Source organism: Lampetra planeri, chromosome 11 (assembly GCF_965212315.1).
Source record: "Lampetra planeri chromosome 11, kcLamPlan1.2.h2, whole genome shotgun sequence".
Lineage (NCBI taxonomy): Eukaryota > Metazoa > Chordata > Hyperoartia > Petromyzontiformes > Petromyzontidae > Lampetra > Lampetra planeri.
Genome location: NC_136117.1, coordinates 12,290,145 through 12,434,323, shown reverse-complemented (window position 1 = coordinate 12,434,323; position 144,179 = coordinate 12,290,145). Strand labels below are relative to the sequence as shown.

At 48.4% G+C, this 144,179-nt stretch overlaps 2 protein-coding genes and 1 long non-coding RNA gene across 3 annotated transcripts; 2 read left to right on the top strand and 1 right to left on the bottom strand.

Annotated features, from left to right (window-relative positions):
• Window positions 1-14,157: 14,157 nt before the first annotated feature.
• LOC144721421 (uncharacterized) lies at window positions 14,158-18,334 on the top strand. The gene is made up of 2 exons (XR_013585907.1): window positions 14,158-14,277; window positions 17,026-18,334. It is a non-coding gene; the product is annotated as an uncharacterized LOC144721421 (long non-coding RNA).
• A 66,827-nt stretch (window positions 18,335-85,161) lies between these two features.
• On the top strand, window positions 85,162-143,116 carry LOC144721330 (synapsin-2-like). The gene is made up of 14 exons (XM_078598868.1): window positions 85,162-86,052; window positions 90,538-90,727; window positions 101,846-101,903; window positions 105,202-105,293; window positions 108,503-108,659; window positions 109,209-109,298; window positions 124,936-124,998; window positions 128,067-128,209; window positions 128,414-128,488; window positions 130,640-130,742; window positions 134,237-134,359; window positions 136,247-136,358; window positions 139,737-140,118; window positions 142,288-143,116. The coding sequence occupies exons 1-14, from the start codon at window positions 85,719-85,721 to the stop codon at window positions 142,427-142,429; spliced, it is 2,064 nt and encodes a 687-aa protein (XP_078454994.1). The 5' UTR covers window positions 85,162-85,718; the 3' UTR covers window positions 142,430-143,116.
• LOC144721329 (metalloproteinase inhibitor 3-like) lies at window positions 111,789-117,675 on the bottom strand. The gene is made up of 5 exons (XM_078598867.1): window positions 117,432-117,675; window positions 116,496-116,605; window positions 116,065-116,176; window positions 115,423-115,544; window positions 111,789-114,634 (listed from the first exon to the last, which is right to left on the bottom strand). The coding sequence occupies exons 1-5, from the start codon at window positions 117,571-117,573 to the stop codon at window positions 114,413-114,415; spliced, it is 708 nt and encodes a 235-aa protein (XP_078454993.1). The 5' UTR covers window positions 117,574-117,675; the 3' UTR covers window positions 111,789-114,412.
• Window positions 143,117-144,179: the final 1,063 nt, after the last annotated feature.

Below are 144,179 nucleotides of genomic sequence, written 5' to 3'. Positions count from 1 at the left end.
AAGTGTGGGGCCCCTAGCATATGTAGCTACTTTTGCTACTGGGATAATCCGGCACTGCAAATACCTAGTAAAATAAACACATTTTAAACAATACTAACTGCCCTAAAACCTCACGTGAGATTCCTCCTGACAAGTCTGTAGGACCCGCTGAAGGGACAGGAAGGGGATTGTCAGGATATGGTGATACAGTATATGTAATTACATGTACAGTTCAACTCGTAGGCTTTCCCGGCCAAGATCATCCATAGTACAAGCGTTTTTTGGGTGAGATCTCGTAATTATAAATGTGTCGTTAAATCCGCCACCACCCGACACAGCCACTTAGTAAGGTTTGTCACGTAAACAGAACGTGCCAATTCTTAATCGTGTAGTGGGTTCCACGTAGGCACACACTCGAACTTGGAGGCAACACGTTTATTCTCACACCCCAATAAGGTATCTACATAAACGTACACTGGTTAACTAGACCACAACGGGGTAACTACATAACCGGGTCAGTCAGTAACACACTGCCTGACCCACGATGCCGAGCATAAAGACCAAAGACCGAGGACCGAAGAGACGTAGCACCGACGGATTGATTCCAGAAGACAGCCTCGATCGGCTCTCGGGACCTCCCTTTTATGCCCCTGAGCGTGGCCTGGCTCCGCCCTCGGTCACGCCCCCTTCTAGATCCTACTAGAAGGTTCTGGGCTATACACCACGTGTCCCTCTCATTATCCTGTCCTGGTCACGTGCCCTCTCGGCTTCACCCAGACTGCCACGTCCTCAACTGCCCTCTCTCTGACATTCACCAGAAGCATGCCCTCTAGGGCCCCCTTCCATGCCATGCACACTCAGGTGCCAGAGAGAGGCTCTAACACGCACAGTTGCACTATTCTTACAGTAGCTGGCGCTAAACGCCGTAGTGACTCAATATGCGTCACTACACTAGTACAGCACACCGGTGTTTTGGAGAGCAAATCCACAATATTTACACTCTGAGTACGACGTTTCGCCAGTAATTCCAACTAGCATGATCAGGCGGACAGCCAGACATGGAAATACAAAAAAAACTTGTCTTACACATGTACAGTACTATAGAGAGTGCTTTTTTGTCAATCTACTGCTGGATGAGGCCCTCTTCACGTTCTGCGGGCCGTGGGGATTATGTGTCCATCCTTCATCACACTGCACTCTTTGACGATATCCGTTTGCAGAGATGTGACTACCCACACTTTGCCCCCATCACAGGGTCTTCCGATCGCCCAACTGGTATACCCGCTTATACTGGCGAGTTCACAGGCGAAAGATGAAGTGGGAAGAAGAAGCAGCAGCAACTGCCGCGTCAGGAGATCGGAAGAGAACCAGTGACCCGCGGATTGCGAATCCAGTCTGCTGACCATTACACCACAGCAGCATCCTGCATGTATGATGTATGTATGATGCATGTATGATGTATGTATGTATGATGCATGTATGATGCATGTATGATGCATGTATTATGCATGTATGATGTATGTAAGTATGATGTATGTATGTATGATGTATGTATGGTGTATGTATGATGCATGTATGATGTATGTATGTATGATGCATGTATGATGCATGTATTATGCATGTATGATGTATGTATGTATGATGTATGTATGTATGATGTATGTATGGTGTATGTATGATGCATGTATGATGTATGTATGATGTTGAACCGTGCTAATCGGGGAGAAGGACAACAAACTGAACACAGAAAGCATCCCGCTGTACCTCCGATTAGCGCCGTCGGCTACGTGCGAAAGAAGTTCAACAAAACGTAACACAGAGTTTCGTGTAATTGAAGAGACGGTCAAAAAGTTGTGAGAGTGAGGCAGCGTGTCTCCTCACACGCTGAGACCGCATCCCAGGGGCCACCTGCTGTTTTCTGTCCCGTGGTCACCTTTCAGGAGGGGGGGGGGTGTGGGGGATAGGGGTTGAGGTCCGGTGCCTTTCCACTTTATCCAGGGACCCCCCCCCCCCCCCCGGTGCCTGGGCTTGGTGTCCGGTGGGATCACGGCGGAGAGTTGACATGTAAACACGACAGTTGTCTCTGCCGTCAGCTCGGCGGTGACATCTGCAAAGCGGTGTTTGTTTGAAGCGGATTCAGGAGCGGGGGGTTGCACGCTCAGAAAGATGTGCGCACTGCTCAACACCGTCACGTTTAAAATAACCTGCACATTGTATGCTACGTAACGGATTCGAATGCATGTAATATACTTTGTGTAGTAAATATTACATTGTGGTGCATTTAATATACATTATCTACGACGTCGTATTCGACTGCGTTATTTATCATGAAAGCTTCATCGGGGCTTGATAATAAAATGATAAAATAATCGGGAGGGTCCCACAATGGGATGTTTGGCCAATCTCACATTTCGTAATTCATTGTTTTCGGAGGAATTGCCGAATATCCGAAGCAAACTCGATCATCACGCTCTTAGGTCCGTACAGACGGGTTCACGATCCCGCTCGTTCTACCGCCATCTGCTGGTCACCTAGCAGCACAGCGGCTCTGGGAATTTCACACATTCCGTTCATTCCCTCGTCTGTTCACAGCAGTTTCTATAGACAATATAATTGTGCTTCGGGGACAGGTCATTGTGGACTATTTAAAGGGACGTCAATGACCTATCTAATCGCCTCCCACAGCGTAGAGGAGCATGTGCGCAGGCATTATTCATGACCGATCAATGCGTGTGATTTGTAATTGTTGTTTATCTGCAACCCTTTGTCTATCCACTGTAGGAGGAAGACCCCCCCCCCTTTCAGTCACCATCTCTCACGCTCCTGCGATGTAACAATCCATCCCCCGCCGTCTTGAATGAGTTCGAAAAGGGCTCCTGGTGACAGCCATCTGGATCCTAGGGAGTTGCAAGGATGTGCCTGCAACACTGATAAATCCGACAGATCATCTGTTGATAATTGGGTGATGAAAGCCTATGACATCACTCTCTGTGTATAACCACCAGTTACGTGGCGACAATTCTCAGATAGAAGGGAAGGAATAAAATAATAAAAATAAAACATAATAAAATAATTCCCACGACGTTTCGGCCACAACGCAAGCAGCCGTTCTCAGGTGAAGACCAGGTCTGTCGGGAAGACCAGGTCTGTCGGGGAGACAGCCCTGGTCTTATGTTTTATTTTTATTATTTTATTATTTCCCTTCTACGTGACTTTACCGAAAGAACCAAGAAGATGAATCCCTGCAGTCATGAAAGCTTTAAATCGAGACATTCTCAGAGTTTTATTCATCTTAACCGTCGATTCAGCTTTACGATTCGTATGTCGCATTGAAAAGCCAGGACTGAAATAGCCGATGCAGTTGTTTGCTCTTAGGGCATGGGCCGAAGGAAGGAAGGAGCTGAATCGAGGGAGGGCTTCTCATATCTCGAACAGCCGTGGACACCCCACCAAACGTAATCCGACCCTGGTCTCAGCATGGTTAACACTGACAGAAAGTACTGTAATGAAGAAGGCTTGTCCCACCTGAAGGGCTTCTCTCTCCCACGTATATATAACAAAGACAAAGATTCCCCGCATAGCCTTTAATAGACTTGGGGCAAGTGCAACCCATCAAGTGGGTGGGTGGCCAGCACCGCACCTGGCCACCTTTGCCTCGCAACATTTGAATGAAGGCTGAGTCAACCTAGGTGAGACCCAGAACCGGTTCAGACACTCGTCCCCGATGTTGGCCGTGAAAGGGAATCGAACACGGTTCGCCGGGTTCGTAGCGCAGCGCGCTAACCAATGCGTCACCACTCCCCACATATACGCACGTAGACCCATAACGTTGTACGCAATTTACAGAGCGATGTTGCTGATGCTGCTGCTGCCACTGCTCTTCTTACCTACGCTGCCCGGGAAGCACGTGTCAGCGACCCTCCTCGCCGTCTTTAATTTATCGCTATTCGGAATGCACTTTTGTCGAGGATGTTTAGATGTCGAAGAGAGAGCCGCGTGTTGACACGACGAGGCTGGCGGCGATGGAGGAGAAGGTGCCGGAGGAGGTGGAGGATGATCTTGAGCTGGCTTCAACGTCCACAGAGAAGGGCACAGGTGGCGCCGCGGTCCTGCTAGGAGGGTGCAGCTGCGGATGTCCTCGCATCGCGAAGTGCGAACTATGCAAACAAAACGCGCTCGGTGGCCAGCAAAATATGAAAAGCAGAATCGAGATGAAAAGGCACCCCCCCCGCTCCCTCCCCGGCAGAGAGACGCAGGTTCACACGCAGCAGAGCTTTGCTGATGTTCGGTTCGCTCGTTCGCACAGAGTCGGGAGGATTTTTAAATCCTTTATATTAAGTTCACTTTCTTGCTTGCGCGCTTACGAGCGTGCAAATATTTCGGTCGTTTTTTAACCCACTTCCCGTGATCCAATCGAGCTGACATTTTGCACACAGACTCGTTGTGCGTGACAATTTATTTTCGTAAAAAAAATGTTCCAAAATTGTCCACTTTTTAGGAAAAAAAAAATGTCATATTTAATTTAAAATACCAATGTGATAAAATGAAACTCTTACTCAAGAAAAACAGAAATGAATAATAAAATAAAACCGATGCCACGCGATTTCTTTGGATAAACAATCTCCACACACGCTCCCCACCCACCCAGAGGCTGTCGCGAAACGTTCCGTTTATTTTAATTCTCAGCGCCGCGCCGCAATCACTCTGCTGAAGGGCTATTGCCTGAAACGTCAGCTGTTTTATATTCGTTCCACATTCGGGGCAGTGTTTTACTGACCAATGCGTTGAGTTGTTGTTGTTGTTGTTGTTCGTACTTGTGCACAACGGCTAACGCAGTGTCATTTTATTTTTGGTATATTTTGCATGGCCTGTGAGCGTTTGAGCAGCTAGGTATGAGAACTTGTACACTACTTATGCATGTACTACAGCCCTGTTATCAATCCACTGCCGGATGAATGGCTTGCCTATGCTATGTCGGGTCGTGGGGGTAATTTGACCATACTTCACCACGCTGGTCAGTGCGGGTGGGTGAAGGGGGCACACTCGGGACCGCTTCGGATATCAGGTGCGCCTGATGTCAGCCTTGGCTGAGAATCGCACGCAGCTGGCAGGGATCGTAGCGTATAGCCACAACCGGTGTGCCACCAGTCCACGTATCATAAATTGCCTTCTTAAAAAACACCAACTGTCCCAATGCCTTTCTTGTAATTTTGTCTTCCATACAACGAGGATTGTTTTTTGTTAATCACAGAACGTAAAATCTGGTGAAATGAACAAGGCATCCTGCCCTTACCCGGTTGATTTCTAACTCGGGTAACATCTACGCCGCTCTTGCTGTCATCGCGGATGATGAAATCAGACTTGCGAGTGGTGACTGAGGTTCTAGTTTCAGACTGCCCTACTATTGTGGTTGGGTGGGGGGGAAATACTAATTTATTCAAAGTATTAATACAAGTTCAGAATGAAATTAAAATAAAAAATATGTAGTTTTCTTCCTCTTTTAATATATATTTTCAAAATCCCAAATATAATTTTTCCTGCAATGAGTTTCGGGCACTCCGATGAGCGCGCGTGCCGGTTTCTTTCTCCGCGCTATCGTCGTCGTTCTCATTATTATTGTTTTGTTCCTCTTTGTTAGCGACCACTCTGCAGGTGGTGTTTTCGGGTGGAAGGCGTCGCCCGGAATGCCCCGAACAAAGGGGACACGTGCAAGGAGGGACACCCGAGAAAGGGGTTCTCGCCGCCTGGGAGCCTGCAGATCCCACGCGGCGATAGCGCGCCTACAGGTGCGCAGCCGAACACGTACGTGTGTATGTACGTGTGTATGTATGTTGAACTTCTTTCGCACCGTACGTAGCCAACCGTGCTCATAGGAGGTGCGGGGGGCGGGGGGGCAACACAAACTAAACATGAGGTGGAGCCGCCGCATCTCTACAACCTCCCCGGGCCCCCCCCCTCTCGCTCCCTTCACAAAGACAAAGATTCCCCCCCCCCGTATAGCCTGTAGGGGCAAGTGCTGTTAGCGAGCACCTATGAAGGCCGTAACGTCACACGAGGGGGTTGGTGGCCAGCACCACGCCCGACCGCCTTTGTCTCCCCAGTGGCGATGTTCACACCACACCAGGTACTCATTTGAGGCTGAGTCGACCTAGGGGAGGCCCAGAACCTGGCTCAGATATTCGTCACTGATGTTGGCCGTGAGTGGGAATGGAACTCGGGTCGCCGGGTTTGTAGCGCAGTGCGTTAACCGCCGTACCACCGCTCCCTTCACCCACACAAGCGCGTTCCCTCTCGATCGCCCTCCCTGCCCACTGACCACATCCACAGCCAGCCCTGTAGGGTCTGGGGACAGGTGGGCCAGGGAAGAGGGGGTGGAACTGGCTTAAGTGGGTCCCGTGTGTGAGTAGTTGCCACGTTTTCAGTGGGGCTCAACTCTAAATGAGGGTCCCATGTGTGAGTGGGTCCTATCAGTAAGTGGGTACCAGGATCTATTTTAAGGAAATATGAACGCGAATCTTGAGGCTCTGACATGTGTTCATGTAAGATATATGGCATAGTGTTACAGGGTATTGACCATTTTGCAGATTCTACACTGACCAGCATTGTGATTTTCACTGTTAAAATAGACATTGGAGTATATTATATGCTGTATTGTATTATATGAGGCAATCACTTTGTGATGGAACAATATGATAGCTGAATTCTGTGAATTGAATTGCCATACTATTTCAATCCATATCTTGAAATATGTTTATCCATCATAACTCGAGAACCAACTGTAATTGAAGGATCGCCAACACACCAAAACATATATATATTTATTATTTTTATATATTTTCCAAAATGCAGGGGTTTTTATTACATGAAATGGCCTTACTTGGACAACAGACAAAAGCCGGTCAATTGGTTAGTTGGGACCGCGAGCTCATCATATACTGACGAATGGTTGAATCACAACATCTATCTGAGCATCACCAACTACCATTGATTTCTTGAAAGATGTTTATTTGTGTCATCGTTATACCACATCACGAGGAATGAGCCCGATCTCGCCGGATCTCTAAAGCTAGCTGCGCAGGGTTGAGACTTGATAGCGCTTTAAATTGGCGCCCGCCACGCACACCCAGGTGTTATAGGCTGTAGGGTCACGTGGTGGGCAGCAGGGGCCATTGTTGTGCCGTACTTATAATGCGCTCCCCGCTCCGACCCACGCCTGCAATGAGGAGCACGGTAAAGTGTGATCAAACAACCTCTCGACACGGTGTGGGAGGCATTCATCCATCAGGGGATTGACAAAGTGTCCTGCAGTGTCGTGTGTGCTCTGTGCATAACACGGGGAGCGGTGGCGCAGCGGTTAGCGCGCTACGCTGCAAACCTGGCGAACGGAGTTTGAGTCCCGCTCACGGCCAACACCGGTGAGGATGATCTGAGCCAGTCTTTCGTCTTCGTTCGGTGGACTCAGCCTTAAATGAGTACCGAGTGCACCAGTGTCAATACCTTGGTTTGAAGCTTTCGTGACTGCAAGGATTCATACTCTTAGGTTTTGTCGGTAAAGTCACGTAGGTAAAAAATAAAATGAATTATTTTTTATTATTTCTATTATTTATTATTCATTTTATTTTTTTACTTACGTGACTTTACCGAAAAAACCTAAGAGTAGTGTCAATACCGCCACTGGGATGACGAAGCGGTCTGGTGCTGGTTACCCCCTGCCCCGTGAGCCGTGATATGGCGAACAGGGGAATTTTTGCCCCGTCTTTTTTTTGTATATATAAGTGGCTATCAAAAGTTGCATGACCAAACTGGATGACATTTTCATCGTACTCATGCCGTTATAATGGCGCGATCGATGACATTGTTGTAGGGATAAATATATTGGGTCATAAAATGCAGCAATGTGTGTCCATACAATGTTTGCTTTCATTGAGGTTACGCATTCAGTGCAGATCAGCTTTAAAAAAAAAAAGAATGGAAAAAAACCGAGCCATTTTTCTCGCTAATCATTTGATTCCTGGGTGGGTCAAAAGTCAAGAGCACTTGTCTCGCGAACGAACGCGCGATGCAATGGTTTCAAACACGGGCACACTCAATTAAAAACAAGTGTCTCCGTGCGCTTTGAATTTCACTCCCGAGAGCTGTACCCCGTCAAAATCCGTCCGCTTACAACAAATGGTATTACTTGGTATTATTATGAATTATTATGGTATTATTTGCCGAGAGGATGCACCCTGCTCCTCGGCAAACACCTGCAATGGGCCGCGTGGAATGCGAACGAGTATTGCAGCCGAGGCGAGCGTTGTCTTTTCTTGCTAATTCTTTCCCATTGCCCGCAAAAAAACACACAGCTGTGTATCCGTCTTACGTTCCCATCCCCTTTGTGTGTGTGCGCGTGTGTTCGGCCGGATCGAGGGGGCTAAACGGGCGCGGCACGGGCTAGAGAAGAGATGGAGTGATGTGGTACAGGAGGACGTGGAGCTGAGTGGACTTGCCGATGACTGGTACCAGCGGTGTCAAGATCGGCCTCTGTGGAGGAGGCTCGTGAAGGACGCTACTGGGCAGTTGGAGGCAGTCGCCCTCCAACAACAACGGAGGGCGGAGGAGCGACGCTCACAACAACGAGCGGAGCGCCGGGTGGCTAATGCACAGCAAGTTGGCACAGTAGGGGGCACAGGTGGTGCATCAGCCAGTCATCTCGGTCATCTCGGTCAGTCGACCCGTGGCACCTGGGTCTGCCCCGTGACCTCCTGCCAGCGGGCGTTCGACACTTCACGTGGCCTCAAGGTGCACATGGCCTGGCACAAGTGTCGTGGTGACGTCACCGCCACTTAGTGGCGAATGGCGATTGTTGTTGTTGTTGTGTGTGGGTCTCTCCCCGCGCACCACCTTCAAGTCCCCGGAAGCTTCTGTGCTCCGCTGCCCCGCTTGCGTGGGGGGTGGGTGGGTGGGTAGGAGGGGGTGGTGTTGATGTGACCGGTAACCCGCCACGACGCTTGGAATGTGTAACACACGCGACGTGAAAGTCGGATTAGTCTGCCGGTGCTTGGGACAGCTGTTTGCCACACACGGCGCCCGGAGGAGGTCGCTGTGCCCTGCGCCGCAGTTTGCTTGACGCAGAGTCGCATGGTCTCCAAAGCCACGTGTTGGCATTGGTGGTGATTTGGTGGTGATGCTGGCCCATTTTGCCAGGTGGTGGGGGGAGGGATGCCTAATGCAGAAATTTATTTTTGGGCCATCTCCCCCGACCCCCCAATCGATGTTTAATCTCCTCGTGAGCTGACAGAAGGTAAGATGTAGAAATAAAGAGGTAGAAATGAGTAGAACGTGGACAGAACGATTGAGGTGGTAATGAGACGGATGGAGAGAATATACCTGACAGAGGAGACGGAGAAGCAGCGAGATAAGAGATGTGCAGAGACACAAGACAGACGTAGTGAGACGAGAGAAGAGAGTTGCCGACAAGAGAGATTGATTCACGTGTCGATGGTAATTGTGTTGTTTTTTATGTGAATTCGTTTTCAATTCGAGTTGCTATATGGTACATCCACAATTTCCCCATGAAATGGAGGCACCTGAGCCTCTTGGAGTCCTTCGCTTTTCTTCTTCTCAGTCTCTGTGTTGGCACAAATGTTATGACCACGATATCACAAGCATCTCGGTAGTACAGGGGAGCATAGAAGGTTCCAAGTTACAGTCCCCATCGGCGGTCGACTCAGCCCTTCTTCGTCTCACTGCGGGTTGGTAAAGTAAGGACCACATTGTGGGAAGTCAACAGAGACTCCACTTCGGAAATACAACCACCTCCTTCTTCGCCCTCCCTTAGTAACACGGACGGTGAAGTATGGTCAAACAAGTCACCTTGACCGATAGGGCACGTGAGGCTGTCGTTTGGCAACGAATCGACAAAGGGCTGTAAGTTAATTTACTGTAATGCAATCGCCGGAGTCATTTAAAAAAATTAATTTGTGCAATGGGATGAATTTAATACGCTTATATGTAAAAAAAAATCTATTTCCGATATCTTTTAATGCATCAGATTGCATTTATATCTATATATAAAAAACATGTTCCAATTAATTAAATATGCCTCCGTACGAAATTTTACAGATTTTTTTAGATAGCAATTTGTATCCAAAATACGACGCGGTTTGTGTTTCACAAGCAGCCTTCGAAATGCCACGGTTGTGCTTGGTGCCATCAGAAACTCGGGGCTTGGTTATCGCCAGAGTCCTCATCAAGAAAATCATCTGGCGATGCTGCGTTGGCGGTGGTGCCCGAGCACAAATAACGGCAATAAAACCTGAGCACATTTGACAATTGCCACTGTGGCCTTTAAAGGACAAACATATAATAGGTAACGCTCTGGGCAATGACCCTTCTTTGTGCTATCATATATGTGCCATGAGGAAGGGTCATTGGCCGAAACGTCAGCTATTTTACATATTTCCCCCCTTTTGAAGCCACACTGTTATTGACGAATGTGTTGAGTTTTTTTGAAACCGAATCAAGCTCGCACCTGCACAGACCATCACTCCCGCCGGCATCTGTAAACAAAACGCCTGAATTTTTTCCCTGGGACCAATCACTTCGGCTTATGTCAATGACACAGCATTCCTAGGACAATATAAATAGGAATCCAAAGCTGGCTTGGAGCAAAAATTTGAATTCAGGTTTCTTGGTGTCAACGTCCACGTCCTCTCGCCTCTTCCTCAACGAGAGGTACCTAACCCACGCGTCTGACTGCAAGCGAAAACATTTCGTTGAAATGGTCCGAGTGGATGTGAACCGTTCAGGGTGCCCAATTCGCACGTTGGCCAATGTTTCACACGTTGGCCTCTGTTTGTTTCTTCGGCGAAAAAAATGCGCCGACGTCCTCATCACCAACAACGCTTAAAATCCGCCAAGGTCGGCGCGTCTCGAGCTATGCTCCGTCAAGACGTCAATCCGGGGGTCCGGGACATCTGTGAAATGAATCAGTTGTCGTCGTTGTTGTTGTCGTTGTCGCAGGTTTTCAACCGCTTGCGAGATGAGTCCTTCTCTCGCTCGGGGCGTCGTGATCTGGGCGGCCGTGTGCGCCGCAGTTTGCGCCGCGTGGCCGCAGGACGACTGCTCGCCGCCGAGGTCGCCTCGGCCCCGACCGGCATCCCACGGCACGCGGCCGGCGCGTCCCAGATCCTCCGCCGCGGATAGGTCCAACGACGCGGCCGGGCAACCGGCGGCGGAGGCCGACGGCGTCGCGGCCGCCGGCGAGAGGACAGGCGGTGGCCGAGGGCCCAACCGACACAAGATTCACGGCCTCTTCAACATGGACACAGTGAGTACCTCCCGCGCGTGATGCCCCCACCCCCCCACTCACCTTGACTGTGAATGTGTCGCCGAGCAAAGACTGGGCGGACAAATTTCCGTGGGGTTCCAATTGCGACAGTGGGGAGAAGTAGCGCTCAACGTGCTTCCGATTGATTAATTAAAGTTATTTTAAATAAATGGGATGGGTAATGGGATGAATGCAAATTATACGTCCTTCATAAAAAAACATGTTTGATTTGTGTACAGGGTGAAAGCTTATACATTCTTTATCTATTGTCAAATGATTTATTAAGGACTGAGTGATGAGATTTTGAGGTAAAATTACTTGCACGTGACACTCTCCGTCGAGTTGTGGTTAGTATCAGGAGGCTACTGCACAAAAGGACACGGAATCACAGTACACGATACTGGTAGTGGGCAGTGAAGAGAAACCATTGTTTTAAAGTCGGCGAGTTATGCAACCTAATAAAAAGATAAACACGGGTAATTTTTTTTTATTCGAATATATTACGTCTCATCCTTATTCATGGAAACCCAGTGAGCGGGGGTCCCTCAATGTGGTCCTAATGCGAATTCTGGAGATCGAAATTTTCGTGCATTGCCGGTGATCACGGTTTTTGCGGGCGAAACTCGTGCGTGAAAGTGTCTGAAATTGTCATTGTATTAGTACGCGATTACGAGCGATGGGTGTCCAAGAAAAAAAACTTTGTGTTTCCTTCAGAGTGGGAACTTTCAGTGAATTATTGAGTTTCTTTGCGTGGCCCATCTTGTGGGGAGAACATGCAGTGAACACTTTCAAATGTGAATTATTAAGGGTCTCGATTAACCCATGAATGGGCTGTCTAATACAAGAGAAAATGTAGGTTATTCAAATATTATGAAACACCCTTAACATATGTTACATATTAATAAAAACAATTATTCGCATATGGAACCAGACACATGTGAATGACGTATTTATCTTGCGACCATTTAAATTTAGTCGTTGAAATTAACAAGTCTAAATCCTGTCAACTGGTCAATGATTCCAAGAGCCTTACAATCGATTTAAATCAAATTCCTGCTCAGATGGGCACTCAGGTGGTACTCATCTCCCATCTATAGCCCTGAGCCAGGGGAGGAAGCTCCTCATTCCTTTGGAGGAGGGAAAGTCTATCCATATGACAACCACTGCTAACCTCCCCACAATGTGGTCCTTATTTTTCACAACCCCAGGGGGGATGATGGGCTGAGTCAGCCGGCCTACGTAGGTGAGATGATGCCACATGTATGCTCAGGATACAGGCAACAGGGTGTTCATTTATCTAAGAATGGGAATTAACTTTAAATGAATGGCCAGTAGTAAGGGAGGGGCGGAGTGGTGGCACAGTGGTTAGCGCACTGTGGTATGAACCCGGTGAACTGTGTTCGATTCCCAGCCACGGCAAATATCGGGCACTGAGAGATATCTAAACCAGTACCAAGTTCCCCCTTCACCAACGTACACTCACCAGCATGGTGAAGTATGGTCAAACAACCCCTGAGTGAATAACACGTGGTAGAGAGAGAGGGGCCTTCACCCAGTAGTCAGTTGACATAGGTCTGGAAATAATGTCCGCGCATAACGACAGGCACCGGGGGTGAAATGGACATGCATTATTTACAGCCCACGGTTCAATCCACTGTACAAATATAATGAACAACGAATATATATGTGTTGCATCTCTGCTCCTTACATACATATTGCACTCGCATTTTTGTCTGCAGACATTTGTATTAGTGGCCTCTTAAAAAAAAATCTAAGCTGAAGAGCCACATACAGCGCATCGGCGCACGCTTCCGTCGAGATAACATCCTGCATCGTTCTAGCTCGCCGTATTGCAGGGATGCTAGCTACCGTGGCGTCATTGTTAGCAACACTCGCAGGGTTCAACCTCCTGGCACGTTCCTAAAAATCTCCCCCCCCCCCATCTTGTCTGTCCAGCCAGCAGTAGGAATGGTTACAACGCAGAACGATAATCTTTATTCATCCTGGATAAATCCGATGAGCTATGGAGCTCTTTGTCGCAGATGTCCAGTTTGGGGTGGGTCAGAAAGTTACGACAGACAAACGACGCAACAAACGATCGGAGTGAAAAGTATGGGAAAGAGAAACATCACGAAAAATAAATGCGTAATATTTAAAAAGGATGCGACCCAAGTACAAATTGCAAAAGTAGATCAATTCCTGATTATATTTCAACAATAAATGCAAACTTGGACAAAGCAGCAAAACAACAACAACAACAACAGTCCCAGACCACAGCAAGACAACGACACACAGTCCCTCAATAAAGTTGCGCGTTAACACAGTCGATCGGCAGGCCGCATGCCATTGGGTAACACCTGGGTGGCTCCCACCTCTTCCAAAGACATCTGACCAACGTGGAAGAGTAGGCCAATTACCCTGTAAGAGAATAGACTAGTTCCCTCGCTGCACGAGTCGCGACCTTGAACAAGCAATTGCAGAGCTGCCCCTTTACCTTTGCATTGCGATTTGACGAAGCGCTTGACACATTTCGATTTAAAGCTTTCGTGACTGCAGGGATTCATCTTCTTGGTTCTTTCGGTAAAGTCACGTAGAAGGGAAGTAATAAAATAATAAAAAATAATAAAAATGAAACGTAATAAAATATTATGTTTTCTTTTTATTAATAATAAAAATAAAAACATTATAAAATATTATGTTTTATTTTTATTATTTTATTACTTCCCTTCTACGTGACTTTACCGCTTGACACGTGTTCCGGGGGGCGCGCCTTTGCGTGTCGAGCCTCCGTGTCGCGTGGTGCCAGCGTGTCGCCCCTCCGCGTAACGGTGCCGTTCTGTCGGCGTGCGAGCGAGCGCAGTGGGCCTGTCCGGGGATGGAGTCCAGGACGTGCACGAGCCCCTCCGACTGCCAGGGCTGCTACGGCCTCTTCACGTGCTCGCGGACGCGACGGCTCTGCGTCCACAAGCGCGTCGCGCGCAAAACCGGTGAGAGAAGCCCGGGGGGGGGGGGGGGGGGGGAAGTTAGCGAAAGCGAGGCACGTGCAGGAACAATCTGTCGCTTGTTCCGTCACTCGCTCTCAATGACCCCCCCCCCCCCGGTTTGCCCCCCCCCCCTCCTCTCCCCTCCAGCGCACTGAATGCGCCATCCCCGATGCGAAATGTTCACGCACAACAGAAAAAAGATATTGTTGTGTTACAGTTCAACATCACATATCCGACTCGCTGGGCATTGGGGGTCGAGGTGGATATATGAAAAGGCCGGATATGTGAACGTCTACAGAGAATGACAGTTATGGGCTTTTAATTGGTCGGTGCAGAAATGTAATTGCCGGATATGTGACGTTGCACTATAACAATTAATACTAATTTAATACATTTATCCATGAAAGCCTCACCGAGCCTCAAGATTCATTTTCAGCAGGGTCCTACATGCCAATTTCATTAATGGGGTGTTTGGCATTTGCGATACGCACTTAAATGAAATTAGCAGCTACCTGTTGTCAGTGTTTAAAATGAAAATGCCCGTAACCGGTGTTTGTTTTTTTGTCGTGACAGTATTCATACCCACGTGGACACGTTCCTTTGGCAAAGTTAGACATCGATGCATTTTATAGCAAAACAAAAACATCTCTCGGAAAAGCCTCACTGGGCCTCAATGTTACTCTTCAGGAGGGTTCGACACGAGGATGTTTGGCTAAATCGTTTGACTGGCGCATCGGCGTGTGGAGGGAAACCCCACCACTTGTACGAAGGGAGTAACATGCTGGTGAACTATGGTCACATCGCCACCCTGACCGACGTTTCATTGGGTGGTTTTCACCCAGCAGCAGATTGACAAAGGGCTCTGCATTATTTTCTAATTATCGAATTGCATCACATACATCAATCGCCATTCACGCATCCCTTATTAATTAAATTTCCACCGCTGCAATTTGAAGAATTAAAAATGTACCTCTTGAGACGGGTGACCGTAAATAACCGTGGGTGTTTTCACCTCTTCGAACGGAAGGACATCGCTGGAATTTGCTTAGAAATGAGCGCGCAATCAGAAGGAGCGATGCACAAGATCAGCAATAGCACTTATGTTTGGTCGATATATTCCTGCAGCCAGACAAATCGCAAACAATGCTTTGTGGAGTACAACAATGTACGTGTAAGGGTTGTAAGCCGAGATGATCCCGTGCCTTTGCGGCTGAGCTAAGCTCTTTAATCATCATTTGTTGGTAACCACGTATCATTACTCAAACTCACCTCCTGGCCCCCACATCACTGCCACTCAATGGAGATATATTACATTAATACTCACCAGCACCCCATTAGGCGCATTATGTTCCATCAGCACGATGAAGTATGACAATGACTCACGTGCCAAATATCGCACCTCTCTTGCCACACCTTTCCTGCCACTTGCGAACACTCCCTACATGGGAACTGGGTTCACGTCACAGGAAGAGCAGTGGCGCACTGATTAGCGTGCTGCGATGTGAACTTGCGTGACCCTTTCTGAACCCACGTGACTCGCTGTGAACCCACGTGACCCTGCTTGGATTCCTGGCCAAGGGCTCACATCGGGTCACGCTCTGGCATGCTTTCGGGTCGTATTGTTTGGCACGAGGTCCGACGTTTCGCTCCGCGCGCTGGTGGCTTATTCAGCAGCTGAATGTGTTTTTCGGTGCAAGTCATAAAACACGTCTAAGGGGCTGCAACAGCCGCAACCACGAACGCCTGCGTGCCAGTGGTGGCGGCGAGTGATATCCGAACCATTCCCCATGTGTCTCATTTCAACGACGCGCACGAACTAGCGTGGCGAAGTATGGTCAAACAAACCCCCATGATCAGCACGGAATGGGGAGACATTCATCCAATAGTAAATTAACAAAGGGCTTTATGGGTAAGAGTATTATTAATCCAACATGGCAGGGAAACGCTAAAATAATTATCGCGTTATTTCCCCTCACTCGCACAGCCGTGCACCTGAACTGACCAGGCAGCAGTAATAGCTGGCGCTATGTTTTGTTGTTAAGTCATCATAGCATGCATGCTACATACTCGCCAGCCCTACTGATTTGAGTGTAAGTTCCGCCAAGTTTAAAACTCTTTAGGGAAGAAAATGAAGACCTCACAAGACCGGGAGAGGGGAGGACTGCCTCTGAATGTTCTTACCTTGAGTGGTGCTTTGTTGTTGTTGTTGTTGTTATTATTTGGCAACTAACAAAAACCTGGACTTTTGAGGACAATAGTGCCTCACCTACAGGATGATCCTGGGAAATCCAGTACAGGCGACAACCCGAGGTGTGATGAATCAGCTTTGAAAATCGGCACGTGGTAAACGGGTTTAAAAAAATTAACCCGTAAAAACAAAGTTTTTCACTATAAATCCTTTATATGCGTGGCATCGGTTTTATTTTATTATTCATTTCAGTTTTTCTTGAGTAAGAGTTTCATTTTTATCACATTGGTATTTTAAATTCAATATGAAAAAAAAATTCCTAAAAAGCTCGATTGGATCACGGGAAGTGGGTTAAAAAACGACCGAAAGATTTGCACGGTCGTAAGCGCGCAAGCAAGCAAGCAAGTGAACTTAATATAAAGGTTTTAAAAAAAAACGACGAGCTGGGCAAGCCGAGCACCGTGAATGTGGCAGGGCTGGTGAGTTCGATCACCGCGACCTGTGCAGACTTCTAACGACCACCGCTGCCCCCCCCCACCCTCTCTCTCTCTCTGTGCCAGCAGGGATGTTCCAAGCGAGCCTCCTCCAGACGCGCTGACAGTCACTCGCCGCGCCTCGCTCCCTTACCTTCCCAAGGGATTTTGCGACAAACGGCAGGCGCTTGATATAATTTCTCTGCACCTCCTCCGGAGACTACTTTAAACCTACTTTTAGTTCACCAGGTACGGCCCACTTAACTATGTAGGTCTCTTTGTCAGAAGCGAAATGGCCGCAAATGATAGCTCGTCGAAGTGCTTCATCACGTGGGAATGTAAAGCAGCCAAATGCTCCAGACGCACAATTCTAAATGTGGAGAGAAAAACCGGAGGACCCGGAGAAAAAGTCCACGCCTCTACGGCGAGAGAGACACGCAAACTCCAAATAAACAGCAGGTGTCAGGGTCGGGATCGAACCCACGCAATCCTGTACACCAGGTGAGGTAGTTAACATCTCACCAACCGCGGCGCCTCATTCTGTATAGGTAAGCAGTAAATATGCTTACTCTTTGGTTCTTTCGGTAAAGTCACGTTGGTATAAAATGAAAGAAATCACGACGTTTCGGGCGCAACACAAGCGTCCATCATCAGGTGGGAAAGCATGTTTTTAAAACAGTCTGCCTCAGCAGCAGACCACGCTTTCCCACCTGATGATTACCGAACGAACCAAAGAGTATGGATTACTGCAGTCACGAAAGCTTCAAATCAAGAGTAAATATGCTGTTACACTCCGATTTACACGTGATTTTCATATTTAGTTATTTTTTGTTTAATCCGGCCTGCCTCTCCCTGCTCCCGCGATGAACCTGGATGATCGTGATGTGGCTGCAATGCGCAGTCGACCTCGTGCGCACTCGGCGACTCGTCTCGCCACGGTGGGGGCCCCTTCTCGCCTTACGAGGCACAGAAACGTCGCATATGCAAAGTAACAAGACATTAGAAGAAGAAAAACTACACCGGGACAGGATTGCAGGGTTTTTTTGTATTATTCGTTGTGACACTGCGGTAGTGTGTAGTGGATTTCAAGGCAAAGCATGTCACGGTTTTTTTCGTTCGTCTCTTCCTCTTCTCTGCCCGAGGCAATTGAATGAGCCGATCATTCCGCGAGTTCTTATCTCGTCGCGTTTTTCATCACGAGCAGAGCTGTCGTCTTGCGCGTTGCGTTGCTCGGTGCAGGTACGGACTTGTGAACGAAACTTTATCCGTGTTGTTTCCCCCCCCTCCCCCCCCGTTTTATTCCGACGATGCCCTTTGAAAGTTTGCACTTTTTTCTCTCTCTCTCTCTCTCTTCTCTTCTCCCTGTACAAAACGTTTAAACATTAAATACATCCACCTCTACGCCTCCGATGTGTCTCGCTGGAATTCCACGCGTTTCTCGCGTCTAATCCCCCATGACCGACACGGTGTGGTGAGGAGGCATCCATCCAGAAGTCGATTGACAAAGGGCGACGCGAAATGCAAAACAAACTGAGAAATCGCCTGCAGAGTGCCGCCAGCAGGTCTGTCTTAATTGAATGAACGCAACGCACATGATCACATCGGGACATTAATCAGTTTAACACGTAGGCTTTCGCGACCAATATTATTCGTAATAAAGGCTTTTTGGGTTAGATCGCGTTACTTATAAATGTGTCGTAACCCTCCACCACCCGACACGGCCAAACAGTAAAAAAAATGTGTCACGTTTACAAAGGACAAAATCATTCACTTCTTTTGCCCACCGGTGTGTTGAAGAGCGAATCAACATCATTTGAAATGTTTCAGTAGTACGACGTTTCGCTGGTAATTACATCCATCTTCATCGGGCGATTTGCCAGAATGGTGAAGCCCTCCACCTGCTCCCGGTCTTAAATAGAGCAGCAGCAGGGTGACGTCATCATTTCATTCAATAAGGTGCGGTGATTTGAGGCGACAATTTTTACTATTTGGCCGTGTCGGGTGGTGGAGGGTTACGACACATTTATAGATAACGCGATCTAACCCATAAACCTTTATTATCAATCGGAACATTAATGTCGACTTCATTTACCCCTCCCCCTGTGCCCCCCCCCCCCCCCCCCGTGAATGTCGATCAGTGCTCGCTCGACGTAGATGTGCAGAGCCCTGCTCCTACAGGGCGGTCCAGATGTCTTGTAACTCCCAATTCATTGTGTTTTAAATAAAAGTAAACTTTTAAAAAAATATATAGTAAGTTTTAGAGAATAAAATGGGACGGTCACAAGAAATCTGGACCACCCTGTACATCCCATATGACAGAACAAAGACGCAGATCCCCCGTATAGCCCTCAAGAGACTGTTGGGGCAAGTGCAGTTAGCGAGCACCTTTTAAGGCTGACACGGCACACGAGGTGGTGGGTGGCCATCACTACGCCCGGTCGCCTTTGTCTCCCTCGTGGCGATGTTCACACGTTGCATCAGATACTTATTTATGGCTGAGTCGACCTAGGGCAGGACTAGTTCAGATATTCATCACCGGTTTTGCCCGTTATCAGCACACACAAAGACAAAGACCCCCCCCCCCCAGTATAGCCTTAACAGACTGCAAGGGCAAGTGCTGTTAGCGAGCACCTATAAAGGCCGGAACGGTACACGAGGGGGTGGGTAGCCATCACCACGCCCGACCGCCTTTGTCTCCCCAGTGGCGATGTTTACACACCGCACCAGGTACTCATTTGAGGCTGAGTGGAATTAGGAGAGGCCCAGGACCGGTTCAGATAATCGTCACTGGGTGTTGGCCGTGAGCGGGAATCGAACCCGTGTAGCCGGGTTCATAGCGCAGCGTAGCGCTAACCGCTACACTACCGCTCCCCCTGAGGACACACACATACTTACACACACACAGACACACACACAGAAACACACAACAACAACAACAACCGCCATTCGCCACTAAGTGGCGGTGACGTCACCACGACGCTTGTGCCAGGCCATGTGCACCCTGAGGCCACGTGAAGTGTCGAACGCCCGCTGGCAGGAGGTCACGGGGCAGACCCAGCAGGTGCCACGGGTCGACTGACCGAGATGACCGAGATGACTGGCTGATGCACCACCTGTGCCCCCTACTGTGAACTATCTACATCTGAACCAGAGCTCTGTACATCACACGGGGCTCGTTTATCAACAAATTATGTGTTTCGCACGATGTGAATATTGAATAAGCACTTGAACAAATACCAATTGATAATAATGGATAGAATGTGCCATGGTGGGCCGCGTGAACTGGAGTTGAAAAAACCTTTGATTCGCTCCTGATGGTTAAATTTGGCTGAACAAGGGAGGCGATGCAACATTTACCAGTGCAGATGCGCCACTGTGTTTTCACTGGTTTGTATTTAACCAGGGAAGAATTTACATATATACTGTATATATATATGTGTATGAAGGGCACGTTAGCAACAAAGTTGGCTTAGGAAGCAAACAAAACAAAAAATCCCTTGGTTAATTCGTAAAATGGTCTTAAATTATTTGCATAAAGATTCCTTGCCAAACAAAAAAAAATAACTCAGCCAGCATGAACAGGAGCGCAGCGATGAAAAATTCCCTTTTGGGCTACTCGGCACCACCCTCATCTGAAATCTGGCACCGACCTTACAGGCAGGTGCTTGTTTATGAATTACACTCTTACGAATGTACTTCTCTGTTTTGGCTATCACCGTGCATACGGGTTACACACAGATGCCGGTTAATGTGTGGCTTTCATCTCTGGGATTCTGTAATTACAGTAGCAGTACAGGGTTTTAAAACAATCTCATCACTCAGTCGTTGCTGTTGAGGAGCTCAAACTGGGTTTACCAGTTCACCCACATCGTACATTAGTCCGCACAAAGCCACAGCAGAAATCTGTACAGACCACGGGCGGTGGACAATATTTTTGGATGTCAGTATGTGCATGTGGATAAATGAAAGTGGATTGCGATAACAGAGTTATAAACAAGGTCATTTAATTGCGTAAATGCCTCTTGAATTCCTGAAGATGCCTGCAGCAGCGTGTGGCACAAGACGATGGGAAACCACTCAACACGCAGAGCCTAGCCTGGAAAGTAAGCCACACAGCTGCATAAAGTGTTTTTGTTGTTGTTGCACACAATTCACTTTCATTGGTGTTATGAAGATGTCGACACAACGTCAGAGTCACCATCTCGGCCAGTAACCCCACGAGATAAATATTCCGCCTGGGCCCCAGTGCCACGTGGACGGCGAGCACTGTGGCAGGGTCATCCCCCCCATCCCCTTGCCGCCAGGTGCGGGTCAATTAAACTGCTCGCATCGTTCCAGAGGTGACTATCGATTATCGCTTGGGCGGATCATACTGTTCGCCGGCTAATTACGCTGGAGAAGATATACATTGGGGCACAGCGTTGCGTGTGCACATTCCCACCTACAGTATTACGCGCTCGTTCTATTTTTAGCGGCTTCTCATCCGTCCCTCGGTGATCAATTATTTTAATCAAGGAGGTAAAGACAAAAGGAGCGGTCGTGCAATTTGCTCGCTCGCTCGCTCCGCTGCTGGCGGAAAGGGCCTCCGCAGAGACGAAGCTCAGGAGAGCACCTCCAATGAGGACACTTTTGGCCTACTCTTCCACACTGGCAGGAGGTCTTGGGAGAGTTGGGAGTGACCCACGCTTTACCCCACCATGGAACAATGGCGTGAAACAACACGTTCTACACTGAGCTATTAGCTTCTTTTTCAGAAGCGACCTGGCCACAAATGATAGCTCAACGAAGTGGCTTATCGCGTGGGAATGTATAGCAGTCAAATACTCCAAACGCACGTTTCTAAATGTGTGGAGGGGAAAACGGGAGCACCCGGAGAAATGTCCACGCCACTACGGCGAGAGAGACACGCAGACTCCAAATATACAGCAGGCGTCAGGGTAGGGATCGAACCTACGCAATCCTGTAAACCAGGCGAGGTAGTTAACATCTCACCACCGCGGCACCCCAATGCTGCGTATGTAGGCAATACATATGCTGTTTTACTCCGATTTACATGTGTTTTGCATATATATATTTGTTTTATCCGGCCTGCCTCTCCCTCCTCCCACCATTACCAGGGGTAATTGTGATGTGGCTGCATTGCGCAGTCGAAGTCGTGTGCATTCGGCCATGCATCCGAGCCCTGGGAATAAACAGGGAGAATGCCACACAAACACTGCCATTTCGCAAGGCAAAGAAAAGCCCTTCGTACTTGAAACAAATGGGCGGCTTTAGCTTTATCGCTGGCCTGCTCCTTGTCACCCCTCTTGCTCTTTCACGAATGTGGTTCGTGAATTGTTTGTTTAATGCATTTCACGGCTGGGCTGGGAACAAAAGGGCAGAGAGAGGGGGAAGAGACGGATGAGGTTAGAATTTGAATCTTTGTGTAGATTTATTACGACCCAATGTTGGGCTGCAAATCTTAAAGTATGGAAATTAAGAATATGTTTTACCCTTTCTGGCAATTAAACAGGTGGTGTTACGATATTCAGACACTAAATAGAAACCTTTTGCAAGGAATCAAGTCTGCATTAACCACACTCAGTACTTGTGGTGAACATGCAAACAAAATATGTTCTGATAATAGATGGCATTGTCTTTTACACTGATAGGACTACTCCAGAGAGAGCCATAAGGCCTAGTCTCACCAGTGTCAGACCAGAACACGCCAAAAGGCGAACGGGAACATATTAACACCTGCGTTTATTGCCAGAAATGATACAACCTATTCTTATTTTTCATATTTTAATACTGGCAAAAAAAATATCCCACGATATAGTGTAGTGACAGCACCTCGTCGCATAACGTAGTGTAAATTCTGAAGGTATCTTTAACTGGGATTCGTGAGGGTTTTTTTATTCTTCTTGAATTTGGTCTATAAAATTTGGCAAATTGATGGACAAATACTAAAAATATGTTTAATGGCAATAGTCAAAAAAATTAACCCGTAAAAACAAAGTTTTTCACTATAAATCCTTTATATGCGTGGCATCGGGGCGGCTAGAGTCCTCTCGTCCTCTGGCTTGAGATGGCTGCCACCTATGGGTCAGATGATTGTGTGCCAGCATTAACCAATTGGTAAATAAATATTTAATTTCTTTTTCCCTAAACAGTGTAAAATTCTGGAAAAAAATTTCACGAAAATTCATTGTCACGCACAACGAGTCTGTGTGCAAAATGTCAGCTCGATTGGATCACGGGAAGCGGGTTAAAAAACGACCGAAAGATTTGCAAGCAAGCGAACTTAATATAAAAGATTTTTAAAAAAATCATAATTGACAGACGTTCAGGCCACAGCGGATGGACGATGACCTCCATGGGCTGTGTTGTTGGTCGCGAGGGTTTGTTTGGCGAGCCCACACGATCGGGGTTTAGAGTGCGATTCAATGCAAACGTGCTTCTCGGGACGCCGGACACACCTGTGATGTGCATCGCGGGAGTAAGCATGCGCTTATATACACACAGAGTATAGACGTACGAGACAGAGGAATGCTTTCAAAATACATGTCGCAGTGTGCTAATCACTGTACCGCCACTCCAGTCGTTAAACATGCACAGACCGCTCTCAATGACATATTTTCAAGAAGGAAATTTACGATACGTGGAGTGGTGGCGCAGCAGTTGGCGCACTGCACTCTGAAAACCTGTCGAGTCGATTGTGATTCCCAGCCATGGCCAACATCGCCGGCGCGTGATATCTCAACCGGCCCCGGGTGTGCCTCTGTTCACCAACTCGCAGCGAGCAGCGTGGGAAAGTATGGTCGAACGGTCCTTACCCCCCCCCCCCCACGAACAACTGGGCCTGAGGGAGACCTTCATCCAACAGTGGATTGTGGCAAGTGACTCCGATAAAATGAAGATGCAATCGACGAGCGAAAAGAGACGCGTGCTTTACATTTCCAATGCTGCGTATCATTTCTCCAACGTGGACGTGCAAACCCAGGGGGAGGGGGGGGGTGCAGGATGTTGAGAATCCCACAGAGTTCTTAAGCGAGAGAATAAATGTGGACTGATTAGGTCGCCCCCTTGCGGAGGCGAAGATACGGTGAAAAAAACCAGACGCTAATCTAACAAACCCGCGGCACCGCGCAAACATTCAACTGAGCCCAGGGTGTGCAGTGGCCAGCGCGGATAAATATCCATCGGTGAGTATTTATTATTGTTATGGCTGACGATACAGCCCTAAATCACTTGCCTGAACTGGCTGAAAAATCTGTATTTTCAAATGATAAAAATTAGATGGAAATGATGCTCGATTGTTACATGCAAGCTTATGGAGGAGCAAAGAAAACTGAGCAAATGACACCGACAAAGCATAAATAATTCAAGCGAGGCGGTTGAAAAAAGGGAGGGAAATAATAGATGTTTTAAGTAATCTGATTGTGGCTAAGAATCGCAACAATCCATCGAATTGCCGATAGGGTTGAATTATTGACGACCCGATGGTTTAGCTGGAAGGGCTTGCGGTTACCCAATCACGCACACGCTGACAAATCTGTTGAGGGTGCCGGCGGTACAACTGCACAAAATGTTAACTACCTTGCCTGGTATGAAGGAGGTCGTGGGTTCGATCCCGACCCTGACGCCTGTATATTTGGAGTTTGCATGCTATCCCACTGGTCCCATGGGTTTTTTCTCCAGGTCCTCCTGTTTTTCCCTCCACTTTTAGAAACATGCCTCTACAAGTATTCGGCTGCGATAATTTTCCACGTGATAAGCCACTTCGCTGAGCTATCATTTTGGGGCCAGGTCGCTTCTGAAAAAACTAGCTATACAGCTCGGTGGGCCTTACCTGGTTAAAATAAAAATGATTATTTTTTCTAGTTTTAGTATTAATATCTCCAAGTTTTAGAACTTTCGTGACTGCAGGAATTATTTTTTGGTTCTTTCGGTTAAGTCACGTCTAAAGATAAAATAATAAATTAAATTAAATAATAGAATACGACGTTTCGATTGCAACACAAGCAATCATCATCAGGTATAATGAAATAGCGACATAAAATCTAACCAGAAAACTATAGACAGACATATTAGCAGACAGATATCACCAAGATACATAGCGGGAGCAACACAGGTAACAGAGAGGGGTGATCGTCTCTGTGGGGTGGCCTTAAATAGACAGAGGGGGGCGGAGGCAGAGAGAGGGAGGGGGGTTAGAGAAAAAAAATTAGCATATCAATGAGTGGTCAACAGACGTGGTGCTGCACGGCAAGTAAGCCTGAAAATCAGGAGGACACACTAAAATTAAATAACCTAGTAAAATATCGAAATGTAATGTAATACAACACAGAGGGTCGGTCAACACACAATTAACGCATAGCCTGGTTGATTACGTATTTCAAAGATTGCTAAGTTAGAATTTAAGTGTGAACATTCTAAAGAGGACACAGGCAGAGAAAACAAGTCGCCAGAGAGAGAGAAAAAAGATAAGATTGCTTGTGTTGCAATCGAAACGTCGTATTATATTATTTAATTTAATTTATTATTTTATCTTTAGACGTGACTTAACCGAAAGAACCAAATAATAATTCCTGCAGTCACGAAAGTTCTAAAATTAAGATTGAACCACTTCTACGGGGAAGTTTTAAGCTTATCTTTTTTCTCTCTCTCTGGCGACTTGTTTTCTCTGCCTGTGTCCTCTTTAGAATGTTCACACTTAAATTCTAACTTAGCAATCTTTGAAATACGTAATCAACCAGGCTATGCGTTAATTGTGTGTTGACCGACCCTCTGTGTTGTATTACATTACATTTCGATATTTTACTAGGTTATTTAATTTTAGTGTGTCCTCCTGATTTTCAGGCTTACTTGCCGTGCAGCACCACGTCTGTTGACCACTCATTGATATGCTAATTTTTTTCTCTAACCCCCCTCCCTCTCTCTGCCTCCGCCCCCCCCCTCTGTCTATTTAAGGCCACCCCACAGAGACGATAACCCCTCTCTGTTACCTGTGTTGCTCCCGCTATGTATCTTGGTGATATCTGTCTGCTAATATGTCTGTCTATAGTTTTATGGTTAGATTTTATGTCGCTATTTCATTATACCTGATGATGATTGCTTGTGTTGTAATCGAAACGTCGTATTCTATTATTTAATTTAATTTATTATTTTATCTTTAGACGTGACTTAACCGAAAGAACCAAATAATAATATCTCCAAGGTCTATGGTCTGGAGGAAGTGGAGGCCAAGGCGCCGGGCTACAAAGCAGCATGGGAAAATTAAACGGTTGGGGTAGAGGCTGAGGTGGGTGGGGGTTCATTTAACTCCTTTACACCAAGGGCCGATGCCAACCGCGCAGTGCCCACATGCTTCCACGAATCCACGGCTACCCACTTCACGCGGCGCCAAAGATGACATTTCACAGGAGAGAGGAGGCAGCGCAACCTGACTGTTGAAACCGGCAGGAAATGGGCATGACAATGGGTACGATCAGCAGGACACAACGAGGAATTGAGGTAATCGATGTACATCGAGCTCTGGGGCCATGGCGAATTCCACACGTGGTCTGCTGTAAAACGATTGCTGCTGGGGCTTTGTACATGCTAGTGGATGGTAAAAATATTTTTTTACAGAACCCTTGAAAATTCCTCAGCCCTCGTGTACAGAAGTACACACACGTGCACGGAAAATGTGTCCGTCTGCTGCAGGATGAGGGCCTCAACGCCACATCTGCATGGATCATTGTTGTTACAGGACCATACATCGCCATGCTGGTTCAGGTGGCAGCATAGAAGTAGAGTACAGCAACAGATTTGTTGCTGCACTGCACTGCACTGAACACTTATTACAACCTATTCATTCAATCCAAGCACTGTCGACGCTGAAACATTGCTTGGCTTCCAATGTATGGCACGCAGTGTAAATATATGAGATGATATAATGAGATAGCCAAAACATCAACATATTTCTTCAGCGTGGGAAAACAACTCAATCGTCTGACCTGTAATAGTTGCAGCATTGATGCAGTGGCACATTCGCGCGAATGCAATCACAGTGCTCCAACGGTAACGTTAACCTCTTCCTGAGAGGCCTTGCTAAATCATCATTATCATCATCAGTCATGTACCATTCACTGGAAGATGAAGGCCTCCAACCGAGACGTTTCTATCGTTCATGGTTTTGCAATGCAGCAGTCAACCGAGCACTTGCGGATGAATTGATTTCATAGCTCCGTCTCCACAGTGGAGGTACATTCAGAGTGCGTTGTTCACGCCTTTTGGGGAGCCGTAGTGGGTAGCGGTGAGCGGTCTGCACTACGAACCCAACGACCCCAGTTCGATTCCCCACTCATTGGCAACACCGGTGACGATTATCTCTACCGGTCCTGGGCCTCCCCTAGGTCGACCCAGCCTCAAATGAGTACCTGGAGCGGTGTGTAAAAAAACACTAGGGAGACAAAGGCGGCTGGGTATGGTGCTGGCCACACACACCCCCTCGTGTGCCGTGCTGGCCTTCATAGGTGTGCGCTAATAGCACTTGACCCAACAGTCTGTTGAGGCTATAGGAGGGATCTTTGTCATTTTTGTTCACTCCATTGGATGTCACTCCATCATTGAAATCGACCACCGGCCATCTCCTTCCTTCAGGCCATGATTTGTCTGCCCAAGCCCCGCTGCCTTTCATCAACAGCCAATATGATGTCTCTCTAACTTGCGTTCGATATCTGATCCACGTTTCCTTCTTCCTGTCTCTCCAGCGTGCTGCGCGCACGTTGAACTTCTTTCACACCGTACACCGACGACGCGCTACAGGCCGGTCTTGGCCGCGGGCGTATTAAACGCAATCCACTCCTCGGTCGCTCGCCGAGTTTATTGTGCCGAGCAGATGCGTGCGGGGGGAGAAAAAAAAACAACTTGGCAGTCCCGCCGTACTCGCGCGAGGATTTACACACCATTAAGGAATTAATTATCCCTGAGTACAACTCAACTTGACTGTTGAAACCGATTGCCGTTGCTTCCGCCGTGTTTTCGGCAAGCTCACCCCATTATGTAGTTGCACCAATGCGAGCAAACCCGAGCCGCAACGATAATTCACGGCGCGTTGAAATTATACATGAAGGCATTTCATGTTGCGCCGTCGTAAAGCGGTGGTCTGGTTTATTTAAAAGCATAACCAGCGTTGAAGCGTAAATCGCCTTGAAGGTGATGCCTTTAAAGCCACGGTCTGAATGAAATATTCCCAGTTTCCTTCATGGGTAAAACGGAAATTAGTGGGCAGGATGTAGTCGTACATTTTTGCACACTACAGTTTTCCCTCTCTTTTAATGATCGTGATGAAATATGCATGAGTCACCGTCTGTGATTAAATCACGGAATGCAGTTAGGGCCTAGATATGCCGGCCAGAAGTTGAGCACCATTTGCTGCTCGGAGCCATGCCGAGTGCTATGCCCAGTAAGGAACACAACTCAATTCATTTGTCAATGACACTGTGTTGTGTAGCCTTAATATTAAAAACATATACATCATAGGTGACGTTTCGAGCCATTGGCCCTTCTTCAAAGAACATAAATGGAGTTAAGTAGAAAGTGGATGAGAGTTGGAGACTTCATTTTTACACCATGGGGGTTTGTTAAAAATTAAAAAAATTTGATGACCAGTTTTTTTTTTTATTTGGCATATAACTAGTTACTGTATTGTAAAATGATATGGCTGTCAAGGATGCGTATATCATTCAAAATATTCCGATATTGAATTGTCACATTCATTCTCCTGGTAATCGGTGTGACCGGTGTTGGATCATGACGACCTCTTACACATCCGCAGGGTGTGGGCGCAAAGGAGGCGCCTCATTGTGTGGAGGAGGCCACCCAAAGGACTTTTCAGAAGTCCTATGAAAAAAAAAATCACTTCCACGGACCGTGTTCTGGCACACAGGGGAAAATTGTGCTGCATATAACCTAATGGACTTTTTCATTTCGTGATACGATGCCTACAGCGTAACTGGAATGAATTGGAAAAAAGGAATTGCCCTGTCACATGCTGCCCATATGCAATCCTTTGGTGATGTTTTGGATGGTCTAACCCAGCGGTCAGCAACCAAAATAACAATAAAATAAATTTTTTTCGAATTTTAGTTTTTTAAAAAAACCTCAATATTTCAAGAGCCGCAATGCATGTGAATATGTGACGGTGGTCCTTAAATAACACCACACAAAGCGGGCCTTAAAGAGCCGCAGGTTGGCGACCCCTGGTCCAACCTGTGCCCAGTTGTTGCCTGGGGTTATTTGGGGCCAAGTTGACCTCTCAGGCTGTGAAATGGACATCTGGACACAGCAGCCACCCATTTATTGTCCTTTATCCCTCGATAATTGTCTTCCAACTGGGCTGTCACTGTGATGACACGAGGCGCCGTATCCACTTGGAATCTCTCTCGGATCCCGTGAGAAAACGGCCCGTGAAGGTGATACTGCAGAACTAGTTCTGAGATCCCTTCTAGTGCCCTCTTCTCTCCGCTGGGGGGCGCTGCACTTGCCCACACACACACGCTGCTGCAGAGGAGTGGCAGTCCTGTCAACCCAGTATTGTTTCATTTGACGGAGCTTTTATATTACTAAAATGTAGTCAAAAGTGAAGGTTACTATGCTTTGGGTGTGCATTCATTGGTGACACATACAATGAACTCGCCCACCCTGAGAACCCGGTTTAATCGTGGGTTGGCTGAAACCTGGATTCAAACCAAAAACCTTGGCAGTCGTGGCCGAGTGCTCTGTGAAGACTGTTCACTCGGTCACCTCTCATTTGAATTTGCATTAAAACAACGTCGGGCAGATGATCGCGATGTCCATGATTGCTTTCTCGCGTTTTCCTTCATTGTAAATATTTGATGTGATGCCAGATCTAAACCAAGCATGGGTTGTTTTGAATTTCCAAAAGATTACTCCCGCGCACATTTTCACGGTTGTGCTGCGTATGTGTGTGTGTGTGTATTTCGAATCTCTTTCGCAACGTACGTAGCCAACCGTGTTTAATCGGAGGTGTGTAACTCTCAAGCATGTTAATCGGGCTGCACCGTGCGTTGCTGAGCATGCCGTCTGACGTTTCGCCACACGTGCCGGGAGCTTTTTCAGGTGCATCGCGTGGGGAAAAAAACATTGGACATCGTGCCGAACGACACGTGGCACAACCAGAATAAAAACATTCGACGGACCTTCCAAAATATCGTCTACGCATAGAACTAAGGGTACAGGCGAATTGTGTACATCAGTTTAACACGTCGTAGGCTTTTGCGACCAATATTATTCATAATGAAGGTTTTTGGGTTAGATCGCGTAAGTATAAACGCGTCATAACACTCCACCAACCGACACAAACAGTGAGGGATTGGTCACGTAAACAAAACGCCAAATAGTTACGACTTCAGCCCACCGGTGTGTTGGAGAGTAAACACAACATTTAAAATCTGAGTCCGACGTTTCGCTGGTAATTACATCCAGCATCATCGGGCGATTTGCCGTTACTCGGATTGTAAATGTTGTGGATTCACTCTCCAACACACCGGTGGGCTGAAGTAGTAAACCATTTGGCGTTTTATTTACGTGAAAAATCCCGTACTTATTGGCCGTATCGGATCGTGGAGGGTTTCGACACATTTATACTTATACTTACGCGATCTAACCCAAAAACCTTCATTATGAATTGTGTATATTTTTTCACAAAAGCATGCTGCATTTACTAACCCACGGTGGAATGGTGTACGATAAAATTTCAATATTCTCACTTGTAAAAATATTACAGCTAGAACTTGGCTCGTTGGGTTTTACGAGCACCCTGATTTTACGCACATTTCTTTTAACACACACCTCATGTTACAAAAATATGACGAGCTATTTTTTTCAGGAAAAGAGCTAAAGATTTGCAACAATAAGAACGAAACATGGCGTTGCACCGAACTTGAACAGCTGTACAATTTAGCAGACAAATCTTAGGACAACATTGAGAAGGTTAATGATGCATCCACCCTCTGTTGCTCCTGGATCCCGGAACCGCCTTTCCCCCAGCCGTCTGTGATGTCAACTTCCTGTGCGTGCTCAAGACAAGGCTCACAATCTCCCTCTTCTCCTAATCTGCCTGATTGATTGCTTCTTTCTCTCTATAAAGTAAACATTCCTAGCATGTATTTGCAACATCTTGAAGTGCAGCCACATTTAGATGCTATATTAAACCCACATTGCATTGTTTAATTCTGAGATTGGCCTTGCAATCGATTCTCGTGAAGAATAACGTAAACAAAAGGTGGTGTGTGTGTGCTCCCAAAGCAATCCACAAGCACGGGGACAAAGCCTCTTCTCTGCTATGGGGCGGGGGAGCAATGTCGCGAAACGAGGTATCCTCGATTATAATCCTCATATCCGCAGGATAAAAATACTTGCCGCACGTAATAAAATGATAGTTTACACTCTGAGACATCTTCTTTACCAGTGGCAAAATATGGTAATAGGTTTTTACCCTTTCAACTGGTACAAAAAAGCCGGTACGCCTTTTGGCGTCATCTGGTCCAACACCAATGGAGACTAGGCTCTAAGAAAAGTTGTCTCGGGTGTGGACCAATCAACTTCAAGGACAGTGCATATCATTATCATCATCAGAGTTGTTTCTTTTTGTTTGCATTTTGACTGCTTGTGTTGTGGTTATTGCAAACATGATGCCTTGTATAAAGGTGTCAGTTTTTGTACCAGTTGAAAAAGTAAAAACCTATTACTACAAGATTATAGTTTCCGGTGCGTTTCCTCTTATTCGCGGTGAAACCCGCGAGTATTAAGAAGCCGCTTCATGATGCATTATGGGTAAAATCGTGGAGAAGAGGAATAATTCGCGCCGCACGTAACAGGAGCTTTCGCTGACTCGACAGCGCCGAGGATGAGGAGTTCTCTTGTACTATGACAAAACTCAAAAGCGGACCATGATCCCATTATTACGATGGCTTGGGCCGAGAGCGGTGCTGCATTGGGTCTCATGCGGTAGGTCAGATTTTCACTCCGCCGGTAAAAACATAAAAGGAAAATCGATGAACCCACGTTTGACGTACACCTTCAATATGCACACAGCCATACCGTGTTACACATGACAGTACATCTAATTGTATGTTTAAAATCGCAGTCTTATTTGGTTCGAGAAGGCATCGTGATGTATTAACTCATAAGGAGAGGAATATACCACTGCAACTGGCGCAAAAGGGGTGACATCTAATGGAAGCTACCATCTGGGTGTGTATGCGCTGATCCTGTGTCAACAATACCAGTGCCATTTTCAACCCCAGTGCCCTGCCGTTGATACCCGCGGAGGCTTCAAGTCAATCCAGGGTTTGGGAAAAAATCCCCACGTTCCCTGGGCTCCTGTGATAATTCATCCTTTGGTTCACGCCATTGGTGACAAGGCTACCTTCATAACAAAATCGAAATTTAAAATCTATTTCTTGACAAATTGGATTTCATTTTTAATCCAGAAACAATTAATTTCCACGAAATTTGAAATGCGAAATTGACGCTACCGTGCTAATAATGGTTACCGCACTGCACTTTACATCCAGAGCTCTCCGCTTCAGCAGGAACACCGCCGTTAATCGATGGGCAGGTCACGTGTGGTGGGGGTACGGCGTGGGGTCTTCCAAGGCGGCTAGCCAGCATCGAAGTAAGTCCAAAAAATACCCTCTGTGTTAGAGGCACTTGCAGCAGGAGTCTGAATGAGCAAGCAATTACAGCGCTCCACCTTTGCCTTTACATTTAGACGATTAATCAAGCAACCAGTTTGCTGGTTTGTTCAATTTAGCAAATGCTCTGGGTGCAACGTATTAACGTGTATCTCGCACGTTTTCTCCTGCGCGGTCGGGGAAAATACTGCGCAATCAGCACAACTGACCCGAAGCTAATATAAATGGTAATTGCGTAAGTCTAATCGTGGTGAGTAAGGCCCCCGTCTTGTAAGGAGCGAACGCGTTTTTTTATTGGTGTAACTTTTTCTAATAAGCACTCGTGCATGTTTATATGCGGAGGTACGTTGTAGGCAATGCATGCGTGTGGGTATGGCCCAGGATAAGTTTTGCGTAAGACAAAAAAAACCCACGATGAATTATGAATCATCTGTCACGCTGTCTTACGTGCGTACAATGGTGCCACGTGGAATGTGGAAGACGATAATTGGCATAAAAAATTCAAGACGTGGATCTCTGTTTCGATTGACAATGCATTCGTTCATTGGTTTGTAGCAACAGCGCCAACGCATGAATTGTCCTCCCATATTCAATAATAAACACACGTATAAACACTCATTAATTGGCTGGAAACATATTTATATATATAGGACTGCAGAGCTAGGGAAAATGTTGGTAGCACCAGCATGCCGGCTGGCTGCAATTATAGCTTGCATGTTATTCTTCAGCGAGTGTGAGATACAATTTGCACTAAACGACAATATGTAAAACCATACATTATTATTATCAATGAATCTACTGTAAGTCTTTAGGGGGTAAATTTGTGAATGGTAACACCTGTCGTGGCTGCAGCAGTAACGTGAACCCATTCATGCAACATATATAGATAGATGAACATTGATTCTAACACATGCTATTCAGTACATGTATCATGAGCTCAAATATAAATCTTAGTCAATAACTCAATAGATATATCCACCTATACCGTTTCCGCAATTTGAGACTAATTTCGCTTTTTTTTTTCGTACGGCTGCTGTAGATTCAGAGCAAACAGCGACAATTTCACATCGAGGTGGTCAAGCCAGACAACCGCATCAGGAGCGGCAGAGTGCATCGCTGTTGATGTCTCCTTCATATTCGTGGATTGGGAATTGTGTCGTTATACGTTGTACGGTCTGTTCTGGATGATCACAGTCGCACACTGGAGAGTTTTTCACTTTTTATTTCTGCATCAGGCATCCGCGTCTGCTGTGGTTTGTATAGTGGATGCGATTTAGGGTGGACCATGAGCTATTGATGTCAGGTCATTAGACACAATGTCCGTTTGAAACTCTTCCAGAATGGCCCACAGAAGGAGATAGCACATAACTTCTTTTGAGATCCCTTCAATTGACCTGCGATCCACACATCAGTCAACCCAAAATGTTGAATTCCTCGGGCTGGAATTGTTCACAATTTAGTGGAAAACAAATGTAATGTCAATGTTTGCTGCAATCCTTGGTGATTGTGCTGAGATCAACCCAGAGCTGCTTGCCATCCCTTGAATTCCCTCGTATCGACACTTTCCTACCGGCTTTCCAATAAAGATGTTCTCCATATAACACACTTTAATTGTTTTTATTTTATTCTTAGAGCTACGATTGCCAGCAATTGTGAAGACCATCATCAGCTTGCTAGACTTGAAGGTATGGTTTAAGCATGGCTGGCTGCCTGGATTTCAAACCCAGGATCTCAGAAGTCCTCTGACCGCTGAGCGTACCATACAAGTCAGCTCCCAATTTTCATCAAATCCATAACACAAAACTTTGAGAAACACAGTACCGCACTGTATCCAATTCTGTTGATGGATTGTTTTGGTATCCCCAATGATGATGTGGAGATGTCTTTTTGGTGGTATAAACTATTGTCGTGCATATGTACGACGTCACAAAAAAAAGACTGTGGAGCGAACAACAACTGCTAATGTGTCCAATTCGGTTTGCATCTCGTCTTGCTAATGGCAAAGCAGCAGGGCACTGCAGGAGGTCTGGAAGCCACCAATTGTAGTCAAAGGAGCCGGTCATTTCCCTTTCTCCGCCTGGAGCACGGCCAGTAGTTCAATCCCCGCTGCTCATGAGAGCTGGATGCTCGTAAGATGGTTTTGGCAAGCTGCCATTACATTAACCATTCTTCATTTCCCATTTACCTCGAGCATTTCTTTTTTTTAAACCCAAGGGTTTTTCTTTTTACCTAGTCAGATTTTTTGTAGAGTGATTTTATTATCATATTTTGTACTTAATGGTTGACAGTTATTTAAAAAAAAAACAAAGGTAAAAGTGCAGGCCTGCAAATTGCTTTCTTGCATCACCGCCGACAGAAGCGTATCTCCCCCTCGAGGCTTGAGCTCAAGAGTAAATCATTTTCATGAGTTACACGTCATTCCTGTAACACAGCCGCAAGAGGAGCATGAGCACTGGTCTCGCTCAAGTGTCGGCACTCGCTCATCACTATTTAATATCTACACAAGTGACCTTCCATGTACATCAACTCGCAGAGTTCATATACGCAGATGAGATAGCCCTTGCAGCTCAGAGCACAACCCTCGAGAACATTGCCAGTGCTCTGACAGTTGGCCTAACTTTTTTGGAGGCATATTTCCATCCCTGGAGCCGGGCCGGATTGAGGTTCTTGTAGGCCCTAGGCACTTCTGTATCGTATGCCTTCAGTGATAACAAACACCACGTGAGACTAGGCTCTAAGAAAAGCTGTCTCGAGTGTGGACCAATCAATTTCAAGGACAGTGCATACATTATCAAAGTTGTGTTTTTAATTTGCATTCCGACCGTAGGTATTGTGGTCAATGCAAACACGACTCCTTGTAAAAAAAGGTGTCAGTTTTGTTGCCAGATGAAAGGGTAAAAAAACAATTATCACAACTTGGATTATTGTCAGCTCTTGTGATCACAGACGCATACATTCTGTCATCTATCTTACACCTCTACATAGTACAACTTGACATTGCCCGAGCTCTCTAGAGCCTACAGTGCCCCCTAGAGAGGTTAGTATATCCAGATGGCGACCTGCTGATCAGCAATCTGCTGTGAACCCACTTACACTGCTTGTGTGGACAGAGGCGGAGAGATCTAATACATCTTGATTTGAGGCTTTCGTGAATGCAGGAATCCATACTCTGTGGTTCTTTCGGTAAAGTCACGTGGTTAGAAATAAAATAAAACAAATCACGACGTTTCGATCACAACACAAGCGGTCGTCATCAGGCAAAGGAGTCAGCCTCTAAAGGCAAACTGTTCATATGAACAGTTTGCCTTTAGAGGCTGATTTCATTTTATTTCTAACTACGTGACTTTACCGAAAGAACCAAAGAGTATGGATTTAATAAACTTGCAACCGTTTTCTCAACAACCGCGCAGGAAGATCGAATCGAGCGGCGTCCTGGACCGCAAGCCCAACGTGATAACCGTTACACAGTGACGGCATCTCGTGCCAGTTTATGTTTGATGCAAATTGGACTTAACGTCATTATCAGCGGCGATCATTGAGTTAGCATGTCAACAATGCGGTTTCACCAACACGGTCATTATTCCATCAGTTTGCCCCCGCGTGTTGCACTCTGCATAGAATCGGGTGAGCCCTTTCGTGGCTCCCTAAGGTTGTTATGCACACGAGGCAGCTGGCGGTAATCAGCTTCTCATATCACCCGACTGGGTAAGATAAATGAAATGTCACTCCTGCAAAAAAGATAAATCTCATTATGGCAATTCTTGGATTTTTTTCCGAAAACGCTAACCACGTGCCAACACCTTGATCTCCCAGTTTCATGGTGCAAACTGCTAAAAAATTTAGATGTAAAAAAAAACTGCACATTTAAATGACCTAATATATTGTTTCATTACTATATAGATAGTGGCGAATTCACTAAACAATAAAATAATTACTGTCCATTGATCGCAGTGGTATTTAAGTAATGAAATGTGCTAATGGATGAACTGGATTTTCGCAAGTCAGTGTGTACGCCTAGTGGGCGGAACAGTATTAATATAACATGCTTGGATCACATTGGCTGTGAGAAAAAAAGAAAACACGTGTATTTGTTGTTTGCGAGTCACTAACACCAACATACATGGCCACATCACCGACATTCCACCAAGCTTATCCAATGTCAGAAGCTGAGCAGGTTCTGAAGTGACAATGCCAGAATGAGTGACCAAGATATAAAATAAACAGGTGTTATAGGCTTGAGCTGGGCTACGTCGACGGTAGTGCAGCAACACTCATCGTGATACTGCCACGTCCATGCTGTCCAACTCCACAAAACCCGCACTTGTCCAGCCTGGTGAGGCATGGTCAAATAACTCCCATGGCCCGCACGGCGTGGCGAGGCCCTCATCCAGCGGTGGCTTGATGAAGAGATTTGTACATTTGCGTGAACGAGTCCTGTCAGCGTCTCCCTGCTCCATTGGCAGCCCTGAACCAGTGGTGGAAAGGTTCACATTCTAGATTAGAAGCATTCGTGACTGCAAGGATTCATACTCTGAGATTTTTTTCGGTAAAGTCACGTAGGTAAAAAATTAAAAAAATAATTAAAATTAATAAAAGTAAAATACAAATTACGACGTTTCGGAGGCAACACATGCTTCCGTCTTCAGGTGGAACCGTCACAGCACGCTTGCTGTATGAAGTACAGCTGTATCAAGTACGGCAAGCGTGCTGTGACGGTTCCATCTGAAGACGGAAGCTTGTGTTGCCTCCGAAACGTCGTGATTTTTATTCTATTTCTATTTTAATTTTATTAATTTTAATTTTAATTTTTATTTTTTACCTACGTGACTTTACCGAAAAAACCTCAGAGTATAAGGTTCACATTGCTATGCCAGCAGCGAGCCCTGACCATGAAACAGCTGATAGCTCACAACGTGCTACTGATTTAATCGATGCCGGAGTGATGATGGGGCCGCGAAGATCCGCTACGACCGGGATATGTTTTTGAATTCACTGCCTTCTAAATACAAGCCGATCTCTCTCTCTCTCCATCCCCTGCGAACTGCAATGCAGCATGATAACTGCAATGACTTCGCCGCATATTTCAATGAAAATACTGAACTCATATCTTGACTTAAAGCTTTCTGGACTGCAGCAATTCATATTATTTGGGTCTTTCGGTGAAGTCACGTAGATAGGTTCAAAGAAAATAACAAAAAATAACAAAAAAAACTACGACGTTTCGATCGCAAGAAAAAAAGAATACTGAACGCATACTAGATGGGTCACCGCGGTGGCGAGATGTTGACAATCTCACCTGGTATACAGGAGATCGTACGTTTGATTCCGACCCTGACTACTGCTGCATATTTGGAGTTTGCATGTCTCTCTCTCTCTCTCTCCGTGTTGGCGAGGTTTTTTTTCCGGGTTCTCCGGTTTTTCCCTCCACATTTAGAAACATGGTTTTAGATTATGTGGCTGCTATACATTTCCACGTGACAAGCCACTTCGTTGAGCTATCATTTGTGGCCTGGTCGCTTCTGGAAAAGAGCTGTGCAAGTCAGTTGGCCTGACCTGCAAAAATAAAAATAAATGTTTACAGCTGTAATAGGTTAGGTTAAAACAATCGTAAAGGATGTAACGTAAATTATCACGTGACAGCCAACGGTTGTACCGAGGCTTTTGCGCGAAATAAAAATTCGTGACGTTGGAACAATTTGCAACAAGAGAAACAGAAACACATTCCTCTGGCGCTGCGGCAATGAGATGTATGAAACATCTTGGAGCACGATGATGTTACAGTCAGCCATGCACCCAGCCACTGAAATCATAGCAGTGCTGTGTTTGTGCTTCATAGCACCTACGATGATGATAATGATGTCCATGACGATGATGATGTCCTGATGTACGTGTCTGTACGCGCGCGTGTGCATTGCACTCATTCCAATAGCCTACCCATGCACAGATGAGAGAGATATATTACCTAGTTCCCGACATAACGATGCAAACACCATCGCGGTGCATACGCTACGTCCATTCCTTACCCCCCCTCCCCCTATTAACATCTGGCGCAGAACGAGGGCGCATGCGCGCGACCGGCGCCAGATCGCCCATGCAGGGAGGGGAAAATCGTCCGCAAAACACGCCCTGCTCTCTTCCTCTCTCTCTCTCTCCTCCTCCTCTTCCCTGTCGGCCACTCTCTCTCTCGCTCGCCTCTCTCCGTCGCTGGCGCACGCTCCCTCTCTCTCGGGGAGCCCCCAAAAATATAAAATTCGCTCCGTGGGTTGACCACACAGCTCCGGTCCGGCATCGGAGAGTCGCAAACGTTGCTCCGGGTACGCTGCTGCTGCTGCTGCGGTGGTGATCGTAGTGGTGGTGCGACGAGGGCAGCAAAGAACGAGCCGTGGTGGTCATACTTCTTGCCTCCTCTTCCTCGTCCTCCTCGAGTCTGGGTACTCGCAGTGCGCAACCGGACGAGCGCCGCCGGAGCGAATTGGTCGGGTAAGAGTGGGGCGAGACGCGTCCGAGGGTGATGATGATGGTGGTGGTGGTGGTGACGGTGGTGGTGGTGATGATGATTGATTGTGGTGGTGGTGATGATGATGGTGGTGGTGGTGATGACGGTGGTGGTGGTGGTGATGATGATGGTGGTGGTGGTGATGATGATGATGGTGGTTATGATGATGCCATCGTGCCTCCGAGACGCGCGCGCAATGAGCAGCACTCGTTCAACGCAGGAGCCAACATTCGCGCAGGGACGTGTGTGCATGCATACACACATACATGTATAGATAAACGTGTATGTATAGATATACATATGTATACATGTGTGGACATGTATGTGTGATACTCGTATGCATATACATACATATGAGCATACGCACACATGCATAGATATACACATGAATACATGCATTGTTTGTGTACATATGTATAGGCAAACATGTATGATTGTATACATGTATGTGTGCGTGCACGGTTTTACACCGCCCTCCTTCGCCTTTTTTTCTATGTTATCATATGCAAAAGGCTGGAATGCACGTCCGTATCGGTACGTGTGGTTTGTGACAGTGTGGTGTCTGTGTCTGTGTGTCTATAGGTGTGTGTGTGTCTTTGTATGTGGGTGTGTGTGGTGCAGTGTTAAAAAATCGCCACTAGGGAGACAAATAGGGCCGGGCGTGGTGCTGGCCACCGACCCCCTCGTATGCCGTGCCAGCATTCATAGGTGCTCGCTAATAGCACTTGCCCCAACAGTCCGTTAAGGCTGCACGGAGCATCTTTGCCTTTTGTTTGATCGCGGTTAGCTCAGCGCTCTTCAGCACCCCCGGCCCTGGACAGCGCTTGCTCGAATGTTAAAGCACTCGCCATTGTTCGCAAGCAGAATACCACCGGCACCATCATCATCGCCATCACCATCATCACGATCAGCATCACCTTCTTCATCACCATCACGTGCGCCGAGATGGTGGGGATTACTCTCTGCAGGGATTACTCCGCAAAGTGATTGCTGACTACGTTGGATTAGTGGTTGATGGCGTAGCGCCCATCGCCCCTTGTTTCGTGTCGTAGTGTTATCGGTACACACAATTCAAAGCGATGTTTTGGGGCAATGACCCTTCCTCATAGCACACATTCTCTGGCACCTTTTTCAGAGCACACATTTGTTATGGTTTTTTGTTGTTGTTGTTAATTGTGCTGGTGCACCACCGCCGTCGTAGCAACATCACCGCCGCATGTTTAGTGTATTTGCATCACCTCGATAGACACACACACGTACAATGTTGCAGATTCTAGCTCGCTATACGAAACAATTGTACTAATTTTTAGATCGTGCGAGATGTTGCGTCTCCTTAAGAAAGAGATCGGGAGGGAGGGAGGAATCTTGCGCCCTTTCGTGGTGGTGGTCGGATGAAGGCATTAGAGCCTTCCTATTTGGTGCGCTTGTTTGTTCGACAGCCATGCGCAATTGTAGTCACTGAGCAGCACAAAGCCATTGCCTTATCAGGCATTGGCAGGGTGGTGGTGGTCGGTGTAGGTTCCCCTCCCCCACTCCTCCACGCCCCCCCTCCACTCCCCCACCTCTTTTCTTTTCATCACGTTGAGCGCTTGTAAATAAAACCGCTGATGCGCAGAGGGCTGTCCGATGTGAATTATGAACTCGTGACAGGACCAATGTCCGCATCCCATTCTCATCCTCCACCTCATTGTGCGCGTGTTTTTTTTACGCTGTTGCCTGCTCACGAGCGGTGGACGCTTTAATTAAATTAGCCCACTGCACCTTGCCAGGGGTTTAAAATAGAAACGTCCTTTAAACGGCAGAATTTTCCGTGAGTTGTTTCGACCGATGAAGGTCGGATGGCCTGCATTGCACGGACGAACACAGCCCCAATTTACTCACGGAGAATGCCACTTATTGACTACGGGGGGGGGGAGAAAAAAGAAGAAAAACAACATCGCCTTAAAGACGAATTCATGTTCATGACGGTCCCTGCTTCGTTGGAATATTTGGCCAATTCCATGAATGAGAGTTTTGGCTTCGCGTGGAAAGAAACCCGTAGTAACCGCGGAGAGAGAAAAACAATCCACGCGTATTGCAGGGGATAGCACTCAAATCCCGGCGCCAGACAGACGCAAATTCACAAGGCAGAGCCGACCCAAACTACACCTGGACTGAGACCTTTGCCACACTGCCCTCTCCTGGGCCGCTTGCAGCCCCAGGTCCCGCGCCTACAACACCTGGATATGCGCTCCATCTAAAGCGCTCGCCACTGCAGCCAGGATGCAACCCTCCTTCTTCAGCGATCGAGATCCGGCGAGATTGGGCGTAGGGGGCGAGGGGGCGCGTGATGTGTTTATTGATTTTTTTTGTCTGCATTCCCCCATTTTGGTTTATTTATTTAGTTTGTGCCATACAAGTAGGCATACATAATTCAGACGTTCACTTTGCGCCACGTAATCGAATGGGCGTGTCCTTGCGTTGGGGGGGGGGCAATGTCTGTCAATCTCCGAGTTAAATTTACTTAACATTTTGCATTCCTCTTCCTTGATTGTCATTAACACCATTTGTAGCGGAGATAATTTTAAATGAGTTCGACACCCCCTGGCTCTGTCTCCCCCACTCCCCTTCTTGCCGTGTGCGTCTCGTGCGAGCGTTATTAGTATGCGATTCTTACCCCCCCCCCATCCCCCACGATAGTTGTTCAAAATGTAAGCAGGAACCACTGGCAAAACATTACGCTGAGTGCGTTCAAAAGGAACGCATTGCATTCGGAAAGCAATCAGATCCCTTAAGCCAGCGCATTACAGAAAATACTTCTGTAAGACACATTTGCTGATGGTTGGGGGGGGCAATGATTATAATGTTTTTTTATAATATTTTTTTATTTTTTTATTTTACTTTATAAATTTTATTTTTTTTACCTACGTGACTTTACCGAAAAAACCTAAGAATATGATTATAATGCGTTTGACTATGATGACCTTTTAATAAGAGCTCACAACTGGGGTTCCATTTGATTGTTCAGAGCACCCCACGAATAACAAATTAGTGTTGTCTCCACCACCACCACCAACCACCACCACCAACCACCACCACCACCAACCACCACCACCACCACCAACCACCACCACCAACAACAACCACCACCACCAACCACCACCAACAACAACCACGCCTCGATGTAATTTCTCCCAGCTCTCACTTCCAGCATTCAATGCCCTTGTTCAGTATTCAAGTTGTGCGCCACGGTGTGTACATCCAATTTGAGCATGTCAGTGATTTTCTGATATTTCTAATAATGAATGCTCCGTTTGCTGCGAAACTATCATCATCATCAGCCATGATCAATTCATCATCAGCAGCAGCAGCCGTGGGCAATCGATTATGATCACTATCATCAGCAGCCACAACCACGTTCAATCCACTGTTTTACTTTAAAATGAATTGTAAATGCATTATATTTACCGTTAGAACGATACAACGAAGCTTCCAGAAGCGTGCCTTGTATTTTGCGTGCAATGCAAAGTCAATTGATATTTATTTGTATTTTACATCAAACATTTAGCTTCTCTCTATTTCTGGAAGAAATAAAGACAACCACGTGTGTATGTGCGTGCGTGTGTACGTATTACGTACATCGCTGAGCTGCGTTTCTCGTTTCAAAAGTGAGTGCACGGTCTTTGGCCACAGTGGGTTCGGGTTTTTGTTCACAAAAATAATTTCCTTTTCCAAATCACATGGCGTGTTTACCTGGGCAATGAATTGTTATCGTCTCTTTGTGTTGTGCAGCTTGCCTGTCCACTCGTCGAATTTCCTGGCCTATCACAGCAATAATTGTAATAACGTGTTACATAACAGTGCCGCATACATCTTTTTTTCTTCATTTTCTCGAAGAAAACACCAAAAAAAAAACACCGCACACATCTTTGAAAACGAAACGTCTCGTGCATTTTTGCGCAGATTTTGTACGTGTAGATTTTTTTTTTATGAACAGCGAGGGCTGCGAAAAAGGTTTCAGCTCTCGCAGCATGAGAGAGGGGCATCGCGCGCGCTGCGTCCGCTTTGTGGGATCTGCGGGGACTGTGCGCGCACGCGCGCGTGTGTGTGTGGGGAGCGGTGGTGCAGCGGTTAGCGCAGTGTAGCGGTTAGCGCGCCACACTCCGAATCTGGTGACCCGAGTTCGATTCCCGCTCGCGGCAAACATCAGTGACGATTATTTTAACCGGTCCTGGGCCTCCCATAGGTCGCCACAAATAAGTACTCGGCACCGTGTGTAAACATCGCCACTGGAGAGACAAAGGCGGCCGGGCGTGGTGTTGGCCACCCACCCCCTCGTGTGCCGTGCCGGCCTTCATAGGTGCTCGCTAACAGCCCCTGCCCCTACAGTTTGTTGCAGGCTCTACGGGGGATCTTTGTCTTTGTGTATGTCGAACTTCTTTCGCACCGTACGTAGCCAACCGCGCCAATCGGAGGTGCCATTCGGAAGCAACATAAATTAGGTCCTCTGCTCCTTGGTGCTTACGTGGTCAGAGGAATAGTTGTGTAAGGCGGTTAAACGCTGCTTACATTTGCTTCCATGCAGCTGCGAGAGGGCGCGTGTCCTAAATGGAAACGCAGTGCGCTGATGAATCACGTCTCCACCACCACCACCCCTACCACCCCTACCGCCGCCGCTTCAATTTTCTTTTACACGTGAATGAGGAATTCTACCGCGATATTTTGTTTATCACCATTACCATAATTCTCGGTGGTCTCTCAAAAAAAATGCAACTGCTGCACCGGCACCGAGCCTATGAATGACATTTCAAATAACGGTTGTGTGTGCTTCGCTTTTCCGCCAGTTGCTATTGCTGTCAATTTTTATTTATTCATTATTATTTATATTATTACTATTATTTCCCCCCCCCACTAAAATGGCCAGGTGGAGCTAAACGCGTGCTGCAGCGCTCGCTGCGAGAACGGAGAGCGGTGCTCTCGCGGTAAAATGCATCGACGCACATTGACGGTGGGAGGGGGTGGGGGGGTAGCGAGTGTGGCTGTGGACGGCGCGACCCTGCGGGTGTGCCCTGCGTAGCTGTTCGAGGCGAGCGACGGAGCGGCAGCCCCGAGGAGAGAAACGTGGCCGAGGGAGTGTCCAGGACAAATATGGAGCGCGTTGTATTGCATTTGTTGCACGTACGCATGCACGTACGTAGCCAACCGTACTAATCGGAGGTGCGGGGGGGGGAAGAGAATGAACTAAGCACATCAATCAGTTTTAAAGAAATTAGTTCGTAAATCTAGATGATGATTTACGAGTGAATACCTCCAGTGGCTTCCTAATATTGGATTGAAGGAAGAGCGTTCCAGACGGCCGCGGAAGCGCATCTGAAAGCGCGCGATGCAGCGACCGTCTTTGTTCGAGGTTAGCCAAAAGGCCGCTACTGCAAGGATGGTCGGAGTTTGCGTGATGGTTTATGCAGATTTGACGAGATCAGCAAGGTGAGCTGTGGTTCATTTGTGGCAAGCACTGCGCGTGTAATGAGTGCGACCTTCTCGAGGTTGACGGGGGTAGCGTGTGGCTGTAGAGTGCGCGACGCTGCGGTGCAGCCAAAGGAGAGAACGTGGCCGAGGGAGTGTCCACGACAAATATGGAGTGGAATGTAGATTTTTTTAAGGGTCTCTATATGAATCTAAGAGTATATGTGTGAGTTTATTGGTTCTATGTGAATCGATGGATCTATTTTGTGAGTCTATGGGTATCTTTGGGATTTTACGGAGGTCTATGTAAGTCTACGGATCTCTCTGTGTGTCTATGGGTTCTAAATGGATCTTTTGGAAATCGTTGGGTATCGATTAGCACGGTTGGCTATGTACGGTGCAAAATAAGTTAATATAAATACGTACATGGGAGTCGATGCATCTCTGAAACCTCTATGCAAGTCTATGAGTGCATGTGTATTCTCCTCTGACTATGGCAGATGCTATATAATAATGCAAATGATAGAGAAATGGACATCTTCATCAAGCATGGTGCATGACTGATGATGAAAATAACAATGCAATGCAATATATTTACACACGACCGACAAAGATCCCCAACGTACCCATGCAGACTGTTGGGGCAGTGGCTATTAGCGAGTAGCAGCTATGAAGGCCGGCACGGCATATGGAGGGGTGGGTGGCCAACATCACACCTTTGTCTCCCCAGTGCTGATGTATTTACACACCACACCAGGGACTCATTTAAGGGTAAGTCGACCTAGCGGAGGCCCGGGACCGGTTCAGATAATCGTCGCCCATGCACGCACATGCACACGCACGCACATGCACACGCACGCACATGCACGCACAAGCACAATCACGGCCAGGCTGGCATGGCTCTGGCACCGAGCATCGCGGTCCCCCGCTGTCGCCACGCTCTCGAGTCTAGACGGGAGTATGTCATCTGATCACCGCTTGCGCTCATGGAGACGCGACCATGCGCGTGCGGTCGCGAAGCGGCGAATCCGACACCGCCCTGCGCCGTACAGCCAGTGCACTAAGCAGCCGGTACGCTGCACGTCGGGTGCATTGAGAACAGCCAGTGTGCTGCACCAGTAATTTATTTTTCCACAAACCCCCACCGCCCACCAGAGCCCCAAACTAAAATTAAATTACGTTTAAGCAGCGCTTCATTTTCAGCCGGAACGGTTCGGAATGCTGATTCCTGTCATTGTCTTGAGGGCGAATTAAAACGATAATTTGCCTCTTATTTGATATTGCATGCCGCGCCGGGAGGTCGACTCACACCGGCGACCTCTGAACTGGGGCAAGTCCGGTGTGGCCGCTGACCGTGACAGCAGGACAACATCCACCCAAGATCACACCCTGGGTGCAACCCCTGCATGGGCAAGAGGGAATCAAAATTGGCAGTGAAATTAATGAACGCGTGCCATGGTGCAGCTCTGTGTCGGCTGAACGCAGGCCGGGCTCAGGGTGTTTAGTCTCACGAACACCACACTGGGGAATTTAACACCCATTTACATTTATATCGCTTAAATGCAAATGGGTCGTAAATCCACGTAATTCCCGATTGCCAGAATTTACCATTGTTGTACAATCGCCTGATGATGCTGGTTCGTGTAACCACCAGCACAAATGGCAATACCGTGTGCGTTTGCTCTCCAACGTACAACCGGTGTGGTGCTGAAGTAGTCAAACAAAACAATGTGCACGTTTCCTTCACGACGCGAGAAACCCTACCCACTACTGGCTGTTGTCGGGTGAAGGTGGGTTTACGACACGTTTATAATTTACGCGATCTCACTCAACAAAAAAACAAGAACATTCAACACGAATGCCACACTGGGATATCGCTTGGACCGACGTGAAGAACGCCTCATTGTGCAATGTTTGTGTTGAGATGGCTCAGCGTGGCGGATGAATGGTGCACAGTTGAAAATCGAATTTGTCATGCTCGGGGGGCACCGCGTAGACTCTGTTTGCCAGTTATATCAGGATTTGGCATTTTTGTATTATTAGTAGTATTTAGGGGTGTGATACTGTGGGTTGTAAAAACGAGTAGGATTCTGATTCAGCCGTCCTTGTGTTGATAACAGCCGCGATCGCTTTGGGTGCAGCGGTGGCGCAGTGACTCACTTGCCGCTCTGTGAACTCGGCGACCCGAGTTTGATTCCTGACCACGGCTAACATCGGTAGCGAGTGATATCTGAACCAGTCCCGGGCACACCCCAACCTTCCTTTGTCCAACCTGTGCAAACCAGCATGGTGAAGTATGGTCAAACAACGATAGCAAAGGCATGGTAAAGCAAACCCCATAACTGACACAGCATGGGGATGCCTTCATTCAGCATCCCCGAATTAGCACGGTTGGCTACGTACGGTGCGAAAGAAGTCCTACATACATTCACAAAGAGCTGTGAATAATTATGTTTTAAACGACTGTAACCTATGTATTCATTGCAGTGCATTTTACTGAAAATCAATAAATGAATGGAACAACATTTGAAAATTAATCAACCATTGAGGACAAATTTACACAAACCGTTCCATGACAAGGAAGAATTAACACACCCATCGATTAATTGCAAATAAAACATGCTGTTGACGCGACGTGCGGTGGTATAGTCCGTTATAGATCGGATGTTTTTAGACATCCGCTGGGTGATTTCTCTGACACACAACACACGGCTACTGCCCAAGATACGCACAGAGTATTGCTTTTCATTAGAGCCCTTGGGAATTCGTAACGGATGGAGAACCAACACGCGTGCGTGGGTGGATGCTCTGCAAACGTTGTCAAGAATGAGTCTCGTCAGATCGCAGAGGCTGAGCAGGTTTGAGCCTGGCTATCACTTGGCTGGGAGCCTGGGGATATCAGGTGTTATAGGCTTGGAAACATTCGGTGGCTAGGAGTTGGCAGTGCAGCAGTGAATTATTGTTATTATTGTTATTACGGAGGCCTTTAAATACTGAGGTATGTTGTAGGCTTGGGGTGTGAGGTGGCAGAAGATGGAATTATGGGCATTTAAATCCATCTGTGCGGAGTTTTGAATGTTGTCATCCTCCTCAAAGGCATGGGGTTTTCTCTGGGAGTCCCCACGTGACAAACGCTCACGATTGAGATTGCCCGAGCATCCCATTTCAGGGCCCTCCTGAAAGAAGTGCCTTGAGACTCGGTGAGGGTTTCTCGGGGGTAAAATGACCAGGTCTGCTATTCGAAATCAGCAGCCACATTGTAGCCACCAGAGGTGTGGACTCGAGTCATGTGACTTGGACTCGAGTCAGACTCGAGTCATGAATTTGATGACTTGCGACTCGACTTGGACTTGCATAACAATGACTTTGTCCCACCTATGAGATGTGGACTCGAGTCATGTGACTTGGACTCGAGTCAGACTCGAGTCATGAATTTGATGACTTGCGACTCGACTTGGACTTGCATAACAATGACTTTGTCCCACCTATGAGATGTGGACTCGAGTCATGTGACTTGGACTCGAGTCAGACTCGAGTCATGAATTTGATGACTTGCGACTCGACTTGGACTTGCATAACAATGACTTTGTCCCACCTATGAGATGTGGACTCGAGTCATGTGACTTGGACTCGAGTCAGACTCGAGTCATGAATTTGATGACTTGCGACTCGACTTGGACTTGCATAACAATGACTTTGTCCCACCTCTGAGATGTGGACTCGAGTCATGTGACTTGGACTCGAGTCAGACTCGAGTCATGAATTTGATGACTTGCGACTCGACTTGGACTTGCATAACAATGACTTTGTCCCACCTCTGAGATGTGGACTCGAGTCATGTGACTTGGACTCGAGTCAGACTCGAGTCATGAATTTGATGACTTGCGACTCGACTTGGACTTGCATAACAATGACTTTGTCCCACCTCTGGACTAGCCACCACGCGATGCGCATCCAACCCAAACCACTGCCCGAATACACCGCGCGACAGAATTATTATCTTACAAACTCCTTAATGAAACATACCAAAATGTAATAACCCATTTGACAAGCTGTATAATTCGTGATACGTCACTTTGCGCATTTCCTAAATTATATATATCTTCCTTACAGAAAGTTTTTTTTTTAAACGTTATTAACATTTAAATTGGCAATAATACGTGGGGACAAATGTAACGTTAAATCACGACGTGCAGTGGGCACGACATATCTAAATCAAACCAAAACACCACTTGGATTTGCAACGTTAGCGTCAAATTTCCACCGCAGCTCCAGACGCCGTATCGAGTGGATTTCATCGCAGGGAGCGTGGGGGCATCCATCTGCCAGGCGACGGTGCAAGCCCCACGCTTGCCTGTTCGCACCAATGTTGTCACGGGAAGGGCCCTCCGCTGCGGAGCCCTTCTTAGGGATAATTTGGCCTACTCTTCAACGCCGGCCAGACGTCTCGGACGCGGTGGGAGCGCTCACACGTTACGCACGTATGCATGTACGTACGTTGAACTTCTTTCGCACCGTACGTACGTAGCCAACCGTGCGCATCGGAGGTGCGGAGCAAGTACAAAGCAAGCCGATCGGCAAACCGTGGCGTAACCCGTTTAAGCTGCTGGGTGGACAGACGTGGGGGAGAGATGATAAATAAATAAAACCATGCACCGCTGTATAAATGGTGCGCGCATTTGAACGAAGACATGGATCGGAGACACGGACATTGTCCAAGGGAAATGTAACTTAATCCGAAAAAATGTGCAAAGAAGCTTTGGAGTGGTGCGTGCCTGCAACTCCGCTGAGAGAGAGAGAGAGGAAGAGAGAGATCACGTGGATGGGAGATCAAACGTGCGTTGCAGAGACATCGCGTCGACTCATAAGTGCAGTCGTTAGAGACGTCGCTACAAGGGTGGGGGTGGGGGGTTATCGCGGGTGGTCGAGGCCACGCCAGAGAGGTCGTCCGCCCTAGAGATGGCGTGACGAGATCCGCTCGATTGCGAGACCTCCATGGAGTGCCGTCCCGTGAGAATGTGGGAGAAGTGGCAAAGGACTTGATGATGACGGCTTTGTGTAAGGTACCAGAGAGTCATTGGTTCCGTTGGACAAACCGCTCAGAATCGGAATCAGAATATTGTTGTTATGTAGTAGAGGAATCCGATGAGCTATAAAGTTCTTTATTTCACAGATGTTCAGTCGGGGTGGGTCAGAACGTTAGAACAACAAACAATACACAAACACCAAAGGGGTGCAACGTATAGGACAGATAAACAAATAACTTAAAATATTTTTTTTATAAAAATAAAATCAAACAGTTTTTATATTCTTTGGTTATTTCGGTAAAGTCGTGTAGATATTAAAAAGAATAATACAAATAAAAACCACAACGTTTTGTCCGCAACACAAGCGGTCGAATTATTATTTTTCTATCTACGTGACTTTACCGAAATAACCAAAGAATATAAAACCTGCAGTCACGAAAGTTTTAAGTCAAAATAAAGCCCACTGAGTCATACCACTCAGCCCCTTACAGGCCCTGTCACTATGGGGCGAACAGTAGTCAGTTGACAAAGGGCATGTGTGAAAAATAGTTTTTTTTATTTTTGACACGTGCACGATAACTCTGTGCCCGCCATGCTCGCTCTGGCGTAGGTTTCTCGAGGCAAAGCGAGACATTGAAAATCGCTCCCGCCCCCCCCCCCCGCGTTCGACGAAACCCCACCTGGGCTCAGCACCGCGACGTGAAGAATGCACGTCTCGGGTTCCCGTCGCGAGCGGGCGCACGAGCGCACGAGGGAGTGAGCGAGCGAGTTAGGGAGTGAGCGGGTGAGGGAGTGAGCGAGCGAGTGAACGGGTGAGCGAGTGAGGAAGTGAAGGAGGAAGTGAGCGAGTGAGTGAGCGGGCGAGCGAGTGAGCGAGGGAGCGGGCGAGCGAGTGAGCGAGTGAATGAGTGAGGGAGCGGGCGAGTGAGGGAGCGAGCGAGGGAGCGAGCGAGTGAGGGAGTGAAGGAGGGAGCGAGCAATTGAGGGAGGGAGTGAAAGGAGGGAGTGAGCGAGTGAGTGAGCGAGTGAGCAAACAAAAGTGAAGGGGCTTGTGATGGCGATGGTAATGATGATGATGATGGTGACGATGTTAATAATAATAAATACATATTGATTAAGGGTTGCAAATACAAATTAAGGATGCACACAAAAAGCCATCCCCTATTGAATGTCTTACGGAAATAATAGGCTGCTGCGAATTAATTACGATCACTCCTTCGTTAAAGTGGCATTGTCAGTATGCGCCCCGCTTCCTCTCGTTCCGCTTTTATATGCATATTGATTCCATTGGCGGTTGTGCCAATAATGACTGCAGCTGGGTAGTAATGGCCTCTTAAATACCTCGCTAATGTATATATGTTTCAAGTTTTTTAAACGACAAAAGATTTTAATTTAGATCAATACAGGCGCACATTTTTCATGATGCCTGCCACGAAACGCTTGTCCATTTATGCTCGTAGATATACATTATCTTCAAACGCAGCTTTTCGTTTTCATGATTCTCACATGAGCCGTGGTTACGAAACGCCTTCTCGTTAGTCCACCAGACCGCTGCCTTTGAACAGCTGGATTTGAATGTCTCTGTAGCGTCTCGGTCAGGCATTGCTCGCAATTACACTGACAGACAGACAGAGAGATCACATGAATTGATCATAGCACGAGCGTGTGTGAGACCCCTTGTTGTCTGTTTAAAAAAAAACGCATTGGGGCTTGGGCATGACATGTGGCGACCAGGGACGATAGCCGAGCGTTATCACATTCGCCACTTGCTGGGGAAACATTGGCAGTTCAAATCCAGTAGGCCGCCCTGGTTATGACTGCGGGTGCATTAACCGTAATAAAACGTGAATAATCCCTGCTACGTACCGTATGGTCCAAATTGCGGGATACTTTTTCAAATTGGGACCACGACGGCAGCGCACGATGGCCTCTCTCTTTGCGAAAGACGTCACGGGATTTTTAACGTCCACCGTAAAGCGGGCGAACGGCGAATACACTCGCAGCATTAATCGGGGCGGCCCGCTGGAATCGAACCGTGAAACCTCTGCAACAAGCGACGAACGCGCAACCATTGGGCCCTGTTGTATCCGCCTTTAAGTGAACAATGGCTCCTTCGCCCCGCTGCCAAGTTGCAATCCGATACGAGCTGCTGACGCCACAAACGCGTGGGGTGGTGGGGCTGTGGCGAGGCAAATGCTGTCGAAATTAACGTTCAATTGATCACGCGATTTGCGCGATTCAATCAGACGCACCCCATACCGGCACACTCCCCAGGTGAACTGCTCAGTGCTAAGACACGTGCAGCCATAACCGAGGGGGTGGTGGCGTGTCGGATTCGCACCGTGAACCTCTGAAACAAGCTGCGGTGGTGGTGGTGATGGTGGCACAAAGGGCTGTGCGGTGCCACATGGCCCCGCGCCTCCAGTTTGTTGTTTCGAGCGGCGCTTTGTGTTTCGCTGAGACCTCATGGGCCCTCTCGCTTTTGTACCCATCGGATTTGCCACCGGATTATATCGCCCCCCCCTCACTCGCCACTCCCTCCCCCAACCGTTGCGTGGTGGTTGCCCGGGCGTTGTAAAAGTGGGGAGATTGTTTTTTATTTTTGTCGGGAGCTACGATTATGGAGTAGACGGGAGGGAGAGACGCAGTGGGGTTGTGTGTGGGTTTTTTTTTTCTGAGGCTGCCAAAGATGGGAACAGAAAATGTTCTAATGCGATGGGTAATCGCGAAAGAAGCTGGTTACAACGATCCCTGATCGGCTTAACTTGCAGTTTAACTTCATTAGCGAGTGTTTTTTTTTCGTGTTGAAACAGAAACAAAATTTGCGACAGTAAACGATCCGGTATAATAATGGTTCTTAGATCCATTAAAAACGAACATTAAATGCGGAAATGGGAGCGAGATGTATGCTTGGGTCGCGAGACCACGAGAGATGGTGACGTCATGGGGAGGTCATTAAATTCGCAGTGGATTGATCACGGCTGGTGACGACATCACATTTAACCCCCTCTATTCACGACCGAAACAATGAATTCTCCACAATTCTGGCTGCCGCCTGATGAGGCCGGTTACTATTACCGGCGAAACGTCGCGGAACTTGAAGTGTAAATGTTGTGGGTTTACTCTCCAACACACCGGTTAGTGCTGAACTGGCAACGAATTGGCAGGTTTTGTTCACGTGACAAACCTTATAATTGGATTGTGTCGGATGGTGGCGGGTTTAACGACACATTTATATTTATGCGATCTAACCACCCCCCAACCAAAAATAAACCCTTATGGATGATGATGATGATGATGATGATGATTGTCCACCGTTTTTTTCCAACTTGATAAGTTCAGTGCCAATTGCAAACGATGACGTCAGTGGGAAAATGTCTCATCGATGAAGACTCATCGTCTGCTTGCTATGCATGAGAAGTCTCACTGGTAAAAATAAAATGCTAGCATAGCCCCCCCCCAGCCCCTCTCCCCCAACTTGTCTTGAGGAACCGTACAAATTCACCGCGTGAATTCAGACTCAGGATCTTTATTTCGACGGCAGGAGGAGGAATCCGATGGGCTATGAAGCTCTATTTTTTCGCGGATGCCCAGTAGGGGCACAGCGTCAGCGAGTTACAGCAACAAACGATACAAAAAAAACACGTTTGGAGTGCAAAATAGAGAAACAGGTGAGCAAGCCACTAAAAATAAAAAAAGAATGCAAGTACAAATTTCACGACACTAAATGCACGCTTGGTCAAGGCAGCAAAACAACAACAGCGGCAGTCCCAGACCACACCAAGACAACACGCGGTCCCTCAATAGAATGGCGCATTGAAATAAAACTATCGATGATACAGGGGCAAAGGATCAAAGTTACACATTCGCAAATGTGGTTGTAACATATGGGGCAGAGCGGTGACACAATGGTGTCCACACTGTGGCTATGGGCCCGTTGGGCACAGTTAACATCAGTGGCAAAGTGACATTCAAACCGGACCTGGGGCTCCCGATCCTTTTCGCCTATCGGCACCAACGACTAGCCCGTCGAAGCGTGGCCGAACAAACACCCACGATCGACGCGGTGTGTGGGGAAGGCTTTCGTTCAAAAGTTGTCCATCACGTGAATACGATGGACAATCTTCCGTGTAATCAAGCCGGGGATAGGTGCAATTTGCCTCAAGTCCAAACTTTAACTGGGCAGCGTGAAGCAGAGATAATGAATTCGATCGTTGCCTGCGGCACTTGAAGGTGGCAGCTCATGTATCGGGTTCGTATCCACGTTCGGGATTTACATGTTGTGAAATATAACGCTGAGTGCTTAAATGCCCTGCCAGATTTGCTTGCACATGCGAATAAGCATTGCGTGATGTAATGTTTGACAAATTTGTATATTGCCGGATGCTTTATCGGCTTGGCCGCAACGTTGATGCATTTTTGTTGCTATCAATTTTCTTATACCGAGTGCGTAATTCATTTACTGCTGCAAAATATCAAGACAGCAAATCTTCAGTTTTTGTATGCAGCCTACACAGCGTGCGTGCGTACATCCACGCACCCGCGCTTGCATATTATTGCGCATTCGTTCTTTTGCAGGGCGTGTATGAGAGATGAGCAGTGTCCGTCTGCGGCGATACATCTGACCGTCCATTTCACCCAACAAGAACAGACGTTGTATTTTTTCCGCCGTCAGACGAAATAATTGGAAGATGGGTCCGGTGTGGGGTGGGCCACAGTGTGGAGAGATCCCACCTTTAGCCAAGCGTCTGGCCAGCCATGTGCAAGGGAAGATAAAAATACCCTCTTGATTGTCGGGGCTCTCAAAAATACCCTGTAGATTGTCAGGGCACTCACGAATACCCTCTAGATTGGAGGGGCTCTCGAGGGTCTCCTCCAGGGGAAGCCCTTCTGCCAGTAGTACTGTGAGCAAGCAATTGCAGGGCTGCACCTTTACCCACACTGCCGCCAGAATTCCTCCGATAGGCACGTGGATGGTGTCGCGCGACCTTTCTCCCCCAACACGTGACCCAATGTATCATTCAAATTGACGATGTTTCCACTTTCCGCTGTGATACAGTGATAATTGAGCCCGAGAAAAATAGAAATTGCCAGAATTTCTTGGCTATTCTGATCGTAGAATTCCCGAGAAGCCATCCTGCCGCTTGTCCATCTCGCGCAATTTGCGACGTTATCATCTGTTGGCCTCGCTGAAAAATCGGATTCGTTTTGAGAGGACCCTGCACTCACCTGCGCCTACAGAATCCGTCATCTCTGAGCCAATCTTGAAAATTCTCCAAGGGCATCGCTTAATTTTTTTTTTCTGCCAGCAGGGAAACTATTAATTTCGGGACCAGCAATATTCAGGGTGCTTCAAAAAAAACGTTAACATTTCGGAGAATTTGCAACAATACCACGAGGAAATGTGCCTCCGGCCTCTGGAGATCACCTGGAGAAGATTCCTGGCACGTGTTGACAATGATGGCGAACAAGTGGAGACTCTTCGACTTTTTGAAGCTATTAACATTAATTTGTTATCATGTTACACAGTGTATTATCCTTTGGTTCTTTTGGAAAAGTCACGTAGAAAGATTTTTTTTTTAATATAAATGTAATAATTTATTTTTCTACGTGACTTTACCGAAAGAACCAAATAATAATTCCTGCAGTCACAAAAGCTCCAAATCAAGTGTATTATCCGTTCTCTTTCCTTTAATAACCATGGTCCCATATAAGTTTTAACATTTTTGAAGCACCCTGGAAATTTCTATTTATATCGCTCTCTGCATCGCAATTACGAACGCCAACCTACAATTTTGGAGGCGAATTAGAACGAAAGCTGTACTCTGGAACAACATGATAATTTTGACTTTCGAATATTTTCAGTTTTGCTTATTTTGTCCCACAGTTGACACGAGAGTGCAACTGTCGATAAGTATATCAGTAAAGACATTAGTGTCATTCACCTAAATTATCAGCACACACCACCTTTATTAGTTATACATAGTGCACGCTTGCATGGCCTGGGATATTTTGTGTCATCAAACACTCCATCCTCAACTACCCACGAGTGATGGAGCTGCAGTGGTGCGAATGGAGGAGTTCCCATACCTGGCCACTGTGCTCATGACCAGTTCCGATTTGACAGCGGGTGTCTCACTCCGAATCAGCTGAGTGGCATTACCTCATCATCGACTGCGTAACGCGGTGTGGAAGCTACCTGGTCTGTCGCTCCATGGAAAGCTCTCGAGTCTTCTGGGCCACAGTTAATGCCCGGTATTCTCCATGCTTGCAAAATCTGGAGCCCATTAAAGGAACATCTACGCCGATTTGAAACATGCAGGTTGGCCTGCCTACTGATCTATCGTCGGCTTAATCGGGCCGCATTATGCGAGGTCACAGCTTCTTTAAACATCTGGACACTTTCCCATCGGTGACCTCCTCTGGCAGGTGACGCTGTGTTGGTTAAGTCATGTAGCCCGCATGCCCAGCCACCGCATTGCCCAAGCAGCTTCTGTTCGGCCTGATAGAGGGGACTAACTCAGTGCAGTACTGGGTCCAGAAGAGATGGGTTGATGCAGTGCAGGAGGATGTGGAGCTGAGTGGACTTCCTGCTGAATGGTACTCAGCGGTGTCGTGAAGGACGCGACTAGAAATTTGGAAGTGGTCACCCCTCCAACAACAGTGGAGGGGGGAGGAGTGACATTTTCAACAGCAAGCAGAGTTCCAAGTAGATAAAACACAGCCAGTTGGCACCGTTGGGAGCCAAGGTGTTGCATCATCCAGTCATCTCAGTAAGTCAACTCATGACACCTGGGGCCTGACCCATGACCTCCTGTCAGCGACTCTCCATTTTGGCCTTCATAGGTGCTCGCTAATAGCATTTCCCCAATGCTATATGGGAATGTTTGTTTTGTGTATGTGGGTCTTGGGCCTCCCCAAGGTCAACTCGGTCATAAACGAGCACTGTACCCGGTGCAGTGTGCTGACTTCGGCATTGGGAAGACAAGGATTGTCATGCGTGGTCCTGACCAAAGTTGCTAGTCACAGGTGCGTTGTGTTCACCTTCATATGTGCTCGCTAACAGCACTATAATAAACACATATATATGATTCACTTTGTGTGTGCATTATACACATTCCTGCGGAGGGAGCTGGTAGGAACGCTGGGTTGCTCGGTCAATGGCCAGGGTCAACGGCGGCGTGGTGTATTCCGCAAATATGCCCGACTGTGAGGGCGGGCACAAGCCGGCGTGAGTAGGTTAAACGTTGAGTTTTATAAGGGCACCACGGGGTGACCAGCCCCTCCCCACCTAGCCCCACCCCTCCCACCCCCACCCAGCCCCACCCTCCCCACCCAGCCCCCCCACCCAGCCCCTCTCCACCTTCCCCACCCAGCCCCTCCCCACCATCCCCACCCTCTCCTCCCCACCCAGCCCCACCCTCCCCACCAAGCCCCTCCCCACCCTCCCCACCCAGCCCCTCCCTCCCCACCCAGCCCCTCCCTGCACGACGGAGGGACACAATAATCCCCTGTGGGCTGGTGTAACCAGGAGGTTCCTACCAGTATTATGTGTATTGTGTATGCATATGTGCATGGATGGAAGATGAGGTATTTTGATATTCTCTTCCATGCTGGCCAGTCACCTTGGAAGAGTTGGGAGTGCCCACACTTTATCCCGACCGCACGCGACTTCACCGTGGACGAACTGTGATGTAACCCATTCGCATTGCGGGGTGGACAGAGGCCCGCAATGGCGACCTCTAGATTGCAAGTCCAGTGTGCTGGTAACCACCAATGTGGCAGCATCCTTTCTTTAATCATAGTAACAGCAAAAAAAAAAATCTGAGATGAAAGAAGCAGAAAATATGACAGCGTTTCTTCTGACTCGCTTTCATCTTCATAGTGGACTCAGAATAGCCCAAAGCAAATAAGGAAATGGATAGGGAGCTTTAGTTTTGTATCCCTAGGTTTTTGTAAATGTGTGTGTGTGTGCGAATTGAATGTTGATGTCGCAGTTACATTTCAAAAGCGCATCCTCTGCTCATGTGGTATGCCAACAATACCCCGTCCGATTTAATCATTGATTTGTGTGAAGATGTATCGTTCATGGCATTTCCGCCGTGTTTACGAATTAAATTGAAGTGAATTGTGTCGGTCGTAATATTTTTTTTATAATATATTTAGACATTCGGAAGAACACACAGATCGATGCAAATTATGAGTGTTCTATCCGGGCTCGAAAGCTGAAATTTGTCACGAATATTGTATGCGTATTGCTGGGAAAATTAAATTAAATGAAAATAAAACATTTATGAAGAATGTGGGTGCCCAAAAATGATGACACAGTAATTCGTTGATTTCACACGGAGCGGGGTCAGGCAAAAATCCTACATCGCTTTTAAGTCTCGTGCTAGACACGTTCAAATAATGAGCCCCCTCATCATCATCATCCCCGTGGAGTGTGACGATGAATTCAATATGAAACAAGGCGAAACTCGCTGTTGGTTGCTCGCCTGGAATAAAATGGTACGAGCTCAAATTTGTCAAAGATGTCCAACTACCCGTGCCCGATCTGGGCACGAACTTCCATCACGTTGATGCGCTGACGCGTCTCCGTTGCTTCATTAAATCCTTGTTGTTCACAATGTTGCGGGCATGTGTGCGCAACAAACGTTTTAGGGCGGCGTATCAACTCTTCGGTGAAACCGAGATGAATTCACCCCGGGTGATGTGCAGCCTGTGGATGCTGGGAAGTCGAGACGTGGCGTCGAGACAGAGATACGGAGAGAGAGAGAGAGTCACGGGCGAGAACGAGAGTTGCCAAAGCACTGACCCTGTCCACCGCTGATTTAATTAAGGGCTGAAACACGGTTCGTGGATGACGGCCGTCTGGAGAGCACTCCCCCCTGGACAGGCCCAAGGCTTGACAACCCCCGATGATGATGACGACGCCGCCGTTGCGATGGCGTGTTTGTGTGCTTGCGTTCGTGCGAGTGGGTATTGCTGGGGAATCGCTGACTTTTTGCGGACAACCATCCGTGATGGAATCGTTGCGATATGGTCATGAGCACTGCTTGTATTTTGTTGTTTTTAAAATAATTAACGATTGAGGCGTTAGGGTGGTGGCTCAGAAGTCAGAACGCGGCGCCGCTACTGTTGAGTCCAGACAGCTGCTTGAGATCGAACCGGGTTTTCTCAAGTGTGGTGTATGTATGTTGAACTTGTTTCGCACTGTACGTAGCCAACCGTGATAATCGGAGGTGCGGCCATCGTGAGTTTATGGTCTTGGCCTGGCCACCAATGGCTGCACATCACAAAAACCATCAAATTTAATTTGGTGCTGAACCGAATTTAGTTTATTTTATTGTGGAATACTGTATGTGGGTGACTCTCATACAACAAACGCACGAAGCTCAACGCTACAATAATGGAACATCCCAGTGCAGGATCCTCCTGAAGATAAAGAGCTTAAAGACTTAGTGAGGCTTTCCTGAATAAACAAAGGGTGCCATTGTTATCATTATAATTACAAATGTAGGCATTCAAGGTTGTAAGAATATGCAGGGCCAAATTACCACAGGGCTTTCGGGGCTAGAGCAACATGGCCTTGGATTTTGATGTCCCAAATGTACAGTAAATACATTGCGCTGTTTAATTATGAAAACGCAATTCTGGAGCTCTTTGATAACTCCTGTAGGTAATTCGGTCATTTTAATGCCATGGCATCACTGCGTCGTTCCAACATTAAAATGCAACTACTTCTGTTCGTGTTTAACCTGAGACTCAGCTCTACAATGCGCACGTAGCATTTAAAAATCCGATCCGCAGTAACCGAGGTGAATGACGACAGAGTTGTTTCGCATCGTGCTTGGGGGGTCGGGTAAACAAAATTAAGGAGCTGAGTAAAGAGAGAGCCCCCCCCCTCCCCCCACCACATATTTATAGCAAACTTAAACCGGGTCCCGGTCTCAGCCAGCATGGTTAACACTGACAGAAAATAATCGAGTGAATTAAGCTTCAACCATGTGACGGGAGGGGCTCCTCTATTGAATATACAATGAGCCCCCCCCCCCCAAACTACAACAAGCCCCTGGCCCCCATCAAACGTAATCTGGACCTGAGCACATGGAAGAGCGGCTTTGGCCTTCTAATGTCAGGTGGTTGTAATCCCATCGCTAAGTCCTCGGCGTCTACCCCCGTGCAGGTGCACGTGTCGCATCAGCGTTCGGTCGGTACACCGTGCGTCATTACGCCTTGCTATGTGACTCTCTCTCTCTCTCTCTTGTCCCAGTAGTCACCTGCCCATGGTTGTAACCGCGGCGACCGGCGTTATTACAGGTGCGCGGTGAATGAAAACGAACTTTTCCGTGACGCCGGCAGCCAAGGCGGGGGCCGCCCAACCCTCTCGCAAGAACCTCGCCCACTCATCGCGCATTTTTCAAAGCAACTTTCAGTTGACCTCCTCGCCGAACGACGACGGGTCACTCCCCCTCGGGGTCGAGCGAGTGTTAAATGAGTGGCGGCAGAGGAGCGAGGAAATCCGAGGCAACCAGTACAAGCATTACAATTCTAGCACACTTTGCGGACACAATGCAATAAATTCAAACTGCCGGTGGCTTTCTGCTTGTTACGATCGCGAAAGGAGGCGATGTTTCTATTCTAAACTAAACTTTAAGCTATTTATTTTACCAGGTAAGGCATACTGAGCTATGTAGCTCTTTATTCAGAAGCGACCTGCCCACAAATGATAGCTGAACGAAGTGGCTTATCGCGTGAAAATATATAGCAGCCGAATACTCTAAATGCATGTTTCTAAATGTGGAGGGAAAGACCGGAGGCTCCAGAGAGAAATCGACGCATAACGCGCAAACTCCCAATATATACAACACCCATCAGGGTCGGGATCAAATCCAAGACCTCCTGCATACCAGGCGAGGTAGTTAACATCTCCTAGCCACCGTGGCGCCCTTTCACTTCGCCTTACCCTCGCTGCTCATGAAGATGACCACTTCAAGTGCCAGGAGAATGGGGGGCTCCGTCATGCCGTGACGGCCTTGATTTGTTACTGCAGACGACAAAGACAGATGCCTCTACCATCCAATAGGCCGTTGCTGGCGCCCACAAATCAAATAGCGGAGGTTATGCGGGAGAGGACTCTACCAGACCCAGACCTGGGAAGTCGATCAAGCGTGATTGGTTATTGAAATGAGTGTAGATGTTATACCCAAGTAAGAGTTTGTAAAAAAAAAAAAATGTGTTTTGTGTTGCAGTGTGCTGTGGTTGGGCGTCGTCGGTGCAATAGGGTCAAAGTTCAAACATTAGGTACAGGACGTGACAACTACCCTCCCCCCCCACCACGAATCATCTCGCTCTATATAAGACTGGAAGCAGGTGGATTGCTTCACTTATCTGGCAAATCGTCCAATGATGCTGGATGTAATTACCAGCGAAACGTACTACTCAAATTGTAAATGCTGTGGATTTACTAATTGGCGTTTTGTTTACGTGACAAATCCCTTACTAATTGGCTGTGTCAGGTGGTGGAGGATTACGACACATTCATACTCACGCGATCTCACCCAACAACCTTTATTATGACTAATATTAGTCGCAAAAGCCTGCTAAGTGTTAAACGTCGTCATTTGTACGGTCTCGTTTACGTAACTTCTTGTTTTATTCTGCCTCGCGTCGATAATAATACTATTGTCCGTTACATTCGTCTACTGAATGTACCCCCCCCCCCCTCGCCCTTGTGTAGAATTGGCACGAGTTGTACGTGGTCGATTTTTGTTCCTTTCGCGTACACAACGCGACCCGCACGCGCCGCGAGCGCGCGGGTCGGTGTCGAGCGACGAACCGATGCCCTCGTTGGCGCGTCCAGCAAGAGGTCGCGAACTGACGGTCGAGCACCGACTGCTCCATGATTAACCCCCCCCCCCCCATCGCACGACAAGTTCACTCAAAACAAGAATTTTTTTAAATCCCTCGATAGCGAGACATTCTGGACTCCGGTCTTCATAAACGCGCCCCCCCCCTCCATCACACGGCTACGGCACTCCGCAATTACCAGCCGTCGGATCCGCGCAGCGCGTGCCGTGGCTATGAACCGAGTCGTGGTGCCGTGACAGCTCTCCGCTGCGTCGTTTTTGTTTTTTTATTTTGCCGCTTTTCGTTCGGAGTGAACCGCCGGACGTCCTGCCGAGCGTTGCAACAGCGCACGTGGTGGTACAACAACCCCACTCCACCACGGCTACCCCACCCCACCACCCACGAAGAGAAGCCAGGAGGGCAAAAAAAGCACCACAAGATTGGTAATCACAACGAGGCGGACCTTGGAGGGTCGAGAGGGGGCAGGAGCCGACAAGTATTAGTCTGTAAAGGAGCATCGACTTTCGTGTCACCGCTCGTTAGCGTAACGGTGTCTTTAAAAGCGGCGCCAAAGGGCGTCCGAGCACGTGCCTCCGTCCTTGAACGTTCAGAGGGCGACAGCCCCCCCCCCCTGCCCCCCCACGACGACGCTCTTACGGCCCTCTTCTCAATCCACTGCTGAATTGGATGGCTGCGTGTGTGTGTGGGTGGGTGTGATTGGGTGGGCAGGAGAGGGCGGTGCAGCGACAAACAAAAACGAACAAACAACAACAAATCCGCGGTTGTGTTCACATCGTCGTCGTACGCGCCGCGTTCCCGTGTCTGCGCTGCCCAGCTCAGTCGCAGTCGCCTTTTGACCGCCGTGCCGCAAACCACGCAGGTCAGCCCCGTGTGGCGGGGTGGTGCGGGGTGCGCCTCGGCTGATGCTGACTGTTATCGGGGAATCGAACCTTGGGGTCGCCGTGGTTCATAGCGCAGTGCGCTAATCCACTGCGCCACCGCTCTGCCCCCCCCCCCCCACCAACAACCCCCCCCCCCAACTACCCCCCACCCGAGCCCTCTTGCCCTGCCGCATTTCGCGTGTAACCGGCCGGACTAAACAAATCACTTACCGCGGATATTGATCGCGGGGGGGCCCTTTGTGGTAGGCGGGAGCCGGAGCATCTGCATGCAGCCCTCGCTGCCGGCTTTCTTTTGCGGTTCCCCCTCGAACCCGTCCGCCCCCCCCTTCCTCCCCCCCCACCCCCCACAGCTACCTTGCCGCTGCTTGTCGCGCGGGGATCCTGTGCGCATCCACCCGTGGTGCGTGCACGAGGCTCTCTGTGTGAGCCCCGACAGCGGTGTACGTGGACGGATTTCCAAGCCGGACGTGCCGTGTGCGGCTTTGATATATAAAAAATGAAGGATGTTTGAAAGGCGGAACCATCCTTTTGTGCGCGGGCACTTGTATCAAATAATTAGGGGGGGGGGGGGGTGGGGGGGGGTTGTTGTTCCCGTGCTCAGCAAGGCGTAGTCGTCTTGTGGGGGAAGGAACGACGGTGCGGGCACGTCCCATGGTTTCAGACGTTAGTTGCGTGATCACGAAGTGGATTTTTCTTGGTTTTTTTTACTTGGGCAGAATCTGGTCCACTGGTTGAGACTGTAGCTTGTCCAGCCTTCTTGGGAAGCGACAGATGCTCGGAGAATGTCCACGGCGTACTCGGAATTACTGTAATTTTTTATCATCTGCGCTGGAATTGTGATTGCGCATTCGCTGTCGTGTGCACGACAAACCATGTACCTATTTCATACGTTCGCCACGTTTTCTGAAAGTGTAGATCATTACCGTCAAAGTGACACCCCATATGGTATTTTGGGATGAGATCAAATTATGTATCGGCAGGATGGCTCAAGTGGTAGAGCCAGGTTTGCGCGTTCAAATCCCGGTTGCTGCTTAACTCAGCCCATCATCCCTTCAGGGTCAATCAAATGAGTAACCATATGTGGGGAAGTCAAGAGTGCTTGACATATGGAGAGACTGGCCCCCGCCATAGGATTGTGGGATTTCCACCACTGGCTCGGCACATGAAGAGGAAATGAGCAACGTCTCAGGAGCTCATTCGAGCAGCAAATCACTTTGCCAGATAATGACCTCCACGTCTGTGTGTGTGTGTGTCTTGTGTGTTTTCTTGGGATGATTTTGATATGTTTTGGCTGACAATTCCTAAATCGTAGAACTGCCCACGTGTGCGTTTTCATGCAGGGCTGGGTGACTTCAATGAATGTGCTCACCGACTGAGCCCTGCCTACCTGAGCCAAGCCTGGCCTTCTGCTGATAATTTAATATTCCGTTAACGAGCACTCTGCTTGGCTGACACACGCGCGTGTGTCTGTGGGCCAGACAGGATAAGTTAAGATAAGTAAATAAATAAGGAACTAAATACAGGGTCGATTCTCTTCTTAGGGTACTCTTTAAATGCGTCGTTTACGTTTCTGGCATTGGGTCGTCCAAAGTGAAGGGGAATTACACATTTAAGACAAAGACGGCAACAGGCACACATTACTAAAAATATATATTTGAGTTGTAAATATGAAAACAAAGCCAATTCAATGTTTATCTGTGATAAATATTTCGAGGGAGCTGTGTCGCAGCGATTATCTTACTGCGCCATGAACCCGTGAGTTCAATTCATCAGCGGTGATATCAAAAAATACTCCTCGTACTTTCACTCCTTCCCTAGTTTGAACACCCCAATCTGATACGCATGGTGAAGTATGATCAAACAACCCCAATGACTGACGCAATGCAGTTGAGTGTGGGGGGGCAACTTTATCCAGTAGGCAGTGAGGAGTTTTACCGCGGCTGATGATGAAGAGGAGGACGATGATGACCATTGGAACCTCATTTGCCAGTGGCAAAATATGATAATTGGGTTTTTTTTACCAATTATCCACACCTAACCAATCAATTTCAAGGACAGTGCATACATTATCAGAGTTGTGTTTCTTTTTGCATTCCGACCGCAGGTATTGTTTTTCAATGCAAACATGACTCCTTGTAAAAAAAGGTGTCAGTTTTGTTGCCAGACAAATGGGTAAAAAAACAATTATCCGATGATGATGATGATGATGTTTGGTCACTTCAGCAATGGTGTGTCTGGAGCCCTCCCCTGCCGTAGGAGAGCGGCATCATTGATAATTCACGCGGATCACTTCGCGAGGGCGCGATGGAGAGCCCGGCTGCTGACAGGGCAGTGTGGCACTTGTGCGCTCACGTTTCAAGTCAAGTTTATTGCGTTTCCACTTCGCTTGCGATGGCGCTGGCAAAAGCCGCTTTTGACGATTGCACGAGCGATCGTCCCGCTTGTCATTCAGGATCTAATATTGATTTGAAGTTTTCGTGACTGCAGGGATCCATACTCTTTGGTTCTTTCGGTAAAGTCACGTAGGTATAAAATAAAATAAATTAAATCACGACGCTTCGGGCGCAACACAAGCGTCCGTCATCAGGTGGGACAACCACAGCAAGAAACAATTGTTAAATAATTTAATTTTATACCTACGTGACTTTACCGAAAGAACCAAAGAGTAAGGATTTCAGGAATAAAAAAAAAACGTGCAAATTTAATATTAACCCCTAAATAAATGATTCAACAACGATATGCTGTGAAAAACAATAAAGACCGTGTTATTGTTTTACCTGTAATTACAGTCAGCGTTTGCTTTATGAAGTACACTTTTTAATTGTTAGGCAAATTGGAAAGGTTCTGTATGAGTTGACCTTTTTAAAAAAATTAATTGTTGACATTGATGTTCATAAGGGAACGCAGCAATCAACCGCTTTGGATGCACTTGTAGAAGCCACGTGGTGGTGGCTACGCACGTGGCCTGTTATCCAGCACTATCGAGGCGAGGGTTGGCGGATCACCACAACTCCCTTCCCGTGGCCGTCGATGTGCCATTCGCTGGCTCGCCAGGAGGATGAAGTAAAGCAAGTGGACTCATCGCCATCTCTTTCCATCTGTACGGGGATAGTGTTTGTTGCCCGTCACATTGCGTTGGTTTTCTCCACGTGCGCCGGTTTTCTCCCGCTTATTTGTGCAAACCGGACCGACTTGGTGAGTGCGAGCACACCCGAGGGTGGGTCGGTCCACTCGGGGGGAAAAAAATCCGCGGGTTAACGCGGAGCGCCGCGTTTCCGGCGGCGTTCACGAGCGAAGCGTCGCCGTGGGTTGTGCAGATCGATGGGGTTGAACGGGGTGACGAGAAATGCCGAACCTGAGATGGGATCGCAGGTGTAGCAACTCGGCCGCGCGTCGCCTCGGCCGTGCGAAGAATGTCACCCCGTTGTAAAAGCAAGGGGGATTATTTCTGGACTCGGCAATTAATGCAGATTATGTTGTCGGTGCGTGACGGCCTCACAATGGTGACACCTGCCCCCCCCCCCGCCCCCCCTCGTTCTCTGCCGCCCCGCTCGTGGTGCCAATGAAAGCCCCCGGGACTCACGTAATGGCGTTGGCGGAGCAGAAAATTTGCGCTCCCGTCGTCATCGAAGCAAAGTTGTCTTTGCTATCCGCAGCTGGGCATTCCGGTAATCACGTGATGGTCTGTGGTGCATGCATGTATGTTGAACGTCCCCGTACGTGGCCAACCGCGCTAATCGGAGGTGCGGGGGGAGAGACAACAACAACAACCGCCATTCGCCACTAAGTGGCGGTGACAACAACACTAAACACAGTTCTAAAGAAATGATAGTTCAATCTAGATTTTAAAAGTGCATAGCTCCAGTGGCTTCCTAACGCGGAAATGAATGTTGACGACGACAATGATGATGATGATGATGTGCAAGACACGAGCTGATGTAACGACACAGACCCCCCGCAGTGAAGACTCACCTCGCCCTGCTGGGCAGGAACCGAGGCGTGGCCCAGCTGGAGGGCGTTCGCGGAGGTTCGAAGGTTTGAGCCCCACGGCCGCCCTGGTTAATACTGCGGGCGCATTGACACATCTCCATGCCAGCGGTCGGTGGATCGCGTGGAGATTTTGTCTGAAATTGTATTAACTTGCTGGCTTGCGAGGTGGGGCCAGGGGATGGCTGAACCTATCTATGTGATCGTTGAATGTAGTTTCCTTGCATATGTGAGTTTCTTCTAGGCGTAGGAGGGGTTCCGTCCGATCCCATTGCAAATATCAAGGATTATCAAGATTCAGAGTTAAGATTAAATTATGGAAAAAAAAAAATTCCCGACGAAGATGAATGGTAGGCACCCTGAATGGATGGAGGAGTTACATGAACCCAGTAATGTACAACTTGCACGGGAAAATATCGGAAAACAATCGATTCGTTACGAACGTGATTCAATGCACGCTTCGTGAGTTTGACAATCAATACCAATCGATGAATAAATAGATCCCTCCAGCTCTAATTATTCTCCGGGTTATCTTGGCGTTCCTTCCACTCTCCCCCTGCTCATTACTGTAATTGGCCAAACATCCCAATGCAGTGGTCCTCCCGGAACAAAATAGTGGAGACTCAGTGAGGCGTTCGTGGATAGAGAATAAGCAAAATTATGATGGGTTTCAGCCATTTTGTCAGGTCATCACTGGATGAAGGCCTCCCCACAAGCCATGTCGGTCAGGGTGAGATGTTTGACCATACTTCACCACGCTGGTCAGTGCAGGTTAGGTGGAGGCAGGGGGGTGAGTACCCCAGACTGGTTTATATGTTTAGTATAGATAAATAACGAACATTATTGTTCTATATTTTATTGATAATTGTTTTTTTACCCTTTTAACTGGCAACAAAACTGACACCTTTTTCTACAAGGAGTCATGTTTGCATGGACCACAATACCTGCAGTCATAATGCAAACAAACAACAACACCATGTGAGACGAGGCTCTAAAGAAAGCTGTCTCGGGTGTGGACCAACTTCAAGGACAGTGCATACATTATCAGAGTTGTGTTTTTTGTTTGCATTATGACTGCAGGTATTGTGGTCTATGCAAACATGACTCCTTATAAAAGAAAGGTGTCAGTTTTGTTGCCAGATAAAAGGGTAAACAACCAATTATCATATTTTTTACTGGCAAATGAGGTTCCAATGCTATATTTTATTGTAAAACTCCTGTCCCTTCATTTGATTCTGAACGCGTGCCACATTTTACTGCTGTTGCAAAGCGCTCTTTGCATCTAAATGGGAAAAATCCAAAACCTCTACAGAGGTCCGCGTCTGATTGTTTGCCTTGCGGACTCAGAACGGCAAAGAGGATGAAGACGAAATGCGTTTTCACATGGGTATACAGGCAGCGTCAGGACATTTATTTCCCATCCGTAAGAGAAGCAAAGCTCAAATCCCTCTCTCTTTGAATTTCTGATGTGCAAGGTGGGTCTCCGCTGTGTGAAGTCTCTCTGCTGGTATTCTCAGGTTTTTTCGGTAAAGTCACGTAGGTAAAAACATTAAAATTAATGAAAGTAAAATAAAACAAAACAAAAATAAAATTCACGACGTTTCGGAGGCAACACATGCAGCTAATTCGGCTGTGACGGTCCCACCTGATGACGGAGACTTGTGTTGCCTCCGAAACGTCGTGAATTTTATTTTTGTTTTGTTTTATTTTACTTTCATTAATTTTAATGTTTTTACCTACGTGACTTTACCGGAAAAAACCTGAGAATATGAATCATTGCAGTCACGAAAGCTTCAAATCTAGAATCTCTCTGCTGGCATGTGCGTGAAGATTGATGGTGGCGTGTACTTCGCTTTGATTGGAGCTGGGAAATGCCAGCTGATTGGAGTAGACCACTCGGATGAGCGGGGAGAGTAAAAAGTGCCATCTCCACCGCAGCCACACACTGCATAAATCACCCGCCCTCCAAATTCTATTTCATCTTTGGCATCAGAATGTGTCGCGCCTCCAAACGCCCTCTCCTTCAGTAATGAATACCCTGGGACTCATCTTCTGCTTGGTGATAATAAAAAAAATAACGGCAAAGAAGCAGCGCTGCAATTGCTTGCTCACGTCACTACTGGCGAAAGGGCCTCCACTACTAGAGGGAGTTGCGGAGAGCCCCCTCCTCCCCACCCCCTAGAGGGTATTTGGCCTACTCTTCCACGCTGGCCAGACAGTACCGGAAGAGAAGGGAGGACTCGCACGTGACCCTGCCACCTGCTGCGACGAGCCGATTGACCAAGTGTGGTGAACAACATTCCCGATGCTGAGTAGACAGGGGATGGCGCACTTCATAAGGGTGCTCATCGTGTGTGGCGAACAGGAGGATACTTACAACGAAGACATTGCAAATTTAAATTATAATAACAGCAGCCAGCACCTTCAAACGTAAGAGAGTTGAACACTGAATAAAGCAATTATCTACCGTTTAACGGCGAGTGTTACGAACCACACCATGCTGATACAGATTCACAGGTTGTAAAAAAGTATCTAATTAAATATATCTGCTGTGCTCAGTATCATAAAGAATCGCAATCTGAAATATGTAGTAGGCAGTGGGCAGTAGTGATGCACGCTATCACACGTGGTAGATCGCATGCATCCCTACCGCCAGCTGCATACTACGTGTCTCAGATTGGTATTCCTTGTGGTCAATTCATTGCGAAAGGTCAAACGGAAACGTGACGCGAAGCTAATGGTGCTCATTCTGACGAAGATCAAGTCCCAGTGTGAGGGATCACATCGGAGGTGCAGCGCTCATCACATGGGGCTGAGAAAATGATGATGTGTCAGCCTCATCAATTGTTATCATCTGTCACCACTTCAGCTTCCAAGAGAGGTGCAATAACAGTGCGAGTTTGGATTTATTTCGAATTTTTGGGCTATTTCGATTTATTTTTTCTAATATTATGGGTTTCTTTTGAGATAGTGCCTGCCCACCCCACCCTCCCCCGATGATGATAGTCTATTATTTAATCCCGATTGAAAGTATTAAAGCTACCAGTGCAACACCCTGTGACAGAGACGACCTTTTCGAACGTTTGCACCCTCTCTCAAGATGCCGCCTGCAAGCGCCGAGAGCCAGAGCTCTCAAACCCCGTCATACCTCGTCGGCACGACGAGACCATTGCCTCGCCAACGACAACAAAACCCACGAGTCGGCCGCCACCTCGACAATGCGCATCTCCGCATCCAACTCAAGTCGCGCGATGCCTCCTCTTCTCTGGCATCGCCGTCATCCTCGCTCAGATGCTGAAGAAGTCCGAGTGCGTCGGGCGTACGTTGAGCTTCTTTCGCACCGTACGTAGCCGACCGAGCTAATCAGAGATGCGGGGGGGGGGGCGGGGGGGGGATGGACAACAGACTAAAAACAACGCGGATGTCAACAATGAACACCTCATTCGAGATACAAACGTCGCACGCCACTTTGGCTTGGACATTTCCCCCGCTCGACGACGCCGGCGTAGCCATCAACGGCATCAGAAGAACATCAACAGCACGGCCCGATGCGCGCGTCTCCCCCGTGGATAGACGATGTCCGACAGCAAACCCACAGCAGTGCGATTGTGGCCATGCAATCCCAAACAATGGACCATGCAGGAAACCAGTGGAGCCTCGCGCTCCTTGAGCGGAGGAGGAATAACAACGCTGCACAAGCTCTCTCCTGAAGCCCTCTCGTGGCGAGCAGCAGAGCTCGACATACTGCCATCGTGCGCAACGATGGAATAGAAAAGGTTCAGTGAAAGAGGTGGAAAATGCGGAGGCCGGACACAAAACAAATCGGGTGCACATTTGGGTACCTGCGTCTTTCTTGTCGCGAGAGGCTGTCGCGAAGGTGCAATGTTTCGCTGATTAGCGCAGTCTGCTGTAGTTTCATGGTGGGCGGTAATGCCGCTACATATGCGGGCTTTACCCGATTCATTAATTCGGTGTCTAATTCGGTACGTTGTGACCTTGACGCCGAGACACACACGGCCTACGCTTCTTTTTCGAACGACGTCACGGGATCTTTGACGTCCGCTGTGAGGCAGGAGACGCGTATGTTATGGTTCGTGCAGCAGCAGCATTAACCAGGGTGGCCACGGGATTCCAACCGTGAACGTCTCCAAGAGGCAGTAAACACGCCACAGAACGGGCCGTGTTCCCACCATAATAATTAAAAAAATTGCTGCATTTGAATCCAAGTCCTGCGACTTACAAAACCCACGCAACCGACTCGTCAGCCGATTGGGCGACACGTGTCACACATTCCGCACGCGGGCGTCGATGCTGTGGTTTTACTCGGCCGGGTGTCCTCCTGATGACGCTCGGGACACGATCCCCGCCCCCTTTGAGTGATGAATGCCAGCGGATCGGACGGCCGTAGTCGACTCGGCAGGCGTCGTTGCCCAAACTCGAACGGATGCCTTCGATTGCGTCGAATGATTTGTTGACGATTCATCGCGACTTTTTGTTTATTTTGTTTTAATGGCCCCAATGTCAAGGAATTGCTACAGACGCTCGCGGGATATGTTTACTTGAAGAAAATACGTTCGGACCGCAAACTAATTAATCCGAGGAGGAAATAGCTCTCACGATGTTCTTCGCAGTGCGTTTAACTTAAATTAACTGGAGTGAGACAGAGAGAGTGAGAAGCGTTGCATAGAAACAGCCGTTTATAGAATGCCTTGGATATAAATGAAAGCAAAATGCTCGGGGTGCTCATGAACACTTCTAAACGTAGGGCTCAATTATTTCCCGATAACAGCACGGCTGTGTGTGCGTGTGTGTGTGCGTCCGTGTGTGTGAGCGCGTGTGTGTGTGCGTGTGTGCGTGTGTGCGCGTGTGCGAATGCGTGTGTGTGCGTGGTAGTGTAGCGGTTAGCGCGCTGCGCTATGAACCTGGCAACCCGAGTTCAATTCCCGCTCACGGCCAACACCAGTGACGATTATCTGAACCGGTCCCGGGCCTCCCCTAGCTCGACTCAGCCTCAAATGAGTACCTCGTGCGATGTGTAAACATCGTCACTGGGGAGACAAAGGCGGCCAGGCGTGGTGTTGGCCACCCACCCCTTCGTGTGCCGTGCCGACCTTCATAGGTGCTCGCTAACAGCACTTGCCCCTACAATATGTTAAGGCTATACGAGGGGTCTTTGTCTTTGTGTGTGAGTGTGCTCATCGCGGGCATTCTGCCTGTCAACGAAGCGCGTGGAGCAGACTCTTAAAATAAAATAGCGGCAATCAAAATGTCGCACTTGCGCGGTTTCCGGAACTCCACCGAGAGTGGAAATGGAAATTGTTTTCTGCTTTATTTCATTTGGCCACTGGTGAGCGCTCCGTGGGAAAAGAAAGAAAAAAAACAAGCGGATCTTGCGCGTCCATTTTCATTTGGATGAAAACGGAGTCCATTTATCTCATTTTACGATTCAAAAAGTCTTACAGACGGGCTGAGGGCAGCGAATCACAGGCAGCAGAGGAGTCATACTCTTAGTTCTTTCGGTAAAGTCACGTAGGTAAAAAAATGAAATGAAAATTAATAAAAAATAAAATGATAAAATAAAAGCAGAGGAGTCGTAGAAGGTCTCGAACGTTGCTTTGCACCCGGGGTCAGGGAGTCGGCAGCACGGATGTCAGGGAGGCGAGGAATTTCAGACGCGGCCACCAGCAGAGAAGGAGCGACCTCCCATTGGGTTGAGGTTGATTGTGAGTTCTGCCAGAAGGCCATTGTGGAACGTGGAGTGTGGTAAGAGTAACAGGGAGGAAGTGAGGCACTGTCGGAGTCCTGGTCTACAGCTATGAAGCGAGGTGCACACCTCCTGATTCATTCTCCTGCCTCACTCACCTCCAACCCACCCAATTTGTTCATCTGTCCCATCCAGTTATTGACTTGTCCATACACCCATTCACCGTTCAACCATTCATCGATAATCTCATCTAGCCACCTGTTTGTTCCACCACCCATTCATCTTTGTTTCCATCCATTTATTTGTCTATCCGTTTGTATACTCATCTCTATTCCTGTCCATCCTGCACCTATGATTAGCAGGGTTGGCTACGTACGCTGCATAGCAGTTCAAAACCCGTGCATACATGATGGTGCGTGGGATCTTGCAGGACTGCCATGCTTCGGTCTCATTTAAGGGGTGCGGGCGAGAGAGTCTGACAGCAACATTCTGCATCAATTGGAGTTTTAAGCGATGTCTGTGATACAACAACTGCGTTGGCCATGCCTACACAAGTATGTCCGTGCGTTGAACCTCTTTCGCACCGTACGTAGCCAACCGCGCTAATCGGAGGTGCGCGGGAAGGAGAACAAACGAAACACACCCAGACGTTGTTCTTTGCGACGCCATATAGCTGTGGTTCTTAACCTTTACTGCGAAGCAAGTTGTGCGTACGTTCCCGTGCTCAAGTTGTCTCTTCGATTATTTAGCTGCTAAAATAAAAATCTGGCCGTGTCTCGCAATCTCCCCTCCCTCAAAGGGCATCGCTCGCACCCCCAGGGGGTGCAGCGTGCACCCCAGGTTAAGAAGAAAAAGAGGAACAGGAGGAACAATTAAAAGACCCACCACTGGCAATAGAGAATTGTGTTGCAGTGGTCAGGGCGAGCGGTGATGATTGCACGAACGAGGGGTCGCCCCCCGGCAGACGGGGCAAGGAAATTTCGCACGCGGGAGTTGTGGCGATGGTGGCGCGTCGGATGCGGGAGCAGTTTTGCTTGCGGGCAGGACACGGGGGCAGTGCCGTCGTTGGCACGCGGCGAGTGGCGACATGTCAACGCGCACATCGCCTCCGCGTATCGCCAGCATGAGCGTTCGCGTGTCGCCGCATTTGTCATCGTTCTTCCTCTAGAGCAGAGTGGCATCATCATCATTATTGTTCATCCTCCACTGCAGTCCCAGAGGGCTGATGACACCGCCCGCGTGCCCGCCCGCGCGGTTGCGCAAAAACGTTGAATCTGAAAATGCGGACGTTGTATTGTGTCTCGCCTTCCTTCCTCCACGACGTCGAAGAGACGAAATGCAACGAGGTACACATGTGTTAGGAGTTTCACGTGGCCAAGCACACGCGCAGTGATTCCCAGCACGCACACACCCACGCACCCACCCACCTACCCACGTCCACCCACCCACGCACGCACGCACGCATGCATGCACCCACCCACGCACGCACCCACGCCTACCCATCCATCTACCCACGCCCACCCACACACGCACGCACTCACGCATGCATGCACCCACGCATGCACCCACCCATGCACCCACGCATGCACCCACCCATGCACCCGCCCACCGACGCACCCACCCACGCACCCACACACGCACCCGCCCACGCACCCACACACTAAGGCATACACGCACCCACGCATCATTTGCACCGCAGAGCGAGCCCCGGCACACACTGCCTTGTGGCAATCCGGTGCGCACGGACGCACCTCCACGCCCTCAAGTCTGCGCTCTTCCCTTGACGGGCAAATGCAGGGCAGTGACGTCGACCTTATGAGCTTGCACCGCAGGCTTGACGACACGTGAAGGTCGTGCACTTCAATGCATGCACAATATTCATCGGCCTTATCCAGACCACCCCCTCAAAAGAACTGCTTGTGTGCCGACTCCAAAGAGTTGAGAAATCACGGCTCATCCCCAACAAACAGGCCGCGGCGAAACAAAGACAGAACCACCATCGGTTTCATCCTCGTGAGGACTCATCAGTAACCAAACATCCATAATAGTAACCGACCAGTCATCAATGTTCGCTGCTGCCACGTACCTCTGGGAGCCCCGTGAATGGAGAGAGCTTGTTGTACCTTGACACTTTGGGGACCTCCATTCGCGCAAGTCAAATCTGTTGTAATTTACGGATTCAAATGTATGGATGTTGAACTTCTTTCGCGCCGTATGTAGCCACACGTGCTAATCGGAGATGCGGGGGAAGGACTGCTGGATTATTTGTTTCTGCCTGAGGACGACCGCTTGTGTTGCGATCGAAACGTAGTGATATATTATTATTTTATTATTTATTTTTTCTACCTACGTGACTTTACCGAAAGAACCAAAGAGCATGACAACACACTAAACATAAAAAGCAGTTCTATAGAAATGCGTTTTCAACCTATGCGAGTATCTTGGTCTCTATGTGTGAGTAAGCCTCTGTATGAGTCTATGAGTCTCGATAAGTCTGTGGGTGTGTGTGAAGCTGTGAGTCTCTATGTGAGTGTGGGTGTCAACGTGAGTCTGTGGGTCTGAGTCTGTGGCTCACGATGCATATACGCTGAACTCCTTTCACACCGTACGTAGCCACGCGTGCCAATTGCAAAGCTCGGGCGAAGGACAACAAACTCGACACAGAAATGCAGCTTCCAAAAGAAACGAGTGATCGCAGGGCTTGAATTTTCGCCACGTGGCAGAGCCGTCGACGCGCTGGGTTCGTTGCGGCTCGAACGTCGCCGCGTGACCTCGTCCGTGTTGAAGGTCACCGGTAGCGCGCACGGCTCCATTGAGGTCCTTGTGAGCCCTCGGCACTTCTGTTTCGTCGGCCTTCGGTGATAACTTTCCTCCAGTTGGTACTGCCGCTGTCGCATGTCACTACCACCGCGGCTGTCACTCCGCTTGTTTCTCAGGCGTGCTTCGTCCAGCCGCTGGACAGATGTCGTGACTGCTGGCACGTTCATTATTTAGTCTGTGGCCGAATTCGATGGCAGTGCGCTGTGGTGCCGCGGATAAGCAGATACATATATTCATTCATGCTATATAAATATATTCATTCAAGAAGATATCTTTGTTACATTTTTTTTAAATCATACATACATACAAACGAAACAAAAAAACGTGGTCAATTCTTTTGTAGGCGCTTTAGTTTCCCTAAGCCCTGGGCACAGTACCTATTAGATAATACGCCGAGGTCGCGCGCGTAATCTTTAGGCTCGATACGACAAACGAGAATTGAAAGCGAACGTGGCGGTGCCGCGGCCGCTATTCGATTTACGGGAAAGAGAGCTCCGGCGAGAGTCAATTTTTCACCGGCGAAGTCTTCATCACAGCTTATTGGCAGAATGGGGCTCTGATCGAGATTTTTTTTTTCTTAAAATAGATCTTACAGTCGGGGGGTTTTATGAATTCCACGTGAGGTCTGATTTGCCGAATCGATTGCTAGACTCGCGCCCACGCTACCTGGCTCCGTTGTGATTGATCTGGCAGCGGGGGCCCCCTGTTTAGAAAACCCTGAAAATCCACTTCGGCTTCGGGCGTCGTGTAATGGCGTTTCCCACGTTCAGAGTATTGCGAGAGCAATTTCTCATATGACGGTGGGTAAATCAGCCAGAATTACAGGTCGACCGGCAGGCAGGCTTGCTCGGAAATACATATAGAAAGCGTGCACTCACTCGGCCAGCCAAGTAATTCTCTAATGCATTTCACTTGCCAACTTTCATCTGACGTGCCCTTGATCTGTGAATGAGGCATTGTGATCAAATTTATATTGTCGTTTTTCTTTTTTTCTCCGCAACGACGCTACTTATTACGTCGTGTTATGCGTTATATAATTCTAGATTTGAAGCTTTCGTGACTGCAAGGAATCATATTCTTAGGTTTTTTTCGGTAAAGTCACGTAGGTAAAACATCAAAATTTTTGTTTTATTTTATTTTCATTAATTTTGATGTTTTACCTACGTGACTTTACCGAAAAAACCTAAGAATACGTTATATAATTGTGTGTCGAACTATGAACCTATATCTTAAAGAGACGGTACTTGCCTATAACAAAGACAAAGACCCCCATATAGCCTTAACAAACTGTTGGGGCAAGTGCTGTTAGCGAGTACCTATGAAGGCCGGCACGACACTCGAGGCAGGTGCGTCACCAACACCACGCCCAGCCGCCTTTGTATCCCTAATGGCGATATTTACACATCGCACCAGGTACTCAATTGAGACTGAGTCGACCTAGCGGAGGCCCAGGACCGGCTCATATAATCGTCACTGTTATGCCTGGCAGTTCACCGGCATTGACCGAAGCAGGTTTCAGTCTGCTTGCTAGATACCGTGTGATGAAACAGAGCCACATATTTTCTTGCGAAGAACCAATACTGCCGAATTTACGCACTGCCCTGAAGGGCGAGGGACCAATGGGTTGGGTCGAAACACCTGGAGGGATGGATATATGAAGGAGGCATATCGTGTGTTATTTTTTTCACAGCGACGCTATTGATTATAATTTTTATGATATGATATAAGTCCGAAATCACGAACGCTGATGGCAGGGAAGAAAAGGTGAAACGTAGCTCGAATACATTTGGAGGACATGTTCACTAAATCTTCACAAAGAAATGAAACACTTCAATCGCGCAATTATGCCCCAAGCATTCCTCAATTTAAAAAAAGGGGGCATCGGCGAATAAAACCGAACAGGAACTGAAACGCGTGGAGAGAAGAACTGAGAGGTTTATGTTTGGAGTTCGTGAGAGGCGGAAAAACGCACGGATCAGAGAACGAACAGGGTCGAGAAATCATATCAACAAAATTACATCTCTGGCACCTCCAATGAGCACGGCTGGCTACGTACGGTGCTAAAGAAGTTCCACATCCGTACAAAACTGAGCGGGCTTGGGCAGGATTTATCATGAAGGGACAGTGAACGAGGGCCATGGATAATGATGATGAAGTAGCAGCCAATGATGATGACAGCGATGTTATGTGCTGTATGTATGTTGAACTTCTTTCGCACCGTACGTAGCCAACCGTTCTTGTCGGACAGCGATGAGACGAGTTGACGTGCTTGGGGAGCGAGATGGATGGTTGCGGCGCAAACACATGGGGGATTGGTGGCGGCGTCTTGTGGAAGGCCTTAATCCAGCAGTGGAGGGACTCACGGCTGCTGATGATAATGATGACGATGATTAATACACGCTTACATAGCGTCAAGCAGAATTAGACCTTTCAACTGAGCGAGATGATGCAAAAATACGGTTGATTGTGGTGCTGTATTTACATCACGAATATAAAACCAATTGTCCCGTTTAAGTCATTTAAATGGGTGATCGGGGGGCTGGCAGTCGTCAGTGCTGCCTCCTTGAGCCTCTTGGGCCCTGATGCTTCTGCTTGCCTCGCGTGTGCCTCGCGGTCGCCACCACCACCACTACCCCCACCACCACCACCACTACCCCCACCACCACCACCGACACCGACGGGTGCGATGTCATTGTGGCCGTGCAGGCCAGGGCCACCAGCTCCCCTGCGCGTGACATAACGTCACCCGACAAGGCGCCGAGGGTGACTTCCCCGTGGTAAGTAAATCACGTTAGGGAACCGCACGAGAGTTAACGAGTTGATAACAGACCCTAACCCCACCACCATGCCACCCAGAGACAGGGTGCCCCCCCACCCCTCCACTCCCCCACGTTAGTGTAGCAGGTAGCGTGCGGCGCTACGAACCCCGGCAACCCGAGTTCGATTACCCGCTCGCGGCGATCGCTGGTGACGATGATCTGAACCGGTCCTGGGCCTCCCCTAGGTCGACTCGGCCTCAAACAAGTACCTGGTGCGGTATGTAGTAAACATCGTCACTGGGGAGACAAAGGCGACCGGGCGTGGTGTTGGCCACCTACCCCCTCGTGTGCCGTGTCGGCCTTCATAAGTGCTGCTCGCTAACAGCACTTACCCCAACAGTCTGTCAAGGCTATACGGGGGATCTTTGTCTTTGGCCCCCATTACCCCCCACCCCCCAAGCCTGCACCCCCCCCACCCACCCCTTCCCAATATTTATGTGGTGCTCTGTGCAATGAAGCGTGGAGAGATGGCACGCTGAGACGGCAAGAGAGACACGTGGATGAGAGAATATTCACAAATTATTTACTGTTAAGAAGCGTAAGTGGCGCTGGCGAAGGGCACGTTTCTAGATGGCACGATGGCCCGGTGTCGAGACTAATGACGGATTGGCAGCCCAAGGATGGAACATGCGCGAGATGACATCCGCTGTGGGTTTGGAGCTATGATATCGGCCCCTGTGCAGGTGCTAAACGGATTGTGACATCGGAATATCATGAAGGATAGTGACGGTTTCCAGAGGCATTCATGCAGAAGTGGATAGATCTTGGCTTATGAAGGTTTATGATGCCCTGCCGAGGATTAATCATGGGTTGTCTCGTTTACATTGTAGCGACAAGATTGAACAAATATATCGGCAACATAATTAAATTAACAATAAGTTTCAGATGTTCGTCAATTCACTGCTGTATGGAATGACACGTGGGTCTCTCGAGGTGTCTGACCATACTTCTCCACGCTGGTAAGTGCGATTTGGTGGATGGGGAGCCCAGATCCAGTTCAGATGTTGCTCGCCGCTGATGTGAGCCATGGCGCACATCAGCGGCGTTCATGCACCACTCATGCCCCACTCTACTTCTCAGCGACATCAAACATCGACTGAATTTGAGCATCTCTATTGATTTCGAAAGAGTCGTTGTAGCCATGATGAAATCCACACTCATATAGCGTGGATGAGTCTGTCTAGATGACCAGGATTGTTGAACTCTTACAAAACCTCCGATCAGCACTGTTGGCTTCGTACGGTGCGAAAGAAGTTCAACATTAATACATACACAACAGTACTCACAGTGTGATCAATTTAATTCACGCTGGAATAATATAATGGCGATGGATGATGGTGATTGACAGATGTTAATTGATGTTTAAATATTATAATGATCATGACCATGACTGGGATGATGCGAATACTTAGGATGACGATGATTGAGATGATGATGATTGACATGCGATGATGATGATGATGACGATAGAGAGATGATGAACATGGCTGCTGATAACGACAGTTGCTTCCCATAGTGGGCGACATTTCAACCCAGTTGTTGGATCATTCACGTTCGAGCTCCCTCCATAGCAAACAAAAACATTATCGGTGTCACGGTTCGATGTTAACGCCCCACAATTCGACGTCGCAATGCGATCTTGTTCTTATAAGCTGCCGCCGCCACCATCCGATTCACAGCGCTTCATGCGCTCGAACCCAGATGACCGAGACTCAGGGGCGACGAGGCTGACGCGTCAAACGCGACGGGGTTCATCTCCCGAGCGCAGACGCCCGAGAGAGCGGTAGCGCCACTGCCACGACCATTCACCGCGTCGTCGTGACAGCGTTGCTATTGATAATTGTTTTTTTACCCTTCTATCTGGCAACAAAACTGACACCTTTTTTACGAGGAGTCATGTTTGCATAAACCCTTTTGGCGTCATCTAGTCCAACCCATGTGAGACTAGGCTCTAAGGAAAGCTGTCTCGGGTGTGGACCAATCAACTTCAAGGACAGTGCATACATTATCATAGTTATGTTTTTTGCTTGCATTATGACTGCAGGTATTGTGGTCTATGCAAACATGACTCCTCGTAAAAAAGGTGTCAGTTTTGTTGCCAGATTAAAGGGTAAAAAACCAATTATCATATTTTTTACTGGCAAATGAGGTTCCAATGGAGCCTTGCTATTGTTAATATAACTGGCCTTGCGTTCAGGTGTCGAGTTCACATGTATCTCTCCTCGCCTGTCACGCGCTAATCCAGCAATGATTAGAAGTGCCTCAATGGATTAAACAGCCATTATTATGACGAAGGGTGAGGTAGGAGTGTCCAAGGAGGACAGGGGTGGCGATGCGACGGTTAGCGGCACTCCACTGGGGGTTGAACCCGGTGACCGAGTTCAATTCCTGGCCACGGCGAACGTCAGTGGTGAGTGAAATTCGAACTGATCCTGGGCAGCTCCTCGCCAACTCGCACTGACTAGCCAGCGTTATAAGTTGAAATTATAATCATTACAAGTAGTAGGGATGATTACTTTTGTTTATCCAGGGAAGCCTCACTGAGTCCCAAGAATATTTTGTTTCTGGAGTATCCAGTCTTAAGCTCTCGCAGTGAGCGAGACGATTGCGACATGTGTGTGTGTGGTTTTTTTTCTCCCAAATTGAGTAATTTAGCGGATAATCTTTTATAATTTGGCAAAAAAAACTATTTGAGCAGCCTTCATCCAGCGGCGGTTTGACAAAGAGCCGCTAATGAATTGTCGCTTCGCTCAGCGGTCGCCAAAATATGCTGACGTCGGTACAATTCGTACAATGCGAGGCCCTCGCTGTCTCGGGCAAATTGCAGGAATTGTTCGTGCAAGGTCTTGGGCATTGGCTTTTTGCCCATTGTTAGTTCGGAATAATTAGCCGATGATTGAAATGTGATTAGGTATTTTAAGTACAAAAAAATCCTTTCATTATTATGTTATTTGCATAGCCATGTTCTCAGCAACACAGCACTCGGATGCAGAAAGAGAATTAACAAAATGTAATAGTTTTTTTTATCTATAATAAAAAAAAACGTACATTTGTAGTTATTTGCTAATTTTCATTCAAATTGTGCTGTCAGTATTAAACCCTCATAGATCAGTGCAACGCTGCATGGTAGAGAATGGCCTGCGGAAGCAGATTTCACAGAGCTACTTCTGAGCAGTCGTACGCTCCTGCATCTAGGCTCTCCGCCTTCCCCAATCCACGCTGACCGGCCTGGTGAAGGATGCTCAACGAAACCCCACGACGCACACGGTATCGAGGATACCCTCATCCCCACAGTGGACCGACGAAAGTGTTGCACACCGGCATGTTGCTGCTACGTCTTGTATTCAGGGATGCTCATGTGGTATTCATAATGGGGAGGGGAACGTAGATTGTTTTTGTACGAGGGCCTTGGTCAAAAGAGAAATGCGAGTGTCCACTGCTGGATCGGAGCAAGCGTGCCACATGGCTTGTGTGTCGGACTGAAAGCCACTCAGTTTCCAATGTCCATCGAGCTCACATGCTGCATCTCATCTGAAGGGAAAAACGTTGATTTTGTCACACACAAAAAAAAAGTATTTCTCAGCTACTGCGACGTATTTAGTTTTGTTGTTGTCTTGTTTCTCATTTAAGGACGGCAAGTCCATTGCTGGATTCACACACAGCGCATCGTCTAATTGATATGCATTTGGGGCATGCGTGTGGCAAGTTGAGATTGCCAAGCCTATCAGAGGTGTTTGCCGCTAACGAGCAAACACCAGCCGAAGCTGTCTGAAGTGCAAATGATCACCCAAGGATTCATAGTTTGTGATTGAGTGCAGCATTGTGTAAGGTAGCTCCATTTGCAGGAATAACAGGTGCTCTTCCTCTGTAAACCTGAAGCGCGTTCCTATTTTCAGTGATGTAAGATTCAGTGTGGAGGGGTACAGTGTGAGTACTACCACATCGTCCAAGATGTCTGGCCGATGTGGACGATTTATACCAGGGGTCGGCAACCAAAATAACAAGAAGAGCCATTTCTTTCCAATTCGGTACATAATTCAGTATTTCAAGAGCCGCAATGCATCTATGTACATACGTACATATCGTCAAGAAGCGGCCCGTAAAGAGCCGCATGCGGCTCCGGAGCCGTAGGTTGCCGACCCCTGATTTAGACGAAGTACCCTCTCACGGGGCTGTCTACAGCTCTCTGCAACGTAGGTTTCGTCAGCATTGCCTTGAAGCAAGCAATTGCAGGGCTCCACCTTTACATTTACCGTTTGCCGAGAAGGTCTTCGTCATTTAAATTTCACGCATTAATCAAATTGCGCAGCCGTCCCCGGACACGTGAGTTCGGACTGCCCTGCAAAAATTTCCACGCCCATATCTCTCGTTTATCACATTATACCGACAATGAAACCAAAAATTACACTGTGGACAAAATATCATTAAAAAAACAAGTTGAAAATATATCGTCCTCATATATATATCATCATTCACATTATTTTTGTTGTATTACTTTTCCGTGCATAATTGTAGTTGCATTGGTTCAACACAAGTGTAGTGACTTACTCGGAGACGCTAAGACTTTGAGGCACTTCTTCTATTCAACGGAGCACCCTTTGCACAACACACACCCTACGCTGGTAGACACTCTTCTGTCGCCCGCTTGTACACAACTCTACGTGCTTTGCTATCCTATACACAACACGTGCCGTCCAACACCGACGGTGCTGAACCGAGACAGCCAACGACTATCTAGCAGCGCAATATCGAGTGAGGACGACAGCGACGATGGCGACGATCTTCAACAGCACGACGAGGATTGCACTCCAAACGACAGCCCCGAGCTCTCACTCAGGGCCCCCTTTTATGCTCCCAGCGTGGCTTGGCTCCTTCCCGGGCCACGCCCCCTTGCTAGAACCTACCAGTAGGTTCTCGGGCTTCCCCCACATGCCCCTTCTGTAACATTTCCCCCAGATATCACCTCTGGTGTATCACGTGACCTGCTGACGTCAGGGCTGCTGTAAGCTGCAGATCCCCTTCCCCGCCAGCAGCCAACGCTATGCTGCTACATTACTTAGTCTATGCCACTACACAAGTGTAAAGAAGCTCCTTCGAGACGTCCATTTTGTGTAAGTAGAATCTTTATTTCTAATGACCGTCCATAAATGACGTCACGCACCTGGGGGGGGGGCGGGGTCAGACATTTGTAACGATGTGTGACGAGCAGGGGTTGAGAAATGTGACGTCATATTAAATTGCGCAACTTTAAATAAATATAGACAACACGTTCTACTTAATGAAATATACGTTTTAATAAATGTTTTCTCCTACAACATCAGAGTGCAGCGCCACATTAAATACGCACTACAATGACAATAGTTTAAAGCGATTTGGAGAATGTTTTATTTTTTTGTGACGTCATATTTGAGGGGGGGGGGGTCTGACTTTTTGTGACGTCGTGTGACGAAGGGGGGGGGGGGTCAAAAATCGTCCAAAATCGCGTAATATCATTTATGGACGGTCCCTAAGGTCAACGTAGTTGGCTCTTAGTTCAGCGCTGTCAGCGTCAGACGGTTATCGTTGTGTTGTAGGCTAGCAACCAGTGTAGAGTTGCGTTGAAACGAGAGACAGAGCGTTGTGTGACAGCAGAGAGTATGTAACAGTATGCTCGGTATTTAATTAAAGAATTGCCTCCAAGAAGTTACGTCTCCAAGTCAGTTACTACACAAGCAAACTCTGGACCGGCTTTGACGCACCGTGTCTCGTCAGTGGCAAAGTTCAGACTTGCTTGAATCAGTGCCTGTGAGATGCCAGATGTTATTAGCTCTTTAAGACACGGGCCCGAATATATAACACGAAATTATCATGAAAGTCATTGTGGAGATCAATAAGTAACAAAATAAATAAGCGGATAATATATCGCCGTCATATATTTGTCCCTGCACGTATTCTTTTTATTGTTGAAATTGAGTTAAAAATAAATGTTCACTCGAGTTTATCCTATCCACATGGTGCCGGTGGTGGCTTTGATGTTGACAAAATAAATCCTGAGCCTAAAGCTTCTCAACTTTGATATTAAAGAGAGTGGCTGCTATTGATTGCATTGTTGTAAAGCCCCTATATAAGTGTTTGCTAATCGGTTTGCCTGTCTGGGCCGCGGAGAGCTGTTATTCTGACCGTCAATTCAGCAGGAACCATTTTGCCACCGCGGCTGAAAGACGGTATCTCCACAGTAGTAGCGATCGGCGAAAGAAAATCAAGCAAATGATTAGGTTTCCCTAAGTAGCTCAAGAGGCCCCAAATTCGTGAGAAAAAATCAGGGTGGAATCGAATATCAGCTCAATCCTAATCAACATAACAATCTCACGAATGCACGATGCCAATTAATCTGTCTCATTTCTATATAATTTACATATCTCTTTAATCTCACTAAATTTTATATTTATGTTTAAATTTCGATTTAAAGCTTTCGTGACTGCAGGGATTCATATTCTTGGTTCTTTCGGTAAAGTCACGTAGAATGGAAATAATAAAATAATAAAAATAAAACATAATAAAGTAAATTTGCTTCACTCCACTACATCGCTATCTTGTCTAAATCTCTTCTGCCATCTGACTAGGGATATCATTGTTTTTAAATATCAAAGGAGGCCTCCCAAATTAATTTCTGCTCAGGGCCCCCCTAACGTCGCTGCCAGTCTGCCTTGCAATGATGGGGTTAGGTGGCGCTGCGAGACTCGGGCCTAGTGGGAAAAGCTTTTATTGTTACTGAAAGAAAAAAAAGTTTAAATCCGCGGAAGTGGAATTCTATTGCAATTTAATTAAATCACCATGCGTCGCGAAACATCGGGAACGCTTTTTTTCCGCCCGAATGTTTCCCCGTCCTTTGAGCAGGTACCGTGTCCCATGTGGCACGCGGCCAGAAAACCAGCCAACCTTTTACTGGCTAGCGTAGCGCTCACAAAATACGGCAACTAATTTCAGCGCACATTTAAGTCAGAGTTCAAGACAACATCATTTTAACGCTACCTCTCTGACCTCTCTATTTATGTGCCCGAAAACATCACCTATTATAAGAAAAAAAAAATTCAGGCCACGTACTTTTTCCTTTTCTATGGGATTGTACACCACTGCCAATGCGATATAACCAAATAATTTGATTCAATTATCAGTGAAGGCACTTTAACCTAGTAAGATGATTTAACCGACTCGGAAAATTGAAGGGAGATTTTAACGTTAACAATTGTATTGTAATTATAAATTGTCTTGCTGTGACCGAGTGTGATTACCTGCAAATCAAATCACCGATTGAAGTGCTTCATCATCGTAACGGTTAGCAATAGAACGGCGCGCGCAACATTACACTGTGACGAACGAATCTCACAGGCGCACAAATGTTGATATTAATATTTTTAAATAGATTATTTGCAATTGCGTTTTTTCTCTGCTGTCCAATTTTTTCAGTGCATGTCCTCCCCCCCCCCCATCCGTGTTTTTGTGCGCAGGGTCCGTGACAGCGATCGGCAGCGTGAGCTCCCCTCGTCTCTGACCATAATTCCCACAACCAACACATCTTCGTCTCCCGCTAATTGTCCTTGTCTCTCCCGCTAATTATCCCCGTCCCGAAAGGCAACAATTAGATATTTCGGACAAAGAGACTGCGAAGACCGCTCTCAAAAACAACAACCCCCTCCCCCCGCCGCAGACATACAATCACCCCGTTCTTTAAATATGCAAGACGTTCACAGTCGCTGCAAGTCCAAATTATTATAATTTAATGCTGGAATGTAAGAGCGACGCTATGCGATAAATAAATAAATATTGGATTTTTAACAAAAAACGCTTTATTGACATAACAAAAATCCGAGGAAAGTTTGTAGAATTATTCTGATGAAATAACTTTGACGAGCGTTGACGTGCCCTAAATATTCGGCGCCGGTCCCTTTGCAAATAAACTTGGAAGAAATCATTTCGTTTCTATATCCTTATTTTTTTCCTCTCGCCACCCTCCGACTAAACACATCCGAGTTCCTTTGAAGAGCGCGGGAGGCAATAAAGAGGCTTAACCATGAATTTCCTGAGAAGACGTCTATCCGACAGCAATTTCATGGCCAACCTGCCCAACGGCTACATGATGGACCTGCAGAGGCCAGACCCGGCACAGGCCCCGCCTCCCTCCGTGTCACCATCGGGGGGCCCGGCACAGCCAGGTGGCGGTGGCGGCAGCGGCGGCGGTGGCGGTAGCGGCGGCGGTGGCACCACCGGGGCCGGAGTGGGCCCTGCTGGATCTGCCGCTGCCACTTCAGGCGCGGCGCCCCCAGCGGCGTCCGTGTCGCCCGCAGCGCAGTCGCCCGCCACGCCGCAGCCAGGAGAGCAGCGCCGCCTGTCCCAGTCGTCCGGAGGTGAGATGAGATCCGACGCCCACGACGGTGCCGGATATATATCGATCGCAGTCGGCTATCGATTTGTCCAGAGTAAATGTGGCAGGTGGTGGCGGTGGGTGGGGAGGGGGCAAAGAAAGACGCTGCTCGCAGACTACCGTTGATAATGCCCTGGTGCACGATGCAAGTCACATTTCAAAAGCATGGGCGTGAGGCTTTATTGGGACGAGATGAAAGAAAAATCCGAGGAAGTATTTGTGGAATTATTGTGGTGAAAGAACTTTCACGGCAGGCAACATGCCCTACATAATCAGCGCCGTTCCCTTTGAAAACCAGTGAGCTAGCCACGAGTTTTGTTTGTATGTTGAAATTATTTCGCACCGTACGCCGGAGCCAACCGTGCTAATCGGAGTTTTATATATCGGTGCCAATTAACTGACACAGCTCGTGCCGATCTCAGCCTTTGCCTTGTTGTCAAAATTTGATTAGGGCCCAAAAAATTGTCTCTTTGTCCCATTGTGGCACATTTTATGCTGCTCGTTTGCGTTTTCTCAAAATTCAAACGTGGAATTCGCCACAAGTACGTGTGGTTAATGCAGACGTAATGCCTTGCAAACCAGGTATCTATTTGTTATGTGAACATCTTAACACCTCCTGTTGTATTTCCAGAAAGGGTTAAACCTATTCTTATGTTTCATCAGTTTGGATACTGGCAAAAAGGTCCCATAGATTTAAAAAAAAAATCACCCACACGCGAGACAGCCAGCATGCCCACAGCATCTTACACACACACACAGCGCTAAGTTCGTCAACCAATTATATAGAGGTATGATGCTTTCACCTTACCACAATAATAATAACAACAAAACAAAAGATTACAGAGTAGTTTTTTTCTTTCTCACTGACAGATGGGCGACTCGTCGCTGTAATCATCTCGGTTGCCAGCAGCCTCTTATCTCCGCGCCTGCAGCCCCCCCCCCCCCCCGCTGGCATTTTTTTGGCACCACGTTGTTTTTTTTATTGTTTTGACCACTCGCCCTGAAATTTTAGACCTCAACATCGGCGGCATCTATCTTCCAAAACGCCAATAATGGGCATCAGTAAATGGAGGAGGGCCCCCCGCTGAGCGCTGGGCTGCCAACACTTGTCACGGCTCTAGGTGCGGTTTCTCTCACGGGAAGGCCGCACGCTCGAAGCGCAGAGCCCCACGCTCATTGTCGCCAACTGCCGTTGGCGGTGGATGCGGTGGAGGTGGAGGGGGGGCAAGGAGGGGCTATGGCGAGGGGGCGGGGCTATTCACCCCCAAGACAGACTGGTGGGAGCGGGGCTTATAACAGATTGTGCCACTCCTCACTCAAAATACCTTTGGGACAGGGATCAGGAATAAGTAAAAAATAACGTTGTCAACTTTCTCAGTTTTTTTTTTTGACCGGACTCTCTAGGTTTTGTGACCTTGCTGCGCTGTATGCGTTCCATGCCTCCCGCAGGAAATTTGAATTTAATGTGCACGTTGTTAAATGTAAATGAGACTTGCTCTAACACATTACTGAGTATTACCAATTCAAAGAGGTGGATGTTCTCCCACCTCTCCCAAGACATCTGGCCAGTGGAGCGGCTCCCTAGAGCTTCCTTCTCAGCAAGCAAAGTCTCGATTTCTCCATTGCTCTTGCCAGACCAATCTTAATGGCGCCATGGGCTGCAGCGCAGGATGATCAGCAGCAGTAAGTCGGCCGACTGGAAACCTGAAGTCAGCCCAGTCGGACTCGAGTCACCATGTTCACTGCAGGCTGCCTCGAGGAGGTTGCCTTTCCGCCGCTCGCTGAGCCCCTTGGCATCATCGCGATGAATAATATTCTGGTGCAAAGCGGAGTGATCGACACGCTCCGTGTCCCCCGTAACGTCCCACTGTTGAGCGACTCGACTTCTGCAGCAATGCGTCAAGATCTTCTCGGCTCAAGGGAGGGGGGTAGTCTTCTTTGCAGAGGTGTTAACTCAGCCGGGACAATTACATGCACAGCCATGCACGAATTCCCATCCCAGGCCACTAAATGAGCGGCTGTACAAGCTGCTACGCACGCCATAGAGCATTTAATAGTGTAGAGGGAGATTGTCCCGAGCCCGCTCTGCCAGAGACAACACTTTTCCCCGGCACACCACAGCAAGCGAGCAGAAAGTTCCACGAACGAATCTGATTTCAGCAAAGGTTTTATTGCTTTGAAGGAGTTTAAGTTGCCCCGCGTCCCCAAATCTGGTTTCGCACGCAGATGGACATTATTTCATGTCTGATGTCATCCAGATTAACTGATGCTGGCATGGGATTTTTTTTTCCTTATCTTTGTGCAAGCACAGCAAAGATATTTTTTTATGCCAATAAGAGGGGGGTGAAAGCGAATGGAACGGCTTCTCCCGAGGTGATGTCATTTACAGAACATATTTTTAATTATTATTATTATATCGCGTAAATATAAATGTCATTAAACGGGCCACCACTCGAAACAGCCAATTAGTAATGTTTATTACGTAAAGAAAACATGACAATTAGTTACTACTTCAGCACACCGGTGTGTTGGAAAGTAAACCCACATTTTAAATTTGATTACAATGTTTCGCCGGTTATTACAACCAGCCTCATCAGGAGACAGCCAGAATTATGGATAATCCTTCCACCATCTAAAATTACTGGGGTACCTAGAGATGGAGGGAAGGATGGGCCAGGGAGAAGAGGTGGCGTCCCGAGTGAGGAGCAGAAACGAGAGAGGGAGGTGCTGCTCGCTGAATGTGGAGGGGAAATTTGTTCCATTGCAAGGGGGTGATTTGCCCGTGGAATTTTAAATATGTAAATTATGAAATCGGACGTTGTAAAAACTCTTGTTTAAAGGCATAAACACACTTTTTTGACGTAGCGAATCAACATAGTAGTCTCGTCTAGTGTTAGAACAGACTGACACTAATCATGTCATTGAAAACCCTTAATTTAGCTCCGTTAACGGCGAGTTTTAAGTTGAAATATATACGGACATTTTCAAGATGGCGGCTCCGATTTGATGGCGCAGAATCCATATTTTGGGTGCAGATCGATGTTGTGGATTGCACTTAGCGATCCAAACCATCTTAGACACGCTCCCTTTGACGTCCTAGTCCCATATGTGGACAAAGGCACGTCCACTTCGAAGTGTCCACTTTTATGTCTTGTCCGCTTTTATCGTTTGACAGCGCGTTGACAATGGGAGGGCAGGAGGGGGAGGGAAACTCCTTTGACTCTTGACTCGCTCGACTACTGTTTTGCTTGAATTACTGTTCATTGTCTGGAGGTAATTATCGACCTTTAGTGATTCAACTCAGAGGCTTGTGTCGAGTCCTCCCGGTCCAGGCATTCCTCCTTAAACGTTTCTAGTTTATTGACCGTGACCTTCTCAACCCCACTCAGGCATCTAGTTTAAGGCGAGTGATGTAGGAACTTATCCTGGGCTCCCCTCCGCGTGGACCAGCTCATTGCAGCCCAGTGATGATCAACAAACACAACGCTTGAAGGCCTTCATCCAGCAGTGGATTGACAAGGGGCTGAACACTATTTTATCGATTTATTTACTTCATCTCGCTCAACCAACTAGTATGGCATCCTGTGATTGCCGGACGCAAGGCACACGTCTGTATTTCAATGAAAGAAAAAATGAGGGTCGGAGGAGATTGCAGAGACGGAGCCAACAGCGGCACTTGAGTGCTGGAATTGAAATTGTCACGATGGCGGCTGTGGCAATGTTTTTGTGGCGGCACGTCCCATGACTGTATGTAGCCCACCACGCTAGTCAGTGCCGGATGAAGCTAGTGCGGGGCCTGTAGCATATGTTATGAAGGGGCCCTACATAAAAAAAAAACTCACGTAAATATTTAAACACACAATTTTTTTACTTGCATAGTAAAGTAATTGTATTTTTCATTTTGCTCTACAGCTAGATAATACGACAAACATTAAACACCCAGTCGTTCATAAAAGTTGAAGGCAGTATACAGTAATAGAGCAAGTGCAGAATCACTGAACCGGAATTGATAGCTTTAAAGCATTTAGCTCTGGGCTCTTGAAAGTGCGGGGCCCGTAGCATAAGCTACTTTTGCTACTGGGATAATCCGGCACTGGCGCTAATCGGAGGTGCGGGGGAAGGACAACAAACCAAACAGAGAAAGCAGTTCTATAGAAATGAGTTGTCAATCTAGATTTTAAAGTGCATTGCTCCAGTGGCTTCCTAATATTGGAAAAAAGAGCATTCCAGACGGCCGCAGAGGCTCATCTCAAAGTGCTGCGCGATGAAGTGACCATCTTTGTTCGACGGCCAGCCAATAGCCGCTGCGAGTTCGCGTTATGGTTTGTTATCCTTGACGAAATCAGCAAAATATTGTGGTTCATTTGCGGCAAGCATGTTGCGTGTAATGCGCGCGACCTTTTGTCGTATTCGTTGTGCATGTACATGGACCACGTGCGCGTGTCCGTGATGGGCTGCCCGCGTGCAGGCGGCGAGGCGAAGGCGGGTGGGGGCATCACGAGTGGCGCCAGCGGATTCCTAAGCTCCCTGTCCAACGCCGTGCGGCAGACGACGGCGGCAGCGGCGGGGCTGGTGGAGCAGACGGCCGGCAGCGTCTCCGGCAGTGCGGGGCGCAAGTCCAAGGTGCTGCTCGTGATCGACGATCAGCAGACCGACTGGTGAGTCCCTCCCTGCTCTCCCTCGCTCTCGCTCGCTCGCTCTCTCGCTTCTCTTCCTCGTGGTCCACCCTTTTTCTTCTTCTGTCGTATGGCTGATGTTGATGCAGAGCAATAATCTTACAATTTCACATTCGGGTGGTCAAGCCAGATAACCACGTCAGGAGCAGCGGAGCGTGTCGCCGTGACGCGTGATTCGTATTTGTGGATCGAGCGTTGCGTCGATACACGTCGTATAGTACGTCTTGGATGACGACAGTGACACACTGGAGTGTTTTTAATATTCCATTTGTGCATCGGGTATCCGCATCTGCCATGGTTTGTGCGGATGCGGTTTAGGGTGAACCATGAACTTCGTTGAAGATCAAACCCAGAGATCTCCTGTCTTTCACAAGGATCCTCCAACTGAATATCCAAACATCCCGAATAAGCACCTTATTGAGGATCCAAATACTACCACCACCGCTACCACCCAGATCCTAGGAAGTTCACTGCCCCCCACCTCTACCCCACACAAGCAGTGGGCTGCATCAGATCGTATCCAAGTCATTAGAGATGGTGCCCGTGAGCTGCACATGGAGGTCCGAGTGTTTTTTGGGCCAATTTGGGCCATCCTGGACCGAGTACTGAGACATCATTGCCAAGTCGGCCGAGTGAGAGAGAGAAGGCTTAGGCTGAGAAGTGTTTCAATCCCTTGGGCTTAGCAAGGTAAGTCAAGCTCTCACTCGCGGCACTGCACTGTGGCACAGGGACAATGGTATGTACCGATTAATAGGTTGTATGGTGGACGCCCAGCCAAGCACTCACTGTTCAGGCTCAATCCTCTTTCGTTTGTCGAGATCTGATATAGATAAGGCGAATTCCAGGTGGCGCATTCACAAAGGCAATACATTTCATGCATTAGCAATTGGTTGCTTGTGAATCGTGTTAAATTTAGGCAAATTGTCGGACCGAGTGAGCAAGACAAAACAGGAAAGACCGAGAGAGATGGTAGAGACGGGGCAGATGAGATGGACAGGACAAACGAGACGTACGGTGCGGTTCTTGGGCATGTGCTCAATGGATTCTTTCATCGCAGGATCGCGAAAGATGGAAACGACTTGCAAAGGAGGCCTGCCATCCAGCAGTGGATTTGACCGTGGCTGCTGATGATGATGACCGTGGTGGTGATGATGGCCCCTTATCGCGCGTGTATACAATGACAACGGTGACGAGGTGTGCGCTTGTATGCATGTACGTTGAACTTCTTTCGCACCGTGTGCAGCCAACCGTGATAATCAGAGGTGCGGTGGAAGGACAGCAAAAAACTAAACACAAAAATCCGTCTTTTCTTTGTTTCAATACTCCTCGTGGCAAAACGCAGCAGCGGCAGCTCTCCCCTTGTTGTTGTTCGATCCGCTGGCCGCTGCAACCACATGCGGTGACCACGTCACCAACGGGACGATCGATGCTGTTGAAATTCACTGTTTCCAAAGTCGCGGTGGGAGGTGGGGCGGGGGAGAATTGAGCTTGACCACGTGCAGGGGGGGGTGGCTGTGATCCCAGACCGAGGATATTACTCGACCTGAACAGGTACCCGGCACGTCCTCAGTCATCCCGCGGACTTGACCTTTCCGGCCTCGCGACCCGTGAAGTGGATTTTGTTCTCTCCCGAATTTCTTACCCCCCCCCCATCCCCCGGCAGTGCACGCGCACGCGCACATGCGCATGCACTTCATCAGTGTCATTCACCGATACAAATGTGCTCTGTGGAAAGATAGGATAGGGCGTGAGGCACGCGTAGACCTTAAAACACGCACTCGTGCGCGCGCATGAGGTCGGCGTGGTCGAAAGCTATGTTACGGTGCGTAATTACAGCAGGGATTTTGCCCAAAAATGTCGCCTATTCTGTATTCTGTTACATTTATGGGCGCAATGTTACGGACGAATGTATTGCGTTTGTTTTTGTTATTCGAATGATCCGTCTCAGTTTATTGTACCTCGGAGGCGACAGGCCTACAAGTTGACCACGGAGGTTGTTTGGCTATGCTTCACCACGCTGGTCACGTGCGGCTTGGTGAAGGTGGCGTAGGAGTCGATATCAATCACCACTGACGGTCGTTGTCCGTGGCCGGGCTCACAGCGCAGCGCTTTAACCGCTGCGCCACCGCTCCACCCCGCACCCGCTGAGTGTGTAATCGCGACCTGGCCACACTTGGTGGATCGACAAAGTGGTTTATCATCATCACGTGGACATTGATAGCAGCCAAATTACTCCGAAAGTACGTTGATTCTAAATGTGGAGGGGAAAACCGGTGGACCCGGAGTAAAATCCACACAGCTACGGGGAGAGAGACACGCAGACTCCAATTATACAGCAGGCGTCAGGGTCGGGATCGAACCCACGACCTCCTGTATACCAGGCGAAGGAGTTAACATCTCGCCACCGCGGCGCCCAATAATCATATCTTTTGGTTTATGGGGGTTGTGGTTTCCTATTTCAACTGCACTGTCGGAGGGATGTCACGAAATGAGGCAATTCCTATTCGGACCTCTCAAAGATGGTTTCATGTTTACTGTTTTTAATATTGACTTAATGTTCTTCATATAAAACCGTCGAGATAACCATAAACCTCTGCCTTACTCGGGAGCCCTGTGGGATATGGATGCAAGGGTGCAAGAAGCAGACGAAATTCATCCAAACAGCTTCATATGGTATCACTGTGAAAGTTAAAATAACACACTCTTACACATTTCTTGACATTAAAACTTCAGTTTAAAAAATCCAGCTCTCAGGATTAAACCAAAACTATTTTCATGTATTTGCCTGTCATGAATCGAACGTTTGTCTCGCAGCAGAGTTGGTGGAAAAGTGGAGTCTCAATTTTCTTTTTAAAAGGTCACTTACGCGGTTGTCAGAAGGAGTCACGGGATATTTCCCTCCATAAGCCATTCTCTGCCATGAGGCCATACACCTGAATGAACATTTTAAATAGGCAATAAAACACCGGGTGGTAAAACCTATTATTAGTTTTATTTCGATTTAAAGCTTTCGTGACTGCAGGGATTCATCTTCTTGGTTCTTTCGCTAAAGTCACGTAGAAGGGAAGTAATAAAATAATAAAAATAAAACATAATAAAACAATTCTCACGACGTTTCGGCCACAACGCAAGCAGCCGTCCTCAGGCTGCTTGCGTTGTGGCCGAAACGTCGTGAGAATTGTTTTATTATGTTTTATTTTTATTATTTCATTACTTCCCTTCTACGTGACTTTACCGAAAGAACCAAGAAGAACTATTATTAGTTTTCATACTCTGATACTGCCAAAAAAAAGGCCCCAGGATGTAGCTGCTCACTCCGAGCTATAAATGATCTGATACGTCAATTGTCTTCGTGCTGTTCGCCTTTTGGCGTTCTGTGGCCTGACACCGGTGAGACTAAGCCATAAAGAAGGCTGTCTCTGGTGTAGGCCGATCCGTTTCAAAGGCAATGACATATATTACCAGAGCATGTTTTGTTTGCATGTTCACCACAAGTAGGTGTGGTTTATGCAGACTTAATTCCTTGCAGAATATATCTCTATGGTGTTTGAACATCTTAACACCTGTTTTTTTTTCCAGAAAGGGTAAAACCTATTCTCATTTTTCATACTTTGAGAGTGGCAAAAAAGGCCCCATGATAGGTAATGCACCGCTCTGCACGAGCTCTGGAGAGATGAGATCTCTCACGACATGACGTCAAAAACAAATTAGAACAGAATTGGGTAACAGGCGACAATAAATACAATGATTAAACAATTCACGGGGCTGTAGAGTAGATGACTTTGTATTTCGCAAAGGATGACTATGCACTTAAATTCTAACTCAATTAATTAGCAAACGACCTGCACCCCACGGGAAGGAAATCTGTTTAGTCTGCGTCTGCTGTTTGTAACTTTTTTTTACGAATCATATTTAATATATATTAATAGTATTAATGCCGCGGGCTGATGTGGAGATTGCGCACATTAGCGAGTGTGAGTCATGTGTTGTGGCTGCGCGCTTTCCCCGACAGATCTAATCACTGTTTGCCCTTCATAAACAAACAGGCAAACGGGGCATGTTCACATCCTACGATGATCACAGTATCGGCGCACCCTTCGAAAGGATACTCTTTTTGTGTTTCGTTGGACCCCCCTCATTGTGGCGTTTAGACCCCCTCATTGTGGCGTTGGACCCTCATTATCTCGATGGACCCTGGCTTGGCTATGCAGCTGGGACGATCATTACATTAAGTTTGAGTGATGGACTAAAAAAGAATAACTTGTGTGTGTGTCTGTGTGTCCTCGGGGAGTTTGCTCTTTATCCCACTACGCATCACCACACAGCACCTGACAATTGTAGTCGATACACATTTTGGCGATGATCGCTTTGTTTACCACCCGAAAAAGGCCTTTCGACATTTGCAGAGGTTTGCTGCTGTCAATGCCGGTGGGGGGGGGGCTAATGAGGGCCCCCTTTCGAGAGTGACACTGAAGGCCACCGAATTGATCTGCACGCCCGAGCCACGTTGTGTGGTGGGCAATGTTCAGCGTGGGATCGCGGATTCAAAGAGTCTGACAGGGGGCCCGTGACGTGAACGCCCCTAGCTTTGACGCCCCCCACCCCCCTAGAAAAAAACACCCTCGTGACCTTAATGAGTGACACAACCTTCACGTAGAAGCGTATGGAAACACACCTATTGCGCAAACATTGCTCTTAGAAACGTGGGAGAATAAACCGCACGCGTTTACGATGAATAGATCACCTTGGATTCACCAGCATATGCGCAATGCAGCCCGATGAATGTGCCAATTTCGTTTGACAAGAATAACGCCCCGGTGGTGAATTCCCACCGACCGATGTGTTAACCGTGCGTGGAGAATGCTCGCTATTGCCACGTGCTCGTGGGAATTGGAGTGCAGGGCTGTGACAAAATCACCTTGAGTCTCGCCTGCAGCGTGCGTGGATCTCGGGAGCTTGGACGGATGAGCGTCCCGCATGCTGAGTCCAGGATCTGCGCGACGTGCTAGTCAGTGCACATGCATTCCTTTGGGCTGGACTTGTACGGTTCTGCTTTGGGATTGGGGGGTGACCATTGGTGCATCCCAGGTGTTGTAGGTGGGGGAGGGGATGTAAACCGTGAGACGGCCAGGAGATGGCAGTACAGTAATGGGCTCATTCCACCAGCATATTGACCCTCCAACACACCACCAACACGCCATTGTGCTGTACGGGGAACGAATTGGCATGTTCTGTTGATGTGAAAACCCGTACTAATTGGCTGTGTCGGGTGGTGGCGGGTTTAACGACACATTCATATTTACGCGATCTAACCCCAACAAAACCCTCTATTATGGACTTCATTGGGTATGCCTTGTGGGCCGAATCTATGCGTCTGGAGCTTTTGGGTGTTACGTCCACGTGCAAGTGAGTTGTATATGTGTACTCTGCCTTCATTGCAGAGGCTTAACGTCAATAGAATTGGTAAACGAACAAAAAAACATCATCATGCAGGACCCTCCTTGTAAACGTTTCCCGCTTCTCGAGACATATTCCCCTCCTCTGAGGAATGGCGGCGTCTTGGGGAGGCCTTCATCCAGCTGTGGATGGATCAAGGCTGACACTGATGATGATGATACACTTTACGGGTGAAACTAAACCTACCCTATGAATGCACGTTGGTTATCCTCCAGGAACATTAATCAACCTCGCGATTTGATGAATCGTCACGGGAGGAGGCCCTCATCCAGCGGTGGATTGACCGACGGGCTGGGCACACACGTCAACGTACCGATGTGGACCTAAGAGTTGTGTGGGTGCACTCGCAGGCCGTGGGACCACTGTGTGCATGAGAAACGATCGGGAGCAGGGTCCAGCTCCCCTCGATTGAAGGGGAAGGCAGGAGAGGCGTTGTGGGTGGGGTCGGGGGGACCTCTATCACAGCGATTCACCGCCAAGGAGGGCCGGAGAGAAGTTTCAGAATCGGAATCTTGATTTAGACTGCAGGTGGAGGAATCTAATGAGCGGTGAAGCCCTTTTTCACAGACGTCCAGGATGGGCGGGTCAGCAAGTTACAACGGCAAGCAATACAAGAAATGACGGAGGAGTGCAAAATAGAGGCAGTGGCAACGAGTCACTAAATATTAATAATAAATAAATGATCTATTCTAGAAGTCAGATTTATCAAGATTGGGCAAGGCAGCAAAAACAACAAGACGGCCCAAGGCCACGCCAAGATAACACAAAATGGAACATGAAACTATCGATACACGCAGGTAATTGTCACATTTGTCTGCATCCAGCACTAATCATCTGCTTCAGGTTCTTTTTTTGAAGGAAGATTTCTACGATGATGGTGCCAGGGCCCACCCTCCGAATCCCTCGAGCGCCAATCCGTGATCGGGAGGCCTGTCCACGTGGCAGCATCACACGCTACTCTTCCGCTGAAAAATGCGAGGGGTGCCGTATCGCAGCGTGAGCTTTATTACCACAGACCCCACTGCGCTTATCACGGATTAATGCGGGCGCGGGCGATTGCCGTGTCGTTGTCGCTGACGCACGTGAGCGGCCTGGTGATCTGAACGCAGGGGAGCGTGGCTTAAGAGGCCCGGATGAAGGGTGGGTGGGTGGGTGGTGGAGGAAGGGCGGAGGAGCTGAGAGGTTTGGAGAAAAGAAGAAGAAAAAACGATAAGAAAAAATGTCCCAGAAATTTCTGAAACGCTCCATAATCAATGGCTGCACATGTACGCCCTGCGGCAGAGATGCGGAACGTTCCATTTATTTATTGTAGGGGTGCATTGTTTTGTTTGTTGCAGTTGTATTTTAATTTGGCAATTGCCGTACTACACCTCTGGCAGAGTCGGATTTTCGTATCACCGCCCCCCGGGACACCAGGACAGAACAGACACCCCCTCCCTCGCTCCAACTCGGCAGGGTTAATGTTTGTCATTTGGAGAACGTTGTTGTTGGGTGACATGAAAACAGCCTAATAAAACATAAGTTAACGAAGGTAGTATTAATTACATTGCTCACATTAAAATTAATTTTTAAAATATATATTTTTTTTCCATCGGCCCCTCTGGAGTTTTAGGCCCTGGAAAAATATCCCGATGATTGCCATTCTACCGCGTAAAGTCTGGCGATAACCGCGGGGTACGCTGCTCATTATGACCCTGATCAAGGACGTCTAGTGAGGGGTGGAGTGGCTCACCCTGGCCATGCTAAAGCAGCGCAGCTTTTAGCTTCGGGCCTGTCTGTCTGTGTATGTAAGATGACAGCTCCCCGCTCATTGCCGAAGCGATGCACGCCTGTCACCAATGACCCGCCATGACCACACTCGGGTGATGTTGCTTGGGGTGGTGGCGAGAGGTCGTGGGTTCGATCCAGACCCTGACGCCTGTGTCATTTGGAGTTTGCGTGTGCTCCTCGTGGTCACGTGGATTTTTCTCTGGCTCCTCCGGTGTTTCCCTTCACATTTAGAATCCACGTGCGTTCAGAGTATTCGGCTGCTATAAATGTCCACGTGGTAAGCCAACTTTGTTGAGCTATCGTTTGTGGCCGGGTCGCTTCTGAAAAAGAGCTACAGAGCTCAGTGGGACTTACCTGGTAAAAAAATTAAGTTGGGTTTATCTTAATCTTGCCGTTTAACGAGCTCGGGCTGAGATTTTCAGATCGCGGGCCCAGTCACGTGGGTCAACGCGATGTCGAAACCAACTCGAGGACAAACAACCACCTCGAATTCAACGACTTCAAACCAGAACGATAAATGCATTTAATGTCCACGGCACTATGAGACGGCACTGCGCATTTAGAGATGTTTTAGCGCAGATATTTCGTTTCGTAAATGGAAATGTACATTACATTACAAGCGTGCCTCTCTTCTGATGCACAGTGCATGTTTCAAATTACCACACTGAGGTTGAGAAACAGCAGGGGCTGTCTATCATTAGTGGTGGCTTTAATTGCGTGTATTTCATCAGCACAGATATATATAACAAAGCAACATCATACAGTGGTGACTCAAAAAACTGCCGTACCCTATTTTCACATCTCTTTCATGATGCAAACGGTGCAGCGCAAATTGACCACCGCCTAAAATGAACCTTATATCGGTACCCCGGGGTCCCATAGTACCCCGGCTCTCGCATCATGTCCGTGATGCAGTCATTTTTGTCTGTTGATGGTCGGCGATGCAGCAATCGACTCATTTCGACGAGATGTACACGATGCACCGCTACGGTGCGTACGAGCCTTCAGGGTTTCAGCGCAATCGTCCTCGCTGTGTTTCGACATCGCGGAGTAGCACTGATGTCGGATTGATTGGTACCCCAGTCGCGGAGTGAAGTACACCCCTGGAAAAAAAAAGTGTCCCAGAAATAAAGTATTTAATTGCCTTGGCCATTTTGTATCATTTGGTACCCCGGGGTACCGCCAGGATCATTTAACGGGCAAGCTGGTCGAAAACCTTGAAACTAAACTAAAACGAAACAAATGTTTTCGTATTTTTCTAGGAAAGGCCCATTGAGCTATATAGATATATTTTTAGAAGCGATCTGGCCACAAATGACAGCTCAACGAAGTGGCTTATCACGTGGAAATGTTTAGCGGCAAAATGATCTCAATGCATTTTCTAAACGTGGAGGGAGACACCGGAGGACTCGGAGAAGAATCCATGCGAGCACGGGGAGAACAAGCAGTCTGAAAATATTGAGGCGTCAGGGTCGGAATCGAACCCACGGCTTCCATGTATACCTGGCGAGGTAGTTAACATCTCGTCACCAGGGCGCCGATGACGACGGCGGTTTAAAATTGGCCGAAACGCCGGGGTGGGCCCCGAACAGGCCGGCCGTATGCGAAACCTTCCCCACCCTGTTTACGCATTTGGGTGGACAGATGCCGATGCTTGCGGGCATTTGATTCCTTGCCGCTGCGTTATCAGTCCCTCCGACCTGGGCAGCCCCCCCCCATCTCATGCCACGCGTGCTCCCCCACCCCGAGCGACGATTGGGCAGTCCGGTTCGACAGCAGGACCCTCCCATGTGGCCTGGGGAGGAGGAGGGGGGGGCTCAGATTGTACGCATTGTTTATTTATTTACTTACTTACACGGACCCACCACCGCCGCCGCTGTTGCCCGTGACTCATGCGCGCCTGGCGCCATTTCCGCAGCCTCTGAGGATGCCGAGCGGGTTGCGCAACTCGCTGCTGCGTTACGCGGGTCACGCGTCTCGTGCGCACACGTGGCAGGCGTGCGGCGACGGCACGCCGAGTCGCTTAACGCACGAGCGAGAGAGAGGGGGGGGGGGTGCAAACAGAAACTGAATTATTAATGGGACTTTTTTTTGCAGTATCCAAAATGATGAAGAAATAAGAATAGGTTTTTTTTTTTTAATCTTGACTTAAAGCTTTCGTCGCTGCAGGAATTTATATATGTATTGGGTCTTTCGGTGAAGTCACGTAGATAGGTTCAAAGAAATAACAAAAGACTCACATAATATGAATAGGTTTTTACCCTTTATGGCAAATAAAACAAGAGGTGTTGAGATGTTCACACACCAAACGGATACATTTTTGGCAAGGCATCACGTTACGACATTAACCACACACGGTACTTGTGGCAAAACATGCGAACAAACACTCTCCGATAACAATCAATGTCTGCATTATCGTGGAAACACACCAGAGACAACCTTTTTTCATGGCCTAGTCTCACCAGTGTTAGATCAGAGAACGCCTGAAGGCAAGCAGTACAAAGACAACGCAGGTATCAGAGCACTTATAGCTCGGGACGAGCAGTTGTTCAGAAACTCAATCGCCGTCGCTTGATTCACCTTCCGTTTGGCTCCGTCACGGAGATTAAAACGCGCGCTCGGCCTGTCGCGAAACGATGCCGTTCCATCGCTGGCAGGCTCCCACGGGGTCTGGGTGAGCTGGTGTGATGTGCCCTGATACCTGCTTTTATAGAAGGGGCGATATTGGCGCGTCGAATGAAGGTTGATTGATTGATGGGGGAAAACACTGAGGAAGAAAAGTCGTGCGTTTGCTGGAATTTTCTAGCAAACGCTTTGCAACGTGCTTTTGTCCCCGGCAGTATTCAATTAAGTGTATTGTATTCGTCACACGGATGGTTACGATTTGCCAGCTGCCCGGTTGTTGTGCAAGAGAGATGCGTAGTGATGCTACGAGCTACGGCAGCAGCGACAAAACTAAAACGTGAATATTGCAGAGAGCGAGTACTTCGTACTCAATGAATATTGCACAGCTGACACACGATGTATCTAACGGTCGCAAGTAAGCGATATATTTTATTTCGATTTAAAGCTTTCGTGACTGCAGGGATTCATCTTCTTGGTTATTTCGGTAAAGTCACGTAGAATGGAAATAATAAAATAATAAAAATAAAACATAATAAAATAATTCTCACGACGTTTCGGCCACAACGCAAGCAGTCGTCCTCAGGTGGACAGCAGGTATGTCGAGGAGACAGAGTCTAAATGTCTGAACAGAGTCTGAAATTTCAGACTCTGTCTCCTCGACAGACCTGCTCTCCACCTGATGACGGCTGCTTGCGTTGTGGCCGAAACGTCGTGAGAATTATTTTATTATGTTTTATTTTTATTATTTTATTATTTCCATTCTACGTGACTTCACCGAAAGAACCAAGAAGACGATATATTTTAGTTTAACAGTGACATAAACACACGAAGATAAAACGAAGAGGGATAATGACATTGCAAGCACCGCGACGAAGTTACGTCACGTGCACGTGACCTAGTGGCAAGGGCAGGAGAGGCTGAGAAGATGCTTCAACATCTTTTTGTGGCACCTTTTCGTGATATTTTTTTATAGTGCGATTTTTCCGGGTTTTGGGCAACAATTTATTACATTTGACCAATTTTCTCTCAAAGTAAGTCCGTAACAGCAACGCAACTTTACTCTAAGGTTTGATTCATGCTGGATCACGTTTGCGTGCTCCACCCTGTTACAGACACGTGGACAGATGGAGCTAATGGATGGTTCCAAACCATTCAAAGGTCAAGATAAAGTCTGACCCCCTGGGCTGTGGAAAGGGGATTGCTCTGGGTGAAGTGATGGACGAGCGGTGTGTTCTTGTTGTTCTGCAGGGCCAAGTTCTTCCGGGGCAAAAAGGTTCTCGGGGAGTACGACGTGAAGGTAGAACAGGTGAGTGGCAGATGCTGCAGGATTTTCTCCCGCACATGCATTCCATTCTCATCTGCCGTGGAGATATTTGGTTATAATTTTTTTGGGGGGGGGTTTTCTCTCCCAAATGTTTATGCCGTTTTTTTCTATTATCACCATCATGCCGTGAGACGAATGAATGCAAACTCATAATTGTCGCAGAGAAGTGCATCGTCCCACATGTCAGATAATTATCTAACGGAAGTAGCTTTTTCAGAACTCCTTTAGAGATCTCTGCAAGTAACCACCCCCTTCTCCACACACTGTGGGACCGCTACACTTTCTCGCACACCCTGCTATATAGACAGGCTCGTCTTACTGAAATGTTTAAATATCAGAGCTGAAATCAAATTCGCTGGCCAAACTTAACGTGATGACATTTATTTTGCAGTCAATGGTGACCTGCCTGTGACCATCATCTCACTGAGAACCCGCTCACTGGCAGAAAAACAGTTAGGCTAAAACCCAGATTATATTTATAGTCCGGATTCTCAGTGACCCCAGCTCAGCGCTCTGACCTCTAGGCCACCCGGCCAGCCAGCCACCTCATACTGTGGTGGTTTCACTTAAAAAAAACACCATTTAAAAAAACCACCAGACCCCTAACGTGGAAGCAATTTCGTTATTTCACAAGCAAGCGTCCAATTACGCTCGGCCGGCCTCCACTGACCTAGTGCACGAGTTCCTTATTTTTGTTTTTATTTGCCTCCGAAGCCCGCGTCGGATCTTATTGTGCACGCTCCATCGCACCGCCATTAGCGCCGATGCATCCGCCGCAAATGACATGCACACTGTACCCCTACAGCCGTGTGCATCGTTCCGCTGTCGGATGCAGCAACAGCAGCAGCAGCGGCGCCTCTTGCCGCTGCAAAACGCTGGCGGAGGAAACACAAATCAATGGAAACCTTTTTTTGCGTCCAAAAAAATTGATAAAACCTCAACATTGCAACCATAAATCTGGGGTTTGCTCGGCCACTCACGTTCAGGACATATCTGACGCCATTTAATTCGAGGCGAGACGCTGCCACTGCAGCGGTGTCAAGGTCGTCGTCCTCGCCTTGCGATCCAGAGGCCGGCGATTCCATTCGATCTCCTGGCGCGGCAGCTAAAACAACTGCGGCTACAGCAGGGTACACGGGAACACCGTAGCTCGCCGTACAGCAGCTCGCGTGCGGGTGGGGTAACGTGTGCGTTACCCTCACCTTCTGGCGAGAGCGTGGAAGACTACTTCCACTCTAGCGGACGCCCTTTACAATAAAACAATTTCTGTGGTCCGTGTGCTGCTGCCGCTGCCTGAATGTCAGCTGCTTATGAGGATGCTGTTAATATATTGTTTTCTTTACATTCCTCGTACGCGTCTCGATAATGAATTCAAAGCTTATTCCGTCACCCGCTTAGCAAACGCGCTTTGCAGTTGACCCGGGTGACCTTGGCAGGTCGTGGAATTTGATGTGCATTTTGATTTGTTTCAAAGTATCCAAAGATAGCTGTGCACCTTTATTAAACAGAACATTCCCGATCGGCGAATGTATGGCCGCGAAATACTCCTAATCATAATTCGCTACGTTCAGCCATTTGTTAATCCACCACAAGATGAAGGCCTCCCGCACGCCACACATCAAACCATACTTCACCACGCCGGTCAGTTCAGGAAGGTTGAAGGGAGGGTGTCACAGGAATCATCGACGATGCCGATGTCATATGGAGCAGTGGGAACATCTTCAAGAGCACACGACGTTGGGTTTGAGAGACGTGACAGTGGACCGATACGGAACGTCACTCGTCACTGATGCGATCCATGACCGGGCATCAAACTCATATTCCAAAAAATATATATATAATGGGGACATTGTAAGCCTCCAAAAATGGACGCCGTGCTCAACCTGAAATCATCTAAAACAGCCCTGCGGCTCTGCACTGCCGCCCCGGATGCACCAAACTTTGTCCCCCGCCCTTGCAAGACCATCGCAAGGCGGTGGCGCCAGCTGCTCGCGCTAGATACCGCTTTGACATTCGGCTCTCGGGCGAGGCAAACACTCTGCCACTCCAGCAAACGCCGCCGGAAGGTGGGGAATAGCGTCAAGCGATCGCTCACTCGCGCTCGGCGTGAAGTGGACGAGCGTGTCGCCCTGCGGTATTATTTGCGAGCGTCAAACTCATGGAGGGGGGGGGGGGTGCCCAGACAATGAGACGATGGCGCTGTGCGGTCAAGGGACCTACCGCTGATGGAGACCAAAGCGAGCGGGCACTCCTCTGGTGGAAATGAGCCCGAAGAAATTGACGCAAACACATTTTTTCTTTCGCCCCGTGCGAAGACGCGAGGCGCGCGGCGTTCGCGAAGGGGGACGAACGGCGCAATTCCCCCGGCCCTGTTTGAGCTGAAAATCCGGGTCACGGGTCACATCAGTGGCGGGTGTATGTCTTGAACCGGCCCTGGTTACTTCCCCTTTCCCAACGCTTCGTGTTTTAATCCCGGGGTTGTTGGTAAATTCGCAGGCTGCACATTTAATTTCCAATCGGCGATGTCATGGCAATCGCTTAGAAATGACCCACAAACGAGATGAACTTGTCACATCTCGGCTCCGCTGACTGGGTACTGGAGGGGTAATATTATTTGACCTGGCAGCGGCGGCGCTGTGTTTCTAATTTAATCGCGCTCAGTCTCTTCTGCCACCGTTGGGCACTCTCGCAGTGGCGGACGCGGTTGAAGTGCGTGTTCATAATAATGAGCAGGCCGCTAAAAAAATCTGCAAAGTCCCATTTGGCCCTCATTAAACCAAAGGTTCTCAACCCCCCCCCCCCCCCCCCACTGCCTTACATCCTATCACAGGCGTCAGTTGCGAAGTTTCAGTTTTTAAAGATATCTCACGGCACACTGTTTAAAAATCCCGTTCATCCCGCGATAAGGAAAAGGAATCCCTCCACGTGCGTTTGAACCCCGGTCCGGCCACCCGCTGCGCTATGAACCCGACAACACGAGTGTGATTCCCGCTCATGGCCAACACCAGTGACGATTACCTGAACCGGTCCTGGGCCTCCCCTAGGACGACTCAGCCTCAAATGAGTACCTGGTGCGATGCGTCAACATCGCCACTCAGGAAACAGACAAAGGCGGCCAGGCAAGGTGCTGGCCTCCCACCCCCTCGTGTGCCCGTGCCGGCCTTCGTGGGTGCTGCTCGCTAACAGCACTTGCCCCAGCAGTTTGTTAAGGCTACACGGAGAGGAGGGGAGGGGTGGAGGATCGTTGTCTGTGTGTGTGTTCCGTCTCCCGTGCGACCAGGCCGAGTTCTCCGAGTTGAACCTGGCGGCCTATGTGGACGGGGGCTGCACCGTAGACATGCAGCTCTACCGCAGCGGCACCAAGGTCGTGAGGTAAGAGCGGGGCAGCGGAGGGCAGACTTTCACAGCCACACGCGCAACCCTTTTATCAACCCATTCGCACGTCATGAAGATGGGGCCATTGCCCGAAACGTCGCCCGTTATATATTTTGCATTCCGTAAGGCGGCAGTGTTATGTGCGTATGTAGAACTTCTTCTTTCGCACCGTACGTAGCCAACCGTGCTAATTGACGAATGGCCCATGTGCCTCATCAGAGTCAGGCCTTTCTGTTAAATGCTGCCGGGTAGTTCAGTGCCATGAACGTTACGTAGATCAGGTTATCTTTTCTGCTGCTACTGCTGCTGTTGCTGCTGTTGTCTGTTGTTATCAGCTGGCCAAGCTGCCCTTGGGAACGAGCGGTTTCGCTCGATGGGCTTCACCTGCAAAATACATTTCTGGTTCTGAAACACATTTGACAACAAAAAAACTAACTAACCCACAAATTAAATTGTCTTTAAACATCTGGCACATCGTGGCCTCGTCGAGGATCTTTGATGTTTAAAACGGGCCTTTTGTTTACATTAAGGGGGTTTTGTATTTTCGTAAATGGGGAAGTTGCCTTCAATTTTGCGTGTTACCAGCAAACGACTTGCACAACAGTTCTCTTGCAACTCTCCGTCATATCATATTCCACTTCACTTTTTATGACACTGTTGCACAACTTCTTCTGCTCGCCACTGCGGTCTAAAGATTAGTGCATGTGACCCGCAATCCAGAACACCTCGGGTTTTAATATTTCGCAATTTCCAACAACACCGCCGGCGGCACCACCGCCACCACCACACGCTGCCTCTCTTTGTCTCGGATTGAAAGTGATTCACACAGGCTCCACAGCCTTAGGGGTGAGCGATCACGGTGTGGCTGCCCAGGTCACGAAGCTGCGAGGACTGAGCAGACTAATTGGTAAATGCGGTGGCTCTCGTCATGAGGACCGGGCGAAGAGAGGCTCGGAGTGCACTGCCCCACTACCCAGCGCCTTGCTTTCAATGGTCACCAATTTTAATTGCTCACCCTGAGAGTCCCATTTTGCGACTGAGGTCAAGCATAGACACACTCATCAGAAGCCTTGATTTATCCACTGCTGGATGAAGACCCCCCCCCCCAAACCAATGCTATTGTTGCAGATCTTGCGATGTAGCAATCCACCTAGACCAGGGGTCGACAACCTGCGGCTCCGAGGCCGCGTGCGGCTCTTCAAGTGACTGCTTCGTGATGTGGGGAGTGGTAGTGGAAGTGTTAATGGTAAGGGCGCTGCGCTACGAACCCGGCGACCCGAGTTCGATTCCCGCTCACGGACAACACCGGCGACGATTATATCTGAACCGTTCCTAGGTCGACTCAGCCTCAAATAAGTGCCTGGTGCGGTGTGTGTATACATCGCCACTAGGGAGACAAAGGCAGCCGGTCCTCAGCCTGTTAAGGCTATACGGGGTATCTTTGTCTTTGTCTTGCTTTGTCACGTTGTCTATTAAGAGTCGCCGCCTCGTGTTCACCACGTGGTGCATTGCAGCTCTTGAAATATTGAGAAGTTTTTTTTTTTTGCCGAATTCTAACAAAATGAATCTTTTACACCATTGGAACCTCATTTGCCAGTAAAAAAATATGATACTTGGTTTTTTTACAAGGAGTCATGTTTGCATAGACCACAATACCTGCAGTCATAATGCAAACAAAAAACACAACTCTGATAATGTGCACTGTCCTTGAAGTTGATTGGTCCACACCCGAGACAGCTTTCCTTAGAGCCTAGTCTCACATGGGTTGGACCAGATGACGCCAAAAGGCGCACAACTCAAAGACAAAGCACCATCAGAGTATGAGAGCTCGGGGTAAGCATTTACACCATTGGAACCTCATTTGCCAGTAAAAAATATGATAATTGGTGTTTTTACCCTTCTATCTGGCAACAAAACTGACACCTTTTTTACAAGGAGTCAGTTTTGTTGTCAGATAGAAGGGTAAAAAAACAATTATCAAAATGAATATTCTTGTTATTTTGGTTTGCCGACCTCTGACCTGGCTCCTGCACACGAGCTGACCACAACACTCCATCTCCACGTTGTTAGTTTTGACCATCGGTCATCATCCCTTTCTAGCAACATATCCTATCCAAGCCCACTTCATTTTCTTAATTTCAATATGATGTCTATAATCGGCATTCGTTATCTGCAGTGGAGTGAATTGTAGGGTTGCAATGATTTCTCCCCCTCATATTAGATTAATGGTCACTAATTAGGGTCGATTCAACATTATTATAATTATCATTCTTGTATGTATATATATATTTATATATTTATTTTTTAGGTTATATTGTGGCTGGACTGGTCATGTGGACCCATTACGAGCGACATTCACGATTCGAGAACCTTCGATTCTTAAACAGACACACAAGTCGACGCATTTATCACGAGTTTAGGTGTCAGTATTTATCAAATAACCTAGGATGGAATGCGCATTATAAATTTGAATTATTATTCGATCACACCCCTCGTATATGGTACATTTTTTATACCGTCTTTATGGCCTGGTTCTCCTCACGTGACCAGCCCTGTAGCATGACCTGGTTTAAAGAGGGGCGACTTACAAAATCTCAAGGAGGGGGTGGGGGGGAGCACGACACAGCCAGATCGTGAAAAAACGTTCAGCAAATGTAACAACGCGAAATGGAATGAGTACCAATAGAATCTGCGTTCGTCCATCGTGCATTCTGCACACACTTTCACACACTGTGTGTACGGGGAAGGGTGGACGAAAGTTCACCACCGGTGTTGAGCATTATATCAAACAATCTCATGATGCGTTGCCGTGAGGGATTATGGGTAAAATAATATTTATGCATATCTCTGTTTTGTCTCTCCACCTGCATGTAAAAAAATATTTTTTTATTGAGTCAGCCTATTGGCTTTCCAGAACAATACTATCCAGAAAAATTTGCCTGACCAAATTTTGGACTGGTTTGAACCATCTGGGTCTCACCAGCAGGCAGGCTAGTTAAACAAATTCTGCAGATGTTTTTTAGCAAGAGCTCACCCATCGAAACTATGGGCCCCTATTCAATACAAAAAGCAATATTGTATACAAACTCATGAATAACACCCCATTATATATTAAATCCTTACAAAATGTACACGCGAAAACACGGGAATTGAGAACTGAAACGCATTCGGGTCGAACGCGTCTGTGGTCGTGTTTGCGCGTCCAGGTCGCTGAAGCCAGACTTTGTGCTCGTCCGTCAGCCGGCCTACAGCATGGCGGGCAGCCAAGACTACCGCAGCATCGTCATCGGCCTCCAGTACGGTGGCGTGCCCACCCTCAACTCCCTGCACTCCGTCTACAACTTCTGCAGCAAGCCCTGGGTGGTGAGCTGGCCGCGCACGCCTGCATGTGACCGGCCGCCCGCCGACCCTCCAGGGATCTCTCACTGATCGCAAAGATTTCCGACAGATGCCGAATCCCGTGCCCTACATCGCGCTGCGACTCTCCAAATAAAATTAACGCTGAGCCGCTCGCTGCGTTCCGAGATTCGGCGGTCGAGCGGGAACCCGCGCCCTGCATCCTGCAGACGTCGCAGCGCGACTCACGACCTCCTCTTGATACCAAGATCCAGGATGGTCATCGTGTCTATGTGCCGCTTCTCGGTGGCAGCCCCAACAGTCTGGAACGATATCCCTCTGCACATTCGCAGCATCACCTCAATCGCCTCCTTCAAGAGAGACTTAAAAACTCACCTCTACAATCACGCTTTCGAGCGACTCTGAGCTTGGCTCCGCGCCTCTGAGTTGCGGCCACTACGTCTACAAATTTGCGCGCGTTATAAATTTAACTATTATTATTATTATAACAACACACGATGGGAAGCATTTACAGGGCGCGCGTCGTTTTTTCTGTCTCCCTCGTTTTCATTGCAGTTCTCCCAGCTGATTCGTATCCAGAAGAGCCTCGGTGCAGAGAAGTTCCCCCTCATCGAGCAGACGTACTTCCCCAACCACCGTGAGATGGTGAGTGTCGCCTCCTGCCGTGAAGGCCAAAGATGACGAACTTGTGGTGTCCGCCACTCCGCAGGCGGGGGAGTTGATCGGCACCGATTGTACGCTGGTGTCGCGGTTGATGAGTGAGGAGCCAGTAGCCTCATGGGGAAGTAAGTGAGCAAAACTCAGTTTTGCACATATTTTTTGGGGTCTTTCGGTAAAGTCACATAGATTGGTTCATTTTCAGATTTTTTTAACCTACCTATGTGACTTCACCGAAAGACCCCAAAATTTGTTTTATTCCTGCAGTCACGAAAGCTTTAAGTCAGTTGTATATATAGCGCCATTGACAACAAGGACTCACAGCGCTTTACAACACAATTTCAGTAAAAAAAACCTTTACATTAAAACTAAGAGGAAAACAACCCCTACACAGAGGGATATACAAGAGAAAATGAACGTGTTTTCAGATGAGCCTTAAAAACCTGGACGGACAGAAGGTCCCTAACGAACTGGGGCAAGGCAAACCACAAGCGAGGTGCCTGAACGCTCCATCACACACTGCCGGAGAATATCGGAAGCAGGCAGTGGCGTTACTGTGCGCTCCGTGGTTCGATGTTGCCGACCTCCACTGTAGGCTGCTTTTAAGAGTCCACCCGCTGCTGGATAAAGGCCTCACCTTCAAACTTAATTTGGAGCTTTCGTGACTGCGGGAATTATTCTTTGGTTCTTTCGGTAAAGTCACGTATAAAGATAAAATAAAAAAAATGCTAGTATTTAATTTAATTTATTATTTTATCTTTATACGTGACTTTACCGAAAGAACCAAAGAATAAGGCCTCACCTTGCCATTTCAGTCATGGGGGCTGTTCGTACGTATGCTTGTTGAACTTCTTTCGCACCCTACGTAGCCAACCGTGCTAATCGGAGGCGTGAAAGTTTGTTGACGCTTGTCCGCGCTGACGAGTCTGCGTTAGCGAAGGCAGGGGCCCGGGTTACCCGAGGGGATATCACTCGCCACCGATGGTAGCCGCGTCCGGGTAACCTCACTCAGATTGCAGGGTTCGTGGCGTGGCTTGATAACCGCTGCACCACCGCTCCACCCCACTGTCATATCCAAAGCACAGCGGCAAGTAAGAATTCTTTCACAACCTCTAAAATACTGGTAGGGGGCGGGAGGCTGTTGGGAGTGTTTTTTTGTAATATCCATATGTGCGTTTTTTTGACGTGCAGATACATGATACTTTTGAAAAGTGAAAACGCGAATGGGGTGAAGTAATAGGCAAGTTTCAAGTTTCATTTATTAGGTATAGCCCTGTGAGCCATTCGGCTCTTGAATCGGGTGCAACCGCAACAAACAAAAAAAAACAAAAACATGAACAAGAAAACATCAGACACGGGAGTGAAGTTTGTCGAACGTGGCAGTGACGTCCGCATCGGCATTCTGCTCGCGTGTGAGGCCTCTCGAAAGAAAGAGCGTGTCAGAAGATGTGTTTTTGTTTTCGTGCTCCCTGAGAGCAATTTTAAACTTCGTCGCCCAAGAAGGCATAGCACTGGCTCGATAACACTCGCACACATTCGAATGTATAAAGGCCTCGAGCGAGGAACACGGGGAAATAAGACAAACATCTCCGCTTTAACTACGTTAGCCCGGGTCTGCCTTCTCAAAAAGGCTCATCCATCGACTCGGAGCGCAGCGATTCGCCTTCTCCCAGCGGTTCGGCGAATCGACGACGCGAGTCAACAATTGTTTCCTTTCCCCATCGTGTGTGGTTTTTTTTATTTGTGTGCCTTGCATGGAACTGTTTTGTTCGCTCACGTTAGCCGATAAGTGTTGCATCGGCACAGCAGGGTCAAGGTGCGGCCCTGAAATGTCTTGCTCGCCGCCGGCAGAAGGACCTCCGCTTCGAGGGAGCTCTGAGAAGGGCCACTCTCCCGCGCTGGGCAGATGTCTCGGTAGATGTGGCAGTAGCCACATTTTGCAAAATGTGGTGGTGTGCCCCGCTTACCCTGCTGGGTGGACTAGCAGAGGTGGTTGGAGGGGGTTTAAATAAACTTCCACCGTTGTTTCAAATACATAAAGATAATATAAAGTAAATGTAAATAAATGCGGACTTGATGCGTTGCAAAAGGTAGCTATTTGGCGTTTGAACATCTTAACACCTGTTTTGTTGCCAGAAAGGGTAAAAATATTATTGCTTTTAATCATTTTTGATACTGGCAATTAATGGTCCCATAGATATAAATATATCATTGGCAACGTATTAAGGCCCTTCTTTATAGGACAGGGGTATTTGTCTGAAACGTCACCGTTAATTTTGTTGTTGTTGTTTATTGTGCTTGTTCACCACTGCCGTTGCAGCGGCACCGAATGATCCGGTCAAATAAGGATCGTTTAGTTTATGTTACTATATGTAGTGTAGTCGCAATGTGTTTGCCTTCAAGATTGTTCAATTTAAATTGACGCTTACAAGATGAGTGCAACAGAGCAGCGGTAAACCAAACAGTCATCACACCATGAAAGATGCTCGTGTACATTTTATTTGTTATTTTAAAAGACAGAAAGACGTCCACAAGAGATTGAATCCATCACGTCGCCTTACCGCCCCCCTCCGTCCTTGAAAACTGTTCGTTTGGCACCACGTCAGCTCGGTGCACGAGGTATCTCTCTCTCTCTCGCTGTGCACAACCTGAGCATCGCCGTCTCTAGCTGGCAGACAACTTGTCAGAGGCACCAGCGCTGAGCTCCCACGCAACGTTCGTTGTTTTAAAAGCATCGTTTTCTTAGTCTCAGATTAGTCGATCAAAAAAACGTGTGGGATTTCTGCCAATTCTCAAGTCTGCGCATTGTGTTCAGTCGTTCTGTTAGTCTGGCGCCACCGCAGTGACCAGATGTCATCTCCCAAGCCTGGTACGCCGGAGGTCGCGGGTTTGATGTCGGACCCTGACGATGCCTGCCGTTGTGTATTTGGAGTCTGCGTGTCCATTCTGCCCCGTGGTGGTCGCTTGGATTGTACTACGGGTCCTCCAGCTTTGCCGCTAACCATATTTAGAATCGACACACGCGAGGATTATTGAGCTACTACTATAAATCCTCAATCAGGATGACGATACAAGCCGCTTGGATGGCTCTCAAGTGTGGCCAGGTCGTTTCTGAAGAAGAGTTAATAGCTCAGCGGGCTTCATCTGGTCAAATAAAATAGTTGAGTTTCGTTGACCAAATATGTTAAAAATATCGCTGACTCTTAGTTATTAAACATTGGTATGCGTGGTACATGCTTCCCCAACCCCCCAATATTTTCAAGTCAGCCAATCGGTGAACTTTTATCTCGACATATATATCCCAATAACCATATTTGGTCCCCCTAAATGCACTGCTGTCTCCAATAACAATAATGTACGTTAATTTGTCTCGTCACAGTCGGCCGTGCTTAAGTCTATGGGCCATCGTCGATTAATCTTTTTTTTGGCCACTGATTTCGCGAACGAAAAATTGATCTCGGCCAAGTTTCTCAGGTGTGACAAACATTCCAGTGAAATATACGGACGTCTTAACTATTCTCTGCTGATCGTTGGGTTATGCCTGTCACCGGGGGCGACACACTCGCACACAATCATAGCTGACGACTTGGGCGTTCCACGTAACACCTCGCCGCGTGGCAGAGTGGAGGGGGGGGGTATTTATACTCTCGACTGGCAAGCTGTCTCTCCCCAGAAAAAAAAATGCCTATTTTTATGAAAGCGTGACATTTATGCGAAAAGCTCAGAGAAATCGTTGTTTTTCTTTCCACTTTAAATCCCGGGGATCACGCGCGCTGGCTGAGTCTCGATAGCAACACTGGCTGCTACCGAGGCGATGATTACTGTTGACCCCAGGTGAGGAACCAATACTTCTTGTTTGCCCTCTGTGTCTTACCCACAATTATTTGGGTTCTGCGATGAAAACATCAATGCAGGGCGGCAGGCTTGAACTAGGTTAGGTTCGGTTTTTGTTTCTTACAAAAGCTGTGCTGTAACCCGACGTTGCAAAATAAATGGCCATCTTTGCCTGCCGCCCTAGGGAGGACATATTTGGCGAAGGGTGACGCATGACTTGAACGCTCGCCCACACAAGTCCAAACAGCCAGCACAGAGTCGCGTGTACGTGCACACTGTGCGCTCGTGTGCCCTGTGCAGTTGTCATCGCGGCGGCCACAGCGGAGCATCCAATCCCGTCCCGTCAGAGTAATCGCCGCGGCTACGCTTGCCACCTCTGATGTACAAAACACCGGGCCATATAATGGAAAGAAAAATATTTCACAACAGCAGAAGCGGGGAGAGCTGCATTTGCATGCATCGTTTTGAGTGATGTGTTAACACCCGACTGATATAAAAAAAAAAGAAATCTCCCGGAAACACTTATAGATTTCCCAAAATAGCTGCCTCAACATTGTTGTTACGTTTTTGACAAGAGGATGATCCTGGAAAAAACAGGACAGGTGCCAACCCGAGATAGGTCGTGGGGTCGGTACCCGGCGAGTGGCACCGGCAGTGGAGTTGCTCAGCTGGCTGTGCCGTTCCTTTACTGAGAGGACCAGAGGACATTTAAAGAGATCTCAGTTGTAGCTCTGTGACATCAACTGCCGCGGGCCACTCTCGAGCAGTGGGGCAATGCACTGCTTTGCGAGACACCCCGAGTGGATTCTTTATCTGAAGACATGACGGCGACAGCACGATCGAGACACAATTGGTGAAAACCTTAAATCTCTCGACTTGAAATCAAATCGCCCAGCATGCACTCGATGTGGCCAAATCTCGGAAGCCAAGCACAGTTGAGTCTGGTTAGTACTTTGATGGGAGACTGCCTGCCTGGGAACAGTAGATGCTGTCGGCTCGCGCTGCGAGTCCGCTGCCTCTGATCCGCGACGGCACAGAACGGAAAGGAAACATAGCGATCGCCCGCGAGAGACTATGGCAGCAGCTGGCGATGGCGATTCCGATGGGCGGGGGCGGCGCAGCTTCCCGCAGTCAGAGGCCTCCCCCACCCACTCTCCTCACTCGCTCTCCTCGGAACCGTCGCAAGCGTTTAGCAGCAGGCGACCGCACGAGGTGAGATGCGCGGTCACCGTGCAAGCCCCCACCCCCCACCCCCCACCACCGCATTACTACTGCAGCCGCTGCTGTGGCACGGGCTTGTTGAGTGGCTCGGCGGAGCCGCTGCCGTTGATCTTGCTCCACAGGCAGCCGTCACCCTCCGGCGCTGGCAGGCAGGCCTGGGACTTGGCCTGAGGCCCCCAGCGCCGGGCACCCTGGTAGGTGGACGAGTCGGTCCAGGCGCACTCGCGCGCCTCCGTGGGCTCGCACGGCTTTTGGTTGCATGTGGAAATCTGGTCGCACAGCGGGAGAGAGAGGCGTGTTGGTGGTGAAACGCGTCGCTGGAAGGGACGATGGTCGAGGCTAACGATGGAGTGGCGGCCAAAGGAGGAACACGTGAACGAGAGGATGCCCGCCGCAAAGACGGAGCCATGAAATCAGCTCACGTGTAGGAGCTTGATGGATTGTTGAGAGATGGCAGTGGCTTGGCGGAGGCCATCCACCGTGCAGCGGATAGATCAGGGCTGATGACGATCATGATGATGATTGTAGCTTTTACTATAGCATCTTAAGTCTCATGTACGGTGCGAAACAAGTTCAACATGCACCAGACACCGTGCATATTACCAAAGTCTGTACATTTGGTCTCGGCCTGGTCATCTGCCATCCGCTAGCCTTTTGTCTGCATGATGGGCTTTCCACACAACCAGCCCAAGGGCAGCAGGAGTAGTTGAGGACAGCAGGGGAGACAGAAGATAGGAGAGGCGGACACAGAAGTTGGCAGGCCTAGATGGCAACCGGCGAGAGTTGGCATGGCAACGTACCACGATGAATGGGGGGATGGAGAGGTGAACGCTGGAAAGCACAAGGGGCGTGTGGCCCAAAAGGCCAATGAGGGTGGATAATGGGTGAGCTCATAGGAGATTATAAATGTGTGTACGTTGAACTGCTTTCGCACCGTACGTAGCCAACCGGGCTAATCGGAGGTGCGGCATCACCAAATAATTTGTCGTAGGCATCAGTGGAATATATATAAATAAGCCTGACGACACCTGCCATTAGCTCGTAGAGGACGCCTCACCTGGCACGTGCAGCCGGAGCTGTAGATGTCGGAGAAGCCGGATTTTTGGCCGTTGGAGAGCGTGTTCCAGGGGCGGATGAAGTTGCACAGGGTCACGTAGATCATCCCGGACCAGATGCGTCCTGCCAGCAGCGATGGTGGGGAACGGGAGCCAATGATGAATAGCCAAGCAGTTAGCGGTGTGCCTGAATACACTGTCGGCTTTACGTGTACACGTACAGCTCTTTTTGTGACACATCTCAACACAGTCTTAAGAAATTGAAACTTGGCCTCCTGAAGACTCAAGATCCTGAAACTCAATCTCTTGAAGCTAAAATCTCAAAATCCTGAGACCTGGTCTCCTCGAGTCTCAAGATCTAGAGGCCCAGTGCAGCAATGCATTTTGCTGCACTGCTCGATGCTGCCGACCGCATAGCGCAGGCCACCTACGGAAACCCTGGCATGCACGGTGGTCACTCATCCCAAACAAGCGCTTTCCGGCTCGAGCTTTTGCCTCGGGCTCCCGAGATCTGCCGTGCTGAGACCGTGGGCGCATTTCACGGGTTTTGCTCACTGCTCTGGCCATACTCACGGCGAGTAAAGTCTCGCGCTGCTGTCAACCCGGGGGGGGAGAGGGGGGACGGGTATTCCTACTAGCCTCACCTGTCAAAATGTAGTGGCGTTTGTGCGGCTGGATGTCGAGAGCACAGCTTGGCTCTCCGGCGGGCGAGTAGATGTAGCCCGTTCGCGTCAGCTCCTCTTGGCCTTTGAACGTCTGCGGCAAAGCAAACAAAACAATTCAATGACACGTGAGCGTGAAGCTCCTGATGTCACCGGCTCCGCCGGTTGTTTTCCCGATTCGCCGCACCTTTTTTTTGCGTTTCCCCGTGTTGTCTGTCACGCGAATGTTGCAACCGCGGTCGGGGAAATTCGAATTGGCGCGCGTGCGCCGCGCGGCTCAAGTATTGTGATCGCTTGCGACAAGCGGGCCCTCTGACGAAACGACGCGACCTCATCGCTCCCACGTCGCGAATCTCGCGTCGTGTTTGTGTATATATATACATGTCGGTGATCGCCGCGCGCAGCCGACGTACCTTGATGACGTTCACTTTGTACCGGGTCAGCTGCGCCATGGAGCTCTCATTGTCGCCGTGGCTGACTGCCATCATTTCCGTCGTCCTTTCAAGCAGTTGCACCTTCATGGCTGCAAAGAAATTCACAACAATTCAGCGCGTGAGTGAAACACTTTTATTAGACTATTTCTATTTCATTTTAATATTTATTTATTTTTACTACGCCACGCACAGCAGAATGGGAGAGTGATTTAGAAGTCGCGAGCTATTTTGTGTTAGCGGCGAGTCAAGGAGCCGCCCCGGGAAATTCTAAAAAAATCTGCCGCACGGAGGAGAGCAATCAGCCAACGCAATCAGCAGGCTGTACGGGGCCCGCTCGCAGTAATTGGTCTCTTGTCACGAGTGGCAGTGCCTCGTTACTCTACGACATTCCCAAAATTGGTGCAAAACCATCGCCAGGGACGGAAGGAACCTCTCCGATGCGTTTTCGGCGCCGTACTGCGCGTGCCCTTCTGCAAGGGGGTGGGAGCTTGTTCAGTAACAGAACGACGGTGCAGCTCGTGCTCTTGTATGGTTGAAGGTGAACACGAGGCTGCTCCGTTGTTCCGTTACTGAAGAAGCTCCCAGCGCGCGGAGAGAAACATCGGGGCCAATCAATCCTAACGACTCGGTACTACCAAAACGTGGGCCGGAGAGCCACCACAAAAGTCACGTAGGTAAAAATTTTATTTAATAAAAGTGAAATAAAAATCACGACGAATTTTAATTTTTTACCTACGTGACTTTACCGAAAAAACCTAAGAATATGAATCCTTGCAGTCACGAAAGCTTCAAATCTAGAAGCCACCACAAAAAACCGACGCGTCAAGAAGAATAATACTAATAATAAACTCAGCATTGGCGGACGATGGATTTTTTCGACTAAATTTTTTTTTTTTACAAAGTGAAGACTCTTACCAACATCTGAGCCGCAGAAGGCTTGCTGTGGGTGTGGATCCCCGGCGCAGGAGCAAGCCTGGGACAGCGCGCACAGCCACCCAGACAACGCCACTGTCGCGACAGCCAAGGGCAGCACGACTGAATTTCGCGAAGGCAGCATTGTCGTGTCTCGTCAGCTGGAATGTCGTCGGTCTCCTGGAGGCTCTTTCCGATTGTCACACGAGCGACGCTGCTGCCAGTGGCTGTTTGAAGGCTGCCTCGCTGGCATTTATATCGGAGGGGAATGTTGTTGTTGTTTGGGTTTTTTTTCGTTGCGCCACGCCCTTCATGAGTGTCCTAAGCCACAGAACGAGGAAGTGGCAGTGAGTCGTGACGGAATGCGATAAGCGAGTGATGCAGCACTCGCTCGTCCGAACACCGTTATTTCCCAGAAATTATATTCGTGACCTGTCCGTATAAGTATGCTCGTCGCGTGAGAATATTATTTACCAGTTTCCTGCACGTAATTGCCTTATTAGTTAATTTATTAAGTTTACGTGGGTGCTTTTCTTCAGACCCAACGCGATGTTGCCTGCCAATGCTCGCGTGTGGGTGTCTTGCGAAATGGAAGCAGTTTTGGTAACTGTGAACAAGAATTGAAACGTCTAAGCCAGCCCTGTATTGCTTAATTTCAATGTATAATGAACGCAATGGCAGTACACCATTCGCCAAATCAAAACCAAGGTACTTTATTCGCATGCAACGATGTCACGATGAGTCTGAAGATATTCTGTCACTTGGGGAGCTTTGGCGCAGTTGTTGGTGCACTGCGCTATGACACCCGGCAAAACTATGAGCTTAATTTCTGGCCATGGCTAGCATCAGCGGCGAGTGATGTCAAAATCGGTCTTTTTTACGTGGGGGTGGACATCCAAGTGTATCTGGCAAAACTCAGACACAGTAGGAGTCAACACTAAAGCACCGTACAGATAGATTAATGGCTAAAACACTAACCACAGTGCTCATGCATGCATGGTTCGTGTCTCATGCTCATGATGTGCTGGACTTCAAATGATTGCGAGTGTTTGCCACCATTCTCTCTTTTTGTGTGTTCACCAATGTTTTAGCTCTTGACATTAGCACCTTCATCAGCCCTCATTTACCTACTGCTGAATGAAGTCCTCCCCCATGTCATCACCATCTCCCCCAGCGTCTGATCCCCATCGGCCATTGAGCGAAGGCCTCCACAAGGCCTCGTCAAGCTGCCATCATCTCACAGTCTCGTGACGTGACAATCTACCGAGCTCCCTGCACACAAGCTCATTTTATCGCTCCATTGCCACAGTGGATGCCCTCTCATGCCGGTTCCCTCCTGTAGCTGCCGATCAGTCATTAGTCCTGACCACCGGTCTTCATCCCTTCTTTACTTTCAGCTCGCTAACGTGTACCTGTGCAGCCATTTTTATTTTGTCAATGAACTGCTGGGGGAGAGCTTCCCTGCTACGCATTGTGGGCCCTGAGGGATATTTGACCATACCTCACCACGAACTGGTGAAGGTACAGGGAGGTGGGGGGGCATGGGAGTGCAGAACAACAATGGGATTGTGGTGCACTGCCCTCTACTTTCTGCAATGCCTACTACACCTGTGTCTCGCCCGTGGTGGTCATTGATCACCCATTCAAGTCCTCGACAGGCTCAAACCTACCTAGCCTCCGAGATATTGACGAGATCGGGAGCACTGTGGCTGATTTGTTCATAGGCTCGTGCTTATGCTACGGTTGAGATAATTTAACGACCTGGCCTGGTATGCAGGAGGTCGTGGGTTCAATCCCGACCCTGACGCCTGTATATTGGGGATTTGCATGTTCTCCCTGTGTTCATGTGGATTTTTCTCTGGGTCCTCCGGTTTTTCCCTCCACATTTAGAAACATGCGTTTAAAGTATTTGGTCTCTATAATTGTCTACATGACAAGCCAATGTGGCCTGGTCAATTCTGAAAAAAGAGCTATAAAGCTCAGAGGGCCTTACGATGTAAAAATGGTAGTTTACTCATATAATAGGCTGTAATTATCGGAGCTGACCTCGCCCCACCTACAGATTATTTATAGGTCCCTTGCTCATTTCGGTACGTGCCATAATGCATCGTTATGCCTTAGCAGTGAAAATACCAGGGTCAAGGTTCACAGGTTCGTTCGATCAACACTTGCATTTGATTAATTCCGCGTAGCTCTTACATTGCATTTCCGTGCGCCGTACGTGCAGCGGTGAGCTTATTTTGCCGGGATGGTGGCCCGGCCCCGGCAGGATGTGCGTTTGCCGCAGAGGCTCGTGGTTCGACTCCGGCAGGCCACCCTGGTTAATACTGCGGGTGCGTTAATAGTAGTAATAATAATAAGTTCCGTCTGCTTCACAGTTGCCGTTAAATATCCCACGACGCCATTCGAGAAAGAGTGGGTCATGGCCCGCCAGTGTTGTGGTCCACGTTTTGCCAAATTTAGAAAAATTACACCGGAAAATTGCCCAATTGGGAATTACACGTGTCGGCAATCATTGCCCCCTACCCGCAGATCAATGCCCACTTGTAGGCCGGCGCTGCGTTCAACGCGTGCTGCACAGGGACAGCCGCCACTGGGGGGGGGGTGGGGGGGTCCCCTTCTAATGGTTCAGATGAGACATGATGTAAAGTGGTTTTGAGTTGCAGAGGCATTTAAGTGCCGTATAATGCAAATGATTATTCTGAGGTTATAGCGCGGATCGAGAGGATTTTTTTTCTTTCCTCCCAAAAAACATGCAGCCGCATCTACGTCGCTGGGGTATGCTGCCGTGGTGTTGCGGTCAGCACACTGCACGTGCGACCCACATGTCACCGGTTCGACCTCCCGCCGTGACAGTTGAAAGAATGAAGCGTGTTCCTTCGATCCTCCTGCCTCTGTCCACCGAGCAGTAGAATCCAAATCAGCCTCTTCTTTGAGACTCGAGGAATCTGATGATCTCTGAATCTCTCTTTCACAGATGTCCAGTAAAAACTGAAATTGGTGCGCCACAGTAGAAATGGGTAGGCTACAGTTAATCCATCGGCAGGTCATGTGTGGTTGGATAAAGTGTGGGTACTCTCAACTCTTCCCAAATGTCTGACTCACATGGATAAGGAGGCCAAATACCCTCAAGAGGTGCTACCTAGAGCTCCCTCTCGTGGAGTCCCGTCCACCAGCCGTAAAGTTAGCAAGAAATTGTAGGGCTGCACTTTAACCTTTCTGTCATCATCACCCATTGCCAATCCACTGCTGGATGAAGGCCTCTCAACCTCATCGCAATCCTTCATGACCCAGAATTGCAGCCACATCAGTCACATCAATCATCACATCAATCACGTCAATCACGTCAATCACATCAATCGGGAGGGTGGCGATCGCCCCGTGACCTTTGACCCGAGAAGGATCGCGTACGCAAATTCTCGGAATGATTCTGCGTGGGCGGCACGGTGGTTGAACCCTGCGGTCAAACAAAGTGAAATAAGGACCTCATTTCGTTTTGTTCTCGCAGTTATTAATCAATAAGTGAACGCGTTGTTAAGGCATTCGTGACGAAGCGTGCGAGGGCGGCACCAACAGGATGTGGTAGCTCCTGCACACGGGCCTTTCGCAAGCGAGTTTCTTGGCAAGTTCACGGAGACACTTACAATAACAAAATATAGATAGAGTACGATTTGCGAGCTCATTGAATTCTCATCACCAGTTGTACACACAGGAAGTCGGTGCTGCCCGGTCAACGTCGAACGTCGGCCCGACGTTGAGTCAACGGTTTCAACCGCATTCCAACGTTGGCCCGACTTTGGATGTTTACCAGGTGTTGACGTCAAAACGCAGCTTGGAGCATCTTTAATCCACTTGCAAACTCTGCCTTCAGAGAGTTGAACCGCCCGTAACATTGAGGAGCCACTAATTAAGAGTGATCAGAAAACAAGAATAATGCATTAGGCGTGTTATTTATTTTATATGGTTTTTCACGATTTTATTAACATTGTTCTAGCCGCCAATACGTCACGAGACAAAGTGTCCATTTAAGAACTCTTTCGCTCATTCAGAGCAGTGCAAATTCTCCACATCAGAGAACTGCCCACAGAAGGGTAGATCCCATGCCAGGCGAGGGAGTTAACATCTCGCCACCGCATCGCATCAATGTTCAAGTGGAAAGCCCTTCTGTTGGCAATCGTATCACGTCAGCACTCGCTGGCAACGCAGCGAAGCAAGCTTGTTTCATTTTCTGACAAAGCCGGGCTTAAAGCTGTCTCCGTAAACAAAAGAGGGTAAGAAATGGAATTAATGAAATGTCAGATCATGAATGAGCAGGTTGCTCTAATCCTCCCGCCTCTTATCCACGCTGAAGTATAAATAGGGACACGGCAGTGAGTCGACCGGCAGGTTGTATGCGATGGGGCAAAGGGTGGGGGGGACTCCTCGCCCCTCTTCCAAGACGCCAAGCCAGCGTGGAAGATTCGGGAAAATAAACCCTCTGGAGGGGCTCCCTCGAGGCCCCCTAGAGGCCCCCTAGAAGCCCTTCTGCCAGCAGTGATGTGAGCAAGACGTTGCAGATCTCACTGCCCTCATCAACTTTCGTTACAGAACATTTATTTTATTTCACATCAATGAATGTTCGTGCAGTTTTTTTTCATCTCCTGCCATGCGGTTCTTTTTTCCCCGATTTCCAGTTTTTTTTTATTTTTTTATTCTGCTTTCATGATGTTGGTGACCCCCACCGAGGGCACTCTTGCAAATGAGACTCTCCTTGACCACTCCGTCGAATTCTCACCCGCTCAGACACCTCGAGCTACTTCACCCATACGGACTTGTTTTTCTAACCAGATTGCGAACAGCCGAATAAAAGTTGTTGTTGCGGTCGTTTTTTTGTTTGTTTTGGGGCGGGCCGCGCGCGCACACTCGCCCGTGCAGCGCGCGCACACTCGCCCGTGCAGCGCGCGCACACTCGCCCGTGCAGCGCGCGCACACTCGCCCGTGCAGCGCGCGCACACTCGCCCGTGCAGCGCGCGCACACTCGCCCGTGCAGCGCGCGCACACTCGCCCGTGCAGCGCGCGCACACTCGCACGTGCAGCGCGCGCACACTCGCCCGTGCAGCGCGCGCACACTCGCCCGTGCAGCGCGCGCACACTCGCCCGTGCAGCGCGCGCACACTCGCACGTGCAGCGCGCGCACACTCGCACGTGCAGCGCGCGCACACTCGCACGTGCAGCGCGCGCACACTCGCCCGTGCAGCGCGCGCACACTCGCACGTGCAGCGCGCGCACACTCGCCCGTGCAGCGCGCGCACACTCGCCCGTGCAGCACGCGCACACTCGCCCGTGCAGCGCGCACACTCGCCCGTGCAGCGCGCGCACACTCGCCCGTGCAGCGCGCGCACACTCGCCCGTGCAGCGCGCGCACACTCGCACGTGCAGCGCGCGCACACTCGCACGTGCAGCGCGCGCACACTCGCACGTGCAGCGCGCGCACACTCGCCCGTGCAGCGCGCGCACACTCGCCCGTGCAGCGCGCGCACACTCGCCCGTGCAGCGCGCGCACACTCGCCCGTGCAGCGCGCGCACACTCGCACGTGCAGCGCGCACACTCGCCCGTGCAGCGCGCGCGTGCTCGTGACGGGTTCACGTTCCCTCCGTACGCGGCCATGCCCAGCCAGCGGTTTGTTTTTTTTTCCTCCCCAGCAAAATGTTGTTTTGTGTTCGCGTGCCGCGGGAATTAACCCCTCGGAGCGACGGTGACGATGCAAACCACAAAAAAACAAACAGCCCGGAAGGGTGGGAGGGGAGGAGTGGTGGTGGCGGCGGCACGGCGCACTTCAAGTTTTCGAAAGTTATGAAAGCGAGGGGTGGAGGGGGGATGGAGGGTAGGGGTGGAGGGAGGGACCCCCTTTTGCGTCAGCGGTGCTTAAAGCGATTGAGCAAAGGGGGTAAGGGACAAAGCCGGGGTCGTGGGGTCAAGGGCCTGGACGCTCGGCGTTGCGCACCCGCAGGAATTTTCCACGATGTGACGTCCCCCCCCCCCCCGCGTGAATTTGATCCGAAGCGGCAGCTTCCGTGTGATCGGAGTGACGGTGGCGCACGTCCGGCTAGTCCCGGCGATGATGTTCTGGAACCTGTCTCATCGTGAGCAGCCATGGTCGAACCACTGCGACGGAAACGCCCCGAGCGTGTCGGGAAGGTTAGCCGCGGCCCCCGTACTGCGTAAAACGGGGTCCCAGAGGTGGCTCTGTGATATCCACTTCCTCGGGACATTCTCCAGCACGGATGTGCGCACTGCTGCGAGGGAGTTCTGAATGGATCTACGTCTCGTGACGTATGCGCAGATTGTGCAATCGTTCGGGAGAGGGGAAAAAAAAGCAGAGCGCGACAACAACGAGATAAAAGAAACCAGACGTGGTTCAGGGGCCTGTCAAACAAGACGGCAATGAAATTTACTTTCGGACATCACTGCGAGGCAATCCGCTGTCATCGATTGCGTCGAAGCACAAAGCAGCCGTTTGTAGGCAGTTGAATTTAATTAACTGTTCAGCATCCAATTTATGTGGGCATTATTGAGTTTATGTCCAGCCTATGATGTATTTTCTCAATATATATGAGGGTTTAGCACTCACAACCAGGAGGATAGGTAGGTATTTTATTTGTCCCGAACCGATTAAAGTTCGTGTCTTCAAACTTTTTTATTTATGTCCAGGCTCAAGATGCCAATGGACCGCACTGGGTAGTGAAATAGAGGATAATCTTATAATTATCAACATCCTTGCAATGATGAAGGCATTCACAAGCCCCCCCCCCCCCCCGCCAGAGACAACTTTCTTTTGAGCCTAGTCTAAAAACGGTGTTAGACCAAAAGTATTGTTGTTAATGCAGACATAATTCCTTGTAAAAGGTTTCAGTTTGGTGTTTAAACATCTCCACATGTGTTGTTGCCAGAAAAAAGTGGAAAACCTATTCTCATATTTTGGCAAAGAAGGTCCCATGATGAATATACATTATTTATTTTATTTTATTTCTACGTAACTTTACCGAAAGATCCAAAGAGTAATTCCTGCAGTCACGAAAGCTTCAAATCAAGTATGAATATACATTTTAGGCCTATTTTTGTGACCAATGCATACCTGCGACACATACATTCGTGTGACACGTGCATTCAATGTGGTTCATTCATTTATTATTAAGCTTGTAGCTGAACTCGCGGGGGAAAGCTTGAGTGAAGCAAATGCTCGCTCGGCATGCAACCCGACCCGGGGAACAGCGCACTCAGATCATGGGGCGGCCGAGGACAATGTTGCGCGTCGAATTGACAGCAAGCGGTCGAGTGAATTTTTATATCCACACTACGATAGCGAAACGTGGGCAAGAAAGCCCTCGAAGTTTCCCACAGTTCAGGACGCCTGCTCTAAGCGCTGACGAGGACGCTGGGCCTTTTCGATCGCTGCACTTTTGCTCCGCCTGTGACACTAACGGTCGCTCCACGTGATGTTTTGCTTGCGGCTGTTTTCTCACTCAGTTGACGACGCCGACATTTCCGGTCGTGGTGAAGATCGGGCACGCGCACGCCGGCGTGGGCAAGGTGGGTGTGACCACGCGGTTGCGGCACGCTCTCCAACACCAGGACGCCTACGACACCTTTAGGCCCAGAACCGGCCCTAGACCTTTGGGGGCCCTATGCAAAATTTGGTTGGAGGCCCCTTTGATGTATGATTTTTTTCACCCACTAGCTAGCAGTGACACTAGGGGGCCCTCTGCTGGCCACGGGGTCCTTTGCAATTGAAAGGGTCGCTTAGTGGCTGGGCCGGCTCTGTTTAGGCCCTACGGTGGCTAGGAGATGTTAACTGCCACGCCTGGTCTACAGGAGGTCGTGGGTTCAATCCCGATCCTTGACGCCTGCTGTATATTTGTAGTTTGCGTGTTTCTCTCCCCGTGCTCGCGTGGATTTTTCTCCGGGTCCTCCGGTTTTTCCCTCCACATTTTGAATCAACATCATGCGTTTAGAGTATTTGGCTGCTATTCATTTCCACATGATAAGCCACTTTGTTGAGCTATCATTTATGGCCAGGTCGCTTCTGAAAAAGAACTATATAGCTCAGTCGGCTTTACGTGGTGAAATAATAAAAATAGTTTAACTCCGCGGCGGTCCAAACAAATATTGGTTGCCCCCAAATATATATTTTTTCTCTAGCCAATGTTTGCTCCCACCAGGGAAGATTTGTTCCCATCTACGTAATTATTATTATTCCATTTTATTTTAGACTTACGCGCACAAAAAGGTTACTTTGTCACGAAAAGTTTAAGTGGGTAAACTTGTTTTTCTAGGATATGGAACATGACGATTTTACGCCGAGGAACAAATGATCTAGATGATCATTTTTCTATACACTATTTTACAATGGAAAATGGTACGGTTAATGTTGGTAGGAATGATTATCCCAAGGAACCACAATGTTCAGGAATATTGAGAGAGAGAAATAAATCAGTTGCCCAACTGGATAAATCCTATTACTACTCCTCCGTGTGGACAACTGGGATGGAAATAACCAATCAAATCACTGACAGAGGTCTCATGACGGTCTAAGGTTGTGTGGCTCATTACATCAAACATTGCTCATCAAACACTTTCCAACAAACTCTGATTCCATTGGCTAGATAGAACTCCGTCACTGTATGCCATCGCCTTCTCAGTTTGCCATCGCTGCTCACAGTCAAATGCACTGCCCATGACAATTTTTGGGGAAATGCAGATTGCCCCATAAAGTCCCAAAAGGTGTCGTGGCATTTACATCCTTGTTATACACAGACTCACACATCCAACCGCGACACGGTAACACGGGTGACAACACATTCGTGGCGATGTGTTCGCAAAGGTTGCGAGGCAGCACGGTTTGTCTTGCCAACTCGCCGCGGTGCCACTGCAGTGTGACGCACGCCACCTCTGCCTCGGTTTTGAAATCACAGCTGAGTTGCGGGTTAAGGATGTGACACGGTAAGTAAGGAAGGCGTCGACCGCGTGCACGGCGTGGTTTAGAAAACTCAAGGCTGATTGGGACATTGTGTAGGGGTCGTGGCCTTCTTCCTTGCATCTGCTTGTGACGCATCGAGGTTAGACGTGATGAGCCATGAGTGGTGATGACACGGGAAAGTGGGGGGGGGCATGACTTGATGCAGCATGATGCAGTAAGGCTCGTCACAGTTTTACAAGGGACTGATAATTGAAATTAAACGTGGGCACTTAAGCTCGCCTAATAATCAGCCCCTTTGCCAAACCACTGCTCCACTGAGGCCTCCCTGCCTCGTGTCCGGTCATGTGGGTTTTATATTTTTACCATACTTCACCACGCTGGTCTTCTTCCGTATGGCTGATACAGAGTAACAACTACACTTTCACATTCAGGTGGTCGAGCAAGATAACCGCGTCAGGGGCAGCGGAGTGCATCGCCGTTGATGTCTCCTCCGTGTTTGTGGATCGGGAATTGCGTCGTCGTTATACGTTGTACGGCCTCTGTTCTGGATGACCGCAGGCGCACACTGCTGGAGAGTGTTATATTTTACACCTGGTCAGTTTAAGTCATTGAAAGAGGTGCCCCAGATTTAATCATGAAATAATAATAATAACTGATTCCTCAATTACTTTTAAATCGTAAAATCAGGGAATATGACAGCTAATTAAATTGTCATGACCTGAGAAAGGATTTGAGCTAAAAACAGAGGCTGAGAATTAATTTCAACGTTCATTATATTTCAGGACTACCGTGTTTCATGTCGCAATAGCTTAAATATGTGAGAATGTACACGTTTTTTATAAATCATAGTCATTCATGTCTGAGTTGAACAATAGTGAAATCGGAAAAATCCAGAGATGTTTAGAGAAAGATTGTACAAAATCTATAGAAATATGGAGAGATATCAGAGAAAATCCAGAGCTTTTTAAGCAAAAATCGGAGGGTGGAGAAATCTTGTAAAATCTTGAAAATCCAGAAATCTTAAAATCCAGAAATCCAAAATCCAGAAATCTTGAAAATCCAGAGCACTCTTCAGAAAAAATCGGAGGGGCAGGGTAGAAATCTTGCTAAACTGACAGAATTAACGCAGTGAATAAAATGCTGAAAAATCTGGAAAAACCCAAATCGCAACCGGCTCCAAGTGCCTGTCGCATGCTGCAGAGTTACAGATCCACTTGTGGGGAAGTTGCTTTGAGAGTGACAATGAAGCGACGTGTTATGTAAGCGAGTGGTTTGAGGGGTGACACTAAGCAGCACTTCTCCTCTGCATGCATAACAACCATTAAGACAAGTCCTGCCCTTCAGGTGGGCATTCAAAGCAGCCACTCGTGATGCAAATCCGAGGGGTGGCAAACGTCATTTTATCTCAGCGTTTTACAGACGAACGCAGAATGGATTATAACTGGAGGATTACTAATTACACTCCACCGATTTCTGCGTTTGCCCGTGGCGCATTGGGGATTGAGGGCCTCAATTAATTATTTGGCAACTCGGGGTTTGTGCCACCCACGCTATGCCCGTCGGTCTGACCGTCGGCCACAGCGTGGCTTACGAGTCAACTGGTATCACATTACAGCTCCTCCTCACATTTCTCCTCCTCGTCCTCCTCCCCCCTCCTCCTGTCACTCGGCACGCGCTCCAGGTGAAGGTGGACAACCACTACGACTTCCAGGACGTGGCGAGCGTCGTGGCGCTCACCAAGACGTACGCCACTGTGGAGCCGTACGTCGACTCCAAATACGACATCCGCATCCAGAAGATCGGCGCCAACTACAAGGCCTACATGTGAGGGCAATCCAAAGGCTCGCGTATCCGTACACACGAGGGGTGGGGAACCTGCGACCCGTGGGCCCCGCATGCCCATTGCAATGTCACCGTTGAGAATGTTGTTGGAACCGTTGGATCAGGGTTAGGCCAACATTGATTGGCAGCAGCCTATCGCTCACCGTCATCAATCGTCATCAATGTAATCGTCTATCTGTCCCCCAGGAGAACCTCCATATCAGGAAACTGGAAGGCGAACACGGGCTCTGCCATGCTGGAACAAATTGCAATGACAGACAGGTGAGTGGTCACAAAGTGGCATTGAAAAGGGGTGGGGGGGACCTTCTAATTAAAAAATATCCTACACCCCCTCGGCCACACGAGGTCACATTCTAAGGATCGGTCGCTTAAAGATTAACGCTTGTTTTAATGAAGCCAGGAGAGGAAATTGTACAGCTCAAAATTAGCTTTTTTTTTATCCCACTTGTGCTAGCGGCGTCATATTATGAGCCCAAATTAAAAAAAACATTATAAACTCTCACAGAGCAGGGAACCCCTCTGTGTTGGAGAAGAAGCCCACGGAAGCAGATATCACAGAACTACTTCTGAGACCCCTTCAACTGACCTTTCACCCCCACCCCCAAACTCTAGAGGGCACACTTTCCTACCCTCCAACGACACAGACAAAAGTGAAGTGCGGAAACAAAATTTAATGCGGCATTTATTTGACAATCATCAGGTGCCCAGGCCGAGACCATCAACCCACGGCTCTTGAGAAATTGGTTCAATCCCCGATGGCTGCCTGGATTTGAACCCAGGATCTCAGTGGTACCAGCACAGCTCCATGACCTCTAAACCACACGGCGACCTCCACGAAGCATATTCTTTAATCGCATGAAAATGAGCTTTGAGTGATATTGTTGTATATGTGTATACTGTACACAATTGATACTTTCGTTAAAAAAAAAGATGAACACCAGATGAGAATTTGATGCTTAAAACGGTGGCAGCTGTTCCTGTATTTATTGCGCTGTGACCGTGGGAGGCATCACTAATTTACAAGGCGAACGGATAAATAACATTGGGGTGTGGGGGTGTGGGGGTGTGGGGGTGAGGGGTTGCCGGTGGGGGGGTGGGAGGACAATCGGGTGGAGGGTGGGGGGCTGAAGGAGTGCTCAACAAAAATGCTTTCCGAATGTAAGCTTCGTTTCGGTTATGGATTACCATCCCAGATTAGATTAATGATAATCTCTCCCTTGGACACGGATAATTTTAAAATTGATTTATCGTATGAGCTGAAGACCTCAGATCTCCTTTTTCTTCTCCCACCCCCCACCGCCATCTCCCCCCCCCCCCTCCCCCCGGGTTGCTTGTGCCACTGAAACCAGTTTTGGTCGTGCGTTGCCAAGCGGGAATAAATGTGAATTTTGTAGCACCGAAAATAATTGCTTCGGCGACCTGTTTTCCAAAATAAGCCGCTTGTATAATGCAACCTGGATTTACAAAACAATCTAAAAGCCACCCCATCTCAAGATGCTGTGCTATAAAGGGGGTGGATGCATACAGATGAGGACTTGGAATAGAGGAGAATTTTTTTGGAGGCTGCAGGCCAGAGAATGGAAGGTTTCCATGGCTTATTTTCAGCCGAGTTTGTCTGGGCCGGCAACTCAATGAAAAATATTTATGCATCCTGAACACCAGGATGGCTACGACTAGTGACGTGAATACGACTCCAGTCATCCAGTACCCTGGAAAATATTCAGTGATAATTTCGATTTAAAGCTTTCGTGACTGCAAGGATTAATATTCTTGGTTCTTTCGGTAAAGTTACGTATAAGGGAAATAATAAAATAAAAATAAAATAAAACAATAAAATAAAAATAAATGTTTTATTTTTATTATTTTTATTATTTCCCTTCTACGTGACTTTACCGAAATAACCAAGAATATTCAGTGAGATATTAAGCCCCAAAGGAGATGATGGTCACATCTCGGGTTCCCACCTGTCCTGATTTTTCCCGAATCCTCCCCTATGTCTTGGGAGATCTGCGAGTCTACCCAGGGCATTAAGAATCCCGGTTTGTTGCCAGTTACGTAACAATACACCACGCAACACAACACGTTTAAATGCACGTGCTCCCCTCTTCCGACATTGTGAGATCTTCTTCTGCCCATGATATGTTCCCGTTTTTTTGTTGTTGTTGTTGTTGTATCTCAGAGGTGGCAACCCTCGTCACAACAGTGTCAGCAAAAGATGGTAAAATCCACCGTTCCCAAATGGGTCCCTGCCAAAAGAGGCAACGTTTGTGCTCGTTTCAACGCCCCTGTATTTCACCTCCTGGTGACACACAGAGAGAGAGGGGATATTTTCCCTTGCTCTGCTTTGGCATCGCTGACCGGCCCCAATCACTGTCCCTTGGATCCACATCTGCACCCCCCACCCCCATCCAGGTACCGAATGTGGATCGACACTTGCGCTGAGCTGTTCGGCGGCCTCGATGTCTGCGGCGTGAAGGCGGTGCACGGCAAGGACGGTCGTGACTACATCATCGAGGTGTCGACCTCTCCCATTATTCTCATTTGTATTTTTTGAACTCTCTTTTTTGTTTTGTTTTAAACTGCTCGTTGTTCTGTTTAGTTTGTTCGTCCTTCCCCCGCACCACTGATTTGCATGGTTGGCTACGTACGGTGTGAAAGAAGTTCAACGTACATCCGCTACCCTTCCCCTCCCCTCCATCACTGTCATTGCGTCGCTCGAAAAGCGGTTAAACCCGTTGCGTCACTTCCTCCGAATCAAATGAGAGTTCAGCACGTAATAATAATAATGTACATTGTACACACCACCTTCGTCGTTCCACTGCTGGATGAGAGTTTGCCGTGGGTATTTTTATTATTATTATTTAACCATTTTATACCATGGAGATGAGTGCGGGTTGGTTAATACAGATAACATAGACAGGGGAGGATAGTGCAATACAACAATGGATTTCGCTGCACTGCTCTGTGCTGCCAACAACATAGCCCTACAGCAGCCTAGAGCAACCAGTTTTATGGAAGGTGGTCGCCCAACCACGCACTATCCAGGCTCAAAATTCTGCTTAGCTTCTGACTTCCATCCATATGATTCTGTCAAAAGAAAAGGAAACAATAATAATAATACTGTGGTGCCATTTATTTCCCCATGGAAAGCCGAAACCGAATCTCACGACCTAAATTCAGACGGGTCCCAATTAATGGGTGTTTACTCTTTGGCTCTTTCGGTAAAGTCACGTATAAAGAGAAATTAATAAATTAAATAATAGCATGCGACGTTTCGATTACAACACAAGCAGTCATCATCAGGTATAAATGAAAGAGAAAACAAACCTAGTATACTTAGAAATATAATGCAATACAGCACAGAGAGTCGGCTAACATAACAGTCCACACCCCACCTGGTTGATTACGTTCTTCCAGAGATTGCTAAATTTGAGAGAGAGATCAAACACAGAACCGGAGACATGTAGGCATATAAGCAGAGAGAGATAACACAGAGACACATAGAGAGAGACACACACATAGGCACACAGAGAAACCACACCTCTGTGTCGAGGCCTTAAATAGAGAGGGGGACAGAGAGAGAGGTGGGGGGGTAGAGAAATTGGCATGCAATCGAAACGTTGTATGCTATTATTTAATTCATTATTTTCTCTTTATACGTGACTTTACCGAAAGAACCAAAGAGTAATTCCTGCAGTCACGAAAGCTCCAAATTAAGTTTCATGGGTATTTAGTTTGATGAGGGAGGCAACTGGAGGACCCTGCAGGAAAAACCCACCACGCGTCCGCCAGAGGTCGCAACCGGGTTACCCGATACCCGTACCCTACCCGATACCCGGCTACCTGTACCTGGCCGGGTACGGGTACCCGTTTGCGACCCTGGTGCGGCCGGGTACGGGTAAGGAATCAAAACCCGTTTGCGACCTCTGGCGTCCGCACGCATAGATTCAGTCCACCGCTGTATCGTCATCTCCTGTCCCCCGTCACAGCCTAACGCTACAGCAGCACCCGTGGCATTCCCAGGCAGTCTCCTATCAAAGCATTAACCAGGCTCAAGCGCTGCTTCGCATCCAAGATCCAAAGAAGTCAGGCTAATTCAGGGTGATGTCATCGTAGGGCCCATTTGTACTTTGTAAAAATAATATTTTAAAAGGGCACGTCTTTGCATTCAAACAAGTTACCGTCGAGTTGATTTTTTTTTCTCACACACACCAAACGTGATATTGGAAAGGAGATGCAAGTGTTTTTTGTAAAAAAAAAATCAAAGTGAAAAATCAAAGAGTGTTATAACAACTCCATTGGCAGTCGTTCACAGGCGCGCGTGTAAACAAAAAATGTCCACACAGGTGATTAACACTGCCATGCTGTTACAAGGCAGTGTTAATTCATGTTTACTCACAAGTAGATTTACAATCACACGTGGCCCATTTACAGCCCTGAGCCAGTGGTGGAAATTCCACTTTCCTATGCCGGGGTCCTGGTTTTTCATAGGACAACCACTGTTGGCTTCTCACAATGTCGTGCTCATTTGACAAACCGTGGGGAGAGGTGACAGGAGGGCTGAGTCGACTCACAACCACGATTTTAATTCCTACCGATCACAGCTTGAAATTAGTGTCTAAGTGGGGCGGCACGGGGAGTACAGTGGTAACATTTGTGCCTTATAGCAAGACGGGCTCGGTTCGATTCCCGACCTGGGCGCCTTTCTGTGTGGAGTTTGTGTGCTTCTTCCCCTGTGCTGCAGCGTGTGAGTGCGAGTGGCGTTTGTATACTCCCCGCTATAAACTATTTTTAAATCCTTTATATTAAGTTCACTTGCTTGCTTGCTTAGGACCGTGCAAATCTTTCGGTCGTTTTTTAACCCACTTCCCGTGATCCAATCGAGCTGACATTTTCCACACAGACTCGTTGTGCGTGACAATTAATGTTCGTGAAATTTTTTTTCCAAAGTTTTACACTTTTTAGGACAAAAATATTATATTTAATTACCAATTGCTTAATGCTGCCATGCAATCATCTGACCCATAGGTGGCAGCCATCTCAAGCCAGAGGACGAGAGGACTCTAGCCGCCACGCATATAAAGGATTTATAGTGAAAAACTTTGTTTTTACGGGTTATACTTGTTATTTTACCAGGTAAGGCCCATTGAGCTCTAGTGCTCTTTTTCAATAAGCGATCTGGCCAGAAATGATAGCTCAACGAAGTGGCTTATTATGTGCAAATGTATTGCATCCTAATACTCTAAACGCACGTTTCTAAATGTGGAAGGAAAAATCGGAGGACCCAGAGAAATATCCACCACCCGACCACGGGGAGAGAGACATCCAAACTCCAAATATACAGCAGCAGGCGTCAGAGATCGGATCAAACCCACGACCTCCTGCATACCAGGCGAGGTAGCTAACATCTCGCCACCGTGGCGCCCTTATCCTGCATGGGGTTTTTTCCGAGTTCTCCGATTTCATCCCATAGCTAAAATAAAAACCTATACAACGTCCACTGGTATTGGCCAAACGTCCCAAACGCTGAAACATTACCTGTAACTTACCCATTTGGGATTAGACGCAGCAGCAACATGATAAATATGAAGTAAGTACAAAAAATCAACTTGCATCTCTAAACAAACGAAGTGATGATACTTGTAAATCAGAGAAGAAATATCTTGTGAAGCGTACCACATTATAAATATATATATAAGTACAGCTGACTCATTTTGTATGAGGCTGGGTGGTGCATACCATAAACGCACATGAATTTGAGCTCTGTATAATTAATATTGATAATTATCATGAATTAACCTATGCAATTATTGTATCATCCAACGACGAGCCCTCTGAATTCCCCCGCTCCATCTGGCAGCCGGCGCCTCCTGCACCGATGACTGTGATGGTACCCCCCCCCCCCCTCCGACTACGTGGGTGACAAGATAATGGACTCTTCCATGCCGCTGCTCCGCACGCATCGTTGACACCTGTCCCTTATCCCCCCCCCCCCACGTGGGTGACAAGATAATGGACTCCTCCATGCCGTTGCTCGGGGAGCATCAGGACGAGGATCGCGCGCTCATCGTGGATCTGGTGGTCGCACGCATGAACCAAGTTCTGCCGCGCACACCTGCGCCGTCCCCACAGGTTCGTCGGGAGAGGGGGGGCACGGGGGGCACACGGGAGACACGATGAGGCTTAGTGGCACTGCCGAGATCCGGGGTACAAATCCAGGTATCGGCAAGAATCAGAATATGTATTTACGCAGGAGGAATCGGATGAGCTATAAAGCTCTTGATTTGAAGCTTTCGTGACCTCAGGAATCCATACTCTTTGGTTCTTTCGGTAAAGTCACGTAGGTAGAAAATTAATAGATCACGACGTTTCGATCGCAACACAAGCGATCGTCATCAGGTGAGACTTTACCGGAAGAACCATCGAGTATAAAGCTCTTTTTCCATAGATGTCCAGTAGGGGTGGGTCAGAACGTTACAAAAACACGATAGGAGCGCAAAGTGTAGTAAAGGTAAACAAATCATTTAAAAAATATATACAAATAAAACTCAACTATTTTTTATCTTACCAGGTAAGGTCCACTGAGCTTCTTAAGTCTTGACTTAAAGCTTTTGTGACTGCAGGAATTCATATTCTTTGGGTCTTTGGGTAAAGTCACGTAGATAGGTTCAAAGAAACTTACAAAAAACACGAGCGGTCACCTCTTCCCCCACAAGCCACCTGGTCTGATGACGACCACTTGTGTTGCGATCGAAACGTCGTAGCTTTTTGTTGTTTTCTTTGAACCTATCTACGTGACTTTACCGAAAGACCCAAAGAATGTCCGCTTCTTTTTTAGAAGCGACCTGGCTCACAAATGAGAGCTCAACAAAGTGGCCAATCAGGAAGAAATTTATAGCAGAAAAACAATTTAAATAACCTAAATGCACGTTTCTAAACGTGGAGGGGCAAAAAACGGAGGACCCCGGAGAAAACCCCACGCGACCACGGGGAGAGAGAGACGCATGGAAACTCCAAATATGCAGGCGTCAGGGTTGATTAACCCAGGCCCTCTAACATCGTGAGTTGGGGGTGTCAGCCCGGTAACCGATGATTGCACAACGGAGCATCGTATTGAGTGGTGGTTGGCTGGGTACAGAGGTCAGATTTCCGAGGTGACACCGCTAAGAAGCCGAGGTTCAAATCCAGGTTTCAGCCGCCCGTGATTTAAACCGGGTTCTCAAGGCCGGTAAGTTGATTGTCTCATCCAAGTCACCAATTCCAACTCTGTGGTCACACACAACGGATCTCCCTCACAAAATAGCCAGGGAACTGGCAAAACGAGAATCAACCTTTTAAATAATCAATACATTAAAATTTTGTGAATTTTATATATTCTGTTTGATGTACGAGGTAGTTAAACTGTAAAACATGTAATTGATTCACTGCTCAAGTGCTCACGAAGCAGTGCTCATGTTTGTCAATGGTCTTGACCCAGTTGGAGAATAGCGATCGATTCTAGAGCTCATTGTACAGTTTTGAAATCACGCGTATATCCATCAATATCTTTTAATTTGTACATGTTGTATGTAATGGGGTCACGTGACCCCTGCAGCCACTTAGTGGCCTGCGACTTTCATCACAATGTAAAAAAAAATGCATTCAATTTAATCGTGAACTTTAATTACGATAAATCATCAAATTGCCAGTAACGGGGTGGGGTAACCAATAATTGCACCTCCATGAGCCAGTGGTGGGAATTCCACATTCCTGTCTGTTTGACTCATCATCGTCATCCGTGAATCATTCTTGTAAACCAGCTTACGGCTGAATGTTTCTTACGGCTGCATCAAAAATATAGCAGCAGCAGCCCTAATCCATCCACTGCTGAATGAAGGCCTCCCCAAGGCTTTTCCATCTCCCACGGCCTCGCCAAGCAACTAAGCGCCTGCACCCGAGCTGATTCCATCACTGTGTGGAGTCTTTGAGCGCGAGACTGCAACGTGTCGTTATTTTTTCCTCTGCCACCCTCAACTCAAGCCTGGGCAGCAGAGGGGAGGGCAGCCGTCCCCAGGGCAGCAGCGGAGCAGCCCGACACCGAGTCCCCAGCCGGGGCAGGCGGCTGGCGCCCAGGCCCGTCCACCACCTCAAGGTGAGGCCTCCGGCCACCTCCCCCCAACCCTTCTCCATCTGTCCTTCTGTATGTACGCTAAACTTCTTTCGCACCGTACGTAGCCAGCCCTGCTAATCGGAGGTGCGGGGGAAGGACAACGAACTAAACACAAAACGCAGCTGTAAACTAATGAGATTTCAATCTAAAATGATTTAAAGGTGCACAGCTTCAGGGGCTCCTAATATCGGAAGAGCATTCCAGACGGCCGCAAAAGCGCATCCGAATGTGCACGAACCACTGACCTTTGTTCGATGGATAGCCAAATGGTTCGCTTTCAGTGGCGTAGCTATCAAGTGCACAGGTGGTGCAATTCTACTCCCCCCCCCCCGGCCGTGCTGTAACACCACATAACTACTTCTGGAGTCACCTCAATATCCTTAATTCGGTTTAACACGTAGTAGGCTTTCGCGACCAATATCATCCATAAGAGAGGTTTTTTGGGTTAGATCGCGTAAATATATAAATGTGTCGTTAAACCCGCCACCACCCGACACAGCCAACTAGTAAGGTTTGTCACGTAAACAGAACGTGCCAATTCGTCACTAGTACAGCACACCGGTGTGTTGGAGAGCCAAGCCACAACATTTACAATCTGAGTACGACGTTTCGCCAGGAATTACAACCAGCTTCATCAGGCGAAAGCCAGATTTGTGGAGAAATCAACCTGCTTCGTTCCTTATGCCCCAGGGCCTATGCCAACCAAGGCCACACCGCTGCTTTCCACCCCAGCACTCATCCCCCACTCCCCTTCTCAGCTCCTTGTCCCCGCGTGCTCACATTAATCACAATCATCATCGTTCATGATCAATCCAATGATGGATGAAAACCTCGCCAAGCCGTCACCATTTTGCACGATCCTACGGTGTAATTAATAACCTATAGCACCCACACGCGAATTTGATTGCATTGCTCCATCTCTTCAACCGCATTCATACTCTTAGTCAGGTTCTGGAAAAGACATATGAAGTTAAATTACCATTGTGCCTGGCCTTTGTAGACTATGAAACAAATATTGACACCCACTTTCCCCTAACAATTATTTACAACCGCACTGATATTACCTGAATAAGTACCAAAATACATATTCAATGGGAAGTAAGACAAGAGAGTTATTTAAGTGCTGCCCTCTACTGCATGGGCCAGAGGTCACCTGAAGGAATCTCAGAGGTCGCTCTGCAACATCGGCTTCAGTGGGCCTTTGTCTAACAAGATGGCTTGCTATTCCGTGCAGGAGTTCCGAACGGATCGTTATTTTCTTGACGTGATGCCAAAAGCATTGGTGAAAATTAACAAATAGAGAGAGACGTATACATATTTAAATTCTGCGTGAGGCCACTGTCATCACGCCTTGGCTGTCAAACGTTCTCACCTGGCCTAGATGGACTGAAGCTTCCAGTGGTTACCTCTTGAGCTAAGAGGATGTGAGCCCTCTCTCGCCAACAGCTTACCCTGGGGATTAATTTAGTTGTTTCCGCCTCGGCTCGCCGACACTCTGCCGTGCGTCAATAGCACGCTGCACGTGTAAATTAGAGCCACAAAGTCACTCGGGACATCCGCTGCTGCAATTGGCCCCCAGGGGGAACGCAAGCAGCAAAGATCCGCGCACGGCGGAGTTCACGCTACATCTTTTTTACATTTTTATTTTTTTACGCCTCTTTACCCGTCAAAAGCCACACCGAGTCTCAAGACATTTTCAGGAGGATCCTGCCAAAGTCTTCGCAGCCGGGGTGGGGCGGCTACGTTGCTACCTACCGCGTAGTGATCCAAATGGAGTAATTTGCGGGTAATGTTTCTGTTCAGCATTGGGATGGTTGGCCAACTGCAGTCACATTGTTATGGGGACTTTCGTTTAGCTATGGGAGGAAAGCCAGAAAATCCCGTGCGGAACAGGGAGAAAACGTGTAAACTCTGCTACAGGCAAGGCTCCCGATTCACGAATCGAATTCACGCCCCTTCTTGATGTGATGCACACATATTACCACTGCCCTCCCACCCTGCCGCCCTCCTCTCCCGCCCTCACGCCCTGCAATTGAGGGCAAATGTTGTCCAAAGCCAGTCCGAGCATGCCACCATGTGGTTAACCCCTATAAGTGCATTTATCTATCGACGAGTAACACGATACGTGTACCCGAATGAGGCTCGCCTTTGGCAGCTCTCTGTTCGTCGACAATCGATTTATGGACAAAGGCTGCTTCGGTTTGTTTGACCATACTTCACCACTCTGATCAGTGCGTGTTGGTGAAGAGGTCGGTTGGGGGGCAGGGGTGGGGTGGCCAGGACATGTTGAAACAAAAGCCAATTCAAACGCTTATGCTGATGTGTCGAGAGTCATCAAACGGCAATGCAGGCTGTCAGAATCAGAATCTTTATTCATACCGGAGGAATCCGATGAACTATAAAGCTCTTTTTCACAGATGTCCAGTAGGGGCGGGTCAGAAAGTTTTAACAACAAACTAAAAAAACACGATAGGAGTTCAAAGTATAGGAAAGGGAAGCAAATCACACATTTTTTTGACATTTTTTATGTTACCAAGTAAAGTCCACTGACCAAGGGCGGTTTCTTCATTAGGGCGATTGGGCGACGCACCACCAACGTCATTCAACCACAGTCACGCTAGCCGTCACTGTGCCTCTGGATATAGTCCAATCAGCGTCATGTCACGTTCTGTGGAGTACCGCCTCTTTTTGGGCGATTTCACTCCGGCTGAGAATCGCCCCGAGTGGCCCCATAGACTTACATTCAAAGATGTTTTTTTTCGAACGGGGGCGCTGCAATGCATTCTCTATGGCTTCCGGGAGGGCTCGCACTAACGTGCTTACGTCATCATACGTGCTAACGTCATCATACGTAAGCACGTTTCATCCAACAACATAATTTGTCGCCACCTAGTGGAATCTTTAATAAAAGAAACTTGAGTGGATTGTATTAATAGTGAGTATAGAAACAAACAAGATGTATTGTAAGAGTCACTTTATTTTTCATTAATATTAAAGAAGTGAAGTTGCCTTTACATGCTTAAGCTGTTAATTTATCCATTGCATGGGTGGACCTTATCCTTATCAATCATCCAGACATTTGCCCCCCCTGAGAGATTTTGCAGGAGCCGCCACTGCCACTGACCTATTGGTGTCCTCGTTGAGCAAAAATATGTGAGAGCCAGGTCGCTTCTGAACAAGAGCTACAAAACTCAGCGTGCCTCACTTGGTTCAAGAAAAATTGTGGCATCTTTTTTTTAGTTCACATGCCGACCGTACATCGCCACCGCCGCCGCCTCTCCCTCGACACGTTCTCACCAAAACGATCGCTGCGTGCACTGCCCCCCCCCCGCCCCCCCCCGCGTATTTGTGTCACCACAGGAGGCGGCCCTCAGCAGGGCGCCGGGGCCCAACCTCAGCGACCCGGGGCCCCTCCGCTGGTGCAGCAGCAGCAGCAGAGGATGGGCCCTCCTGGCCAGTCCTCCCAGGGGGGGCCGACCCCGGCGGGGGGCGGGCAACCCAACCAGCCGCCGCGTCCCGGGGTGACCCCCCTCCAGCACGGAGGCGGTGGGGGTCCTCGGCCCGGCGGCAGCGGCGGAGGAGGGGGGATGGTGGGGCCCCAAACGCAGCAGCCGCCGCGGTCGAGCGGAACGTCGCAGGCCCCGTCGGGGCAGCAGGGCCAGCCGGCGAGGCAGGGGCAGCCGGCGCCGCCGCAGAGGCAGTCGAGTCAGCAGCCCGCGGCGCCGCCGCATCCGCACCTCAAGTGAGCGCGCCCTGCTTAGCGCTCGACGCCCATCGTCGTTTGCCGCCGCTTCTCTCTCTCTCGCGCCCGCGCTGTGTCTCTCTGTGTGTGTGTGTCGCATGCCGCCCCCGTGCGAGTGAGCGCCGCCGTGCCGTGCCATTGGTGTTGTGTACGCGGCGATGCACAGATTCGTCCGATGCGATTACAGTGCCCTGAGTGGACCGATAGTGTTGTTTGGGGGGGGGGCTGGAGGGTGTGGGGGACCCCACCTCCCCCCCACCCCCCCCACCCCCCTACCTCCCCCCCACCCCCGACCCTCACTCTGCTAAAGGCTCAGCCCCCCTGCTTCATTCCTTTGGTAAAGTGAAACATATCTTGGTGCAATAATTGAACACCAGTGGCGACGCAGCGGTGGCATGCCCGCAGCCTTTCCTGTGGCGAAAGCAGGCAGTGTCGTTCGCTACTCAATTCGATTCACAGTCAACATTTGTTAACTTCGTTTGACGTTGACCGTGATGGACCCCCCCCCCGCCTCACCCCCCCACGACTGAGCTTTTGAATGCCGCCTCCCCTTTAAAGAAAGCCAACGCTTCAGGGCTGACCCTCACTAAGAGACCGTTACATCGTGCCGGACTGCCCTTGGCTAAGGTTTTCGGACGTATGTATTTGTTTGATAGGGCTTTTAATGGCTTTGTGTGTTTCTAGTGAGTCGAGATCACGATTTGATTGGGGAGAACTTAGCGAGAGATTAATACGGAGAGCCACTGTGTAAGTGTAATGTTGCGGTACAACAAAACGACCCCAGACAATGACACCACAGAACTACTTCTGAGGTCACGTCGATCCTTCATTTTCTAAATTCAGCGTTTTGCCTCGTGTCCATCACCTGATAGTGTGTATCGTGCTTCCTCTCTGAGCTAGACTGGGGCCAAGTTATCTGCCAGGGCAAACATGATGGGGGTTTTTCGATCGATGGCCAGGCTGTGAGCACAATCTCACAATACATGAGAACCCGGCCCAACAACTCTGGGCACCTGGATTAGTACTTTGCCTCTTAACGTTGATGGCTCATTGCACTTAAATTGGCCACCCCCTAACTCAGTGGTACTCAACTGGAAGTCCGCAGACCCCTGGGGCTGCGTGGAAATGTCCCAGGGTTTACGTGAGGTGATTTATAAATGTGAAATTAAATCGTGTATGCGAGTCATTGGTGAATAATCATGTTTGAATCTGCCAATATAAAATAACTACGATAACATTTAAATCTATATGGTAACATAGAACGATATAAAAGACATGTATAAACTCATTGATCGTAAACAATGTAGTTTCCAAGATTTACCAGCGAGCCCAAACAAATTCCCTCACGCATGCAGAGGGTCCGTTGAATTGTATTTTTTTTATCCGCTTGCAGTTACTTGCTAGTCCGGATACACCTCACGAAATGGACAGTTGGTAAAAATATATATTTAGGTTCATTATTCATACATTCGTTTCTCAGAAACATGTTGGGGTCAGGCGAGGGGGGTGCTTAGTTGAAACAAAATTGAACAAGGGGTGGTTCAGTAGCCAAGAAAGGTTGAGAACCAACTGCCCCAAGTCATACAGATCATTCCTGCCAGAGCAGCGAAGTGTGGCCTTTATCAAGGGGTTCAGAATTTTGAACGATGCAATGAACTTATGCTGTTGTTGTGTTTTGAGATGCGCGATTATGGGGGGAAGAATGGCTTGTATTCTGCATTTGTTATCGTGCTGTGGTTTTGTTTGCTTGTCAAATCAATTGCCACGTTGTTTACTGGATACCGTCTTAGCTTCCGTAATGCATGTGCCGATTGCAGTGGATGTTGTGCACGTGTGTTTGTTGATTTCTCTTCTTTTCCCTTAAATGTCTTGTTTTTCCTTCACTCACTTTTAGAAAGTTTTAGCTGGAAATATTACTCAACAAGGTAATGAACCGGTGCTCATGAATTAAACAGCATTTCAGAGAAATCTCGTTTACCAAAAAAAAAAATGTGCAACCGTTGTATTACCATTACTCGAAAAACAAAATCTAAATTTCAAAAAATAATCTACAACTTTCACCCTCTCAACTCCACCGTACCTCGTGTTTTTTTTATATATATTTTATCTCACCCACCTCCTCCTCCCCACCCCTCCCCTCCCCTCCCCCCACCCAAAACCTTTTGGCAGCAAATCTCAGTCACTGACAAACACGTTTAACATCCCCGAGCCCTCCCTGTCGCGCGGCTCGGCGCCCGGAACGGAAGACCAGGCCAAGGCAGAGACCATCCGGAACCTTCGCAAGTCCTTCGTCAGCCTCTTTTCTGACTGATCGCTGCCTCCGACGCAACCGCCGCAACCGCCAATCACTTCTTCCAACAAGCCATGCAGCGAGCACCCAAGAAAGTCCGCCACCGCGTGCATCTGCGGCGCCGACTCGGCAGGCGGCGGTGGGGGCATCGCTTACCGGTTGGGAGGGGAGGCTTTTGCTTTCACGCTGTTTTAAAAAAAATATTACCATAACGAATATGCTAAAAGATTGTCGTAGATATCCCCCCCCCTCCCCCCCCCGTTCAACGTCGTTGCTGCTGACCGCTACGAGTCAAGGCCCCTCTGCTTGGCTAAATGTAGTCACGTAAAAAATATATAGAGAGAGCGAGCATAGCTAAATAAAATACACGCATATTTACACGCTTGTATGAAACGGTAGCGTTTTTTTCGAGAGTGACGTTTAGAGTTGAAAATCCGACACCCTGTAATTGTGTTTGTGCTCGATGTTCAAGCTGACGCGGTTCTGTAATTGTGTACGTTTGGCACGATGTGTGTGTGTGTTGCTTGCACCCTTTGGTCCCTACGCACCCTGGCATGTTGGCAATAACGGCGTGTTTGTGATGTCTCGTATTTTTTACCTCCGCTAACGAGGAATGAGTAATTCGCACCGACGGCAGCGCTGCCCGAGAAAATGACATGTTTCCGAGTGAAAATAAAAAAAGTGCGCGAATCGTGTTGCAACCCCAAACCTGTTTGCGGGCCCCGCTCGCGTTCTAAATGTATTTTTGTTGGACGTCTTAAATGTTTCGCGCGTATTGTTTTGCGGTGCTCTGCTGCCCTCTGCGGGCATCTCGATGGCAGGTTTCACATGCCGAGTAGATTCACCTTCAAAGTCAAAGACAAGTCCATCTGCTATCTGAATCCTTCATTTAACAATGGCAAGTTCGTCCACGGGCCCATTCCAAATATTTTACTTGTCGGTACCAACTGACTTATACCAACGTCTTTATGTACCCAATCAAGTCAAAAGCCAAAGTGAGTTCCTGTTTAAATGAGAAGAGGCGGTTGCTCATTTCCCATTTCAAGTGATGGAACATCCACATTCCTGTGGTGGGGATAAGTATATCCATAAAAAAGACACTGTTGACTTCCGCACAAAGTGGTACTGATTTTATCAACATTGGAGGCATGATGAGCCAACCCCCAACCATAAAAGTGGCATTTAATAAGAACTAGAAACCGCGTGAACTTTGGATATGACTGTCCGTCCTTCCATTCCTCCCAGGCAACCATCAAAACGTTTAAACGCATACAGAGCCCTGTCTGTATGCAGCTTTCTCTGGCCTCCTCTGCACTGCATATCCCAATTCATCTCGATGTCTTGCTCTGTTTCTCTCTTTCTCCTCTATTTTCTGTCCCGACTTCTACCTCTCCTTCCATATTCCTCTCCTCCCTCCACTGCCTCTCAACCACTTCCCTCCCGCTACCGCTTTCCACGTGCGTCTCTCTTTCTCTCACCTCTCACCCTCGCTATTCATTTTGCCAACGCTCCTTTCACGCCTCAACCTGTCTTGCCTCTCCCTAAATATCCCTTCCACTGCCGGTTGCTTTCCGCTTTCCCTCTTTGCTCTTTCTTCTCCACTCCATGCCCCTCTCCTTTCAGCTCCTCTTCCTTTCGACCTCCCTCCTCTATCTCCATCCCCCCCCCTCCTCACCACCACGTGCGCCATGCAGGCAGACAGGAATCCAGGCAGGCAGGACGCCAGCCAGAACACTTTTTTTCCCCCCGCCATAGATAGTGATGATGTAAT

Bases quoted from the DNA above. Each gene is read 5' to 3' on its own strand.
- LOC144721329 (XM_078598867.1), bottom strand. From the start codon at position 117,573: ATGCTGCCTTCGCGAAATTCAGTCGTGCTGCCCTTGGCTGTCGCGACA. The intron at 116,606-117,431 runs GTAAGAGTCTTC...ATTTCTTTGCAG, and splicing joins CTTCTGCGGCTCAGATGTTG to CCATGAAGGTGCAACTGCTT. The intron at 115,545-116,064 runs GTGAGGCTAGTA...CGCTGCTGGCAG, and splicing joins ACGCCACTACATTTTGACAG to GACGCATCTGGTCCGGGATG.
- LOC144721330 (XM_078598868.1), top strand. From the start codon at position 85,719: ATGAATTTCCTGAGAAGACGTCTATCCGACAGCAATTTCATGGCCAAC. The intron at 128,210-128,413 runs GTGAGGGCAATC...TCTGTCCCCCAG, and splicing joins GCCAACTACAAGGCCTACAT to GAGAACCTCCATATCAGGAA. The intron at 136,359-139,736 runs GTGAGGCCTCCG...GTGTCACCACAG, and splicing joins GGCCCGTCCACCACCTCAAG to GAGGCGGCCCTCAGCAGGGC.